We start from the raw sequence: 144179 nt of genomic DNA, 5'->3' as shown, positions 1-144179 counted from the left end.
ACGTTGGTTCAAACAGTACAGTACTCTATGATTGTGTAAAGTGACAAACGTTGGTTCAAACAGTGGAGTACTCTATGACCGTGTAAAGTGACAAACGTTGGTTCAAACAGTGGAGTATTCTGTGATTGTGTAAAGTGACAAACGTTGGTTCAAACAGTACAGTACTCTATGACCGTGTAAAGTGACAAACGTTGGTTCAAACAGTACAGTACTCTATGATTGTGTAAAGTGACAAACGTTGGTTCAAACAGTACAGTACTCTATGATTGTGTAAAGTGACAAACGTTGGTTCAAACAGTACAGTACTCTATGACCGTGTAAAGTGACAAACGTTGGTTCAAACAGTACAGTACTCTATGATTGTGTAAAGTGACAAACGTTGGTTCAAACAGTACAGTACTCTATGATTGTGTAAAGTGACAAACGTTGGTTCAAACAGTGGAGTACTCTATGATTGTGTAAAGTGACAAACGTTGGTTCAAACAGTACAGTACTCTATGATTGTGTAAAGTGACAAACGTTGGTTCAAACAGTACAGTACTCTATGACCGTGTAAAGTGACAAACGTTGGTTCAAACAGTACAGTACTCTATGATTGTGTAAAGTGACAAACGTTGGTTCAAACAGTACAGTACTCTATGATTGTGTAAAGTGACAAACGTTGGTTCAAACAGTGGAGTACTCTATGATTGTGTAAAGTGACAAACGTTGGTTCAAACAGTACAGTACTCTATGATTGTGTAAAGTGACAAACGTTGGTTCAAACAGTACAGTACTCTATGATTGTGTAAAGTGACAAACGTTGGTTCAAACAGTGGAGTACTCTATGATTGTGTAAAGTGACAAACGTTGGTTCAAACAGTACAGTACTCTATGATTGTGTAAAGTGACAAACGTTGGTTCAAATAGTACAGTACTCTATGATTGTGTAAAGTGACAAACGTTGGTTCAAACAGTGGAGTATTCTATGATTAATGATTTTATAAATATCGAATAATGTTTCATTTATGACGATGGAGGCCGAACAAACAGAAAGTTCAAAATGGTCAAAGTAAAACTGCCTAAGGTGGATTTGATCGATCGAGAATTAGTAGGGAAAATGATCGTAAAATAAACGTGAAAGAACCACCAGATGAAGGAACACAATGTATAATAACTATATTTATTGTGCAAACTGCTGGAAACTATAAAAAAATCAACCTAAGGAAACGAAAAGAGCAAAGAAAGAAATGTTTTAGTTTTGTCGCTGCTTAAAGTTTAGTTTATTGTAGTTTTACTGTAAGTATTGTTTATTGTAGTTTTACTGTAAGTATTGTACATATTACATTTTCTTTGGATAAAATAATTGTATATTTATAAGTAAAACATATACACGTTTCTACCTGTTTAAATGGTAGAAATGGTTTAAATGGTCAGTGTTTTTAAGGAATATTTAGTCGACTCAACATCTAAGTAAACGAATAGAAACTTCACCTATATGACTTACTGCCTGTCTGACAATGAAACTAAAAGACAAATGATTTACGACAATTATGACAGTAACGTCAAATTATTTCCTGAATTTAACACTATAATGCCACGTGATTCTGTGCAGCTAAACCTAAAATGTTAAACGATTTAACGTAGCTTGTGTAATAACGTCACATGATATATTGCGGCCTAATCCATAAATGTCAAATGATTTGCTACAACTCTGATAATAAAGTCACGTGATTTATTTCATCTCGCACAATGAACATCAAACGATTTATTGTAGACAAACAGTAAAGGCCAAGTTATTTATTATAGATGGACAGTAAAGGGCCAATTATTATTGTAGACAAACAGTAAAGGCCATGTTATTTAATATAGATGGGCAGTAAAGGGCCAATGATTATTGTAGACAAACAGTAAAGGCCAAGTTATTTATTATAGATGGACAGTAAAGGGGCAATTATTATTGTAGACAAACAGTAAAGGCCATGTTATTTAATATAGATGGGCAGTAAAGGGCCAATGATTATTGTAGACAAACAGTAAAGGCCAAGTTATTTAATATAGATGGTTAGTAAAGGACCAATGATTATTGTAGACAAACAGTAAAGGCCATGTTATTTAATATAGATGGGCAGTAAAAAGCCAATTATTATTGTAGACAAACAGTAAAGGCCAAGTTATTTAATATAGATGGACAGTAAAAGGCCAAATATTTACTGCACTTCTGCCAATAACGTCAATATTTGCCTCAGTTTTGACAATGATGTCAAAACAATTAACGTTCTGTTTGTTTGTTTGAGTGCAAAGCGACGTAATAATATTTTTACGTCAGAACAGAAGTCTTAATATTAAAGAGACTAGTTTCTCCATTATCTAATCTTCTGACAGATTATCTGTTTGCTGTTTGTTTTGTTTTGTGGCTTCTACACAAGGAATCGAACCCAAACTCTTTACGTTGTAACTCCGAAAAGTTGCCACTGACCCACTGGGAAGATGATAAGATATTTGAAGCTCTAATAATAACAAACAAAGGGCAAGAACCTAAAGCTGTGACCTCTTTTGTGCCTTCTAAAACGACGTACACTCTTATAACAACTCGGAATGACTTGTACACCTAGAGATGTTATCGATTAAGATCTTTAATACAACCAAGTTTCGCTTGAAATGGATCAGTAGTTTTTAGAAACAGTCGGAGATCAAATTCGGTTCTGGTCTGGTGTCGATCTTAACTGATCCAGAAATAAATAGCTCTTACGGGCCGCTTAACAAAGTCGTATTTCAAGGGATTTGCTAATATATGAGCCTATAAATACCATAGTTGTTATCGGTTGTCTTAGTGCTGGAAGTCGATCCTTTGGAAGACTGACGAAATAGAAGCTAGTGGCTTTCCGTTATTTATTTTTAAGACATATATAGAGAAAATGATTGTAGCTTTACTAAGATACCATGGAGATAGAAATGTATTGAAACTGAGTAAATATTCCGTATTACCATGGGGCTATAAAATAAAAAAAGACGTAAAACAGCTTTATTTGAATGCTTTAATGACAAAAGCAATGTAATAGCGTATCCTAATGAACTTAAATTGCGATGTGTAATGATACTGTTAGGTCTATTTAATGAGACAATAAAAATATAATTTTTGCCTTTAATGTTTAAAATATGGCTACCTACACATCTGATTTTTGTTTGTTTTAGCTGCGAACATTTCATGTATTTTTTAAAATATAAGATACGAATAATTTCTGTTTTTAATGATGTCCATAAAGAGTTTTATAAAAAGAAGAATTGGCCACTCTATGTGTTCACATTTGTTAAAATATGTTTGTTTTTTTCTTTAACAGTATTAGGTTCAAATGGATATCACGCATTGTTGGGTACGCTATATTAAAAGGATGTCAGAACATCACCAAGTAGTTACATTTTGCGTCGCCACTTCCACGCATGCTCTGTCTAACAACCGTATACGTCAACAATAACCCTATGGTATAGTTTCCATTGCTTCGCTGTAAATGTGTCAGGTCCGAAGCGCACAACTGTTCAGTGAATGCCTTCCATAATCCATCAATTTATGTGCGATCGCACAGAAAACAACAAGAGCTACGTACTGCGACTTAAACTGTAATTACTTAGAAAAGAACCAGTTTCACTCTTTTGTAGTTTGAAGTTTGTGATGGTTTAACAAAACATAATTTGTGTACACGTCGTATGTGTCGATTTTCGAGAACGACGTCCTTATATTGCATCCTAGAGCACGTGAACATATTTTTTTATCAGTTTGGGGTTCTTTTTGGATGGTTCTGGTTCCCACATTTTCCCATATTTATTTGTTTTCGAATACCATCAACTACAAGAGACACCATTATCTTGGAAAATTTACCTCCATAACCTAAATTAATTATTTTACTATCTAACTGTATGAATATTTTTGCATCGTAATGAGTTGTTGCACACCTTTTCCAAAACAACCAAGTTACGATGACATAAACTTCTTACAGTAACACTAAACAATGTTGTGGTGATCATGTATGCACTTTCATCGCAGCTTTATATCGGCTGTTTGTCACGTGATTTTTTAAATTTGCATATCTAAAATGATTTTTAAGATATCACGCCGAACCATCCGCAGATCTTCGAAGTCGATAATTAGTGAGATTAATACCAATGCAAAATTCGCAATATTTATCCACTAAGTTTACCATAGAGTCCTAACACGTGAAGTAAAAACTGTAATAAATATTAACCACCATCATACATCGAGAATAGAATTTTTGGGTAGTGTTTACTTGTGTCTCTGTTTGGCTGTTGTTTTTCTTCAGATATTTTCTGTTGCTATATGAAAAATCTCTCTTGACACGAGGGTCTTAGCAAGTTCTTTAAAAATGCTGTATATTTCTTGACAAATATATATAATGGTTGAGTATTGTTTCTTTTCACGAAGAATCACACGATCTAACATCCCTCAGACTTGTTTAAACAAGAGTTTGTGTGAATATGTCGCATCTGAGGCTTTCATCTGCTACACCTTTATCACTGTTGAAAGTACGAATCTGGAATACCTTTCTTTATTCGTTTCTCTAGACTTGACAACAAAGCAAACAGAAGTAATCTTCTTTGGATTTGGATGATTTCAAACAAAAGTCGCTGCTACGACATATTTTCTTCTAGAATGTTCTATAACTCTCTCTATTTGTTTTATTAACTTTCTTTTTATGTCCAGTCGGTACCAAAAATTCTAGCACCGAAAACGTGACCTCATTTTAAATTTGAAAGACTGTCAATCTACTCGCCTTACAGTCTCCTCGCCCAGCTGTAATCTCGAGGGTTTATAAAGCTATAAGTCGGGTTTCCATACCCGAGGTTTCGCACAGTTCAGATAGCCCATTGTGTAGCTTTGCCCTTAGCAACAACAACAACAAAAATGTCATCTCCAGTGGCTCAGCGGTACGTCTGCGGTCTTACAACGCTAGAAACCGGGTTTTGGTATCCGTGGAGGGCAGAGCACGGATAGCTCATTGTATAGCTTTGTGTTTAATAAAAAATCGACCACTTTTTCTAATTTATTAGAACTCACGTCTTTGGAATGAAAATCGTCAGTTCTGAGTCATATTTATAAAGTTGACTAACTACTCGTAGCCAAATAATTTTATATTTATTTGCCTATTCGTCTGCTACAGGCGTGAAACTAAATCTTTAAAGATTTTATGAGTATGTAATTACTTGTAATTCAAGACAAGGCTGGTATTGACTTCAATCGAATAATGCATCAAGCAAACTAAAGAGTGGTTATGGGATTATACTCGCTTGCATGTGACACGCGTACGTCTTTGTTTGGTTCTTACCAGACTCGGAACGCTTTACTGATAGCTGGCTTAGACATTTCAAATTCAATAGTATCTTTCTCTAATGTTATTGCTTAGTGACCTGAACGCGTAATCAAGTGAGAGTAATAACACTGTGTTGACCTGGGTTAAGTTCAATCTCTGTATGAGAGCTAGAGTTACTTCAGCCAAAACGTTTCTCATCTGTATACAATTCAGTCCTGCTGCATAATGTATGATTCTATTAAGGAAATCTTCTTCGTGGTCTCGAGACTTTTGCTCTGGCTTCTAGTTGTGTAGCTTGTTGCTGGAGATAAGCAGAGACTTGTCTGTAACAATGGCGTAAAATGAAACAGTCATTCGGATGGATACCAGATCAGATATCGACAATTCAAATGCAACTCTGTCAGACGCCTTGCCCTCTTGCAATTTAAAATGTATTTGAACCGAAGGGAAAAAACGCTGTACATTTTTTTTATTCAAAAATCAATGAGCTTATAATAAAATGCGTAGAATTTGTATCTGTGGGTTTAATGTGATAAATCATGGACGTTTTGGTGTAATAAAGCAAGATGTTAAATTTTTATTATAACTCGTATACTACTTCAAACATCAGGTTGACACATCCTTTTAAGGTTTACGATGCTTTTCTTACTGATTTATCACATAAGTGTAGAAAATTTGTAACTCACACAGTGAAGTTGTTTGTTTTTAAACATTTTATTCGCTAGAAAGTTTTTTTTTGTTTGTTTCAAAGCAAAGCCACATTGGGTCATCTGCTCCAATACGAGAAATCGAACCTCGGATTTTTCGAACTGTAAGCAGTAGACTTTTGCCCCATCGGAGGAATCACGTTGTAAGGGAGAACCAATACCTTGAAATTCCAAGCTAATTTCATTAAAATTAATCATAGTTATAAAATGTATGTTATAGCAGATTTAATATTTGATCTCGTTTCATCAAGTTTCAAATTCCAACACGACATGCATACACTCCATTAGAAGTTTACAAGAGTTTGAGTACAACTTGTCAAAGTCCTGCGACTCATTTACTTAAAGTTTGAGTTTTCACATGGGTCAGGGTACACATCGTCAGTTTTGCAATCTATAATAAAAATCGCGTGTCTGTGAGTGACCACCATAATCCCGAGAGGATAGAACCGAGAAACCTAAAATTTTGCATTCATAATAAGTGGATCCTGAAGGTATGTACCTGAAAATTATTACTTATTTATTTAAGTGCGCGTGTGCGCATCTTTTTCTGTGATAAGCAAACGAAAAAAAAAAACATATACAAAAGAAAATGTGGTAGCCATAGCTCAAAGTGGTGTGTGTGTTTTTCTTATAGCAAAGGCACATAGGGCTATTTTCTGAACCCACCGATAGGAATCGATTCCCTGATTTTAGCGTTGTAAATACGGAGATTTGCTGCTATACTACTGGGATACGAGCTCAAAGTGGAAAGAATCTAGGAGCCTGAAATTTTGTACCCATACTAAGTGTACTCTGAGAATTTGCATCTGGGTGTTATTACTTATCCATATCTGAGCGTGCACGTGCGCATGGACTTTCTTTTTTAATGAGGAAATAAAAGAAACGGTTAGTGTATAATAAAGCTACTGCGTTTTTAGTAATAATGTGTTTCAATAATTGCTTAGCAACAAAAATATATAGGCTTTGCTTTTATGATAAAACTGACTCAGAATACATACACTAACACAGTCATCTAGAATATATCAACCTCATAACCCCAGGAAAGTCAGGCATTTTATATATTAAAACTTGAGTTTCCAGTACGTTTTTTAACAATTTTTTTTTTTTGGGGGGGAAGAATTCTCAACAACATAGGCCAAATGTGGGTTAGTATTAACTTGTATTAACTTAACAGCGATAAACATATTATCTTACAACGTGTGTTTAACTTGTTGACTGCCAAGTAATTTAGCTGCTACAATACAACTCTAATGCTTCTTCATTTTGTAAATTTTTCGTGACGCCATTTTGGATCGAAAGTGAAACAATTTGTAAGTAGGTCAGATGCATGTATGGTGCTCACATTTAGCTTTGAAGTTAAGTGTTATTGAAAACGAATTAACTCGTCCGTGGCACTGTGTTACCGATCGGCATGGACGAGTTATCTCGTCTACGGCATTGAACACTTTAAAGACCACTGAAATTCCATATGAAAATATATTAATCATAGTATCTAATTTATTGCCTTGGTTAAAATGTGAAAGAATTGTTATAATAAATAACAGTAAAAAAAATCGTTACTTTGAGCTTCCTTCCTCAAACCCGGTATGGCCAGGTGATCAGGAACGTTCGACTCGTAATCTGAGGGTCGAGGGTTCGAAACCCAATCCCACTAAACTTGCTCACCCTTTCAGCCGTGAGAGCGTTATAATGTGTCGGGCAATTCCACATTTTGTTGGCAAAAGAGTAGCCCAAGAGTTGGTGGTGGGTGGTGATGACTAGCTTCCTTCCCTCTAGTCTTACACTGATAAATTAGGGACGGCTAGCGCAGATAACCCTCGAGTAGCTTTGTGCGAAATTGAAAAACAAACAAACAAACAAAACTTCCTCAAAAACATATTAACAGTCTCAGAAGAAAACTTTAGATAAAACTGAATGTTGAATTTCACAAAAATATTCATATAATCTTTGCCCTTATTTCTTGTGTTATGTTCTAAAGAGAAAATGTAAACACTGTCTTGTTCTGCAAGAAGGCGTGAATATGTGTTTTCTTGTAGAAAAATCACAGCAGGTTATCTGCTGAGTTTGTCTAGGCTGAATCAAACCCCTCATTTTAGAGCTGTAAGTCCGTAGACTTACCGCTGTACCATCGGGGAAGTCAGTGAGAAGAACAACCACAAACAAGATTAACACTTATATTACATTATATTACACTTATTTACACTTATATTACATTATATTACACTTATTTACACTTATATTACATTATATTACACTTATTTACACTTATATTACATTATATTACACTTATTTACACTTATATTACATTATATTACAGTTATTTACACTTATATTACATAATATTACACTTATTTACACTTATATTACATTATATTACACTTATTTACACTTATATCACATTATATTACACTTATTTACACTTATATTACATTATATTACACTTATTTACACTTATATTACATTATATTACACTTATTTACACTTATATTACATTATATTACACTTATTTACACTTATATCACATTATATTACACTTATTTACACTTATATTACATTATATTACACTTATTTACACTTATATTACATTATATTACACTTATTTACACTTATATTACATTATATTACACTTATTTACACTTATATTACATTATATTACACTTATTTACACTTATATTACATTATATTACACTTATTTACACTTATATTACATTATATTACACTTATTTACACTTATAGTACATTATATTACACTTATTTACACTTATAGTACATTATATTACACTTATTTACACTTATATTGCATTATATTACACTTATTTACACTTATATTACATTATATTACACTTATTTACACTTATATTACATTATATTACACTTATTTACACTTATATTACACTTATTTACACTTATAGTACATTATATTACACTTGTTTACACTTATAGTACATTATATTACACTTATTTACACTTATATTACACTTATTTACACTTATATTACATTATATTACACTTATTTACACTTATAGTACATTATATTACACTTATTTACACTTATATTGCATTATATTACACTTATTTACACTTATATTACATTATATTACACTTATTTACACTTATATTACATTATATTACACTTATTTACACTTATATTACACTTATTTACACTTATAGTACATTATATTACACTTGTTTACACTTATAGTACATTATATTACACTTATTTACACTTATATTACACTTATTTACACTTATATTACATTATATTACACTTATTTACACTTATAGTACATTATATTACACTTATTTACACTTATATTGCATTATATTACACTTATTTACACTTATATTACATTATATTACACTTATTTACACTTATATTACATTATATTACACTTATTTACACTTATATTACACTTATTTACACTTATAGTACATTATATTACACTTGTTTACACTTATAGTACATTATATTACACTTATTTACACTTATATTACACTTATTTACACTTATATTACATTATATTACACTTATTTACACTTATAGTACATTATATTACACTTATTTACATTTATATTACATTATATTACACTTATCTACACTTATCTTTCTTGGATGTACCTCAGCGGTATGTCTGCGGACCTACAAAGCTAAACACCGGATTTCGATACCCGTGGTGAGCAGAGCACAGATAGCCCATTGTGTAGCTTTGTGCTTAATTCAAAACAACAACAAGTAAAAGTAAAGTTACTTATAAAATGACTCTTAGGGGCGAAAATGTCATTCAATTGTTAATTAAATGTAGTTCGACTTTATAAAACCAGGGAAATATTTAAAATACTTATAAAACGAGTATCTATTTTTTTATTACCGTATGCCTCTCAATGGCTGTCATGTACAGCAAAGGTAACTCGTTTGCGCCTGAATAAGAAGAAATGTACAGTTCAGAATGTGTCCTGATTTTCAGGTCTTTCATCCAATTTGTTTTAACTATTGTGTTAGCCAAAAGACGTTCAAAATAGAAAACCTCGCCGAAATAGGCTTCGTATGAAACAATAATGAAATAGGGAAAAGGTATTTTTGTAGCAATTATTTTTAGTTCTTGATTCATAACATGGGTGGAGCCACAAAGTGTCGTCTGACTACGTGCTCGACAGTACAGGTACAATTTTCACCACACCTTTTAAACCGATTAAACATTTTATTAGATAATTACAGTGTCAGAAACTGTTATTTGAAGTTAGTAGGCAGAATCAATCTTATTATTTGCTTATTAATGGGTTGTCAGTTAGGCTTAAAACATACTGATTCCATCGTTCATACAATAAAATTGACTTTAAAAGTCCAAGAAAGGAGACTTTTTATTTAGTTTTTGTAAACTTAAAAGGTATATTTATATTTAATCTGTTTTTAGTTGCTATGCTGCTACGTGCAAGATCGTGCCACACATTATCTCAAAAAAAGTCCCAATTTTTGTCTTTTGTTAACAGCGCCATTAAAGTTAGAGTTAAATTACTCAAAATAAGTAGCAATTGACAGAGGTGATGAATCTTGTATGACAGATAAGTTTGGTTTGTTCACATTTCGTGCAAAGTTACACGAGAGCGATATGCGCTTGCCCTTCCTAATTTAGCAGTGAAAGACCAGCTGAAAGGTAGCTAGTCATCATTACCCATCGCCAACTCTTGGGCTACACTCTCTCACCGACGAATAGTGGGATTGACTATCACGTTATAACACCCCCACGGCTAAAAGGGCGAGCATGTTTGGTGTGACGGGGATTCGAACCGTGACCCTCGGTTTACGATTCGAGTGCTTTAACCACCTAGCTATTGCCGGGTCCCTTGTGCATTTGAAAACGTTAGGATCACTCACTGGTTATTTTGTCGCAGTATATACTTTAAAATAATTCAACTATTTGTCTAAAATGAGTTCAAAGTTTGGAACGAATGTCTTTTAACACCCCTTTTGCTCTTGTTATAATTGGATTTTAAATGTCACAGTAATCACATTTAACTTCTACGTTGCTGAGGTTTCGTACAAGTTTCTATTACAGTTTCTAACAGGTTTTTACCATTGTCTAAGAAATGTGATCCACATATATAGTGGAGGAATATTTAAAAAAATATATATACTTTATTTGCACCACCGTTAAATTGTCTAGAGAACTTGGTAGAGACGACGTTGTGATGAATGCACTAACACGAATTTTCACCTAAGCCTGATGGATTACTTAACTGATTTTCACCTAATCCTGATGGATTACTTAACTGATTTTCACCTAATCCTGATGGATTACTTAACTGATTTTCACCTAGTCCTGATGGATTACTTAACTGATTTTCACCTAGTCCTGATGGATTACTTAACTGATTTTCACCTAATCCTGATGGATTACTTAACTGATTTTCACCTAGTCCTGATGGATTACTTAATTGATTTTCACCTAATCCTGATGGATTACTTAACTGATTTTCACCTAAACCTGATGGATTACTTAACTGATTTTCACCTAGTCCTAATGGATTACTTAACTGATTTTCACCTAATCCTGATGGATTACTTAACTGATTTTCACCTAGTCCTGATGGATTACTTAACTGATTTTTACCTAAACCTGATGGATTACTTAACTGATTTTCACCTAGTCCTGATGGACTACTTAACTGATTTTTACCTAATCCTCATGGATTACTTAACTGATTTTCACCTAATCCTGATGGATTACTTAACTGATTTTCACCTATTGTTGTCAACATGCTTTACAGTGAATACTTAGTTTATAATGCTTATAAATTTTGGTAAAAATAACCCGAATAGCGGTGGGCCGTGCTGGCTTAACTATAATCTATGACTTTTAATTTCGGAGGGGGAAGCTTGATGCAGGTAGCCCTCTAGCAGGTATGAGCGAAATTTAACAAAGATAACACCTGTATTCTACTCTCACAGAAAAGTAAATGTTTTCACTCTCGCGGAACATATTACATTAATACTAAGGGCCCGCCTTGTCCAGGTGGTTAAGGAACTCGACTCGTAATATGAGGGCCATGGGTTCGAATCGCAGTCACACCAAACGTGCTCGTCCTTTCAGCCTTATAATGTGACGTTATTAGGCGTTATAATGTGACGGTCAATCTCACTATTCGTTGGTGAAAGAGTAGCCGAAGAGTTGGCGGTTGGTGGTGATGACTAGCTGCCTTTTCTCTAGTCTTAAACTGCTAAATTAGGGAAGGCTAGCGCAGATAGCCCTTGTGTAGCTTTGCGCGAAATTCCAAAACAAACAAATGTTAATATTGCGTGAAATCAATAATTATTTAGGGCAAGACTGGAGTGGATGTATTTGGCGAGTCGAAGCACGATCACAGTGAAAAATTTTATCGTGATTTTAATATACATAATACATATTGTAACGTAGGTGTCAACTGTTTCTCGGAACAGTAATTCTATAATGCATAACATAAGGGGGAACCAAACATTTACCGATGTGCCTATATATATATATATACGTATTTAGCTCGTCTGTCTCGATAAGGACAAAAGATATAACGGATTGTAATGTTCTTTCTTTAGACAGAAACTTGTATTAAATCTGCTGTCTACATCCATATTTAATTTTCTGGTCATTTGGAAGAATACTTTTCATTTGAGCCCTGGGGAATTGACCTAGTATGACTTTTCCAAAAATAAAATATTTGTTGGAATATAACTTTTTTTTTTCCTTGACAATAAATTGAAAGGAACCAACATCTCCCGAAATATTCTACACTTAGTGTAGGCTAATGTAAAAAAAAAAAAAATTGATAAATTCAAAGCTGAAAACGTGTAATGTATTTTTCAGTTCTTGTAGGGCAAAAAATAAAATGTATCCAGCTCGTTCTGAGTTTGTGTTCAGAATATTCTTTTGTAAATAAAAAATATCTACTCGTAGCCATTTGTAAAATATTAAATATATTTTTCTATTTGTCAGATATGGAATATCGGAACTGTATTCATTATTTCTCTCTCTAGAAAATTCTAGTTATAAACTTCGTAAAGAATACATTTTGGGGCTTGTGAGATTTTATCGAAGTTTTCCAATTTCATGGGCGCTCTATACTGTATTTTCAGAGCTCTCGGCAACACGTTCCTTCCAAGTTTGGCAAGTTGTCATAGGGTTTGTTTTGAATTTTGCTCAAAGCTATTCGAGGGCTCTCTGCGCTAGCCGTCCCTAATTTAGCAGTGTAAGACTAGAAGAAAGGCAGCTAGTCATTACCACCAACCGCCAATTCTTCGGCTACTCTTTTACCAACGAATAGTGGGATTGACCGTCCCATTATAATGCCCCAATGACTGAAAGGGCGAGTATGTTTAGTGCAACGGGGTTCGAACCCGCGACCCTCAGATTACGAAGTCAATTGCCTTAACCATCTGGCCATGCCGGGCCAGTTGTTTGAGAAGGTTTGTATTTGACTAACGGTTCCGTCTAAGCTATGTTCAAGCTTAGGTTCTTCTGATCACATCTGATATTTAGTGTATTAGGAGGTAAGATTGATTGGACGTGTCAATAAAGACCTTTCAGAAAAGCATTTTTTTAAGATAATAGGTCACTACTCTCTCTTCAATCGTTGAGCGTTTTGGAAGGCTAGTCTCATTACATAAATTTTTATGTAAATCACGATTCATTGTTTTGGTTTTTGTACATAATGTGAAAGTAGAAAACTGAAATACGTATTGCTCTAAACGGTGTCTATTCTTGCTTTGAACACCTTCACGAATCAAGAACCGAGCAGAAAGCCACGTGGCTTGGGAACTGATTTTCCCAAGCCTTATTTTTCACTACCTTGATAGCTAACAGTTTTTTGCTATCCAGAAAATTGATGATATCCGTTATAAGTAATCCATTAGTGGACATACCGCAGTGAGTTGGAATAACTGTTACCCGCAAGAACCACATTTAGGTTATATACGAGCTCGCCAAGCCCTTTGTAACTGTAATGTCATAAAAACAACAACAACCTAGAAGTTCCACAAAGAATTGTGTGGCTCATTACGAAGCTTTAACAATAACAAATCTTTATACACGAGTACAATGCACATCAAAATATACTGGAGATATCTATTTATGTTCTATAGACATAAGAACACACATCTTGGTAAGTGAATAAAGAATAATATAAGTAATATTAGACATAAAAGACATTAATAGCACTATGTAACACATTTTTTACTTTTTGTTATTCCTGGACAGAAAGTGTTATTTCCTTATGCCTAAAGTAAATTGAAAAGACCTATTTTTATTTCCAAACTTTGCTTTTGTGACCTGAGTAATGAAGTTTTCAAATTTACCCATTTTTCAAACATTTTCTTGAATGTTGTAGAACTTACGAGAATTTTCTAGACTTTCCATAGTAATATATATACAGGGGCTCACCACTTCAGTTTAGTTCCAGCTGCCTGAATGAACACATAGACCTATCTGATTTTATCCGAGATGGCATCAAGAAGCTGTAAGCAATCTCCAGACGCATTCTGCTACGTATGTGGCCACTTTAACTATATTTGTTTTGTGTGCATTATTTTAAAGAATGTTTACTCTAATTCTTGACTATGACTGTTCGCAGTGGAACTTATCAATTGTTTACTTTAGCAAAATCAACAACTCAAGTTGCAAAACGAGTGAAGTGGGGCACTGCTTAATTGAATAATATAACATAAGAAATCTAATTATCACAAATGATTTTTTCAGCAGATACCCGTGATAATGATAAAGCTTTTAAGAAATAACCTAGCTTGTCTATGACAAACAATCTGGCTGTTATAACCTGGCTTTTCTACGACAAACTATCTAATTTTTAACAATTTATCTACAATAAACAATCTGGATTTTCTACGAGAAAGAAGCTTGCTTTTATCAAACAACCTGGCTTTTCCAAGACAAACACTCTGGCTTTTAATAAACGATGTCTTTTCTACGACAAATAACTTGATTTTTAACAAACAACATTTTTTATATATATATATACGGGCAGGTGATATTGTAAACAAATGCGATTACAGAAAGACCAGCTGGGACTACAGTTGTACATTAGAATCATTAATCTCACAGTGGTTGTGAAAAGGCAGGTATGGAAAATGCTTTTACTTAGAAATTTAAACAAGCAGAAGTTTACACGTAAAAAGAATAAAAGAACGAAAAAATTTAACAACAAATAAGTACATTAGCCGTCGGTGTCGGTACCTTCATAGCGATTCAACTGAAACATCAAATCTCAGAACACAGTACCAGTTCTTTAATAAAATTATCTAGTGAGCATATACTCAAAAACGTTAAGAGTTTAAAAGAAAAAATTAGTAAAGCAACGAAACTTTATTCGATTAAAAATAAATAGCCACGCTTCCTATTCTATCACCACTGCCGTAAAGGTTCATTATACGACCTTGTGGTGAAAACCGATTTAAGATACCGATTTGTCGATTATGCTGAGCAGCAGAGTAGAAAAAAAAAATACTGCGTGCAGTTTTTTTATTTGTGAACATTCTGAATTGAACTCGTTTGACGAAATGAAAGAATTACTGTTTGTTTGTTTGTGAATTTCGCACAAAGCTACTCGAGGGCTATTTGTGCTAGCCGTCCCTAATTTAGTAGTGTAAGACTAGAGGGAAGGCAGCTAGTCATCATCACCCACCGCCAACTCTTGGGATACTCTTTTACCAACGAATAGTAGGATTGACCATCACATTATAACGCCCACACGGCTGAAAGGGCGAGCATGTTTGGCGCGACGGGGATGCGAACCTGCGACCCTCAGATTACGAGTCGCACGCCTTAACACGCTTGGCCATGCCGGGCCGAAAGAATTATCTATATCTTGATTGTGTCAGGTGTTTCGTTGTCGCATAGATAAAGTATATGACTTCATTTTTTAATATGTCACATGTGGCTTACTAGTTAACGTGTTTGGACTGTGAATCCGATGATTCGTGGTTTGCAATCCGAATCCACAAGAAAACTAAACAAACTTGACAATAAAATTCCACTGTCACATAACAATAGTAGATAAAGAGTTGAGTGCTGTTGGTTAGTTGTCATCGATCTAATCAATCAATTAACGATTAGGGAAGGTTATGTGTAGACGGCGATTGTATAGCTTCAAGTATAAATTAACTGATGAAACAGCTAATCCATATCTTAATGACTTAATATTAATTTCTTTCTCTGTGCAGTAATGATAATAACGATACTTTCCATTTGTTCCTTTGTTTGTAATGAGACTTTCCATTTGTAACCTTGTTTGTAATGAGACTTTCCATTTGTAACCTTGTTTGTAACGACGTTTTCTATGTGTAGCTTTGTTTGTAACAATACTTCTTATTTGTACTTTTGTTTGTAACGACACTTTCCACTTGTACCTTTGTTTGTAACAATACTTCTTATTTGTAACTTTGTTTGTAACGACACTTTCCACTTGTACCTTTGTTTGTAACAATACTTCTTATTTGTACCTTTGTTTGTAACGACACTTTCCACTTGTACCTTTGTTTGTAACAATACTTCTTATTTGTACCTTTGTTTGTAACGACACTTTCCATTTGTACCTTTGTTTGTAACAATACTTCTTATTTGTACCTTTGTTTGTAACGACACTTTCCATTTGTACCTTTGTTTGTAACAATACTTCTTATTTGTACCTTTGTTTGTAACGACACTTTCCATTTGTACCTTTGTTTGTAACGACACTTTCCATTTGTACCTTTGTTTGTAACAATACTTCTTATTTGTACCTTTGTTTGTAACAATACTTCTTATTTGTACCTTTGTTTGTAACGACACTTTCCACTTGTACCTTTGTTTGTAACAATACTTCTTATTTGTACTTTTGTTTGTAACGACACTTTCCATTTGTACCTTTGTTTGTAACGACACTTTCCATTTGTACCTTTGTTTGTAACGACACTTTCCATTTGTACCTTTGTTTGTAACAATACTTCTTATTTGTACCTTTGTTTGTAACAATACTTCTTATTTGTACCTTTGTTTGTAGCAATACTTCTTATTTGTAACTTTGTTTGTAACGACACTTTCCACTTGTACCTTTGTTTGTAACAATACTTCTTATTTTTACCTTTGTTTGTAACGACACTTTCCACTTGTACCTTTGTTTGTAACAATACTTCTTATTTGTACCTTTGTTTGTAACAATACTTCTTATTTGTAACTTTGTTTGTAACGACACTTTCCATTTGTACCTTGTTTGTAAATAATACTCTTATTTGTACCTTTGTTTGTAACGACACTTTCCACTTGTACCTTTGTTTGTAACAATACTTTTATTTGTACCTTTGTTTGCAACGACACTTCCATTTGTACCTTTGTTTGTAAATAATACTTCTTATTTGTACCTTTGTTTGTAAATAATACTTTATTTGTACCTTTGTTTGTAAATAATACTTCTTATTTGTAACTTTGTTTGTAACGACACTTTCCACTTGTACCTTTGTTTGTAACAATACTTCTTATTTGTACCTTTGTTTGTAACGACACTTTCCACTTGTACCTTTGTTTGTAACAATACTTCTTATTTGTACTTTTGTTTGTAACGACACTTTCCATTTGTACCTTTGTTTGTAACAATACTTCTTATTTGTACCTTTGTTTGTAACGACACTTTCCACTTGTACCTTTGTTTGTAACAATACTTCTTATTTGTACCTTTGTTTGTAACGACACTTTCCATTTGTACCTTTGTTTGTAACGACACTTTCCATTTGTACCTTTGTTTGTAACAATACTTCTTATTTGTACCTTTGTTTGTAACAATACTTCTTATTTGTACCTTTGTTTGTAACGACACTTTCCACTTGTACCTTTGTTTGTAAACAATACTTTATTTGTACCTTTGTTTGTAAATAATACTTCTTATTTGTACCTTTGTTTGTAACGACACTTTCCATTTGTACCTTTGTTTGTAACAATACTTCTTATTTGTACCTTTGTTTGTAACGACACTTTCCATTTGTACCTTTGTTTGTAACGACACTTTCCATTTGTACCTTTGTTTGTAAATAATACTTCTTATTTGTACCTTTGTTTGTAAATAATACTTTATTTGTACCTTTGTTTGTAACGACACTTTCCACTTGTACCTTTGTTTGTAAATAATACTTCTTATTTGTACTTTTGTTTGTAACGACACTTTCCATTTGTACCTTTGTTTGTAACGACACTTTCCATTTGTACCTTTGTTTGTAACAATACTTCTTATTTGTACCTTTGTTTTTAACGACACTTTCCACTTGTACCTTTGTTTGTAAATAATACTTCTTATTTGTACCTTTGTTTTGTAACGACACTTTCCATTTGTACCTTTGTTTGTAACGACACTTTCCATTTGTACCTTTGTTTGTAACAATACTTCTTATTTGTACCTTTGTTTGTAACAATACTTCTTATTTGTACCTTTGTTTGTAACAATACTTCTTATTTGTACCTTTGTTTGTAACGACACTTTCCATTTGTACCTTTGTTTGTAAATAATACTTTTATTTGTACCTTTGTTTGTAACAATACTTCTTTATTTGTACCTTTGTTTGTAACGACACTTTCCATTTGTACCTTTGTTTGTAACAATACTTCTTATTTGTACTTTTTGTTTGTAACGACACTTTCCACTTGTACCTTTGTTTGTAAATAATACTTTATTTGTACCTTGTTTGTAACGACACTTTCCATTTGTACCTTTGTTTGTAACGACACTTTCCATTTGTACCTTTGTTTGTAACAATACTTCTTATTTGTACCTTTGTTTGTAACGACACTTTCCACTTGTACCTTTGTTTGTAACAATACTTCTTATTTGTACCTTTGTTTGTAACGACACTTTCCATTTGTACCTTTGTTTGTAACGACACTTTCCATTTGTACCTTTGTTTGTAACAATACTTTATTTGTACCTTTGTTTGTAACAATACTTCTTATTTGTACCTTTGTTTGTAACGACACTTTCCACTTGTACCTTTGTTTGTAACAATACTTCTTATTTGTACCTTTGTTTGTAACAATACTTCTTATTTGTACCTTTGTTTGTAACGACACTTTCCATTTGTACCTTTGTTTGTAACAATACTTCTTATTTGTACCTTTGTTTGTAACGACACTTTCCATTTGTACCTTTGTTTGTAACGACACTTTCCATTTGTACCTTTGTTTGTAACAATACTTTATTTGTACCTTTGTTTGTAAAATAATACTTTATTTGTACCTTTGTTTGTAACGACACTTTCCACTTGTACCTTTGTTTGTAAATAATACTTCTTATTTGTACTTTTGTTTGTAACGACACTTTCCATTTGTAATTCCTTTGTTTGTAACGACACTTTCCATTTGTACCTTTGTTTGTAACAATACTTTATTTGTACCTTTGTTTTTAACGACACTTTCCACTTTGTACCTTTGTTTGTAAATAATACTTTATTTGTACCTTTGTTTGTAACGACACTTTCCATTTGTACCTTTGTTTGTAACGACACTTTCCATTTGTACCTTTGTTTGTAACAATACTTCTTATTTGTACCTTTGTTTGTAACAATACTTCTTATTTGTACCTTTGTTTGTAACAATACTTCTTATTTGTACCTTTGTTTGTAACGACACTTTCCATTTGTACCTTTGTTTGTAACAATACTTCTTATTTGTACCTTTGTTTGTAACAATACTTCTTATTTGTACCTTTGTTTGTAACGACACTTTCCATTTGTACCTTTGTTTGTAACAATACTTCTTATTTGTACTTTTGTTTGTAACGACACTTTCCACTTGTACCTTTGTTTGTAACAATACTTCTTATTTGTACCTTTGTTTGTAACGACACTTTCCATTTGTACCTTTGTTTGTAAATAATACTTTTATTTGTACCTTTGTTTGTAACGACACTTTCCACTTGTACCTTTGTTTGTAAATAATACTTTATTTGTACCTTTGTTTGTAACGACACTTTCCACTTGTACCTTTGTTTGTAACAATATTCTTATTTGTACTTTTGTTTGTAACGACACTTTCCACTTGTACCTTTGTTTGTAAATAATACTCTTATTTGTACCTTTGTTTGTAACGACACTTTCCACTTGTACCTTTGTTTGTAACAATACTTCTTATTTGTAACCTTTGTTTGTAACGACACTTTCCACTTGTACCTTTGTTTGTAAATAATACTTTATTTGTACTTTGTTTGTAACGACACTTTCCACTTTGTACCTTTGTTTGTAAATAATACTTTTATTTGTACCTTTGTTTGTAAATAATACTTTTATTTGTAATTCTTTGTTTGTAACGACACTTTCCATTTGTACCTTTGTTTGTAACAATACTTTTATTTGTACCTTTGTTTGTAACGACACTTTCCATTTGTACCTTTGTTTGTAACGACACTTTCCATTTGTACCTTTGTTTGTAACGATACTTTATTTGTAATCTTTGTTTGTAACAATACTCTTATTTGTACCTTTGTTTGTAACGACACTTTCCACTTGTACCTTGTTTGTAACAATACTTTATTTGTACTTTTGTTTGTAACGACACTTTCCATTTGTACCTTTGTTTGTAACAATACTTTATTTGTACCTTTGTTTGTAACGACACTTTCCACTTGTACCTTTGTTTGTAAATAATACTTCTTATTTGTACCTTTGTTTGTAAATAATACTTTATTTGTACCTTTGTTTGTAAATAATACTCTTATTTGTACCTTTGTTTGTAACGACACTTTCCACTTGTACCTTTGTTTGTAAATAATACTCTTATTTGTACCTTTGTTTGCAACGACACTTTCCACTTGTACCTTTGTTTGTAACAATACTTCTTATTTGTGCATTTGTTTGTAACGACACTTTCCATTTGTACCTTTGTTTGTAACGACACTTTCCATTTGTACCTTTGTTAGTAACAGCATTTCCAATTTGTAACTTCTTTTGTAACGACACTTTCCATTTGTAACTTCTTTTGTAACGACACTTTCCATTTGTACGTTTGTTTTAAAAAATGTTTACATCAAGGCTACTTTTTTTTATAACTACGATTAATTATAGATAGAGACAGTTTACAAAAAACAAATAAGATATTCGTTTCCGTGTTCAAAGTAATATGACGTTTGCGTAACCTGAGTAATCATTTAGTCAGGACGAAAATTCTATGAACTTATAAAATATGGGCTGAAGGAATATACTTAAGCATAAGAGAGAATAAGAGATGAACTATAACAAGAAATGGTTGCTGATGATGTACAACCGTCTACACTACAGTTATTCTCTGTTCTGCTTCAGAATACTAATAGAGTTTAACCCCTTTCACTTCTTCCTCGTGCCCTGCCATGTAGGAAAGCTTTTCAGGAAACAATGTAAGCGTATTATTGATCAAAGTCCAACGTTTGCTCTCTTTTTATTCTCATACATTTCACCAAGAATGTTCCTCATTATTACATTACACTCTATGATGCTCGTGTTAAAAAACAAAAGCATTTCCTACAGGAACTGTCTCCATGGTTACGAACAAGTTTATTTAATTACATGTAGGTAAGTTTAACACATTTCAGGTCACACAGTTCTACTGAGTACAATATTAGAATTATTTTATTATTTGTTTTCTTTGTGGAAGATGAACGACAAATGTATTTCGAATGTTCTTTCTCAGTTACTGTAATTACGCGGGAGCGAGCACGTGACGTGATTCGCTGACCTTTGTTCTTTATTATAAAAATATCTCCATTAATGGAATAGGTTTTGCGAATTGTGTAGAAGTGTATACCGAAAGAAGTCTAAATGAAACGCTTAAATAAATTATTTTTAGCCATTTAAACATACGGTTGCTTTGTTTTAGGACTACAGCTTAATTTGAACCACAGAAAACATGTGTCCTGTCGAATACAGAGAGAAGCATTTTAATTATTTTATGTTCTTCTGTTATCTGTAACGGCGTGGTAGCACTTGCCTCATCAAGTTTGAGATACTATACGCTAGCTTAATGTACGTATCTCATGTTAATACTGTTTTTGAACACATAAATAAATTTCGATTTAAGCAGCGATTTTTTCTGATGAGTTTATACTATATGAGTATAGCTGTTTCAAACACGAATGCTTGGTAATGAAAAATACGTAAGTTCATGAAGATGTAACGTCATGCCTGAAGACAAACTGTTTTCTATTTCTCTTTTGCCGTTGTCGAAACGATTCTGAACTAGTAATTATTCATGTTAAGGGGTCTACCACCAGGGTGCACCACCAGGTATATCTGTTACCAATGGCGGAAGAAAACATGGATCACTCCTCTTCCTTCCACGCCCCCTGCTGGTACAGCTGTAAGTCTACGGATTTACAACGCTAAACTCAGGGGTTCGATTCCCCTTGGTGAGCTCAGCAGATAGCCCGATGTGGCTTTCCTATAAGGAAACACACACGCATCTTCCTTCCACGATTTGTCTTTCCATGTCCCGTGATTTCCCAGCGGTTGTGTATCGATTTTCCATTTGTCTTCATTTCTCGCACAACTACTCGCTTGACGGATAAAAGTTTTCGCATATTCCTGTTTGTAGACCGCGGATCTTTTCTGATCCGTCATAAAGAAACTTAGTGGTTCTCTCTCTCTGCCCCTCTTGGAGAATCAATATCTATTAGATTGTTGGTTCTAGAAACGTTATCACTTTGACTCTTCGATAAATGTTTGCTCAAGAGATATTTCGCAGACTTTCATGTGGCTAATCACACTAAAATGTTGACATGCATGTTCGTAGTATTACATATAAGTAATCTAGAGATGAGAAATATTTATTAGACCTATATTTTTTAATACATGCTAGGGTATAATCATACCTACGCGTTTAGTTGTTACGCAATATTCATTGATAACAAGTCTTAAACGCCCCCAATGGTACAGCGGGACGTCTGCGAACTTACAATGCTAAAAATTCGGATTTCAATACCTGCGGTAGGCATACCACAGATAATCCTTTGTGTAACTTTATGCTTAAGTACAAACAAAAATATGTCTTAAAGCTGCTTCCAAAGGTTTAACATTAGCAGTCTAAATCTGTGTTTAACGTGGGTGTTAATTTAAAAAAACAAGGTTTTGGTACAACGGTAAATGTTAATGTCGAAACTTTACGGCGCTAGAATTCGGTGTTCGATCTCTTCGATTGACTTGCATAAGAAAACTGTATATTGAGCATTAGAAGGTGTGTTATTTTCTTTTTTATTTCTTCTACTGTGAAAATGCTTTTCTTTAAAAGTTTTTAAAATGAAAGAAATTCAGAAGAAATCTTGAGTGTCATCCAAGAACCATGTGACGTCATGAAAGATCTGGTAGCACAAAATCACGTGCTTGTTTTAAAAATAGAAGAGGCGTCAAAGATAAAGATACGTAGTTGTTGAATTGTGACAGAAACCTGGAAAACAAAAAGTCGTTGTTGCTTAGCGCAAAGTTACTCAATGGGCTATCCCGCAATATAGCCATCAGGGGGATTGAACCTTTAATTTTAGTGTTGGAAGTCCATAATCGTACTTTCAGAGGACGATTTTACACATTGTTAAAATACATTTGCACAAAAGGTCTAAATCTACACACGCTCTTTACTCGCAACGAAGTTCGTAAAAGATGTGTATATACGCATATATATAAATATTTTACAGATGGAATAAGAGAATCCAGCTCAATTAAAATTCATACAAATTACACATGTTGGCTAATAAGCAAAATGTAATTAATTAAACGTCGTGTAATGGTTAGCGTGCGGGGTTGCTGATTAGTAGGTTTAAAGTTCGAACCTTGAACAACTTTCACTTGTGGAACTGTAATGACCTTGATGGCCAGTCCCTCCATTCTGTTACAGGAAATAGTGGTAGAGTTTTGCTGGTTGGTTTCTTCTCTTTAGTCAGAATTTATAAGTGACGGATGGCTATATTCGGACGCATGATACCACATGATATAATTTAAAACAAGTTGTCTTTGTAGCGTATATCATTGTTAATCTCTGTCGTTGTATACAAACCTCTCTTGTTTCATAACCTTTAGGTCAGATCAGTTGTAGAACTAGTGACCGCACATTTGTAAAGATACCCACATAATTATCACTAATTCTTGTGATTCGCTTCTTTAACATACACGTAGGGAAAGATATATGTAAGCAAAACGGGGTGTAACCAGATCTTCCCTCCAGACACAGCACTTGATAACATTGAAGTATATCTTGCACTATCCTCGATAACATTGAAGTATATCTTGCACTATCCTCGCTATATGTTTTGATTCAAATGAAGTGCACAGTGTATAACAGCTGTTTAAAATGGACTCTGTTAACTACGAGTGAAAATACGGTCTGAGCGTATGTGTGTGTGTGTTCTCTTATAGTAAAGTCATATCGGGCTATCTGCTGTGTCCACCGAGAAGAATCGAACTCCTGACTTTAGAGTTGTAAATCCGACGACTTATCGGTGTCCCAGCAGGGGGCACGAACTGACCACCACAAAGAACGTCTTTTGTTGTTCTCCTGTCCATCTTAGTTCTAGAAATGCCCACAAGAAGTTAAGGGGAGGATCAAGAAAACCTGATGACCATTCATTGGTCCGAGATGGTAAACCTATCAATTACGTCATTAAAGTAATCCTGAACTTCCCAGCTGTAACGAAAAGGAACAATCTCATTTTGGGATCCGGGGGAAATATTATTTAAAACTAGACTAATTTCACATTCGGGATCCGGACAAACATCGTCCTCGGTAGGCCTAATTTCACATTCGAGGTCCGGACAAACATCGTCTACAGCAGGACTAATCTCACATTCGAGATCCGGACAAACATCGTCTTCGGTAGGCCTAATTTCACATTCCAGATCCGGACAAACATCGTCTTCGGTAGGCCTAATTTCACATTCGAGATCCGGACGATCATCGTCTACAGCAGGACTAATTTCACATTCGAGGTCCGGACAAACATCGTCTTCGGTAGGCCTAATTTCACATTCGAGGTCCGGGCAAACATCGTCTACAACAGAGCTAATTTCACTTGTAAATACCATTGTCCTTCTACCTTACCGTCTATAAAAACCTGGACCAATAATATGATCTCCCGCTATTTTTGTCTGGACTTTTAGGAGATGCTATTTCTAGCACGTTTACACCATCCATCAACATGTATCTTCTGGTAAATCTGTGAAGAACCATGAAACGAATCATGACAATCCTATAAGTTTATAACCTTCGCATTAAAGTAAAAATAAATGGTTGCACGTAAGGGAAAATTAATTATATATTACTTGCGTTTATACATGTTAGGTTGCTTATGGTGTCCGAAATGAGGGTTGAAAAGGAACAAAAATTCTAAAATGAATTCCAACGATAAATATGCACTGTATAAAGCGTAATTAATTTCAAGTGAAACACGATATAATCAAACCGTAATTTTGCATTGTATGAAAAAAAGAACAATAAATACGTACAATAACTATGCACCGTATATATAAAGCACAACGAATTCAAACCATAAATATGCACCCAAAAATCACTGGATTGACACTTTATTGTGAACTAAATTCAAAGCACGTGTACAACAATAAGCTTGCCTTTTTAAACGTCACAATATACGTCATGTCGAAATCCTAACGACGAAAAGAAATAAAATAAACAATTTTTTGAAAATCGGGTAAGTTTAAAGTTAATATCTTTTAGAAGTTGGATTCATGAGTTTTATTAGATTGTTAGAAAAGTAATAGCGGATTTTAGATTTTAAATTTAATAAGAAATAAAAATCAAAAGCTTGTTTGTTTTGAATTTTTCGCAAAGCTACTCGAGGGCTATCTGTGCTAGCCGTCCCTAATTTTGCGGTGTAAGACTAGAGGGAAGGCAACTAGTCATCACCACTCAACACCAACTCTTGGGGTACTCTTTTACCAACGAATAGTGGGATTGACCGTCACACTATAACGCCCCCACGGCTGAAAGGGCGAACATGTTTGGTGCGACCGGGTTTCGAACCCGCGACCCTCGGATTACGAGTCGAACGTCTTAACGCGCTTGGCCATGCCGAGCCCAAAGTGAAAAGCAGCCTTGTTAATCAAAATAGGACCATACTGAATCTACACACTTTTTAATGAGAAACAAAATTATTTATTCCATGAAGATAAAACTTTGAAGTCCCAGAACTCAGAAATTCTTTGAGGCCATTCGTTGTTGCTGCTTTGTTGTTACATCTTTTGTCCAAATGTTTGAAAAAGTGATATCAGTGAGTGACAGGTCTGGGAAGTAAGAAGAATGAGGTAATGTTTCATAGTCCAGTTCCTTCAACTTCTGGAGCGCCATTAGAGCAACGTGTGGCTGGACGTTATCTTGAAGTGAGATTGGTCCTCTTCGATTGATTAATGCTGGCATTTTCCACGCAATTTTCTACAAATTTCTTCCATTTCTTAACACTAAACCTTCGCAGTTATATTCTGGCTCTGGTTGAGTAAGCTGTAATGGATAGCACCGGCTGTAGACCACCATACAGTAACAATAATGTTCTGTTGGTGAAACTTTGGCTTTGCAAAGTGTTTTGGAGCTTCGTCACTGTTGAGCCAATGTGCACATCGCTCTCTATTGTTGTAAAGAATCCACTTTTCATCCCAGGTGACAATTCGATCAAGAAATGAGTCATGACATGAGTGGCGCAAAATCAGCAGAGATCAAAAAGGACATTTTTCTGATTCTTACTGAGTTAATGTCTAACTCGCTTGTAAAACTTTCTAAGTCCTTCAATTTGCTCTAGATGGTCCAAAATTGCGAAAGTCCAACAAGTAATTCTTATGCCATTTATAGAATAGTTTAGCGCTGGTTTCTTTATACGAATGCTGTCAATTGGTCATTTTCAACAACAGAAGGACGTCCTCTGCCAGCCTTATCTTCAAGATTCACATCTCCATCACGAAACTTTTGGAATCAAACCCTGCACTATACGAACAGAGATGGTTCGTTCGCCCCATGTTTGGATGATATTGTGATACATTATCATCTAATTAAAATTCATGCAAAATAAATGATAGCAACTTTTCCTTTTTCTATCATTAATTGTAAGGGTGTACAGTATTAGAAATAAAATTTTAAAAAGAATAAAAGCACTCATGAATAGAAGAGAACCTTAGCTCTTCAATGGTATATATGAAGTCGTGAAAAAGACAGCTTTCTTATTCTAAATGATTAAAATTTTCATATAAAACTCCGTCATTATTTTTAGAACAACTTGATATTTTGGGCTTTGCGTTTTTACTGCTTCATATTTTGGTGTGACGTAAACCTATTGAAAGGTAACCGATTAACTATCATGTTAGAAATTATAAAACAAGTTCAAGTAAAAAGAAAAATGGTAAAAAGTGTTACATAGATGTTACTTTATTGTAGTGCTTACTTCATAGAGAAACATTTCGTTTGAGATAAGGCTTAGCTCAAGTAAACGTATAAGTTCTAAGTATAAATAAACAGAAAATAGCAGAGTTAATTATAAGAGCTTTGTGGCAATGATATATAAATGCTGATGTAGTGGCTTACCACTCCACGTGTGAGTTATGATGACTCAAGCGACATTTTTAGTGTCTATATTTTACATGTATTCGGTTCTCGGCGAACCTTCGCCAATTTCACAAGGCAATACCGCCTGGATAACTTTGGGCTGGAGGTGATCGTCACAGCCGTACTGTACATCAAATTGTTAAGAGATTGAAAGTCAAAAGTCTTTGGGCAGCATTTAATAAAATAAGAGCTTTACTATTCTTCATGGAAACAAAAAACAAACAAAAACCTTCACACAACAGGAAGTATAGGGCAGCCACGTGCTTCACTATTATCCATGAAAACGAAAAACAAACAAAAACCTTCACACAACAGGAAGTATAGGGCAGCCACGTGCTTCACTATTCTCTATGGAAACGAGAAACAAACAAAAACCTTCACACAAGAGGAAGTATGGGGCAGCCACGTGCTTCACTATTCTCCATGGAAACAAAAACATTCACACAACAGGAAGTATAGGGCAGCCACGTGCTTCACTATTCTCCATGGAAACAAAAACAAACAAAAGCATTCACACAATAAGAAGTATAGGGCAGTCACGTGCTTCACTATTCTCTATGGAAACGAAAAACAAACAAAAACCTTCACACAACAGGAAGTATAGGGCAGCCACGTGCTTCACTATTCTCCATGGAAACAAAAACATTCACACAACAGGAAGTATAGGGCAGCCACGTGCTTCACTATTCTCCATGGAAACAAAACAAACAAAAGCATTCACACAATAAGAAGTATAGGGCAGCCACGTGCTTCACTATTCTCTATGGAAACGAAAACAAACAAAACCTTCACACAACAGGAAGTATAGGGCAGCCACGTGCTTCACTATTCTCTATGGAAACGAAAAACAAACAAAAACCTTTACACAACAGGAAGTATAGGGCAGCCACGTGCTTCACTATTCTCTATGGAAACGAAAAACAAACAAAAACCTTCACACAACAGGAAGTATAGGGCAGCCACGTGCTTCACTATTCTCCATGGAAACAAAAACAAACAAAAGCATTCACACAATAAGAAGTATAGGGCAGTCACGTGCTTCACTATTCTCTATGGAAACGAAAAACAAACAAAAACCTTCACACAACAGGAAGTATAGGGCAGCCACGTGCTTCACTATTCTCTATGGAAACGAAAAACAAACAAAAACCTTCACACAACAGGAAGTATAGGGCAGCCACGTGCTTCACTATTCTCTATGGAAACGAAAAACAAACAAAAACCTTCACACAACAGGAAGTATAGGGCAGCCACTTGCTTCACTATTCTCTATGGAAACGAAAAACAAACAAAAACCTTCACACAACAGGAAGTATAGGGCAGCCACGTGCTTCACTATTCTCCATGGAAACGAAAAACAAACAAAAACCTTCACACAACAGGAAGTATAGGGCAGCCACGTGCTTCACTATTCTCTATGGAAAAGAGAAACAAACAAAAACCTTCACACAACAGGAAGTATAGGGCAGCCACGTGCTTCACTATTCTCTATGGAAACGAAAAACAAACAAAAACCTTCACACAACAGGAAGTATAGGGCAGCCACGTGCTTCACTATTCTCTATGGAAACGAAAAACAAACAAAAACCTTCACACAACAGGAAGTATAGGGCAGCCACGTGCTTCACTATTCTCTATGGAAACGAAAAACAAACAAAAACCTTCACACAACAGGAAGTATAGGGCAGCCACGTGCTTCACTATTCTCTATGGAAACGAAAAACAAACAAAAACCTTCACACAACAGGAAGTATAGGGCAGCCACGTGCTTCACTATTCTCCATGGAAACGAAAACAAACAAAAACCTTCACACAACAGGAAGTATGGGGCAGCCACGTGCTTCACTATTCTCTATGGAAAAGAAAAACAAACAAAAACCTTCACACAACAGGAAGTATAGGGCAGCCACGTGCTTCACTATTCTCTATGGAAACGAAAAACAAACAAAAACCTTCACACAACAGGAAGTATAGGGCAGCCACGTGCTTCACTATTCTCTATGGAAAAGAAAACAAACAAAACCTTCACACAACAGGAAGTATAGGGCAGCCACGTGCTTCACTATTCTCTATGGAAACGAAAACAAACAAAACCTTCACACAACAGGAAGTATAGAGCAGCCACGTGCTTCACTATTCTCTATGGAAAAGAAAACAAACAAAACCTTCACACAACAGGAAGTATAGGGCAGCCACGTGCTTCACTATTCTCCATGGAAAAGAAAAACAAACAAAAACCTTCACATAACAGGAAGTATAGGGCAGTCACGTGCTTCACTATTCTCCATGAAAACGAAAAACAAACAAAAACCTTCACACAACAGGAAGTATAGGGCAGCCACGTGCTTCACTATTCTCTATGGAAACGAAAACAAACAAAACCTTCACACAACAGGAAGTATAGGCAGTCACGTGCTTCACTATTATCCATGAATACGAAAACAAACAAAAACCTTCACTCAACAGGAAGTATAGGGCAGCCACGTGCTTCACTATTCTCCATGGAAAAGAAAAACAAACAAAAACCTTCACACAACAGGAAGTATAGGGCAGCCACGTGCTTCACTATTATCCATGAAAACAAAAAAGAAACAAAAACCCTCACACAACAGGAAGTATATGGTAGCCACGTGCTTCACTATTCTCCATGGAAACCAAAAACAAACGAAAACCTTCACACAACAGGAAGTGTGGGGCAGCCACGTGCTTCAAAATGACTACTTCGTTCTAATCCAAAGTAAGGTATTTATTCTTAAATTAAAACGGTATGGTCATGAAAAATAATGACCATAAAACTGGACATATCTTTTGATGCAATTAATAAGATATTTGTACTTCACAGGCTCTCGTAAGTCAATTTAATACAAACTTAAAACACACATCAACAACATGAGAGTTTGTTTTGTTACTTGAAGACAAGCACATAGCTACACAACAGACTACCTGTACTCTGTTCACCATGCGTATTGAAACCTAGTTTCTACCATTGTGCCTCTGAGGGAGACTATGAGAGATGGAGAATCCAAGTACACGGAATGCCAAGTGATGAGAAAGGACCTTCGTTCTTTAAACAGGGATTAACTTCTCGTATTATAAGGAGTATTACATATTTTTCAAATGCACAAACACAAACGCTAATAGTTTTCACTGTTGTCGCTTAATATTAAAAACTCGTTAATGTTATTGAAAACACACACACAAACTAAAACATACGTCTTTAATTTATTTACTTTAGATAGAGTAAAAAATACTTAGGATATGATAACTTATACTGCAGTCACCAACAAGTAGTAAGTGTGGAGTTATTGTCAATTTTAATCACCTAAATTGGGGTAGTTATATTTTATTAATTCACAAGTCTTAGCGCTATACAGTTATTCCTTTCTGAAAGTGGTTCATCCGACTTCAGGCTGGTGTTTTTTATTATTAGCTTTCTAACTCTATTTCTCTTGTCATATATATATATACATATATATATTAACCTTATAATTTGTTTCTTTTTATTTTCGCCTCTTATTTCGCAATGTCAGTAAACAGCGACATGAAATTAGAAACCATGTGCTTCTTGGCTTATATTTTTCTAAGTAATTTATCTTCCAATGCATTTAATGTTATATCTGTGTCAACATTCGTGCATGACTGGTACATCAGATAATATCACCATTTCTACCTTGTTATAGTTTTTGGTCGTCTGCCTCAAATTACACGAGCGATAACGAATTATCAAGAATAGAGAACCTTGAGACGTGGAAAAGAACTCTTTGCATTAGAAAGCAGGACTGGCCATAACTCATAAAGGATGCGTTTATTACAAATGATAAGTTTAGACTTTTTTATGACTTAGTTCATCTGCGAAGAAAAGAACATGTCCAATAAATAGTTTCACCTTGATGTATTTGTTTGTTGAAGTCATTGCGAGTGAACTACGAGACACTGTGACGTCACTAATTTTAACCCTGACTGATAGCTGACATTATTCACGGTTCGTGGGTAAACTCGGATTCAAGATAAACGAATCAGTTCTACTTTCAGTCAAATTAATGAGTGGAGTATGTTCCTTACAATCGCTGTAACAACCACTTTATTGAACTTGTGTATTCCTAAAGGAACCAGAAAATAACAGCTCATGAAACAACAAAATATGAAAATAGAAAATAATTTTCTAACACTGACAATTCCCAATACTTATAACGCTAGAAACTGGGTTTCGAAATCCATTGTGGGCAGCTCACACAAATAGCCCATTGTGTAGCTTGGTACTACATCATCCCTCACTAATTATACTTTATAAACATATTCTCCAGATCATTGTAAACTATTGATACTACATCATCCCTTATTAATTATACTTTATAAACAAATGCTCCAAATCATTGTAAACTATTGATACTACATCATCCTTTATTAATTATACTTTATAAACAGATTCTCCAGATCATTGTAAACTATTGATACTACATCATCCCTTATTAATTATACTTTATAAACAGATGCTCCAAATCATTGTAAACTATTGATACTACATCATCCCTTATTAATTGTACTTTATAAACACACGCTCCAGATCATGGACAACTCTTGATACTACAGCATCCCTTATTAATTATACTTTATAAACAGATTCTCCAGATCATTGTAAACTATTGATACTACATCATCCTTCATTAATTGTACTTTATAAACACACGCTCCAGATCATGGCCAACTCTTGATACTACATCATCCTTTATTAATTATACTTTATAAACAGATTCTCCAGATCATTGTAAACTATTGATACTACATCATCCCTTATTAATTATACTTTATAAACAGATCCTCCAAATCATTGTAAACTATTGATACTAAATCATCCCTCATTAATTGTACTTTATAAACACACGCTCCAGATCATGGACAACTCTTGATACTACATCATCCCTTAGTAATTATACTTTATAAACAGATTCTCCAGATCATTGTAAACTATTGATGCTACATCATCCCTCATTAATTGTACTTTATAAACACATGCTCCAGATCATGGACAACTCTTGATACTACATCATCCCTTATTAATTATACTTTATAAACAGATTCTCCAGATCATTGTAAACTATTGATACTACATCATCCCTCACTAATTGTACTTTATAAACAGATGCTTTAGCTCCTGTGCCACTCTTGATACTGCATCATTTCTCATCAATTGTACTTTATAAACAGATGCTCCAAATCATGGTCCACTCTTGGTACTACATCCTCCCTCATTAATTGTACTTTGTAAATAGATGCTCCAGATCATGGACAACTCTTGATACTACATCATCCCTTATTAATCGTACTTTATAAATAGATGCTCCAGATCTTTGTCTACTCTTGATACTGCATCATTACACATTTTAAACTGTAACAAGCTTCCCGTGAAGTAACATCGTAAGTTTTCTACAGACATGTCCACTTGTGTCATGCTTGAACTGAAGTGATGGATAAAAGTGTTTTGAAGCTCCACCTACTGAATGTTTTGACACTTGTGGACTTTTATTTAGATCCATTTCAGTCATTGCTTGGATTAATAATTCTTTCAAAGGTACAGATCGTTTTATTTAGCTTTATCATAATTGCTGTTGGCTGTTGGTTTTTGAGGGAGGTGTTAAATGTCAGCGGATTCCCTTTTGTAAACATAATTTTTGCTTTACAAATGAGGTTCATTTGGGATGTATTTCAAGTGCCATAAACGCCCAATTGTCCAAGTTTACTTACAGAACACTGGATGATCCTTTCTTTGGAGTTCTGTGTTTTTACAATTTTCACTATTTATGAAATTATACTAGACAGAAAGATGTGATGACAAATTATCCAGATATAAAATATCCACGTCTTCAAAATATTCTGTTGATAATCGGCGTGAACCAAATATATAGTTGTTAAACATATCGCCTGTAACGCAGCGTCATTACATCAACTTATTCAACTAGTCCCATGAATTACTTTAAGTTTCATGACCAGTTCGTTAGGGCGCTCGACTTGTAATCTGAGAGTCACGGGTACGAATCCTCGTAACATCAAACATGCACGCCCTTTCAGCCGTGGGGGCTTTATAATGTGACGGTCAATCCCACTATTCGCTGATAAAAGAGTAATCCATGAGTTGGCGGTGGGTGGCGATAACTATCTTTCTTCCCTCTAGTCTCACACTGGTAAATTGGGGACGGACAGCGCAGATAGCTCTCGTACATCTTTGCGGGAAATTCAAAAACAAAGAAACTCGTATTTGCTCTCTTGATGTTTATGAGATAATTAACAAAGTTAAGTCGGAAGACGTAAAAAAAATATTTTGGATATTAAGAGATGAAAATATTCATCGACCATTACGACACTAATGTTGTGCTCACGAACCTTTCTAACTATAAATTAACTGTAGACTGTAGAAAAAACTCAACATTCTCATAGAATCTTTTACTTGTACGTAAGCTGAGTCTTATTAACGTGAATATGGCAGGTTTTGAATATTACGTTTCCTTGGAGCATTCTAAAACCCCAACTTTCTCATTTCTTTGTTATGGGGTACTGTGAAATGTAATGTAATATTTGGTGAAGAGTATTTAGGGTCATAAATTTCATTTTATGTTTTCTACTGACACAGTACCTGAAGAAACGCTGTATGTATATCCATACTTTTATTCAGTAGTCTTTCTGATGGACGTAGTGGCAGGATGTAGTTGGTAGTTTTATTAGCTTGATTTCAGAATAATCCTGTGGTACAAACTACGCAAGGACATGAGAGCTCGGTACATTACGAAACTAAGCTATGTCTCTTAATATTAAAATATGGTAATTCCAAGGAAATAAGTTTTTTGCTTCTGAAATCGAGGCACGCGAATATTGTTGTTTCACCAGCAGACTCTGTTCCTTCAACGAAGCGTGCTGTCACCTTCATCCAGAAATCTAGTGATATATTCTTAGGTAAAACGTAATTGAACATCTTAATATTACAAACGTACTGAGCGTTTAGGAAATTGTACAAAATTAGCCAAAAAGACACGTATTGGATATTATTGAATATATTTGTTTGTTTGTTTTGGAATTTCGCACAAAGCTACTCGAGGGCTATCTGTGCTAGCCACCCCTAATTTAGCAGTGTAAGACTATAGGGAAGGCAGCTAGTCGTCACCACCCACCACCAACTATGGGCTACTCTTTTACCAACGAATAGTGAGATTGACCGTAACATTATAACGCTCCCACGGCTGGGAGGGCGAGCATGTTTGGCGCGACCGGGATGCGAACCTTGGACCCTCGGATTACGAGTCGCACACCTTAACACGCTTGGCCATGTCGGGCCAGGTTCAATATACATTCGAAATGTTTCTTTCTTTTTGTATTGCATTCTAAATTAACGTCGTACTTGTATAGATGATCGTTTAATGTCGTATTCTGTACTGACAATGTGAGCTGTATGTTGAAGACGTAGTGTTTATCTTGAACAAATAACCTTCATAATGCATAATACTGTAACAAGACAATGTTTTCACCCAATTTATCTTCATAATGTGTGAATACGTTCTCATATGATAATGTCTGTGTCCTCACTAATCATCATAATGTGTGAATACGTTCTGATATGATAATGACTGGGTCCTCACTAATCTTCATAATGTGTGAATACGTTCTGATATGATAATGTCTGGGTTCTCACTAATCTTCATAATGTGTGAATACGTTCTGATATGATAATGTCTGGGTTCTCACTAATCTTCATAATGTGTGAATACGTTCTGATATGATAATGTCTAGGTCCTCACTAATCTTCATAATGTGTGAATACGTTCTGATATGATAATGTCTGGGTTCTCACTAATCTTCATAATGTGTGAATACGTTCTGATATGATAATGACTGGGTCCTCACTAATCTTCATAATGTGTGAATACGTTCTGATATGATAATGTCTGGGTTCTCACTAATCTTCATAATGTGTGAATACGTTCTGATATGATAATGTCTAGGTCCTCACTAATCTTCATAATTTGTGAATACGTTCTGATATGATAATGTCTGGGTCCTCACTAATCTTCATAATTTGTGAATACGTTCTGATATGATAATGTCTGGGTCCTCACTAATCTTCATAATGTGTAAATACGTTCTGATATGATAATGTCTAGGTCCTCACCAATCTTTATAATGTGTGAATACGTTCTGATATGATAATGTCTTGGTCCTCACTAATCTTCAGGTGTGACTACGTCTTGATATGATGATGTCTGTATCCTGATGATGTTGTCGTCCTTTATGAGTCCACATCGTTTGATGATAAGATATTGTATCACTTTTTCTCTTACATCAAATAGAGATGTTTTTGTGATGTAGTACACCAAGGTCACGTGTTTTGGTAACGTAGTACACAAAAGTCAGGTGTTTGGGTGAGAATCGCAGTTTCGAATACAAGTTACACCAAACATGCTCTCCCTTTAACCCGTGGGACAGTTATAATGTAACGGTCAATCCTACTATTCATTGATAAAAGAGTAGCCCAAAATTTGTCAGCAAGCGGTAAATTCTAGTTGCTTTCCCTCTAGTCTTACACTGCTAAATTAGGAACGAACAGCGCAGTTAGTCCTAGTGTAGCGTTTCGCGAAAATTAAACAAACAAACAACATGTATAAACCATCTAAATTATACTTATAATTTAATTATGATAACCTATATGCATTATCTTACACATATCATAACTAAAACCCATCTATCGATTATTTCCCCAACTAAGTAAATGATCAAAATCCTTTTGTAAATCATCAGCATCTTCCTCACAACGAGCCACATCCAAGAACTTTATATAATCTGCTAAGTTAAGCAGCTTATCGAACTTTCTCTCGTCTGTATTATTGATGTAAATCAAACAGAGCAATGTTCCTAAGACTGAACCTTGAGGTGCAACCACTTTAATCTCATTTGACTGAACTCCATTTACCTCGGACCTCTGTTTTCTTTTTCCATCTAGTCATAACTTTCTTTACAAGCATTTTTTTTGTGTAGATCGTTCTAAAATGCTTTCTTAAAATCTAGATTCAAAAATAAACAGAAACATTTTCAAAACATGTCAAAAGCTTTGTAAGGAAAGATTTACCCATTGTGAAACCTGGTTGATTATCCGATAAAATTCTAAGCCTTATTAAATGAATTTGAAAGTACCTTTTATCAGACTTTCTAAAACATTTCTCATAAGTAATTTAAGAATAACAAACCTGTAATAACAGGAACAATTTCATTACTTACCTTGAAGATAAGACTGACACCAGCTAATTTCCAATCTATTGGTACTTGTCACTCTTCAAGAACTTACAAATATTTGTGTCAAGTGGCTCACATATTCAATCCATAACCTCCTTTATTGCCCTCGGAGAAAAATACTATCTGGTTCAGGAGAAGCCTTATCACTCTTTTAAATTCCCAACTTTATTTTAGCAAGCTCAGAATTTATGTTATTGTCTTGTTCAACTTTGTTTTCCATTGCTCAAGGTGAGGAATACAGCTCAAGTCATCATTAGAAAAAACCTGAAACGAAATAAACATTTAATAAACTCTCTAGTTCATAATTAGAGGAACATTCCTTTATCATCCTTCAAGGGTCCTACCTACATGTTAACATCTCTTTACCCCTAATATAATTTAATAACATCCTTACTATTAATTTTTATGTTTTTAGCCAAACTTTTTTATACATCCTTTTGGATGTCCTAATTTCCTGCTTAACCATCTTTCTTGATCTCCTATAATAATATAAAACCTTCTATAAGTTAGATATGAAATTGGATAAGTCCCTCCTATACTGACCTTCTTCTTGTTATCCTATACCACTGTGTAAAGTTTGGTTTTCATTGATCGTGAAATGTGGGAACGTATAAGGAACAAATATGAAACGACAGATATACGACCACATATGTTTTTCCCAGATGCTTTGTTTTATACTGCAGATAGCATTATACACAAAAAGAAAACTCAAAATAACGACTTCTATACTAAACAACAAGTAGTTTTAGCAAAGTGAACAAACCATTTTTCAAAATTTTTAACGTCTTATCTCATAAATTTGTAACACATAAAGTTAAAATCAAAACATGAAAATTATTACTAAACATAACACACGTTTATTTTTAACGTCTGTATCCATCAGGTTTTGTATCCAAATAATTCTTCTTTTATTCGTAAGGTAAATGAAGGAAGAAAAAAATCTCGTTTTTGCTTGTTAAAAAATAACAGTCTTATCGGTTTTAACAAAATTATTATATTTATTATTGAAACTAGTTTAAAAACCTTTCTGTGTTACAGCAGCAAAAAACTAGGTTTAAAACAAAGTAAAGTATGTGAGAAGTTGGTTAACAATTTGTTGTTCTCTTTCACATTCTGAAGTACTTACTGTAGTGTCCGACATGACTATTGTTCAGAAGGACACTTACTGTAGTGTCCAACATGATTCTTGTTCAGAAGGGTACTTACTGTAGTGTCCAACATGATTTTTGTTCAGAAGGATACTTACTGCAGTGTTTAACATGATTCTTGTTCAGAGGTACACTTACTCTAGTGTCCAACATGATTATTGTTCAGAAGTACACTTACTGTAGTGTCCAACATGATTTTTGTTCAGAAGGATACTTACTGCAGTGTTTAACATGATGCTTGTTCAAAAGTACACTTACTCTAGTGTCCAACATGATTATTGTTCAGAAGTACACTTACTCTAGTGTCCAACATGATTATTGTTCAGAAGTACACTTACTGCAGTGTTTGACATGATTCTTGTTCAGAAGTACACTTACTCTAGTGTCCAACATGATTATTGTTCAGAAGTACACTTACTCTAGTGTCCAACATGATTATTGTTCAGAAGTACACTTAATCTAGTGTCCAACATGATTTTTGTTCAGAAGGATACTTACTGCAGTGTTTAACATGATTCTTGTTCAGAAGTACACTTACTCTAGTGTCCAACATGATTATTGTTCAGAAGTACACTTACTCTAGTGTCCAACATGATTATTGTTCAGAAGTACACTTAATCTAGTGTCCAACATGATTTTTGTTCAGAAGGATACTTACTGCAGTGTTTAACATGATTCTTGTTCAGAAGTACACTTACTCTAGTGTCCAACATGATTATTGTTCAGAAGTACACTTACTCTAGTGTCCAACATGATTATTGTTCAGAAGTACACTTAATCTAGTGTCCAACATGATTTTTGTTCAGAAGGATACTTACTGCAGTGTTTAACATGATTCTTGTTCAGAAGTACACTTACTCTAGTGTCCAACATGATTATTGTTCAGAAGTACACTTTCTCTAGTGTCCAACATGATTATTGTTCAGAAGTACACTTAATCTAGTGTCCAACATGATTTTTGTTCAGAAGGATACTTACTGCAGTGTTTAACATGATTCTTGTTCAGAAGTACACTTACTCTAGTGTCCAACATGATTATTGTTCAGAAGTACACTTACTCTAGTGTCCAACATGATTATTGTTCAGAAGTACACTTAATCTAGTGTCCAACATGATTTTGTTCAGAAGGATACTTACTGCAGTGTTTAACATGATTCTTGTTCAGAAGTACACTTACTCTAGTGTCCAACATGATTATAGTTCAGAAGTACACTTACTCTAGTGTCCAACATGATTATTGTTCAGAAGGACACTTACTGTAGTGTCCGACATGATTATTGTTCAGAAGTACACTTACTCTAGTGTCCAACATGATTCTTGTTCAGAAGTACACTTACTCTAGTGTCCAACATGATTTTTGTTCAGAAGGATACTTACTGCAGTGTTTAACATGATTCTTGTTCACAAGGATACTTAATCTAGTGTCCAACATGATTTTTGTTCAGAAGGATACTTACTGCAGTGTTTAACATGATTATTGTTCAGAAGTACACTTACTCTAGTGTCCAACATGATTATTGTTCAGAAGTACACTTACTCTAGTGTCCAACATGATTATTGTTCAGAAGTACACTTAATCTAGTGTCCAACATGATTTTTGTTCAGAAGGATACTTACTGCAGTGTTTAACATGATTCTTGTTCAGAAGTACACTTACTCTAGTGTCCAACATGATTATTGTTCAGAAGTACACTTACTCTAGTGTCCAACATGATTATTGTTCAGAAGTACACTTAATCTATTGTCCAACATGATTTTTGTTCAGAAGGATACTTACTGCAGTGTTTAACATGATTTTTGTTCAGAAGTACACTTACTCTAGTGTCCAACATGATTATTGTTCAGAAGTACACTTACTCTAGTGTCCAACATGATTATTGTTCAGAAGGACACTTACTTTAGTGTCCGACATGATTATTGTTCAGAAGTACACTTACTCTAGTGTCCAACATGATTCTTGTTCAGAAGTACACTTACTCTAGTGTCCAACATGATTTTTGTTCAGAAGGATACTTACTGCAGTGTTTAACATGATTCTTGTTCACAAGGATACTTAATCTAGTGTCCAACATGATTTTTGTTCAGAAGGATACTTACTGCAGTGTTTAACATGATTATTGTTCAGAAGTACAGTTACTCTAGTGTCCAACATGATTATTGTTCAGAAGTACACTTAATCTAGTGTCCAACATGATTTTTGTTCAGAAGGATACTTACTGCAGTGTTTAACATGATTCTTGTTCACAAGGATACTTATTGTTTTGTCACATTAATTGTGACACATGTCTTTCAGTTGTCCCACCTCTTCACACTGTAACAAGGATCAATGCTTTTCATTGTCATTCAGAATTGCCGTTCATGAATTATTGGATAAATTGAGTTTTTATTAATATGTCATCCAAAGGTTGATATAGGGTTTCCCTAAATGTTTTCTACTCAACCTTTCGTAACCAACAAGGTGTGTAAGTGCAATGTACGACAACTGTGTGCCTGTATCTTTAGAGCAGCGACCAGTAGCCCTAATTTCTATGTAAATATGCTTGATGTTTTTGTTGCTTAGAAAATAGTAAAAGTGAGACATGTGGTATTCGAGTTTTTAATAACGAAGAGGCAACGAGACAAGAAGATTCTAGCTCTTCATTTAGTAAGGACAATCAAGATGATGAACCTGTACTCGAGGAAGGCCTAAACAGCATCGACAATGGGAAATATACATCTCAGCTTCAGCGAATGAGTTAACTGATAATATATTAATGAAAAATGGATTAACTCGCATAAGGAGTAAATATGAAAATATGAAATGTAAAATAAATAAACACGTTCTCGTGGGTTTGGTGGATTATTGAGAGCATGCAGGAAAGAGTGATACATTTTCAACATTGCATCTTTACGACGAAACACTTTAGAATGAAAGCTACGGTGTAGAACTTTGGTGAATGTGCAAGGACGTCAGATATAACATAAGTATATCCAGTGACGTGGACTGTAACGACGCGATTAGACACCTAAACATGACATCGCAATCCATTTGCACGAGAAATAAATATTAGGCTATAAAAAATAAACGGTTTACCTCCTTCAGGAGCATTACGCTATTAGAGCTATAGTAAATAACAAATTAGCTATTGCTTTCATGCTATATTTTGATGATAACTATAGCATAATACAAGACAGAATCTTATAAAACTTGGTTATTTTCCTGTTAGTTTCCGAATATTGAGTAGGCTTCAGAAGTTAAAAATAAAGGAAAGATTTTTGGCTTTTTAAGCTGGGAAATTCAAAGAAGGCCGAATAGAATGAACAAAGACAGAGCGCAACATGTTACCTGCGTCAATTAGCTTCAATAATTAAGTTTTTTTTTTTAATTTCTTAATTAAGTCATATCAAAAGTGTTTATACACTATTAACAAAGACAGCCTGAAAATCAAGTGCTTGTATTTTTAAGAAAAAAATGTGGTTCTCGCACAACGTGAATAAAATCTTTGAAAAACAAGTCTTGCAGTAAGGAGAATTTTGTATTTCTTTTGTGTTTGTTTATATTAAACCCAAAGCTGTATATTGGAATATTTCGGATTTATCCACTGCAAGAACCGAACCTCGAATTGTAGCGTTTTAAGGTCTCGAAATTACTGCTAAGTAGCCATGAGGTAGATAGGTTTACTTCACTTTTACTTTAATGATATGAATCAGTCGTGTTTTTTTTTTTTATGAATATATGGTCTTCTTTACTTATGGCACCGTAAGGCCAGGTGGTTAAAGAACTCCACTAGTAATCTGAGGGTCGCGAGTTCGAATTCCTGTCACACCAAACCTGCTCACCCTTTCAGCCAAGGGGGCATTATAGTGTGACGGTCAGTCCCACTACTCGTTGGTAAAAGAGTTGGCGGTGGGCGGTGATGACTAGCTGCCTTCCTTCTAGTCTCACACTGCTAAATTAGGAACGGCTAGAGCAGACAGCCCTCGTGTAGCTTTGCGCAAAATTCAGAAAAAAAAGAAACAATCATTATTTATATTAAAAACTTTAACATCACACAGATGTTACTGTCATGATAAATTCAGACATATGTCCATCATGAAAGAAAGATTAATTCGTAATTATTTGCTTTACTAAAGATTGTTGCTAAGCGGAAATATACATAATAGTTTATGTGAGTTCTTGACATCCATGCGTATCGAAACCCGAATATTAGCGTTATAAAGGCACAGGGGGAATTTCTTTTTTACATTTTCAACAATTAGAGGATAAATTTATTAATTAGGCAGTATAAATTTCTCGTCATGGTTAGAACGTTTCGTGTATTTAATTAAGGATTTTAAAGTTATGGTTCGAACCTTTGATATATTTACTTAATGGTTCAAAGTTATGATTTGAACGTTTCATGTATTTAACTAATAGTTTAAAGTTATGGCTTGAACGTTTAACATATTTAGTTAGTGGCTTAAATGCTGAAAGCTTGAAAAGTTTTAGAAATTAATAAGCCTAAATTTCGCGGTAAAAATACCGAAAATCACAGATTTGTTTTTCCACTCTACTCTTGATTTGCTCAATTCGCGTCTGATATGAATCCGAAAAAAAGAAATGGATTTAAAATAGCTCATGTTTATTCAATCTTTATCGCACATTTTAGGCAAATTATATATTATTAGAGGGAATAAATATATATATTTTGTCAAACGTTTTAGTAATATATAAGTTGTTTCGTAAAGGCACATCTTTCCCTATGTTAGCCTGTTACCATGATAGTTTCTAGAGATGATAGTTCTTTTTGTGGCTTAGACAAGACTTGTAGCTTAGAAATTTTGTCAAGAAACGCGATTTTTGTACTGTCCTTGTAAGTTTAGAAGGCTGTACAACTATGATAATAGCACGTGAATAACTGGCCATGTATATTGGTTAGTGGAGATTTTGACCAATGGCATGTAGAAAACTGATTAAATATGTCAGTAGTAACAGGGAATGTAGCACATGGTTCAACAAACATGTATGAGTTAGATATTCTGGTCCATTTAAATGTTTGTGAAAACATACGTATATCTGTTTTGCATAAAAGATTGTGGTATGGACAGAATCCTCTCGAAAACAGATCAACGCCTTGTTCAAATAATTTCTCTGTATTTGATGTAGAGTTATGCCTAGTCACGTGTCAGACGTCATAGGGCGTCAAATTGTTTGACAATCCAGAAATGGAATGAAGCAAATGGACGTCGCCAAAACAACTGGATGCCCCCAGTGTGCTGGATCAGGAATCCTGAAACGTCATCGAACTACTGGAAATGATTTTCCAGGAAAGTCTAGCGGTAGACACCGAAAAACTTTGCAGAAGATGACCGTGTTTTGATCTGGTTAATAGGTCAAGGTCGCAAGAAGTTTTGGAACACATAATAACAAAAATGGCATTAACATTCCTTCCGGGATATCCAGAAGAACAGTGAATATGAGACTAATCAAACAAAGTTAAATTTCAAGAAGGGCTATCTACAAACCAATATTACCCAGAATTCACCCACAAGACAGCGTGCCAACTTCCATTAAGAACACTAACGACACGTCATCTTTTTAGATAAGTCGTTGTCGAAGCTGATTGTAAGATTTATATATCTTGTTTGCCTGTACAACAAATGAGAGAAGACTGTCTTTCCTACAAGTGACATCTAGGGGCTGGTGCAGTACGTGTTTGGGCAGCTATTTGTCATGTTAGACAAACTGCTCTTAATACCCTCCAGAAAAACGTCAGTGGTGCCTCCTACAGGAATCACACGGAGACGATATGTCTGCCAAATGCTAGGACATGGATTAACAATAACTTTATGTTTCGGGATGACAATGCAACTGTCCACAGTACGCATATTGTACAAGAATATTTCGACCAGGGGGACGTTACAAAGTTGTCATGGTCAACTGTCTTCAGATTCTAATCCTTTAAAGAACTACTGGGCAGAACTGAACCAAAACATAGTTATTCACGACTCTATACTAGCTGCTATAACTGAGGTGTAGCGCCTTCTAGTGACAAGTTTGGATGAAATCATGGTGGATTACATCACTAACCTGATCGACAGCATGCCACATCTCCTTGAAGGGATTATTAGAATAAGAGGAGAACCAACGAGGTACTGAATGTTTAATACGAACTGAAGAAATGTTACAGATGCTACTTGTAACACTTTGACGTTACATTTGTTACTGTATATGTTTTGGTAAAGTTTTGTTGTTATAACTGAAACGTTAAACCACACATCATTTTACACAGGTCTGAAGAAATTGTTTATTGTTCTAGTGTATCGTTCATGATATCTATAGAACTTACTTAACTATACAAGTTGCACTTTCTTAGCTTGACAGCATTGAGATACTAGCATTCCATTTTAACAATACCAACCTTATGTGTCATTAAATATACAAACATTTTAGCCAAGATTCTATATAGCTTAAAACCGAATGGTAACTTATGAATTCCTAACGCAAAGTATAAGACATTGTGTATCCCTTGGGTCATAAATTCATAATATTTCACTAAGAAATGGGTCTCTTGTTAACATTGAGGCTCATTGTCTTTCAGTACCTTTGAATGTTAATGTTTTGTTCTTTGATAAGTCAACTATTTGAAGCATTGGCTGTGTATGCCTTTTGTGTTTAAATTGAGACAAGAAAAATAATCAAGCCACCAGATCATCTTTGACACACGTTTTAGTGAGAAGTACAAAAATTAATCAGGACCCAGTGCTGTTCCTATGTTAGCATAATCAAGTCGCAGTGAGAGTACTATGTTAGTATAGTTTTACATAATTTGTCAAGTTTAGGTATGACAAAGTTTGCTAAAACAGTATGTTTTGGACACCCATGTGACAATTGTAGACGCAATGACCGAATATAGGAGGGACAATTATAAACTTAGAGACAGAGAGGGATTTGGTTTGAACTTCGCGCAAAGCTACACGAGGGCTATTTGCGTTAGCCGTCCCTAATTTTGCAGTGTATGACCAGAAGGAAGGCAACTAATTATCACCACCCACCGACAACTTTTACCAACGAATAGTGGGATTGAAAGTCACTTTACAATGCCCCCGTAGCTGAAAGAGCAAGAATGTTTGGTGCGACGGGGATTCGAACCCGCGACTCTCAGATTACGAGTCGAGTGCCTTGTCCACCTGGTCATACCGGACCCAAACATCAAAGGTCAACGGTCTAAGAGCTGTCTGGATTTCTTTGCTGAGTTTTTCTCCTCTTTATAGCCTATGGTCAGTTATGTTATAGATGTGTATCATTTAAGCCACTTTATAAGTGGACTTGTTATGTGTGCATCTAAATGAATACCAGATTGTCCTATTTAATTAGCTTCAATAATCTAAAATTTGAAATACAGCTTTCCTTTGTTATTATTTAACTTAAATGTGGGCTTCTTAATATCCTATTGAATACAAACAAAGAAAGGAAAGCCGCTGTCTTTTGTGCCAATTTCTGGTCCACGTGTAAAGCGAAGCCAAACCGAAACTTTCTGAATCATAAGTCTCATGGGTTATTCAAGTAGGCCATAATAAGTACACTGTCTTGTCTCAAAAGGTTCAAAGTAGTGAAAGGCGCAGCAATTAATGTCCATTTGTATGGGTTTTTCGATAAATGTAATGTTTGTAGTTATGCGTAAAGCTACACGACAGGCTATCTGTGCTTTGTCCACCACGGCTATCGAAATCCGGTTAATAACTTTGAAAGTTCGAAAACATATCACTGGGCAACCTTTGAAAACTCTAACACTGTTGGCTTGTTTCTTGATATTATTGCAAAGCAACTCGAGGGTTATCGACACTAGCCGTCCCTAATTTAGATATGATAGACTGAAAGGATTGTTTGTTTATTTTTGCATTTCACATAAAGCTACATGAGGGTTATCTCCGCTAGCCGTCCTTAACTTAGCCGTGTAAGACTAGAGGGAAGACAGTTCGTTATCACTACCCACCGCCAACTTTTGAGCTACTCTTTTACCAACGAAGAGTGAGATTAACCATAACATTATAACGTCCCCACGCATGAAAGGGAGAACATGTTTGGTCGAGAGCCTTAACCACCAAATCCTACTTGTTCAAATGTTAATTTGAAACAACAGTTCTTGGTATTTATTCTTTATTCGCTTATTTAAGCAATAATGCATCTTCACTTCTGTTGCTTTTACTAGCTACACAATGAGCTATCTGTGTTATGCTCACTATAAATATCAAATCCCAGTTTTTAGCTGTGCCACTGGAGATGTACTCTGTATGATAAGCGAGATGCTATCTTTGACGTTTTAATTTTACGTAAAACGGCTACATAATAAGCTATTTGCACTCTGTCAACCGCAGTAATCGAACCCTGGATTTTAACGTTGTGTCCTTCAGTTTACCACTGATCATATGGGAGGTAAAGTTACCTGCGCTAAAAAGTCTCTAGCATAAACAGTTATTTTTATATTGTTGCCACATTTTGAAACGATACAATAAGTTAATTAACATTTAATGAACTTTAAGCAAAGTCAATATGTTGGTCATTTGAACCAAAAGTTAACTTAAAGAAATATCACTTTTCTTGGATTTTAAAACATTTAAAATGCAACTTGTTAGAAGTTTTGGTTATTAAGAGAAACGAAATTCATTCTAATGTTCTTAACACTAAATAATACAAATAAATCTTGTCTATAATATATATATCCAGCAAAGTCTTAATTTTCTTACTTCTATTTTACAGTCTGATCTTTGAAAACAGTTTTTGGTTACATTAAACCGTTATTTATGTTGAAATTAAAGGTTTTAATTTTTATGAAATGTAAATCTAAGACTTTCAAGACATTTCGAGGAATTTGTTTTTAGAATAACAAGATACGAGTATTGGTAGCAAACAGTATTTAGTCGAGTATTGTGTATTAAATGTAAACAGTATTTAGTCGAGTATTGTGTATTAAATGTAAACAGTATTTAGTCGAGTATTGTGTAACAAACAGTATTTAGTCGAGTATTGTGTAACAAACAGTATTTAGTCGAGTATTGTGTAACAAACAGTATTTAGTCGAGTATTGTGTAACAAACAGTATTTAGTCGAGTATTGGTAACAAACAGTATTTAGTCGAGTATTGTGTATTAAATGTAAACAGTATTTAGTCGAGTATTGTGTATTAAATGTAAACAGTATTTAGTCGAGTATTGTGTATTAAATGTAAACAGTATTTAGTCGAGTAGTGTGTATTAAATGTAAACAGTATTTAGTCGAGTAGTGTGTATTAAATGTAAACAGTATTTAGTCGAGTATTGTGTATTAAATGTAAACAGTATTTAGTCGAGTATTGTGTATTAAATGTAAACAGTATTTAGTCGAGTATTGTGTATTAAATGTAAACAGTATTTAGTCGAGTATTGTGTATTAAATGTAAACAGTATTTAGTCGAGTATTGTGTAACAAACAGTATTTAGTCGAGTATTGTGTAACAAACAGTATTTAGTCGAGTATTGGTAACAAACAGTATTTAGTCGAGTATTGTGTATTAAATGTAAACAGTATTTAGTCGAGTATTGTGTATTAAATGTAAACAGTATTTAGTCGAGTATTGTGTATTAAATGTAAACAGTATTTAGTCGAGTATTGTGTATTAAATGTAAACAGTATTTAGTCGAGTATTGTGTATTAAATGTAAACAGTATTTAGTCGAGTATTGTGTATTGACTGAAGTCTCGTTATCTAAAGAGACCCCGGCATGGCCAGGTGGTTAAGGTACACGACTCGTAATCTGAGGGTCACGGTTTCGAATCCTTGTCGCACCAAACATGCTCGCCATTTCTGCCGTGGGGGCGTTATAATGTGACGATCATTGCTATTATTCGTTGGTAAATAGAGTAGCCCAAGAGTTGGCGGTGTGTAGTGTCTGCCAAAGTAGTTATAAAATCCGCTGTTCTTAAGAATAAGGAAGATACTTCGTGTCTTACCCATCGATTTGTTTGTTTTGGAATTTCGAACAAAGCTACACGAGGGCTATCTGCGCTAGCCGTCCCTAATTTAGCAGTGTAAGACTAGAGGGAAGGCAGCTAGTCATCACCACCCACCGTCAACTCTTAAGCGACTCTTTTTACCAACGAATAGTGGGATTGACCGTCACATTATAACGCCCCTACGGCTGAAAGGGCGAGCATGTTTGGCGCGACGGGGATGCGAACCCGCGACCCTCAGATTACGAGTCGCACGCCTTAACACGCTTGGCCATGCCGGGTCATCTTACCTATCGAACAGCTAATAAAGGTATAAAGTTTGTTGTGTATTAATAAAGCAACTAAAGTTAAATGTATTTAATTTTAAAAAATAGAAAACATCCAAGGCTACTACGAAATAATCTGTTATTGCTTCTCTGTAAATGTTGCCTCGAAAACAACGTATTTTTGAAATTACAACCGAACGTATTGAATTCTCAGCTACGAAACATTATATTACCTAAGTTATTGGACAATCGATTTAACATTAAGAAAACAACTACAACACAATATACAACTTCCCAAGCAAACAACACTATCCTAAGAGCAAGACCTGTGAACTGGAGATGTTATATCGCAGCCAATGTTTTATATTAAATCAAAGCGCACGAAGCAAAGAATATTATCTTTTATGGTCGCTTGAAATCTCAGATCTGTCACCTACAGAGCCAATCGTTTATTATTATTTCTATTATATAATTCTTTAATAGTTGCTGGATTTGCTGTAAAACGTGTACTTTCTATTTAAAAACTGCTAAAATAATTTCAATAAAATTCTCTAACTATAAAGTGACCTGATATATTTACCCATGCCACATTTTAGCCTTCTCCCCCTACAAAAGTAAAATTCTCTAACTATAAAGTGACCTGATATATTTACCCATGCCACATTTTAGCCTTCTCCCCCTACAAAAGTAAAATTCTCTAACTATAAAGTGACCTGATATATTTACCCATGCCACATTTTAGCCTTCTCCCCCTACAAAAGTAAAATGCAACTAACTATAAAGTGACCTGATATATTTACCCATGCCACATTTTAGCCTTCTCCCCCTACAAAAGTAAAATGCAACTAACTATAAAGTGACCTGATATATTTACCCATGCCACATTTTAGCCTTCTCCCCCTACAAAAGTAAAATGCAATTAACTATAAAGTGACCTGATATATTTACCCATGCCACATTTTAGCCTTCTCCCCCTACAAAAGTAAAATGCAACTGGCTATGTTGTTTTTGGATTATGATTATAATCTAGAGATAAATAAACAACTTAGTCAGCTGCCTTTACTGTCCTTGTGATCATGCAATGGTTTATAACATATTCCTACGATTCTCACGTGGCTTCTAAATGCCACAGCGTAAGAATTAATTCACAGACAACGGTGAGTGATAAATACATCAGTACAGGGACGTGGAGAGCGCAATATAACAGGACTGTTTCCTCAGTATCACCGCCATTTTGGATATCGTAATTCAGTCTTTAAAATTCTTCTGACGTTATGACGCCCACGGAGAAGTCTTACAACGTTATGTTAAGCCTAAATAAGTGTCTCCAATCAGAGAGCGAGTTTGAGCCGCAAAGCTGTACAAAAAACGCTTGATTATTATTTTTTTTTAATATCGCGCAAAGCCACACGAGGGTTATCTGCGCTAGCTGTCCCTAATTTAGCAGTGTAATACTAGAGGGATATTATAACTATTTATGTGACGTCACTTATATATACAAGAGTCTCCAAAAATGTAATACACAGTATGAAACAGAGCATAGCTCGAATATAAGAGTACAAAACATTTTTTAAATGCCTATAAAATAAGAGAAGTATATAAATCCATTACGGTCACAACGTGTTTTATAAATCTTATTTTGAAATATATATGTCAGTTGTTAACTTACTCAATAGGTGACACTACGGGCTGTTGACTATATATGTTAGGGTTAGTTGTTCAAACTGGGTGTTTTGTTTCAAGAAAATAAAATTTTAGTCGATAGCAGTAAGTAAATGCGCATGCGTCGCTAAAAAAAACGTTTCATGAATACAGATAATATAGAAGCGCGAAATGAGATAGATATTCTAGAACTAGTCAGATGTCACCACTTCATCAAATTTAAACAGAGTTGCTGGAAAGACATGACAAATTATTAGTACCCAAGGATCTTAGATTTTAGACAAATAGTGAATGTACTTGGGACTGTGTATTTTACCCTTGAAATGTGATATTTGTTTTGTGGCTTTTATTTGATCAATTCCTTTTCAAAGGAGAAAGTTTTATAAAATCCAGATTTAAAGTTCTAAAGAACTGAATTTCTATTATAACTGTTTCTTAGATCTGTATATATTTTGAATAACAAATAATTTTGTGGAGTTATATTATTAAGAAAACGACAAATGGATTACATTCTAGCTACGATAAATTTGTATCATTACACAATATCTCAAAACAAAAGGAATCACTGTTTGTTTAAGCGCGAAACCAATACCGAAGAATAGACTACCATTTTAAAACATATCAGTTCTGTTCTTCACAGACATGTACTTCGAACAGCAACTTACAATGAAATGTACATTTTAATAACAGCTTTATTTAGTTCAGGATTTGTTTGTTTTTGAATTTCGCACAAAGCTACTCAAGGGCTATCTGTGCTAGCCGTCCCTAATTTAGCAGTATAAGACTAGAAGGAAGGCAGCTAGTCATCACCACCCACCGCCAACTCTTGGGCTACTCTTTTAGAAACGAATAGTGGGATTGACCGTAACATTATAACGCCCCCATGACTGAAAGGGCTAGCATGTTTGGTGCGACCGGGATTCGAACCCGCGACCTTCAGATTACGAGTCGCACGCCTTAACGCGCTTGGCCATGCCAGGCCTTTTTATTATTATTAATTTTCAGAATCCCTTATAGTTGTCACTAGTTATATGTTAGGTATTCCTACCAAAAATGCAGCAAAAATGTTGGGGGCACGAAGCTAAAATACGAGTTTCGATACTCGCGATTTCCAGAAAACAAAACAAAAAACAAACGACAATTGAACGAACACTGGGGGCGTACATCATTATTACACTGTTAAATTAGGGACGGCGAGTGCAGATAGCTCTCGGGTCACGTTTTAGGAAAATTCAACAAACAAACAAACGTAGTATGTACGAAAACTAATATCAGCATAGTTTCGGTATCCATGATAACTAAATTGATTAGATTATAGTGGTTTCAGAGTAAGTAACCAGAAAGTGTCCCTTAGAAAATATTCAAACGAAAAACAAGTCTGAACATTTTATTTAAATTTCCAGCATCTCTTTAAGACAGCTTCGTGAGGACTCACTTGTTATTACAACTTGTACTTCTGGTTTTAAATCTGGCCACTTTTCAGGGTAGCATTTTGCTCCTTTTTTGCCATATTTTTACTAAAAAGACTTTAAAATTGGTACTTTATGCTATGAAAGCGTCATGATGGAACATTGGACATTTTACTAAATTTTTTGGTGTATTCGATCGTTTAGAATTTAATAAATTGTTTGATAAATATACCTTTTGTGCTGGAGACAACATTGCAAAAAAACAACAACAAGAAAAACTTATTTAGGTTGTTTATATTTAGGCTAAGCTGTCTGATTAGCCATTTTCACTCTTTCTACCGCAGGAATTGGACTGGAAATTTAGAACGGTAAGTCCTTAAGCCTATTTCTGACCCACTGAAGGACAACAACAAAGTGTTATTGATACTGGACTGTAACGATGGTAGTTGTTATAAACCGGAGGTAGCATCCATCTTCCGTTACGTTTATTCATTGAAAGAAAAAAACAAACTTTATCATTCGGTCGTTTAATAATAAAACTAGAACATAGTTTGAATATATGTTAACTTTGCTGAACTTACTTTGATATAACGATGTGGTATTTGAAAAGTGCATTATTTTAGGAAAACAACAACAACAAGGAAACCAGAATTGCATCATACGTGTTTATTGTCATGGCAACAGGTGTATTATTTATGACATTCACTTCTCACGTTGCACGTGCGGTCTGTCATTTCATGGACCTGAAAGTTTGTTTGTTTGTTTGTTTTTGGAATTTCGCACAAAGCTACTCGAGAGCTATCTGCACTAGCCGTCCCTAATTTAGCAGTGTAAGACTAGAGGGAAGGCAGCTAGTCATCACCACCCACCGTCAACTCTTGGGCTACTCTTTTTACCAACGAATAGTGGGATTGACCGTACATTATAACGCCCCCACGGCTGGGAGGGCGAGCATGTTTGGCGCGACGGGGATGCGAACCCGCGACCCTCAGATTACGAGTCGCACGCCTTAACGCGCTTGGCCATGCCAGGCCCGGACCTGAAAGTACAGAATAGATAGTACTAGTCTCAAAATCTCTTTACGACACGATACCGTGCGTTACGTTCACAGTTGTTCGCAGACCGTGATGCTCTTGGAGTTTTGTTTCCCGTTTTGGACACTAGGTGACGCCACAAGTAACACCTACACTTCGAAGATGCAAATATTACCATTGGAGAGAAGAAGCGAGCAACAATTGGACCTCCACAAGCTGTCGCAACGTTTGTCCTCTGTCAATAGGATGATGAAGTGAACTGAGAGAAGAGACCTGTCGAACTGAGAGAAGAGACCTGTCTAGGTAGGTTGAAATAAAACCGTACTATAAGTATGCGTTTGTTTATATTCTTTATAGATAAGACTATCCATTGTATTAATCTTTTGCCGAGTGATCCACAGTGTTAGATGAGTTATTTGTGTTTATTAGATAATCTCTACATCGGAACTTTATTGGATTATTATGATTTTTGAACTAGTTAAAGAAAGATACACAAAGCCATCTGATTCTTCTCTAGAAACTTGGAAATTATACAATAATCCAAGTGTCGGGAAAAATCACACCTTTGAACTAAATTTACACTGATGTTACTAAATATTACACCGTTACACTAGTGCTATAATTTACTTTACTAAACATCACACCAATGCACGTGTGCCATCACTTGTTTTACTGTGCAAAGGCTTAATAAAAAAATTATTATTTTCTGCTCGGCTGAATGTTTTCACTTTCACTTCCGATAAAAATTTATATTCTGTTTGGTTGTGGTTAACATAATGACCTGTCTATGTTCTGCTCGCTATAGGAGTCGAACCCTCAATTGCATCCTTTATAAATTTTCAGTTCTATCTTTAAGCCGCTCTTATCGTTACGATCGTTCGTTGTTTTCGATGTATTGAATTCAGTGACGTAATGAAATCTGCGCGACCCTTGATAGATGTTCTACAAAACAACAGTTGTAAAATATTCGCTTTCAGTTCATGTATGTGAGAGGCCCGGCATGGCCAGGTGGTTAAGTTACTCGACCTGTAATATGAGGGTCGCGGGTTCGAATCCCCGTCACACCAAACATGCTCACCCTTTCAGCCGTGGGGGCGTTATAATGTGACGGTCATTCCAGTTGACGGCGGATAGTGATGACTAGCTGTCTTTCCTCTAGCCTTACACTGCTAAATTAGGGACAGCTAACGCAGATAGCCCTCGTGTAGCCTTACGCGAAATTCGAAACAAATACATATATTCCATTCCTACTTTAGCAGTGTAAGACTAGAGGGAAGACAGCTAGCCATCATCACCTACAGACAAATCTTGGGCTACTCTTTATCAAAAAATAATGGGACTAACCGTAACATTATAATGCCCACGCGGCTGAAAGGAATATAGGAATAGAATCTCTCTCTCTCTCTATGTATTTGGGTAATCGTATGTACCCTGGAGGGTCAGGTGCACTTTGACCTCTTCCTCCTTCCTTTACTTACATGATCATGCACTGTTGGTTGGTATGGCTACTGCTTTAGGGTCAGAGTAAAACTCAGACTACTCTGACCCTTTTCAGGGCAATGTCCATGTATTAGTTTCGTAATTTATCGATATTATTTGCCCTATCAGTAGAAAGTCTAGTTTGATGGTGGCTTTTCCCCCTCTCTATATATATTTATCATTATTTTATTGATTTATTTATTTTTATGTTTAAAATATATGTTGATCAGTGAGAGATGTTTAGGACTAACTTCATCATGTATGAGATACCTGTCTAGTTCGGATAATAATTCATTTTTCATCCAATTTTTATCGAAGTACGTTATTGTACTATGTAGGAGTCTAGCTGGTATGGTTGATATGTTTGAATATTTGTGTATGAAGTTAGATGATGTGGTTCTGGGAACTCTGTATGTTGTTGTGAGGAGTGTATTTTGTATTTTTGGTAGTTTGGTTTTAAATGTTTTGTCACTTACAGTTATCCATACTGGATCTATATAGTCGATTACTGGTCTAATGTATGTTTTGTAAATTTTTAGTATATTTTCTATTGATGCTTCACTTTACTTGTCAGTTAGACTTCTAACATAGCTGGTTCTTCGCCAGACTTTACTTTAATTTTATTTAAATGGTTAATCCATGTTAATATTGAGTCATAGGTTAGACCGAGAAATTTTGCTGCTGTGACAGTCTGAAGTAATATTCCATTCGTATATATTTCCAGCTGTACGCTTTAGTGTTTTGTCAGCTTTGTAAAGACGAATAGTTGTGTTTTTCCTGTATTTATTTTATTATGTATTTTTGACAGTATTCGCTTATTTTATTTAGATGTGGTTGTATGTTTGTGGCTGCTATTGCTGGTGTTGTGGCACTTTTCCAGACTGTCACATCATCAGCGAACTGTGAGGACAATCCATGATAAGGATCCTTTAGGGGCAAGTTGTTTACATACATGATAAAGAGTATAGGGCTACTCACCCCTTCCTTGGGACGCCATCTTCTGGAGTAAAATACTCAAAAAAGGTTCCCTCTACATTTATTCTAGATTTTCAGTTTACCATAAACTTAGATAACCAGTGAATAATATCACGCAACTCCCACTTCTTGCATACGGAACCGTAGACCATTCTGCCATACAGTGTCAAGTGCTTTTTCAATGTTAAGAAATCAGGTAACAGTGCATTGTTTTTGTTAAAGCTGTCTATTACCTCTTCAATTAGTCTGACTAAGTGATCAGTTGTTTGTCTAAATTTACTGAGACTATTTTGTTTTCCAGGCAATTTAGAGGTTATTTCCAAGTATGTGGACAGTCTGTTACTAATCATGCGTTCTAAAATTTTGCTCACATAGCTGGTCAGGCTGATTGGTCGGTAGCTATTAGGTTTATTGGCTGGTTTTCCTTCCTTATGAAATATTAATATATTAACAAGCTTCCGAGAAACTGGTATGTATCCAGAGGCTAGTGATAAGGTGAAAAGTGCTTTTAGGTGGTCAAACAGTTTCGGAGTGCCCTTTTTTAGGAAGATGGCTTGTGTCTCATCTTCACCTGGAGATTTGTTTTTTGTGTTTTTCATTGCTTCATGAAGTTCATGAATAGATATTTATTTCGTTAGCATCATGCCTTCCTATTTAGGAAAGGAATGTATCTATTTGTTTGTTTGTTTTGAATTTCGCACAAAGCTACTCGAGAGCTATCTGTGCTAGCCGTTCCTAATTTAGCAGTGTAAGACTAGAGGGAAGGCAGCTAGTCATCACCACCCACCGCCACCTTCTGAGCTACTGATTTACCAACGAACAGTGAGATTGACCAAAACATTACAACGCCCCCACGGCTGAAAGGGTAAGCATGTTCAGTGTAACGGGGATTCGAACCCGCAGCCCTCAGATTGCGAGTCAAGCCCCCTAACCACCTGATCATGTCGGACCCCAAACATTACAGACATTAACTTAGAGCTTTTATAAAAAAAATAAAAGACACAACACACACAAACTGTTCTTTGAATATTTTAATACCTGAAATGCGAATAATTAGGCCAAATTGATCAATTTTCTAAATCAGTTGTTGTTTGATTGTGTGATTTTAAAATAATCTTTGTCTCCCGATGGGATACCGATAAGATTACGAACGGTAAAAATCTGAAGTTCGATAAATCAAGGTTGGCATAGCAGATGACCCAAAGCGGCTTTACTGTGAAGTTAAACATACGAATAAACACATAACAGGATCTCAGCTTTGTCACCGCTTTTGTCTGCAGTATAATCATATTTAAAACGAGATAGGAAAACAAGGTGTCAATTTTACGAAAAGAAGAGAACGTAGATACTTGTAGAGAATGTTTATATGTAGCTTTTATTTCAACACTTAACGAGAAGTGTCTTATTTTAACAACATAGTAGCGTAGGTATTAAATTAAAACTAGAGTCGCTGAAAGGAAATTAATCACAAAGTATCGTATTTTACGTTTTGTAAGACGCAGTTTTTTTCATTAAAAATAGCTTGAAAAATCCACATTGATGGGTAAAGGTTGGAGGTTAGCTTAGGGTCAACTCAAAACGGCCTCTCATACAAATAGTAATCTCATTACTTACCAATTACAAGTATTTTCTATAAAATACAACATTCAGTCTAACTAATATTGTTAATATATTGTGGATAATATGATGTATTTGACTGTATTTACTCAGGAAGTTGATAAAACGTCATGACTGTGTCATGGTGTTGGTTGCCGAGTCAAAATGTTTGTTTTTTTCTTTTAGAATTGTCTTTCCAAAATTAGGGCGCGTCTTACAAGGCGTAAAATACGGTAACAAGTTTAAGAATCTGTCCCTATGTATAGAAATTTGTGATTTGTAACCAAGTAAACAACGCACCAAGAAAGTTATGTTAAACTGTTTCTCTCATCCCAGAGAGTCCTTCAATGGTGAGCTCTAAAATCCGAAGTTTGATTCTCCACGTTTGTAAAAGTGCAGACTCATTACTATATTATGCGTTCTCAAATGAATTATTACTTGTTAACCGTTTCATATCTATAATAGTAGCTAATCCATCGTTTACTAGAATTTTTTTAGCGAAAATCATTTTCTAAATACGAATCGATCAAACAATTATTTTGCCAAAATGGGGAACACCAGCCAGCAGCGCCATCTTGCAAGAAAAATAGAAACTGTTAGAAGTCATTTTATGTGCTCGGATCTGTCCAGATAAACTATATATAATTTACCATAGTCGTGATAAATCTCCGAAGTTAATAAATGTATGCGTCCGAAACAAATAGTTGCGCATATCATTGACCGCTCATATTATTAGACCTCTTTGTATTACAGCTCTAAATATATGTAATTTTAGGGAAATCACTGAATTATCTCTGATGCGAAAAGATCACGTTTGTTTAAGAATTTTACAAATAATTTAATAGAAATATAGGGATTTTTTAATTTTAAACTTGTTTCTATTTTACGTAAGATAAAGTGGGTAAACAAAGCTTTCGTGGCTTGAAAATATTCTATTTTCGATAACCATACACATATGAAGTAAGATTTGTCTGTACTTAAGCACGAAGTTGCAAAGTGGGCTATCTGTGCTCTGCCCACTAAGAGCATCGAAAACCAGTTTTTAACGCTGTAAGTTTGCAGACATACCGCTATACCACCATCGAAACCATTAAGATCTAACAGCGATTCATATCCATGTTAAATCAAGATAACACAATATAAGATTGTGGTAATATAATTGTGTGAAACATAATAGAACTTTAGTTCCACTTAGAAATGATTGGATTAAAAGAAAAGACGTGTTAAAAACCTTCTGGAACTTTCTAAGACAACTGTTAAACAATAGTTTGTTTTAATTTACTCACTGGTCTAATTAGATTAGGATCAAGAAGTGGAAATAAAACAAACCTTCTATCGACTTTGAATATTAAACAACGATAACACTGAGGTAGTTTGTTAAAGTCAGAGGGCGTCATTAACAAATAAACGTATGGTAAGAGTCTATCGTTTTCCATGTCATAGAAATCTTAAAAGAGTTGAATCACCAAATACCACGAAAAGATGCAGAGATGGTTGAACTGGTAATGTGATTTTCTTGAAACGTAAACCATTTCTGAGTTACTTACTTACGCATTTTACCGATAAGACCAGTTTCCGATTCCTCTCGGTGGTCACAGCAGATAGCTGTGAAAAATTAATAAACCTATTTAACGTAAAATTTTTTTACAATGCACGAACGAGAGGTTGCATATACCGCACGAAGTAAAAGAACAGGATAGCACAACAAAGTCCATAGATTTAATATATGTTACCGTTACCTGTTCGTACGTCCATCACATCGTTACAAGATTGTCACAAAGAATTAATTAAACTCTTATTCAAAGATAAAAAAAATCGTTTGCGTTGTTGCTGTACGATTTGGTTTGAATTTCGCGCAAAGCTAAACGAGGGCTATCTGCGCTAGCCATCCCTATTTTAGCAGTTAAAACTAGAGGGAAGGCAGCTAGTCATCACCACCCACCGCCAACTTTGGGCTACTCCTTTACCAACGAATAATGTGATTGGCCGTAACATTATAACGTCCCCACGGCTGAAAGAGCAAGCATTTTTGATGTAACGGGGATTCGAACCCCCGACCCTCGGATTACGAGCCGAACACCCTAATCACATCTAGTCAAGCTAGTCGAGAACTCCCGCTACCAACTCTTGGGCTACACTTTTACAAAAGAATGGTTTGATCCGTAGTTACATTATAACGTCCCAGTATTGAGAGGTCGAGCATGTTGGGTGTGACGGGGATTCGAACCCACGACCCTCAGAAAACGAGTTGAGTGCCTTAACCACCTGACCGTGTTGGTATGCGACACTTGTCATTTTTTTATCAATACAGAAACACAGATATAAAGGTGCACTTTAAAAAAGTGTGATGAAACGTATATTACTTTCTCGTTTTTTGAGTGGTAAAATGCAGATTGAAACACCTAATATAATTGTTGAGGTTAACCCTGACGGGTTAATATCTGTAATTACAAAGGTAACACAAGTAATCATGGTTTACTGTAGAGCGACAGAGGTTTAAAAAAATAATTGGAAAAACTGATTGTACGAAAACCCTCCTGATAGAATTTCAATAAACAACAATATATAAATGATTGTGAGTTTAAAATACTGTTACTTTATCTTTAGCCTTAAGCTCTAACCCTGCACGAATTCTTTGTTACCGAAAGAAAATGTTGAACCCAATCTACGATTCGATTTATCACTTGTCACTGAGTTACACCAGTTTCAGTAAAATTCAGTTCCCATCAGTAATCATGGAAGGACAACACGAAAAGACAGCTACGCTTCGTACAGGTTTGGAGAGCGTATTATACGTCTTGAACTGCATATTTATCAAGTCGTAGAATTGGATGGTAAGTGGTGAATCAAATAATCGATTGGACTTGACATCAATTCCTATTATCTTATTTGCTGAATAGTTCAGAAGGATAACGTATTAGAATCAGTGTTACATATTTGACTCTTACAATATAAATATAGGTTCACTCTGATGTGTAAAAGCACACAGAAATATTATATACATAATATTTTTTAAAAGTGGGTTCACTGAAGCATGTGAAAAGAACCAGTAATACCAAACATGGATAATATTATTATCCCCTGTTTTACCTGGTTAATCTCTTTTGATTATCCTATTTTGTGACACATTCCTTTCCTTGTTGTTTTATATAATTGCATCTTCTATTCTTAGTTATACATTTGTGATATAAATTCCCTCTTATGTCTTACTTTATGGCATCTTATTTATCTCTGTCACATCCTTTGCTTGTATCTTATCTAAAGTGCATCCTGTTTCTCTTTATCTATTGCTATTTCATTCTATTGCTAAATAGTTATATAGAAGAGAAACTCTTTATGTCACATCATCTCGTTCGTGTGTGGAAGGTTTATATTATGTTCGGTCATGTATAAAAGATGAGTAGCTTATTACTATTTTCTGTAGTCTTTCAATTCATCTGACATTCACCCACATCACCATCATGACGTTTATCATTTGAAAAGAATCTGCCGACCAGCGACAGAAAATCAAGACACCCTTCATTCATCAGTACTCTATTTTCACTAAGAAAGTTAGTTTCACCATTTCATATTAAATTAGGTTTTTAAGATTACCAATTGTTTTCTGACAACAGTAACGAATAGAAAGTACTAGCCTTAGAGCGTCATACAACGACCTCTAGCGTTATTTGTATACAATGCAGTGACAATACCTTAAAATCATTACTAAATTAAACCTTTTGTTGCCGCTGATAAATACGACAGGAGCGTTTTTCGTTATCTAAAACGACAATTATTACAAATATGCTAAAGTGAACATAAATATTTGATAAGACGCTTATAATAAATAAGATTTTCTTTAATCGTGACACATTACCACCAATGAAAATTACCCAAGTAACTGTGACATCTTTATCATATCTTGAGAAGAAAAAATATTCTGCACTTTCATTTTAATCCAATATATTGCTTATCAAATTAGCAACCAATAGCAAGTAATAGCAAGTAATAGAATTATAGAGACAAATAATTAATAAACTCATATATTTTCAAACTGACTTAAGTAGCTTATTAGTCCATCAAGGATTTACCTTCTAGGTATCATTCAAGTTGCTTTTCTTTGAACCTTCTCCAACAATTCAATGTCCTCTTTGAAGAAGGCAGCCAAAAACTGTATCCAGTACACTAAATGAATCCTTGCAAGTGATCTATACAGTGAAATAATAATAACCCTTATCTTGTATTCAGTATTTTTATGGATGCTACTTAAAATCGTATTAGTCCTATTGCTAGCTACAATACATTCTTTGGGTGACTGAAGTGATATTTCTATTATAACACCAACATATTTTCATCGACGCCAGCATTTAATGTATTATCATTAAAATTGTGACAATAATTTGAATTGTGAAAACCCACATATGTCACATTACATTTAGATAGTTAAACGTCATCTACCATTTATTGGCCAAATACAATAAATGATCTAAATCCCCCTGTAAGTCTGTAACATTTTTGGTACAGTTAACCACCACAAAAATCCATGATCTAAATCCCCCTGTAGGTCTGAAACATCTTTGGTACAGCTAACCACTATAAAAATCTATGATTTAAATCCCCCTATAGGTCTGTAACATCTTTGGTACAGTTAATCACTGTAAAGATCTATGATCTAAATCCCCCTATAGGTCTGTAACATCTTTGGTACAGTTAATCACTGTAAAGATCTATGATCTAAATCCCCCTGTAGGTCTGTAACATCTTTGGTACAGTTAACCACCACAAAAATATATGATCTAAATCCCCCTGTAGGTCTGTAACATCTTTGGTACAGTTAACCACCACAAAAATATATGATCTAAATCCCCCTGTAGGTCTGTAACATCTTTGGTACACTTAACCACCACAAAAATCTATAATCTAAATCCCCCTGTAGGCCTGTAACATCTTTGGTACAATTAACCACTGTAAAAATCTAAGATCTGAATCCCCCTGTTGGTCTGTAACATCTTTGGTACAGTTAACCACCACAAAAATCTATGATCTAAATCCACCTGTAGGTCTGTAACATCTTTGGTACAATTAATCACTGTAAAAATCTAAGATCTGAATCCCCTGTAGGTCTGTAACATCTTTGTTACAGCTGACCACCACAAAAATCTAAGATCTAAATCCCCCTGTAGGTCTGTAACATCTTTGTTACAGCTGACCACCACAAAAATCTTAACGTTATCTTCAAACTTCAAAATTTCGTTAGTCATTTTACAATTAATATAAATCACAAACCACAGAGAACCCAGCACAAAGCCATGAGGTACCACTTGTAAATATGATTCAGTCAGATATAATTCCATTTACTTTCCAGTTTAATAATATTTCTCTCATACGAAAAGATTTGATTTTTATAACAAGTCTTTTGTGAGGTACCTTATCAAATGTTTTCTGAACATCAGGGTAAACCAGATCCACAATATTTCCTTCATCAACTCTTGCAGCAACTTCCTCAAAGAATGCAGAAGATTTCTTAAATAAGATTTTCCATTAGTAGAACCATTGTGGTTCTTTGACACTGTCAACCTACTTTAAGAATATCTGTAATGCATTTTGAATCATGCTCTCTAAAACGTTTTCAGCTTCTGATGTAAGAGATAACATAATGTTTTGAAATAACATGAGACCCATTGGTTCACCACAGCTGTTCCATTTTCTAGATTAAACTAAATAAACTAAAAAAAAATCTTAAAGCCAACCCTAATTATTCATATATTACCAAGCTTCTCTAAAACTCACTTCAACTTACTGCATCCATAATATCTGAATACAACCCATTTCAAAGGTCAACCACCCTGTCAGAAAAATAAAATTGTCTTAGCTGAAGATGACTCATGCCCTGACAAAAACTGTGTCCTCTAGTTTACCAATCTCACTAATAGAGATGTAAATAGATAATACATCAACACTATCAGTTCCCTTTACAATCTTGTACACCTCAAGCTGATTCTCTTCAACTCTTCTTTTTTCAAGATAAAACATCAAGATTTATGTCTTTCCTCACATGACCACCACTCCACCTCAGATACCATTCCAGTTACCCATCTCTGAAGTCTTTCCAACAATTCAATGTCTTTCCTAAAGTGATGAACCCAAGACTAGACACAGTATTCCAAATGTTGCCTAAACAGTGACCCATACAATGAAATTATAACCTCCTTAGATTTGTATTCACTATTTCTGTAGTTAAAACCTATAATCCTGTTTACCCTACCTCTAGCAACAACACACGACTTGGATGACTGACCAACTATTACATCAAGATTCCTTTCATGACATTTTTAAGGTTATACCCATCCAAACTGGGTCCAGCGTGACCAGGTGATTAGGACACTCGACTCGTAATCTGAAAATCGGGAGTTTGAATACCCGTCACACCGAACATGCTCGTCCTTTCAGCTGTAGAGTCTTTATAACATGATGGGCAATCCCACTATTCATTGGTATAATAATGGCGGTGGGCTGTAATGACTAGCTGCCTTCCCTCTAATCTTACACTGCTAAATTAGGAACGGCTAGCGCAGTTAGTCCTCGTGAGGCTTTGTGCGAAAATTAATAAAACAAACAAACAACAGAAATAAGCCATTCAAATTGTGATGATGCATTATCTTGCATTTATCGTAATTAAAACCCATCTGTCATTTACTTCCGCAACTCAGTGAATAATATAAATCCTTCTGTAAATCAGCAGCAACTTCCTCACAGTTAGCAACATCCAAGAACTTAGTATCATCTGCAAACTTAGGTAATTTATTGACCATTCTGTCATCTATATTATTAGTGTAAATCCAAAAAAGCAAAGGTACTAAGACTGAGCCCTGAGGTACCTCACTAGTGATATTAATCCATTTTGACTAAACTCCATTTGTAACAACCCTCTACTTCCTTCCATCCAGCCACTTTTGTATCCAATTTACAAACATTACTTTAGATATTTCCTTACAGATCTTTTATGTGGCATCTTGTCAAATGCTTCCTGAACATACAGGTACAACAAACCTACACAATTACCCTCGTCTACATAAGCAGTAACATTTTCAAAGAATAGCAAAAGATTTGTAAGAAAAATTGTTTTTCTTAATGAAGCCATGTTCACTATCCAGTAAAATTCCAAACTTTGTTAAAAGACTTTGCAAAGCATCTTTTATCAAACTTTACAAAACTTTAACCACGACTGATGTAACGCTAATGGATATATAATTACTGATATAATTTTATCACCTCCTATGTAAAGAAGAGTTATATTAACCAACTTTCAATTCTTTATTCAAGGACTAACAACGAACAGTTGTAAGTAGTCACATATCCAATCTTTAACATCTTTCAAAACCATTGGGGGAAATATATTTGATCCAGGAGTCTTATTGTTTTCTAAAATTCCATATTATTTCTTAATCAGCTCAGAATAAATACATTTATCCACTTTCATCTCATTTTCATCTATCAGCAATTCCTTCAACTTTAACCTTCATTAGTAAAAACCGAAAACAGAAAAAACAATATTTAATAACCCAGCCATCTTATAATCATCATATTTTAGCTTTCCTCAAGGGTCTTACCTTAATTCTAACATATTCTCTTTTAATATGGTTAAAGAAATTCTTACTGTCAATTTTTACATTTTCAACCAACATTTTCTCACATATGGTTCTTGATGTTCTAATTTCTCCAGTTTTTTATTGTCTATAATTTTCTAAATCTCCTGTCATACTAGTCAATTCAGTGGTCTTTTTCAATTCAGGACATTTTTTTAAATTTTATCTGTTATGTACCAACCTGTTTTTTTACTTACAGCTATCCTTTTTTTTCTACAAGGAATATTCAAAGTTTTGTCTTTAAAAATGTTCACATACGATCAGTGTTTCCAAATTGTACAGCTGCCCAATTTATAACAGATAATTCTTGTTGCAACCCTTAAAAATTTGCTTTCAGGAAATTTGGCACGAAAATATATTATTTTATCACAATACGTAGCAAGACATCAAACCTAATAATGTAATGATCACTTGTGTCCAGATGTTCCCAGTTTCTGCCTTTTAGATCATCTCTACATTTGAAAATAACGATAAACCTAAAATAACATTGTTTTTAGTAGGATCCTTGACTAATGAGTAAAGAAAGTTATCTTGAACAGTTTACAAAAACCATTCTTTCTCATGATTTCATTTATAACATTTCTCAGTTTATATGGTTGTAATTAAAGTCACTCATAATTATGACTTCATTAACAGCTGAAATATTTAAAAAGTATCTAACTAATTTCATCAGTTTCATTTCTCTCACAAACTCCCACTAAACGTCTTTACCGTTTACATCACCAATATAAACGCAAACAGATTCAATCACCTTGTTGTTATCCTTGATATCCTAAACTTCAACAGGATGTTTCTCACATCCTACATATAAAGCCACTACTTCCCTCGTTTTGATACCATACTCCTATGGCCATCAAAATAATCTACAATTATCCATGTTCAAGTTACTTTCATTATATCAAATTCCACCTTTCCTCCCAGAACTCTAGAGTCATTTACTTTGTTTCTTGTACTTTTAGCATTACAATTGTGGTTTTTAAAGCCTACTGTTGGGACTACTTTTCTAATACCAATATTTTCACTTCATTTCCACCACTGTCTAGTCCTACTTTAAAACTTCCCTTAGAAGCGAAGTCATAACCCTTACAAGCGAAGTCATAACCCTTACAAGCAAACAACCCTAACTGGCCTATAATTGCCTGAACAATGTTTATTACCTACTTTAAATATTGTACTAACATTAACCAGTTTCCAGTCCATTAATTTCCTTCCACTAATCGATGACATAAACAAAATATTAGCTAGCGATTTACAAATAAATAGAATTATAAAGACCCAAGTAACAGAATTATAGAGACACAAAAAGAAGGCAGTACGGGTGGTATAGATTAACTACTGTATGACGTAAAGGGAAACATTCCTTATTGAAAACTTATTGTAGATTATTTGCTAATACCCAAAACAGTATTATCCCAATAGTTTACAATATTAACAAAAATTAAACTATAGTCAATTTAATTGTTTACTCTCGTACTTACAGTAACCTTATTTTCAACGTCACTTCCGTTTCGGGCAATTTTTATTAGCAAAAAAAAAGTTTAAAACGCATCTTTTTATTTTCTCGTACGGTATGATGACCCTGTGAACATTAAGAAACGTACGTTTAGAGTTTTATTATGGTTTGCCTTCTCCAGTCTCCAGTGGTTATATCAGTTAAAGAAAATAACTCAAAAAGAATTTTTGTAAAGATCATTCGAGTGTTATTTCTAAAAAATAATAAAACGGTCATTAATAAAGGATTAGGGCACATGATCGCCCTTTCAACCGTAGGTCGTTATAACACGCGGTCAATCCCAGTATTCAATTGTAGTAGTCCATGAGTAGCTACAATTCCTGTACTCCTACTTCTAACATAGTCCTTGACTAACCGTGTGCGTACAATTGAATAAAACTACACATTAATGGGGAAGTAACACTACCATGTTCAATTAACTTTAGATAACAGTTTATAACTGATGAACCGTGTGTTTTACAGCTGTTGCAACAGTTTTATGTACACGAATGTTTAGCAGACAAAACCCTCTGTATCTGAGAATCAGTTATCGGAATGTATTGTATCTGTCTAAAAAAAAACTTACTCTTTTGTTGGATTTCGCTCAAAGCTATTAATCCCTAATTTACCAGTAATAAACAAGAAGAAGACAGCAAATCAACACCGCCTACCGCCAACTCTTGGGCTACTCTTTTACCAACGAATAGTGGGATTGACCGTCACATTATAACGCCCCCACGGCTGAAAGGGCGAGCGTGTTTGGCACGACGAGGATGCGAACCCGCGACCCTCAGATTACGAGTCGCACGCCTTAACACGCTTGGCCATGCCGGGCCAGTTATTTAAGTACAATATAGTTTCTGTCAGTGAAACTGTATTGTTATCCATGTGAGCGAAACTTTTCGAGTACGTGGTAATATAATGTGTGTAACTGTTTATAGTCAACGTATTCTTTCGAATAAATTTTATTATGAATAATACGCTACATTCGGTTCGTTCCTTCTTGAGCCTGAGTGTACGCTCACAATGTGTGTTAAAGTATAACTCGTTAAACATTCTTATCTCTCCAACAAATGTCTAAACTTATCCTTAAACGAATTATAAACATGTTAAATGTTAACAATAAAAAGGCAAACTATTGTTCTTGATTAATATTAAATTCATTATTGGATTTTCGTAGATTGAACAGTATTGTTACTGCCGTAATCGAATAAGTAATTTCACGAAGTTCTAGACAACATTAGTCCAAGAAGTGTTGATAAAAATGAAATAACCCGAGAGCTTTCCAAAGGTGGATCTTTCTTCTTACTGAGTAAGTACAAATAAGTAAAGTCCGTGTTCGTATGTGTTACACTCACTGGTTTGGTTATTTTAAGTTATGAAATCCTTCGTTATAACAGAAGTAGCTACAAAAACATCGCTCATGGAACATCAGTTCTTCTAAGTTTTTCCAGTTTTGTTTTCTTTAGCTATTTATGAGAAGTCACATGACATTTTTTTTGGGCTGGGGTTATTAAATCTTTCTTGTTATTTTTGTTTTTACTCAAATTTTATTAGAGCAATAAAAAGGGGGGGGAAACATCACCATAGTAATTACTGACCCTGGATTGTTGATTACCAGCAGAACTCCTAGACGTATAAAACTGGATTTTCTCGTTGGAAGGTCAAAGATGGACAGCAAATCTATCGTTGAAAGGTCAAAGATGGACAACAAATCTAAATTAAATTTATCATCTAATAACGAATGTCGAAAGTTTCGTTACAAGAAAATTGGACTTCTCTCGAGAAAAAGACCACAAACCAGTGTATTATTGTCCATAGTGCTTACCTCCTTCTAGTGCTAATTTGTTAGTGTGTTATTGTTACTGTGTCGGTTCCTTAATCACAAGGTTCTAATGGAAATTCATTATACATACAATTTGTGTATCATGTTATTGTTTAATAAATGCAATATTTACACGAATAAGTAATATTTTATAAACAGAAGAGCTAAAAACCTCAAATCGCACAGCTACGTGTCTGCAGACTTACAACCCTAGAAACTGGGTTTCAATACCCGTGGTGGCCAGAGCACAGATGACCCATTGTGCAGTTCTGTACTTAATTTCAACCACGCAAACTGAGCAGGAAAGCGTCTAATGTTATTCACAACGACATTATTTCCGACTTATTCACTGCCGATTATCGAAATCCAATTTTTACTGTTATAAGTCCAGAATAAGTTAATGAATCTCGCTGACATAGTGTGGTTGGAATACAGTTTTACAGACACAGTAAATGACGCAACATTTTAACAATAACAAATGTTTAACTCTATTATTGTTATGACAAATATAATTAACCACAATTCGTTTCATCGGTAAAAGAAGTTCACACCATAACAATAACTATTCTAACAAATATCTTATACAAATACATCTGCAGCCACACTTGTGTTTGTTGCATCACATCCGACTTGGTGAGCTCTGATTGTTAGACTGTGGATGTGACGGACATAGTGTGGTTGAAATACTATTATAAACGTTTCCCTTAAGGTGAAAAAAAGCTACAAAGAGCCAAAAAACGAATATTAAAAAGTCGAATAACGTGAATACGATCTCTTATAAGAATAGATAGCTTACATTATAAGGAATATTCCCATATGTGTAGCTGATACTTCGATGAAGAATTTAAAAAAAATCGATACATAATTACAACTTGGACACTGTTAAGCCTAATTGTAAAACAATATGTAACCACAGTACCAAAAACTTACTGGTTTTATCAAACCATCAGAGGCTAAGCCTAACAGTTAAGGTTTTGTGGATAAGTACTTCTGAACATATAAATGCAGAACAAAAATGTTTTTCAACTAATCAGACTTATTTTCAATTGACTCAATCAAACCTTATCTTTGAATCAAATAATTGTTATATCTATTCTGAGACGACAGACCTCTGTGAGTGGTTGTCATGTCAGGACGCCTACTTCTTGTCATTACAGACGAACAGTGAAATATATGTTCAACCCACTTAAAAAGAAGTAATAATAAAAAAATAAAAACGACAAACTTTTGCATTGTTTGAACACTAAGCCTGCACTGTCTTCAGAATCGAACTGTTTGTCAGTTACTTCCTTCTTTAATACAATTACTGAACATGACTGGAAGGCGCTGATTTACTTCGGCATAAGTGTATTTTCTTTAAAGAACCTAGGCAAGTGTTGTAGCAATAAAAATACGTGCAATTAAAGAAAAAATGGCTTTAACTGAAAATTCAAAATATATAAAATAAGGTTTGATTTGAGAAGATCATAACTCGTTAACATGAGTGTCATTTAACTTGTACTGAAAAGAACAACAATAGACCAAGGTTGAAGTACAATTCACTGAATTCGATATATAATAACATCTAATCGGAATAATGAACCCTGACTGTTAAAAGACGTATGTAAATATTATTGAAACAAATATTAAAATTATTCGTTAAAACTATCTTTACGTAACAGAAACCAAACGTAAAATGTGATTCGAAAAAAACATATTTTTTCATTCTCTTAATTATTTATACATGTGCAAATTTATATTAGCGCCACCCGCTAGTACAGCGGTATGGCTGCAGATTTATAACTCTAAACTCAGGGGTTCGAGTCCCATTGGTAGGCTCCGCAGATAGCCTGATGTTGCTTTGCTTTAAGAAAACACACACACATATAAATTTCAAACTGTTACCCACAAACAAATGTGTTTTTTTTTCAAAACTGGTCCTATAATGATATTAATGAGGGCTATAAAAATACCCTTGGTTCTATCACAAACACACTTATTATTTTTAATGACTTTAAACACGTGTAGTTTCGATCTTTTAATAATTTTTCCAGACTATGTCTAATTCTCTGCCCTTGCAGTTTTGTACAATTTGTTGATTTTCAATTTGCAGAGCAGTTCATATCAAAAGGTGATAAGTCGTCTCAAGACAAGTTAACACCAAGTGGAACTGAAAGGAAACAAATATAATTATTTCAGTAAGTAGAGTCATAAATATTTTTTGTTATATGATAATAGTTACTTACACAGCACTAATGTAAAGATCACCAAGCCCCTCGCTAGTACAGCGGTAAGTCTACTGATTTACAACACTAAAATTTGGGGTTCGATTTCCCTGGATGGACTCAGCAGATAGCGCGATGTGGCTTTACTATACGAAAACACACACACAAGATCATCAAAAATGTAAGAGCAAGTAGAACCACCCTAGTCTTTGTATACCCTAACGTCACATTCCATAATGTTAGAGCAAGTATAACCACCCTAGTCTTGTGTACCCTAACGTCACATTCCATAACTAACTGAAATAAATAAATAAATTTTGCGAAACCAAGCTTGATTGACAACGAGACAGATGGCGGTAAATTCCTTTGTGAGCCAATCAAAATAACGATCATTCATGAAATGAATTCGTGGCGTATCTATGGAATAAATACAGGTGAAAACCAGTTATATTAACAGCTTCTAATACGTAGAAAATATAACGCTTTTCGGTAACAATAGCTTTTATTTCATGTTGCTTAGCAACAAAAGATATACACTAATTTTGTTGTTATTGTATGTACTGGAAGTATAAAAGCTTATGTATACACAATTAAACTGGAAATATATATGTTGCTCTTTTTTAATTTAGAGTCTCGGTTGATTAAATAGGTTTGTTTTTATAATAAACTTTGGTGATGTAACAAAATAGCTTAATTAGGAAATAATTTACGTTTAAATATAATCGATATTTTTGTTTCATGATAAATGTTATGCGCTTGGCTCTACTTTAGGTGATCTAACGCTACGTCTTTACTTTAGGTTTGTTATAACAACATTCACTGCACTTATAAGGTTTCACGGCCCCCTTTGAAATCGTAATGGACAGATAGTAATAGAACTACTCTATCTGGATAAATTAATTTTGTTTTTATGGTTATCATATCGTCTACAGACAGCTCACTTTTGGTTCATTGTGATATACAAAAAATACACGTTTCGAATGAATTAGTTTCTAAAACATGTTGGTTTGTTTTATCTTAAAACATTTTATTGTGAGAAATTAAATATGATAGTTTGTAAGTAAGGTTGCATTTGTTTCAGTTGACTACATTTTATGAAGATAATTTTTGATAATAATAGAAGAAACAAGTAAAGCATATTACCGATCTTCGATATACAAAATTGAGATTTCATAATTTGTTGAATTTTGTGCAAAGCTGGTCGAAGGCTGTATACTCTTCTTTTGTAGAGATAAAATAAAGCGAAAACAGCTACTGAAGACCAACTAACCTTTAAGCTACTCTAAGCCAATAATAAGATTTGACTGTTGCTCTTATAACGGATTCATAGCTGCAGTACGCAGAGTGAGCTTAATTCATTATGGTAATAGGGCGCAACTCAAGGAACCTCGGATTCATAGTCCAGCTAATCACGCTACTCACACATGCACATAAATATAGATAGACTGAATACGATATACGTTTTATGCCTCACCACGTCGATACAGTCCATGACGTCATCTTTAATCATGCTATACTCGAAGACTGCACACCTTAACTATACTCTTGTTCCACAGTTTCTTTTGCAAAAGTCTCCATAATAAAATATTCTTGTAAAAAACACACCTTTCTTCTCTTTAGGATTTCGTATTTCCATAATCAGTTTAGAGTACAAGCCATTTCTGTAATCCATCTAGTGGACAAGGCATTTCCATAATCCATGTAGCGTAAAGGCCGGTGATTTCCCAACGTTCTTTTCAATAGTCACGTGGCACAAACGTATGTAGATTAAGTGATCAGTTTGACTTCACGTGAAAAGCATAAATACCCGTTTTATTCTCCAGGAGGTAAAACAAGAGACGGTTGAATAAAGTTGTTGTGTAGCGGAAGTGACGTGTGTTGTCTTCAGATCGATATCCGTTTTGATTATGTTATGTGCTGTTGTCGAGATTAGGTGTGCTGATTTTTAGACTAAATATTGTACTAGTGTTATCGGCTTCTCACCTGTAACAAAACATCGCGATTTGTTTACTACACATAAGGTACGACTTGTTGGAAGAATATTTTTCGGTAATCCTGGTGCCTCAAATCGATACATATTAGTTTTCTAATGATATTACATATGAGAGATGTAACCGTTTTTGAAGTTGTAAATTCCTGATCTAACCTGATTTTTATGAATGTTTTTCATCACAGAGGGTTGTTATGTATTCTATCCAAATTCAATATATGTTTGGTAACATCATCACCTACGTAATTTAGAACAATATTAAAACAATCCTGAGGTTTCACGTCACTTATGGTTGTCATATGACATAATGACTTACATATCGAAAATCACTCTTAATATAACCGAGGCCCGGCATGGCCAAGCGTGTTAAGGCGTGCGACTCGTAATCTGAGGGTCGCGGGTTCGCATCCCCATCGCGCCAAACATCCTCGCCCTTTCAGCCGTGTGGGCGTTATAATGTGACGGTCAATCCCACTATTCGTTGGTAAAAGAGTAGCCCAAGAGTTGGCGGTGGGTGATGATGACTAGCTGCTTTCCCTCTAGTCTTACACTGCTAAATTAGGGACGGCTAGCACAAATAGCCCTCGAGTAGCTTTGTGCGAAATTAAAAAAAAAACAAACAAAAAATATAACCGATTCGATCCTCTATATAGGTGGTAAGTTAAAAATAATTATCGTACACTTATCTGATCTTCTCAATAACTAGAAGTTAGAGGGACTCTTTTTTTGGAGGTACAGATACAGTGATTTGTTGTGGTGAGGTTAAAGTTTGAATAACAATAAAGAACTGTATTCACTGAAGATGAGGAACTGGATGCCTAGTGACTGAAAGATTGACTTCTAAAGTATGATTAAATAAAGTAAATAATATAATTAATCTGTAACTAATTAATGAATAAAAATGTAATTAAATATAAAATAGTGTAATAGAAGGAAACAGATAATGACGCGATAAGTAGCATATTTGTTTGTTTTAGAGCAAAACCACATTGGACAATCTGCTGAATCAACTTCTGGGAATCTCACTTAGATTTTAACATTGTAAGCCCTTAGGCTTACAATAATAAGACTGAAGTATATGAGTTATAAATACGAGATGACCATGGTCAGTCTTTATTTCTTCCAGATAAACTACAGTGTTTATTTCTTTCAGATAAAACTACATACGTTCTTTCTCAGAATAGAAAAGAATCTTCTAAAACAGTCATTGAAACTGCGTTTATGATTCACATCGGGAAACTGAATAAAGCCTCCTTTCAACCATAGGGGTTATAATGTGACGGTCAATACCACTATTCGTCGGTGAAAGAGTAGCCCAAATTGTGCAACACTCTTGTGCAAATTAATTGAAACAAATGGTGACATGGAGGAATGTTTGGGGACTCAAACGTTAGAAACTGGGTTTCGATACCCGTGGTGTGTAGAACACAAATAGCTAAGGTAGCTTTGTACTGAACTACAAACAAACAAGTAAAATTGGATCAGAATGGTTTTGAAAAAACCCTATTCCACAAGTAACAAACAAAAGAATGATGCAGGGATCCAGTATGTACAGAAACAAGGCAGACATGAATACTGAAAACCGTTAAAAAAAGTTCTTATAAGGAATCAAATATTTAAAAAAAACACATTTATATACATCTAAATATTAAATTTATTTTCTTTGCTTGAATTCATGTTTGAACGAAATGCATTAAACAGAATAATGCTATAAAGTCTTACAATGGCTAATTTACATAAGCTTTTAACATTTATGGGGTGACTACTTATGTAGGAACCTTTGTGTGGTTTTGTGTATTTATCTTAACATTGGTTCTGTATTTTTTTGGTATTGTCATCCATAAATTATCCACATTAAAACGTTTTTATTTATTGAGATCCATCTTCTTCAAACAATATGATTTAATGAATGGCAATCGTTATAAAAGGGCCATCTTCAACGTGGTGTAAAAATTGTCTTAATGGTCATTATGTGTTGAAATTAGTAAAAAAAGCTCTACAGGTTTTGCAGTACACAAGTTGAAATGCAACAGTTTGGTGTCCCTGACATCACAACAATTGCAAATATTAGTAAGCTGGTTTTTCTGACGAAAGAATCAGAATAATCAGTGAAACATTCAGCTTTTACTTAAAGCAGTTTTTGACTAATCTAAAAGTCGTAATAGTTTTTTTTAAAACTTCAAAACCGAAATTAGGTTGTGTTTGTTTTTCTTCATAAATGTCTCTTAGATCTTATATTGTTAGGAGAAATTCGATAATATGATGCGTAACACGTAATATGTGGCCGCCATTTTTTACAGGCCCATACTGAGAATTACTGTAATTATGAAGTTATGATCAAAAATGTTTCAAAGGTATTCTCTACAAGTAAAAAGTAAATGGCTTTGAAACAGAACACTTCGGGATGAACTCTGTAACTGACCTCGCTAGACATTGAAAAAACCTAAAAGTTTGTAGATACGAACAGACACAAATTATTGTTTTATATTTTAAGCACAAAAGTAAAATCAGCTCATGGCTATTTCTTTAAAAAAGTGAACCAACCATAGGGTAAAAAAACAGTGGTTATATTACTAGAAATATTTTTAATGACCTTTACTGGTAACATCCAGTTTTATGTTAAAATGAGTCCTGGAACAAAAATTGAACCTGGTTTTAAGCAAGATAGTTGAGAAACGAAGTTAATAGTTTTAAGTTTATTTAAACCCTTTTCTTAAGACCATAGTTTCGAAATGAAGAGCTAATGATACTTTGATATTTCATTTTGAAATAGTCTGAAGTCCTCATTAACTGCATTTGCTGGAACTTAGGAATAGATATAGGTATTGATATTTCTGATATAGATATCCATAAGATTCGTGCTCATCGGGGTGGGGACAAATCATTCAGATTTCTACAATAACTTTATACATCGCTTATAGGTTACAGAGTAAACTTCAGTTTTAGAGTTCCCAGTTTTCAACACCGAAACGCTTATACCCAATACAACGGGCTCGGCATGGCTAAGTGGTTAAGGCTCTCGACTCGTAATCTGAGAGTTATGGGTTCGAATTTCTGTCACATCAAACATGCTCACCCTTTCAACCATAGGGGGTGACAATGTGACGGTCAACCCCACTATTCGTCTGTGAAAGAGTAGCCCAAGAGTTGGCGGTAGCTGGTGATGACCACACTCTTGTGCAAATTAATTGAAACAAATGGTCATTTTACAATATTTTCAGCATGGCGGCCGGTGTAGGCTCGCTGGACCAAGTGATTTCCTTTAATAGTCATTTTTTCACACAAACGGCGTCATTAGCTGTGTTTTGCAGTACGGTCGATCTATTTTTGGGATATATGACGAAATTTTGAGAAATATTACGTCATTTGAAATTGCGTTAGAAGGGCAAGGAGACCAGTCAAAAAACAACTTCTTACCAACTCAATGAAAAAAACGGTATCAATGAGTCTGAAATACAAGAACTGGATGCAAGAACAATGGAAAAAGCTGTTATTCAGTGACGAGACTCATTTCTTCGTACAGGGTCAAAGAAGTCTGCATGTTCTCAGATCTCCGAGTGAGAAACTTCGAGAATCTCACATCAATCAGTTCATAAAACATCCCTTGAAGAAGATGTTTTGGGGATTTTTCAGCTACTATGGCGTCGGAGGCTTACATATCGTAGAAGGTATGATGCGAGGACCACAGTACATCGAAGTTTTGCAGAGAAGAGTCGTTCCAGAATTGAAAAAGAGGTTTCCAGATAGATCTGGCAATTTTCAGCAAGATTTGGCTCCGTGCCACACATCTAAACTTGTGAACAATTTTATAACTACAACGCAAATAAAGGTGCTGGACTGGCCTGGAAACTCTCCGGACTTAAGTCCTATTGAAAATCTTTGGGCGATTTGTAAAGAAAGACTTCGGGGAAAAGACTGTACTTGGAAAGATAAGCTAATTGAGGCCATAATTAAGGTGTAGTACCGCGATCCAAAAATTAGTAAAGATTGCAGTCAACTCGTGGACTCGATGCCAAAGCGGATTAATGATCTTCCGAAACATAAAGGCGGTCATATCATGTATTAATTTGTGAGTAATGTTTGGATTCTCAGAAATAAAACGCAAAAAATTGAAAAAAATCGTAGTTTTCCGTCTTGTTTCAATTAATTTGCACAATGGTGTAGCTGCCTTCTCTCTAGTCTTACACTGCTAAATTAAGGACGACTAGCGCAAATAGCCCTCGTGTAGCTTTGCGTGAAATTCAAAACAAACCTAATCCAAGACACGATAGTTATTTATGGTCAAGAGTTTTATTGGTTCTGCTTTCACTAAACTGAAAGTTTTATATCTTAATCCGTCACAATGTACCCTGATTGGACAGCAGTAAGTGAGTCTACAAACTTCCAAAGCTACAATTTGTATTTTGTTTTCCCACAGTGGTCACAGCAGATAAACCAAATGTGGCTATGCTATAAGAAAACAAACGAACAAACAATTCATCACATAGCAAAATACCATGTATTACTGAATAACAAAACTTCTAAAAAGAAGAGAAAAACAGTTGAAAATATCGTAATGTGTCTTATGCTAGTTATTTATATTTATTTATCTAATGATAGTTATTTATATTTATGTGTCTAATGATAGTTATTTATATTTATGTGTCTTCTGTTAGTTATTTATATTTATGTGTCTTATGTTAGTTATTTATATTTAAAAAATATAAAAAAATAATTCCTCTATTCTAGCGTTTAAGAATTAGGAATAGCTAGCGCCGATAGCTCTAAAATAGCTACAAGCAGAATCTGTCAAGAATTCTTTTTTCTGTTCTGAAAGCGTATGTGAAGGATTTCTTATCGTTGAAACCTTAATCGAAGCCTGAGTTCTTTTCGTTTTGTATGATATAAATGTCTTGACATTATTGTTACGTTAAATGTTTTACAAGGATATCTCCTCTTTCGTTTTATTGTTGTCGTCTTTTTCTGTCACTTGGAAACATTAGCGTTGTTTACAGTTAAATCGATCAGTGGGTGTCACTGACGTAGTAATGTATGCGAAGAGTACTTCAAATATTTGAAAAGTGCAACATCACGTTTCTATGGAAACTAATAAAACTTGACGTTTTTGGATGAGACAAGTCGATAGGTTTTTGTTTTATTTCTCTCTTCTTACACAGCCTCACTACGGAAACCGAAAAAAATGTTACTAGTACTGATAATCCTGTGAACAGGCCGATTCGGAAGATTGGAACTGAAACACGTATATATGAATTAACTCCTGATTTTAATGTTAAAGGATGCATGATGTATATACGAAATACTCATTTATCTTTTTGTATTTTATCCATGACAGCTCTGTAATGACAAACATAATTTAATGCTTGATTCGTATGCAGTTTAAAAAAATACAACAGCGACAAAAAGAAACTCTTCCAAGCTGTCGTTATGCGCGTGAATGAACACTGCAGTAAACAGAAAATATTAACTGATCTCAATCCTTCCCGTTGCATCAAATCATCGGGTTCAACCAGAACTGGCGGCGTTGTCTGACTGCTTTCCTTCTAGTCTGTCAGATCCACGTTAGAGACGAAGAGCGTAGGTTGTTTTTTTGCGTAGCTTTACGCGTATAATGGAAACAGAGAGACAAATATTTTTCCCTCCTTAAATTTCGGCTTCCCAACATGTCTATAAACTTTACCACGTCTACACTGCCTAAAGTATACTTGAAACACGAGAGTACGAACGTCTTATATACCAGGATAATTGTCTCGGTTCGTACTAATATGAGAGAATAAATATATACCATAAGCTAGGATAATAGTTCTGTTTACTGCCTGCTTAAACGTGTATGAAACTGTGCAGGAGAACATGGAATAAGTCAAGGTCTGTATATGATAAAATTCTAATAGCAATGGTTAGGAATTTCATAGAGAAATATTCTCAGCGAATTTTGAGATACAATAATCTGTTTCGCATAGTCGTGTTTTTCGAAGAGCCACACGAAAATCCCTTTCTCGTGTTGGTGGGTGTCGCTGGCTACCTAGTTTGTTTGTTTGTTTGTTTGTTTTTGGAATTTCGCACAAAGCTACTCGAGAGCTATCTGTGCTAACCGTCCCTAATTTAGCAGTGTAAGACTAAAGGGAAGGCAGCTAGTCATCACCACCCACCGCCAACTCTTAAGCGACTCTTTTACCAACGAATAGTGGGATTGACCGTCACGTTATAACGCCCCTACGGCTGAAAGAACGAGCATGTTTGGCGCGACCGGGATGCAAACCTGAGACCCTCAGATTACAAGTCGCACATCTTAACACGCTTGGCCATGCCGGGCCTGGCTACCTAGTTTCCATCTAATCTATATTCCATAATTAAGAATGACTAACATAACCGTTCAGATAAATTTCACACACGAAGCAATGCAAGCTGAATGTTTGTTTTTTAATACATCACAAATACAATAAAAGAAATATTTCTATAAATACTCGTAACCTCAGAAGGTCGAAACGTTGCTTTGTACTTTATTTTAATTAAAGTTGTACTGCTCTTCCTTCACTTTAAAATAAGACGGCTACACAGACATACCCTTTAGTTGCTTGTCACAAAACTCTAGCAACGTCTTATTGAAGTTTGAACAGCTGGACAAAACAATCTGTTGACTTTCTTTACTTCTGAGATCTGAAACTTTGTTCAATAGTTTATACCTTGATATTACCTTGATGTTACACAGGAAGATACTACAGCTATATATACCTTGATATTACCTTGTTGTTATACAGAGAAGATAATACAGCTATACATACTTTGATATTACCTTGATGTTATACAGGTAAGATACTACAGCTATATATACCTTGTTTTACCTTGCTGTTATACAGAGAAGATACTACAGCTATATATACCTTGATATTACCTTGTTTTTATACAGAGAAGATACTACAGCTATATATACCTTGGTATTACCTTGCTGTTATACATAGAAGATACCACAGCTATATATACCTTGATATTACCTTGCTGTTATACAGAGAAGATACTACAGCTATATATACCTTGATATTACCTTGCTGTTATACATAGAAGATACCACAGCTATATATATACCTTGATATTACCTTGCTATTATACAGAGAAGATACCACAGCTATATATTCCTTGGTATTACCTTGCTGTTATACATAGAAGATACTACAGCTATATATACCTTGATATTACCTTGCTGTTATACAGAGAAGATACTACAGCTATATATACCTTGATATTACCTTGCTGTTATACATAGAAGATACCACAGCTATATATATACCTTGATATTACCTTGCTGTTATACAGAGAAGATACCACAGCTATATATACCTTGGTATTACCTTGTTTTTATACATAGAAGATACTACAGCTATATATACCTTGGTATTACCTTGCTGTTATACATAGAAGATACCACAGCTATATATATACCTTGATATTACCTTGCTGTTACCTTGAGAAGATACCACAGCTATATATTCTTGGTGAAGATACCACAGCTATATATATACCTTGATTTACCTTGCTGTTATACATAGAAGATACCACAGCTATATATACCTTGATATTACCTTGCTGTTATACAGAAGATACTACAGCTATACTACCTTGCTGTTATACATAGAAGATACTATATATATACCTTGATATTACCTTGCTGTTATACAGAGATAGATACCACAGCTATATATACGTTGGTATTACCTTGTTTTTATACATAGAAGATACTACAGCTATATATACCTTGGTATTACCTTGCTGTTATACATAGAAGATACCACAGCTATATATATACCTTGATATTACCTTGCTGTTATACAGAGAAGATACCACAGCTATATATACCTTGGTATTACCTTGCTGTTATACATAGAAGATACCTACAGCTATATATACCTTGATATTACCTTGCTGTTATACAGAGAAGATACTACAGCTATATATACCTTGATATTACCTTGCTGTTATACAGAGAAGATACTACAGCTATATATACCTTGATATTACCTTGTTATTATACAGGGAAGATACTACAGCTATATATACCTTGATTTTACCATGCTGTTATACAGGGAAGATACTATAGATATATGACGAACCGGTGCTACCTCCATTAATAACTATTACTGTTAATTATTACAGCTTATAATCTCAATATCTTCTATTTATTAACGTATAGTCATAGGAACAGCGTTGTTCCCGGTTACTTAGTGGTACGTCTGAGGGCTTATAACGCTCAAAATTTGTTTTAGATACTACGAACGAACACAAGTTCTGTGCTTAATAGAAGTAAACATTGCGGTCTCCGTTTTCATATAATCATTATTAATGTTACTTCACTTTAACTTTTCTTCACCAGGTACCGCTCTTTTCGCTGGGTTATTTAATTTACTTGTGGATTTATGGATTTAGGATCAGCTTAGGTAGCTTAAAGCTAAATGGCTACAGATTAATATTAAATAGTTGAAGTTATTAATGTTAGAATAATAATTAGGAATTTTCCCTTAAGTTTAAGGTAATAAAACTTCAACTTTCTCAGAAAATTACAATAATAATATTGTGATTATCTTCGTTGTTATTAAGTGATCGAGATTACTTCATTCGATAATCGACAGTTTTACTTTCGGAAACAAAAATATTAACTTAAAAGCAGGAATTTCGATTGTTTGATAATTGAGTTTTAAATTCGTTCTGGTCTCAGGCTCAGTGGCTCGGGGGTAATTCTTATCATGTTAAAGAGCCTGTGTGGTTACTTGTTATGAACGAGGAACCAACAGCCCATTATAAAGAGCCGGTGTTGTTACTTGTTATGAGCGAGGAACCAACAGCCCATTATAAAGAGCCGGTGTGGTTAGTTGTTATGAGCGAGGAACCAACAGCCCATTATAAAGAGCCGGTGTTGTTACTTGTTATGAGCGAGGAACCAACAGCCCATTATAAAGAGCCGGTGTGGTTACTTGTTATGAGCGAGAAACCAACAGCCCATTATATTTCTCTGCTAGACGCAAAGAAACATGGAACCAAACAAAAACTCGGTGAATATTTGTATCGATTGAATAACATAAAATAATTGTTTCGTATAAACTACCTTTACTTATGTTACACAGAATATTCGGTTCTGTTACATGGATCTATTTCTTTCTAAATTTGAAATATTTTTCCATTGAAACTGTTCACCAGATATTTTACTGATTCTATATCATTTATTTTATATATTAATAACAATACCGACGAACATATCTTACGAAAAGGATAGTAGTTTCTTTTTTCCCGAACTGTTTTGGCCAGGTGGTTAAGGCACTAGACTCGTAATCCGAGAGTTGCAGGTTTGAGTCTCGGTCGCACCAAACATGCTCGTCCTTTCAGCTATGAGGCGTTATAAAATTACGACCAATCCTGCTATTCGTTGGTAAAAGAGTAGCTTAAGAGTTGGCGGTGGGTGGTGATGACTAGCTACATCTCCTCTTGTTTTACACTGCTATATTAGGGACGACTAGAGCAGATAGCCCTCGAGTAGTCTTGCGTGAAATTCAAAACAAACAAATATTACCAGTTTTCTCCCAATACCTTGTCATCTATAAATATCGTATTCATTTTCTTGGCTCATTGGAAAAGCATAAACGCCCCCTTCCCTGGGAAAGCTGAGATTCGGTGTTTGATCCCTGCGGTAGGTACAGCACATTCAGATCACTGTGTAATTTTGAGTTTTACCACCAAACAAGTAGATGAATTATAAAAGTAATTTCTTTAAGATTTCTAATTCATATACTCTGAACGTTTCATAATCTTTCAAAACTTCACTCGTAAGTGTTTAACAGTAAGCTTGTATTTTATTTCTTTAGTAAGCTTGTATTTTATTTCTTTTGAACTTTATAATGCTTTACGTATGCACCCTAACTACGTAGGTTTTTATAGAATGTATGTAATTAATTCCTTCAACTATCCCCCCAGTGACACAACGAACTCAAATCGCTAGAAACCTGGTTTCGATACCCGTTACGGGCAGAGCACAGATAACTAATTGTGTAACTTTGTGCTTAATTCTAAAACAAACAAGCATCTCGTTTCGTCCATCATTCGTGGGAAGTCGTATTTTCCTAATTAATTATTTTGAACGATTCTAACAAAGCCATGTTATTTAAGTGCGTTTTAGGTTCATAAAACGAACATTGACTTGTCTGTTGTTGTAACACTGATCCAACAACATAATATTCATCCTTTTATTTTCATCTATCTTCTCAAATTACTACTACCTTATTGTTATTAACATTGATTGCCAATTCTTCAAAAGATTTACGTGATTTATACTTTAATGATAAGTCTCCTATACTGTGTTCTTGAAGTTAGAATGTTCTACCGCTTTATCATATTTTAAACAGAACCTTTGACATAATTGTTTGTAATTATTTTCAGAGTTCCCGTTTCTACTGTTTCCTGTTGATTTATTTTGTTGCTCAGAGCCAACTATTAGCTTTTGTTGTTATGGAAAGTGTCGAAGGGTAACTAACTTTGACGTGAGTCAACTCCATTAACTGATTCCAAAAAGACGTAACTTGGGGCGTTGATCAGGTTTAGTTCAGTGAATCTAATAGTACTTCGACTGTCTAAAAGTGGGAAAAGCAAATTATTGTTTTATTTTGTATTGTTTTTAATGGTACCCGAGGTATAGAATTCCTTGACAGTCAGTATGGCTCACTAACCAATGAGCAGTCACGGAACTCGTACAAAATCTGAATAGCCCCATATAATTAATCACGTGTCATTTTGTTATCGCGATAAACTGAGACAAGAATCGGTGTTATGAATAATTCATCAAATGATATTAAAGGCTCAATTTTAACTACACTTAACAAATCCTTGAATGAAGATAATTCTTATTTATCTTAATAAATGTTTAAAATATATCTGCTAATTACTGGTATCTATTTTCTATTCAAAAATATTTTTTGTAAGAATTATGTGTAGATATGACGTACTCCAGGTCTAATTTATCTTCTTTAAACTGGTCTATGTGAAAAGACTAAATATTAGTATTAATATTGATGAAGAACTCTGTCGTGAAGTAAGAAAACAAAATATTGAAAAGGAACAACTTTTGTATTTTTTCTCAAAAACAAACCAGCACGAAGTTTAATAACAGATGTATAAACTAATAATTGTCAAGTTCAAAACCTTATTTTGAAAATACCGAATGTTGTGAGTTTGATAGAACGATATTCATGTTTTGACAAAAAACAAACAAAACAGAAACATCTACTTAAAGATGTATCCATCCTTCCACAGAGTGTAAATGGAATATTTGTTTCGTCTCTTAAAGCTGTAACCTGTATTACTTCAACATATTTAAACTGTGAGCAGAAAGAACTGACAGAAGAATTCTGATTAATGAACAAGTGCTTTAGTAACCCGAATTTCATGGGATTCATTTTCAAAGAGAACAAAATGTATAAGCCCAATTACTTAGTGTTTTAGTGTCCCAAATTGCTTGTTATTTGTGGTTTATTTTTGCATCACAGGAGGGACATTAGGGGACATTGTAAAAGATTATTAATCTGTGATTCTCATCAGGCAAGTATAACAGTAAATGAAACCAACATCAGATTGTATCCTTGAATAATGTTATTGAATTCCCTAGCGTGTCTTTCCGGTACTAGTTAGTACCCTACCGTCAAAAATGTAGTTATAAGACCCTAAGGAGAAACCCTCCTTCACCGAACGTCCAATCTCTGTATGTACTTATGTTATAACTGTCTGTAAAGGTTAAGCTTTCAAACCAACGCATGTGAGGAGGAAAAAAAAAACGTTTCGTATTTTCTTGGTTTTCTAAAATCTTGCTGTCCAGAGTTGCGTCATATATCACTCTTATTATTATATGAATGAGAATACAAGAGTTAAAACGAGCATTCTGTAAACAGAATGTAAAATGCCTTGTTCTCCAGAAGTATTCCTTTTCATACCTAAAACTCGTAATCTGAGGGTCTCGAGTTCGAACCTATGTCACACCAAAGGAGTCCGCCCTTCTACCTGTGGAGGCGTTATAATGTGACGGTAAATCCTACTATTCGTTGGTAAAAGAGTAGCCCAAGAGTTGTCGGTGGGTGGTGATGACTAGCTGCCTTCCCTCTAGTCTTACACTGCTAAATTAGGGACGGCTAGCGTGTAATTTTGCGCGAAATTCAAAAACTAACAAACTTATCTAATGCCTAGTGTACAACAGCCGTAAATCGTATATATTTTTATGTTCAGTTACGTGGCGTAAGTATAATTTACATGTTGGTATGTGACGCCTTATTGTTTGAACTATTTCAGTAGGTTATGTTTCAATACGGTTATTGTACTGAACACAACACACTTACCATGTATAATACATAAAAAAAATCTGTTAAAAAATCCAGCTGACAAAGTAACAATATGTGGGAGTGGGAAAGGTTCAAATACATTTTGAAGAATATGAATTATCTTTTTTATGATGTAAAACATTTGAGGTTAAGTGAATAGAGAATCCTTAGTACTAGGATATTCGAGTGACTACACCCATTAAAAAGTAGATCTTGTTCCTCGGACATTATAGTAACACCGAGATAATGTACAGGTGGGATAGGGATCTTCTATTGACCAGTGGAACTTGACCTTTTCTCAAGTATCTGAGAAAACACCAAAAATAAATAGTTCAATACATTTAAATTGTTTAGAGAAGCTTTATTGATGTGTAAACATAATAGAATATATTCCGGCTTTCAAATTGCTTTAATAGAAGTCACGTGTGATAGAGGGTGTTCAATAAAGGTACGGAGGGCGTTCTTTATAAATATTTATGTTAGCCTGATGTATTTCGTGTACCTGTTGTTTACTGTATAATTTAATGTCTTTTAAAATTGTTTTAGATTTAAGTTTTTTTTTATATTCTCATTTACGTGTGACGTTCTTGTAAAGGTTTGTCTAATGTTGTTTGTACTACAGGTGTAATGTTGTTTGTACTACAGGTGTAATGTTGTTTGTACTACAGGTGTAACTAAACAAAATAAATGAAATAGCCAACACATTTTACGATAATGGGGAAAATACAAATGTGTCTCTATAAAATAACTGCAAAAAAACCTTTCTGTTTCAGTCTAGATTTTTCTAAAATGTCTGTGCAGTGTCTTTGTTGTTTATCAGTGAGTTTTTTTGTTTTTTTTCCCATATTCGTACAAGATGTTTTCCTTTGTTTCCTATATAAAGGATCACTCCTATGATTTAGAAATTTTTCTATCTTTTTCCTTACGGCCCGGCATGGCCAAGTGTGTTAAGGCGTTCGACTCGTAATCCGAGGGGCACGGGTTCGAATCCCGGTTGCACCAAACATGCTCGTTCTTTCGGCCGTGAGGGCGTTATAATGTGACGGTCAATCCCACTATTCATTGGTAAAAGAGTAGCCCAAGAGTTGACGGTGGGTGGTGATGATTAGCTGCTTTCCCTCTAGTCTTACACTGCTAAATTAGGGACGGCCAGCGCAGATAGCCTTCGAGTAGCTGTGTACGAAATTCCAAACAAACTTTTCTTTATTATTTTATGTATTGCGTACATTACTTGGGAATGTTATTTTTCAACTTACGTTTTGGTTTCACAAAACTATTTAATCTTTTTAAGTTACTTCATCTTCTTATTTCATTAGGAGAAGATAAGTAAAAAAAAAAATGTTGTTTGAGGTTTTTAATGTATATTTTATTAGATGGATGTGGTGTACTGATATCCAACTGATGTACGTTTCTTTACGTTGTACGTTATTTCTGTATATTTTACGTGGAACATGTGAGCATGCGCGTTTATGAAATAACTTTAAAATATATTCTTTAGTTTTTATCGTATTTGGTTTTTATAAAAGCGTAAAACAAATTTCAAAAATTAATTAGGAATAACTCATTATTTCTAGTTCTACATATTTAATAATTAAATATTATTAATTAATGATAGTTATTTATTATTTTCAGTTTATTTTCGTACTGTAATCATGCACTGGTGACGGGTTTCAGGGTTAATATATTATCAATAACCTAGCTGGGCCGTCCTTCAATAATTTTCGGTCACTGACTTGTATTAATTATTTCTATGTATTAAGAGTTTTCCAGTGGGTGAGCGATTAACTTTTAGGGACTTACAACCCTAAACTCCTGGGTTCGACTTCATGCGGTTAACAGAGATCAGGTAGCCTAAAGCGCTAAAAACAGCGAACTATTCTCAGAATAAATTACGCTCGTGAATCAGTTGTTTTCTTTTTTTTTAAGATTCAGTTTTAATATAAATAGATTATATGTTTAGCAGACACGCATACGACAACGCTTGACTTATAGATTTAACATTTATCCAGCATACATTATCTCTTATACGATCGAAGTGAGAACATATTATTACAGAAAGTTGAACGAATCTAATATGTTTAGTACGATTGAGAGATATCTTTCTAACTGAACAAGTACTATTGAATAGGTCGTAAAGTATTGGAAAGTTTAATGAACTGCTACGTAAAACACCTGTTTAGTTTTGATGTTTTTACCATTTATGTTTATGCGTTTGACCAATAGTGTTAGTTCTACAGATTGGTTTTATTTCTTTTGAATTTAACCCAAAGCTACATGAGAGCTATCTGCAATAATAGTTCATAATTTAGTAGCGATATACTTGAGAAAAAAGCAGTTAGTTACCAGCACCATCCGCCAACTCTTGGATTGATCTTACAGTGTAACGCCCAACACGACGGAAAGGGCAACCTGCAGACCTCAAGTCCAGCTCTCCAAACCACCTGTTTATGGCTTTCCGAAGGAAACATGTTGTAAGTAGCAAAATTATTTAATTGTGTTCTTAAATTTACAGAAACATTAAATGAAAGCAAAAACTCTCACGATATAAAGTCAGGGCCAGAAATGTAAAACTACTTCTCTCATTTAATGTATCTTTGAATTAAAAACAAACACAAAATGTTTCTCTTTTCAATATCATGTTTCGCAAAACTGTAATATTAATTAATTTTGTGTTTGATCTAAAACCACATTCTTAGACACACGATTAAAAATTATTATTGATTAATTATAGTTACGAAATAATAACATTCAACTCTATTAACACGTGAAGTATGTTTGTTGTACCCCTCGCTGGTACAGCGGTAAGTCTACGGATTTATAACGCTAAAATCAGGGGGTTCGATTCCCTTGGTGGACTCAGCAGATAGTCAGATGTGGCTTTGCTATAAAAAAAAAACACAAACACGCACTGTTTGTTGTTACGCGCAAACCTTAATGTACTATCTCTGCTTTGCCTATTGTCGATAACCGAACCTACTGTTTAGGGTTACAAGTCCTCAGACTTTCCCTGATCTTAACGGGATTAAATGTCATGTGTAATGTAACCTTTATCATATTAACTGTTTGCTAACTTTATTCTGCTACAAATACTTAATAATTTCAACATTATCGAAATGAAAAAAAAACATTTCTTTATCAATTAGTAACTGTTCCTGAGTCCAAATATAACACTTGAAACTTCAAAGCATTCAACTTTACGCACACCAATAAAGCCATGGCTGTGTATTCAAAGCGAGTATTAGAAAGCTGTGAACACCAGTTTTTAAAAACTTTCGTCGTTTCATGCATATATAACGCATATTATTATTATTACTTGTTTTAATTTGGTAAACGACAGCGTTCTATGTTTTAAAGAAAGTGGAAAATTTTCAACGTCCATGAGAATGAAAGGTCAGAGGTTATGAATTTATATTTTATTTAAAATAAAACTTTTCTTTCTTTGTTTAGTTTTCGAAAGTAGATGAAACTTTAACCTTTTGGAACAATATGTTAATTACATGCAGGAGGTATAACTTATCACTTCATTTTTAGCACGGAGAGAAGCCTTGGAAAATACGACTGTGTGTGTGTTTTCATATAACAAAGCCAACATCTTATGTCCACAGGGGGGAATCGATCCTCTGATTTTAACGTTGTAAATCCGCAGATTTACCGCTGTACCAGCGGGAAATTGGAAAATAAGAACAAAGCATTATTTTGTGTTGTTTCAGCTCTTGAGTACCTCATGTAGGAATAAAAATATTAAATTAAAATAATGTTCATCACACCTGTTTTTCAGTAGTTCCAGAATATCAGAATTATCCATATACAAGAACAAATTTAATAAAATAACGTAAATTTAACAAACTCGAGTTTAGAGTGAAGTTGGGTAAGACACATAAGATTAAAAAGCTGTTAATTTGGGCCTTATAGAAAAGTCTATATAGTTGGTTATATAATATAGAGCAGTGTGTATTGTTTGGAAGAAAAGGAATAACAGAAGTTACTTTACTGTAAGACAATTTACATGAAGTTGTAAGTAGGTATAGGTAGAAATAAGTGAATATATTGTAAGTAGGTATAGGTAGAAATAAGTGAATATATTGTAAGTAGGTATAGGTAGAAATAAGTGAATATATTGTAAGTAGGTATAGGTAGAAATAAGTGAATATATTGTAAGTAGGTATAGGTAGAAATAAGTGAATATATTGTAAGTAGGTATAGGTAGAAATAAGTGAATATATTGTAAGTAGGTATAGGTAGAAATAGGAATATATTGAAAGGTATGGGTAGAAATAAGTGAATATATTGTAAGTAGGAAAAGGTAGAAACAAGTGAATAAGTTGTAAGTTGGTATAGGTAGAAATAAGTGAGTATATTGTAAGTAGGTATAGGTAGAAATAAGTGTATATATTGTAAGTAGGTATAGGTAGAAATAAGTGAATATATTGTAAGTAGGTATAGGTAGAAATAAGTGAATATATTGTAAGTAGGAAAAGGTAGAAACAAGTGAATAAGTTGTAAGTTGGTATAGGTAGAAATAAGTGAGTATATTGTAAGTAGGTATAGGTAGAAACAAGTGAATAAGTTGTAAGTAGGTATAGGTAGAAATAAGTGAATATATTGTAAGTAGGAAAAGGTAGAAACAAGTGAATAAGTTGTAAGTTGGTATAGGTAGAAATAAGTGAGTATATTGTAAGTAGGTATAGGTAGAAATAAGTGAATATATTGCAAGTAGGTATAGGTAGAAATAAGTGAATATATTGTAAGTAGGTATAGGTAGAAATAAGTGAATAAGTTGTAAGTTGGTATAGGTAGAAACAAATGAATAATTTGTAAGTAGGTATAGGTGGAAATAAGTGAATATATTGTAAGTAGGAAAAGGTAGAAACAAGTGAATAAGTTGTAAGTTGGTATAGGTAGAAATAAGTGAGTATATTGTAAGTAGGTATAGGTAGAAATAAGTGAATATATTGTAAGTAGGAAAAGGTAGAAACAAGTGAATAAGTTGTAAGTTGGTATAGGTAGAAACAAGTGAATAAGTTGTAAATAGGTATAGGTAGAAACAAGTGAATAAGTTGTAAGTAGGAAAAGGTAGAAACAAGTGAATAAATTGTTAGTAGGTATAGGTAGAAACAAGTGAATAATTTGTAAGTAGGTATAGGTAGAAACAAGTGAATAAGTTGTAAGTAGGTATAGGTAGAAACAAGTGAATAAGTTGTAAGTAGGTATAGGTAGAAACAAGTGAATAAGTTGTAAGTAAGTATAGGTAGAAACAAGTGAATAATTTGTAAATAGGTATAGGTAGAAACAAGTGAATAATTTGTAAGTAGGTATAGGTAGAAACAAGTGAATAAGTTGTAAAATAGGTATAGGTAAAACAAGTGAATAAGTTGTAAGTAGGTATAGGTAGAAACAAGTGAATAATTTGTAAGTAGGTATAGGTAGAAACAAGTGAATAAGTTGTAAGTAGGTATAGGTAGAAACAAGTGAATAACTTGTAAGTAGGTATAGGTAGAAATAAGTGAATATATTGTAAGTAGGAAAAGGTAGAAACAAGTGAATAAGTTGTAAGTTGGTATAGGTAGAAACAAGTGAATAAGTTGTAAATAGGTATAGGTAGAAACAAGTGAATAAGTTGTAAGTAGGAAAAGGTAGAAACAAGTGAATAAATTGTAAGTAGGTATAGGTAGAAACAAGTGAATAATTTGTAAGTAGGTATAGGTAGAAACAAGTGAATAAGTTGTAAGTAGGTATAGGTAGAAACAAGTGAATAAGTTGTAAGTAGGTATAGGTAGAAACAAGTGAGTAAGTTGTAAGTAGGTATAGGTAGAAACAAGTGAATAATTTGTAAATAGGTATAGGTAGAAACAAGTGAATAATTTGTAAGTAGGTATAGGTAGAAACAAGTGAGTAAGTTGTAAGTAGGTATAGGTAGAAACAAGTGAGTAAGTTGTAAGTAGGTATAGGTAGAAACAAGTGAATAATTTGTAAGTAGGTATAGGTAGAAACAAGTGAATAAGTTGTAAGTAGGTATAGGTAGAAACAAGTGAATAACTTGTAAGTAGGTATAGGTAGAAATAAGTGAATAAGTTGTAAATAGGTATAGGTAGAAACAAGTGAATAATTTGTAAGTAGGTATAGGTAGAAACAAGTGAATAATTTGTAAATAAGTATAGGTAGAAACAAGTGATTAAGTTGTAAGTAGGTATAGGTAGAAACAAGTGAATAAGTTGTAAATAGGAAAAGGTAGAAACAAGTGAATAAATTGTTAGTAGGTATAGGTAGAAACAAGTGAATAATTTGTAAGTAGGTATAGGTAGAAACAAGTGAATAAGTTGTAAGTAGGTATAGGTAGAAACAAGTGAATAATTTGTAAGTAGGTATAGGTAGAAACAAGTGAGTAAGTTGTAAGTAGGTAAAGGTAGAAACAAGTGAATAAGTTGTAAGTAGGTATAGGTAGAAACAAGTGAGTAAGTTTTAAGTAGGTATAGGTAGAAACAAGTGAATAATTTGTAAGTAGGTATAAGTAGAAACAAGTGAGTAAGTTGTAAGTAGGTATAGGTAGAAACAAGTGAATAATTTGTAAGTAGGTATAGGTAGAAACAAGTGAATAAGTTGTAAGTAGGTATAGGTAGAAACAAGTGAATAAGTTGTAAGTAGGTATAGGTAGAAACAAGTGAATAAGTTGTAAGTAGGTATAGGTAGAAACAAGTGAATAAGTTGTAAGTAGGTATAGGTAGAAACAAGTGAATAAGTTGTGAGTAGGTATAGGTAGAAACAAGTGAATAAGTTGTAAGTAGGTATAGGTAGAAACAAGTGAATAATTTGTAAATAAGTATAGGTAGAAACAAGTGATTAAGTTGTAAGTAGGTATAGGTAGAAACAAGTGAATAAGTTGTAAATAGGTATAGGTAGAAACAAGTGAATAAGTTGTAAGTAGGAAAAGGTAGAAACAAGTGAATAAGTTGTAAGTAGGTATAGGTAGAAACAAGTGAATAATTTGTAAGTAGGTATAGGTAGAAACAAGTGAATAATTTGTAAGTAGGTATAGGTAGAAACAAGTGAATAAGTTAGTAAATAGGTATAGGTAGAAACAAGTGAATAATTTGTAAAAGTAGGTATAGGTAAAACAAGTGAAATAAGTTGTAAAGTAGGTAAAGGTAGAAACTCAAGTGAATAAGTTGTAAATAGTAGGTATAGGTAGAAACAAGTGAAGTAAGTTGTAAGTAGGTATAGGTAGAAACAAGTGAATAATTTGTAAGTAGGTATAGGTAGAAACAAGTGAGTAAGTTGTAAGTAGGTATAGGTAGAAACAAGTGAATAATTTGTAAGTAGGTATAGGTAGAAACAAGTGAATAAGTTGTAAGTAGGTATAGGTAGAAACAAGTGAATAAGTTGTAAGAAATAGGTATAGGTAGAAACAAGTGAATAAGTTGTAAAGTAGGTATAGGTAAAACAAGTGAATAAGTTGTAAGTAGGTATAGGTAGAAACAAGTGAATAAGTTGTAAATAGGTATAGGTAAAAACAAGTGAATAATTTGTAAATAAGTATAGGTAGAAACAAGTGATTAAGTTGTAAGTAGGTATAGGTAGAAACAAGTGAATAAGTTGTAAATAGGTATAGGTAGAAACAAGTGAATAAGTTGTAAGTAGGAAAAGGTAGAAACAAGTGAATAAATTGTTAGTAGGTATAGGTAGAAACAAGTGAATAATTTGTAAGTAGGTATAGGTAGAAACAAGTGAATAAGTTGTAAGTAGGTATAGGTAGAAACAAGTGAATAATTTGTAAGTAGGTATAGGTAGAAACAAGTGAATAATTTGTAAGTAGGTATAGGTAGAAACAAGTGAGTAAGTTGTAAGTAGGTATAGGTAGAAACAAGTGAATAATTTGTAAGTAGGTATAGGTAGAAACAAGTGAATAAGTTGTAAGTAGGTATAGGTAGAAACAAGTGAATAAGTTGTAAGTAGGTATAGGTAGAAACAAGTGAATAATTTGTAAGTAGGTAAAGGTAGAAACAAGAGTATATATATATTAATTCGCATCATTGCTGGTTCTTACTTCATTTTGACATATTCTGAAATATTTTTTGTTTTAACCATACATGTAATTAGACTTTCATTTGTAAAGTTTTATTTTAACATTTTCCAAATCGAATTTTGCTTGCTTGTTGTTTCCAATCGTTTGTCTTTTACATTGCCATATGTTTGTTTGTTTTGATTTTTTCACGCAAAGCAACACGAGGGCTATCTTCACTAGCCGTCCTAATTTAGCAGCGTAAGGATAGAGGGAAGGCAGTTAGTTATCACTACCCACCGTTCACTCTTGAGCTACTCTTTCGCCATCGAATAATGGAATTGATTCTCACATTATAACGCTCCCACAGCTTAAAGATCGAATATGTTTGATGTAACGTCAATAATCGCTACTGAAAGATATCACTTGATACCTCAAGTGGCGCTCCCCCATGGCACAATAGTACGTCTGTAAGCTCATACCGTTAGGAACTTGGCGTCGATACCTGTGGTGGGCAGAGCGCTGATAGCCATTTGCCTAGCTTTTTGTTTAATTCGAAACAAACCACAAATAAACATTATTTCCTTCAGGTTCATCTTTTATAGATAAATAATTTTTATTTATTTAAATATTGCTTGTTTATATATACGTATATATACATATATATAATAAATTCTTTTGATACCCAAAATATTGTACGAACGAAGTTTAAGCTATGGGTGTATTAAAGACGTGATAGTCAAACCCTTAGTATGTATGGTCAGCATTTCCAAGTTAGGGACAATGGCAAGTAGCGTGAGGTGTTATAATGTGACGTTCAATCCCACTATTCGTTGGTCAAAGAGTATCCCAAGAGCTGGCGGTGAGTGGTGATGACTTGCTGTTTTCTCTCTTGTCTTATACTGCGAAATTAGGATAGCACACGCAGATAGCCTTTGTGTAGCTATGCGCGTAAATTCAAGAACAAAGAAACAGTTCAGATATTTGGGCGGAGTTGTAAGAGGAACTCGAGAAATATGTATGATCTCCCTTCCCTGCTGATATTGTAATTCAGTTTGCATAGGTGGCGCTTCTGTATAATGTAATTTTACCTCGAGAACAACTGATTATTCGATTGTGTTTTTCTTAAAATAAAAGATTTAATTAACCGCACGATTTTCAAAGAGTAACAAGATATTTTTCTCGAAAATATTTCTGCCTCGGATAAAGGGTGAGAAATAGAAAACATTTGATTACCTATAAAGATACTGTCCTCTGTTTTCTATTCGCATTATAATCTTCTTTGCAAGAAATAATTTACTTTAAGGAGTTTTTAATGATTTTTCATATTAAATATTCTTGCCTGTTTTGTGTGATACATTTTTCCAGTAGACGCTTCATAAAAATTTTTGTGCATTACATAAACGTTTGAGGTATTATACAAGTTGTATTATTTGGTCTTACTACGAAAAGAAAATACAGATTTTGTAAAATAACTAATTTTGACCATATGTTTTGGCATTTTTCTCTACACTCAAGCTACGCCTAATAAGAATTAAAATAGAGTTAACCTGTACCTAGAACTTTCTACCTCGTTAAACATTAGAGGAATATTATACTGTGGTGTCGGTTCCTTTTTAAAGAAAACTCTTATTAAATCGATCAGAAAAATTAAAAACATTATTCAGGGGTTCGATTCCCCTCGGTGAAAACACAGCAAATAGCCTCACGTGCCTTTCCTATAAGAAAACACGAACACGCACGTGCACTGGGAAAGTTTATTCCAGTTTTATTTAATTACAGATAACCTATAAGAAAACACGAACACGCACGTGCACTGGGAAAGTTTATTCCAGTTTTATTTAATTACAGATAATGTCTCGAGGTGGCGCATGAGTTTTATTATTAATCTTATGTTTTGTTACATTACACCTAGTATATACGTAAGTATTACATTGTTGGAAGGATTTCAGTTTTTTTTTTAACAAGGATAAAAGCTCAGATCAGACGATTTATTGGATTATCTAACAATATTTCGTATTTAACTTTACAGCTAGAGGATAGTGTCAAGTTGTACCGTTCGGGGGACTTGTTTTTAATTTGTCCTCAGTGCTGTTGATGCTTTTTATTAGTTAGTTAGTTAGTTATCACCGTTAGATTCCATCAAGGAACATTTTTTTCTTTTCTTTGGAATTTCTCACAAAGCTACTCGAGGGCTATCTGTGCTAGCCGTCCCTAATTTAGCAGTGTAAGACTAGAGGGAAGGCAGCTAGTCATCACCACCCACCGCCAACTCTTGGGCTACTCTTTTACCAACGAAAAGTGGAATTGACCGTCACATTATAACGCCCCCACGGCTGGGAGGGCGAGCATGTTTGGCGCGACGCGAGCGCGAACCCGCGAATTACGAGTCGCACGCCTTACGCGCTAGGCCATGCCAGACCTGATGTTTTTTTATTAATGTGTGTGTGTGTGTTTCGTATAGCAAAGCCACAAAGGGCTATCTGCTCAGCCCACCGAGGGGAATCGAACCCCTGATTTTAGCGTTGTAAATCCGGAGACATACCGCTGTACTAGCGGGGGGCCTTTTTATTAATATGATTTTTATTTCAGTGCAAATACCTGAATGTTTTCCGTCATTCCTTTATATTGTAACGTACAAGCCAATAGTAATACAAATATGTTTGTATTTAAGCACAAGTCGACACAATGGGTTATCTCTGCTCTGCCCACCAGAGGTAGAGAAACCAGATTTCTTGAGTTATAACTATGAAGACAAACTGTTGTATCACTAGGGGGCGTTATATTGCTAAAAGACGTTATTAATATAAATCTCTGTATTTAAGCACAAATCGACACAATGGACTATCTGTACTCTGCCCATCACAGGTAGGAAACACACTTTCTGGAGTTATAAGTATGCAGGCAGTCCATGGGGCGTTATATTGGTAACTATGGAAATCAACAGAAAAAGTTATGTTAAAACGGGCTTTCTTTATTTTTATCTGGTTATCATGCTCACTAAGTAGTTTGTTTGGAATAAAAAAAGATAATTTCGATAAACAGAGTTTTAATGTTGATATAAAGTCAAACCCAAAATAGTTCTGTTCGTTCGAAAAGATCTAACAAGCATATCTCTCACTGCTAGTAATGTAAGTTCACATGAGTACACTTATGTTATTTTCTTAAACGTAGTTTATAAGATATGCAACAATCATGGCATATTACGAAAAAAAAAAAAGACCTCTACTATTTTATTCTTAAGTAGTTATGAAGACGATTGTTTGTTTTGTTTTTTTGAATTTCGCACAAAGCTACTCGAGGGCTATCTGTGCTACCCGTCCCTCATTTAGTGGTGTCAGACTAGAGGGAAGGCAGCTAGTCATCACCACCCACCGCCAACTCTTGAGCTTCTCTTTTACCAACGAATAGTAGGATTGACCGTCACATTTTATCGCCCCCACGGCTGAAAGAGCGAGCATGTTTGGCGCGACGGGGATGCGAACCCGCGACCCTCAGATTACGAGTCGCACGCCTTAATACGCTTGGCCATGTCAAGCCCTCTTCATACGAACTCAAGATAGTATAAGACTACATCTCTTGGAAATTTTCAAAAAAATCGGTTGAACCCTAAATTGAGACCCGTTATCCACACCTGAAATGGTGTCGTATTCCCTTGCACAGGGAAGAGTGAGCACTTGTATTTTTTCTAGGCCTAAGAATTTTTAAAATGGTGTTTTTAAAGGTTTTTTTTCTCATTTCTTTGAACATGAAAAAACAAACAAAAATAAATTAATATCATTTTTTTTTCTTTAGAGACCAGGTTTCATTAGTAAATATAATACTGTTTTTCGTAAACCGTGAGAAGTTTACTTATTAAAATGCGACATTTACGATGACTGTTATCTCTTTATTTGCTGTTAAGCTGCACATTAACACTCAAAACTCGGGTTTCGATACATGTGGTGGGTACATCACAGATAGCCCATTGTGTAGCTTAGTGCTTAACTACAAATTAAAGGCCCGGCATGGGCAGGTGGTTAAGGCACTCGACTCGTATTCTGAGGATCGAGGGCTTGAATCAACGTCACACCAAACAAGCTCGCCTTTTCAGCAGTGGGGCATTATAATGTGAGGGTCAATCCTACTATTCGTTGGTAAAAAGTAGCCCAAGAGTTGGCGGTGGGTGGTGATGACTAGCTGCCTTCCCTCTAGTCTTACACTGCTAAATTAGGGACAGCTAGCGTAGATAACCCTCGTGTAGCTTTGCGCGTAATTCCAAAAACAACAACTACAAATTAATTAACTAAGTTGTTGTTTTGAATTAAGCACAAAGCTACACAATGGGCTATCTGTGTTCTGCCAACCACGGGTATCGAAACCCGGATTTGAGCGTTGTATGTCCGCAGACATACCGCTGAGTCACTAGGGGGCGTTTAACTAAGTAACGAAAGCAATGTTCCACGTTGGTTCAGCTTTCGGACTTATAACGCTCAAATTCGAGGTTCGATACCTCATGTAGGACATAGATGAGATAGTTCATTGTATGGCTTTCCCTTAAAACAAACAAAAGGACATCATCGATTTCGTTTTGGCACACGAGGTGGCGATGCCTCACGGCATGTAACATATTGGGAAACGATTCTTTAATAATACAACACCAGTGGCAAAAGTTTAGAATGACGTCGTTTATAACCAGAGATGTACCGTACTACTAGATAATTCCAGCATTCTCCTTGTTTTAACGAATAATTTATATGCACCTTAGGGGTACATTTTCTGATTTGTTGACCGCATAGCAACGTTTTATTACCTTATTCCTATAGTGGAACGCACAGCTAAACTTGTATATCCGTTCTAAGCTCTATCTATATATGCACACAAATCTGATTTCTACAACGTGTCTTTGCTATTACTACGCTACAAACTCCAGATACTCTTTGATCTCGTTTTAAACCTGTGCCTTCGAGTTAAACTACACGGCGCTTTGCTTGGAATTCCAGTTGTAAAGGGGAATAATTTATAAAGTTTTAGCTGTAACGACAATGTATTAAACGTACAAACAGCAACTGTTTGGTGACGTGTTAATATTATCGCTGGAGGGTTAAGGCAAATATTCGTCACGCGCGTGTCGATCAAAACATCACAAGTTACTCTCTAGTTTCGTGACGAATCTGGTGGTTAGGAGCACTCAATTCGCAATTTGCGGATCACAGGTTCGAATCCTTGTCACCTAACAAGTTCGTCCTTTCAGCCGTGGCTACTTTCTGGAGCTATTCTTTTGCCAACGAATAGTGGGATTGACCGTCACATAATAACGCTCCCACGGCTGAAAGAGCGATTATGTTTGGTGCGACTGGGATTCAAATCAGCCACTTTCTGATTATGAGTCGAGCGCTATTCGTACCTGGCTATGTCAGGCTTATATCATAAGTGTGATTAAAAACATTCACTATTAAGTCTGACAGGTGTAGGAAAAGAGTTGGCGGTGGGCGCTGTTGACTATATTTTCTCTACTCAAATCTATGGATGGATAGTGTGATAGCTCTCGAGCAGCTTTTCGTGAAATTTAACAAGTAACCAAAATTCGAACACCAAATAACTGTTAGGTTCACGTAAGCTATGCTGTGTAAACAAAGGTCTTCAAATATTGAACTGTAAATCATCAAAGTTAAATTGCAAATACATTTTTACGAACAAATTGTACTTATTAGCATACGAAATGCAAAATATACATGAAAGTTAATATATAGAATACACTGGCTATAATGATTTTTACATTATGAACTCGTTGTTTCAGTCCCATTCTGTATGACGACAGTACATCTTGACAATAGCCCTTCTATGTAGTTTCCATTACCAAGGTAACGTCGTAAGGCTGTCTAGTCCAAAGCATGCCAATCCTCCACGATGTTTCTCAATAATTCCTTGGTTCATGAGCACGACGGATTTCTAGCGCCAGTTTCAACAGTATGATCGCACAGAAATACATAAGCATCGTATCCAGCGACTCGGTCTGCATTTCTTCATACGGAAAGCATAAATACCTGTAGTATTTTCCAGCTGCTTGAGGTAAGTAATTTATGTACATATGACTTATCTTGATTTTTACAAAAATGTTCTTCTTAATGACGTTGCATACTGTTGCCTGGGTCGCATGGACAGTTTTATTCACTAATCTGTGTGTTAGTGAATTCTCACTTGTTTCCAAACGCCGAAATATGTTTACGACAGATAAAAAGTCTCCTTTTCAATGGTCCTGGGGCACCAAATTGATCCATATTCCTTTGCTTTATTCCATTAAGTAAAAATGTACCTGTGAAACAAATCATTCTACCGTTACTTTCCATTGGCTGTTTTTCACGTGACTTACTGACTTGCGCATTAAAAATCATTTTAATATAACTTAATTTCTTTTGGTGCTACTGCTGAACGATATAAAGAATTGATATAAAAGAAAATAAATGACAATGACATTTTTACTGCGAAAACCGAATACGAGTTTATCGTATTATCTTTCACAGAGTACAGTTTGTTGAATATAACAAGATACAAAACAAAGGACAGTTTCTTCTAAAGTCTGTTCTACGTTTGTTTTCTTTCTTACCGGAAAGTCGGCAGAGACTGTACACCATCTATATTTGTTGCGGTGAACTACCTACATATTTTGATGAAGAGGAAGGTATCTAAATTATTCAAGTTTGACAGAAGTATATGGAGCAAGGAAGTCAGTCTAAGTTGTTTGTTTGTTTGAAATGAAGCACAAAGCTACACCTGTGCTCTACCCACCACGGGTATCGAAACCGGAATTTTAGCGTTGTGAGTCAGAAGACATACTGCTGTGCCACTGGAAGGCGTTCTAAGTGGAAAAACAAATGTCTTATTCCAAATACATCAATCAATACATATGTAATATTTTTAACATGATAGTAGTTGCAGCTAAAACTACGTACGGTTTACTTGTTCCATAAATAAGTTATTGGTAAAAATGTTTAATATATCTTAATTTATCATTATTCTTAATTAGATTATTATTATAATTGTGCAGAGTTTGAATATTAGATATTCAGAGCAAAAAATGATCTGTTTCCTGTTTGTGCCCACCAGTGGCTCAGCGATATGTCTGCTAAAACGGGGTTTCGATACCCGTGGTGGGCAGAGCACAGATAGCCCATTGAGTAGCTTTGTGCTAAATTCGAAACGACAACAACAATTCCTGTTTGCAATTTTTAGGTTCCATTTTTAATGATATAACTCCAGTCATTATGGCGAAGAGTTATAATTTGATCATGGGTAACAAAGCTTTATATATCTTAGTGTTTATTGGACTAAACTTAATATGGTTCGTTATATTTACATAAACTGCTAAAGAGTGTAAGTTCGTTTACTCATATTTTGTGTTAATGAAAGTTGATTACATTATAGATTTAGGCTTCACTAATTCTTTGTTATTTTAACACTTCTGCCGCTAGTCTCATTATTCGTTGTTTTTTTTTTCTTGAGCTATTTGGGTGTTAATGAAATTGGCGCGTCTTATAAATAACGTCGTTCGAATATTAAAACGCAGTATCACATACGCTTCAGTCATGTGCTGGGCAATTTTGTAATAAATGTAAATGCTTTTATTAAAATGAGGACGCGAGTTGGTCCTGTGATAGAGCTCTTGATTTGGAAGCTAGTAAAACAGGGTCGATTGGTTTTTGTTGTTTTTTTAATTTCGCGCAAAGCTACACGAGGGTTATCTGAGCTAACCGTCCACAATTTATTAGTGTGATACAAGAGAGAGAGGGCAGCTAGTTGTCACCACCCGCTGCCAAATTCTTGGGTTACTCTATTACCAACGAATAGAGCGATTGACCGTTACATTATATCGCCCCCATGGCTGAAAGGGCGAGCATGTTTGGCATGACGGGGATTCAAACCCGCTACCCTCATGTTACGAGTCGAGTGTCCTAACCACCTGGCCATGCCGTGCCAGAGAGGATGGAATCTATGCGAGTCCATAAAATATTCATTTACGCTGGTATAAAAGTGATAATTAATACTTGGCTAAAGAAGGTGAATCGTATATTGCCTCCGAATAAATACCGTCCTTCTGGTCGGTAGTTCAAAGCTAGTGACAACGTTAGATAGCCTTAGTAGCTTCGTCGCACGTAGATTATATAAATAAAAAGGGAAAATATTAAAATGGAGTACTGTTAGCTTCCTATGGCAATTAATACTTCAACACAACTTACCAAGGAGCAGACTAGTAACAATCAGATTGGGAAGCGAAGGGTATTCATTGACAACATACCATCAATGGCGTAGCTACCGATGTTTTTGTTTCTTGTCTTATCTTGTGTTATCTAAGAAAACAGACACACAAGCCTATCACAGTAACCTATTCACGACAGATAAACTCCATCAGAATGAGGTCGTTGTTGTAAGGTTTGTTTATCACCTGAAATGCTCAGAGCAGTTCATAGTTACGGTTGATTTTTAGGCCGTATTGAATCTTCTATTTAAAATGTGATGATTGTCGCTTAATCGTATTTTATCATTTCTAGTAATATGTAAGTTTATCTCTTAACGAAACTACGTAAATATTTTGATCCAATATTCAATGTAAGAGTTAAAACAGTAGCTTAGTACAGTAAGTATCAGATATGCTAATCATTGGGAAGCACGTGTTTAAACACGTCACTTCATGCATTTCCTTTAGAAAAAAAAACCAACCTGGAATCTGTTTTCCTTTTATTTACCCTGTTTTGATCTATTTTAATATCTCATCTTCTAAACACATTATTACTTAAAATGAGAAGGACAAATCTTTGCTCAGTCCCAGTGAAAACACGAACTAACTTGATATCAGAAAAGACTGTTAGTTTAGTGAACTAGTGGTACGGAATAAACACTGATTAGAAGTAATAATATCAGAGTTTTAGTAATTAAAACGTGAATACACGTGTGTTCAATCCGTTGTCTGTTTTATTCATACTATAATGTACATCATCGTTTACTCTAACTGACTTCTTTAATTAACCCGAAGTAAAATTGAAAAGGCCAAACACCCAAAGGTTTTAAGGTAGACTTGGATAGTAGCGAATTTAGATGGAAGATCGTATTTTGTTAACACGTTAAATTTGTTTTAATTTCTCTTCTATGTGCACTGACGAACTTTTCACACTTTTTATTGTACACTTGCACATTTACGAAAGGTTTTATCTTCGCTATAAATAAAACTTCCTCGTGTTGAGGAACACTTGACTGTGACAGCTATGTTGACAGACAACTCTCACAGGGCCACGTTTTTATCTTGGATACACAATAAAAAATATTTACTGTTTCATTACTTATCTGTAACTGGCAGATTGGGGGAAATTCGAAGGAGGAGGAAATACTCTTTTATCACGGGTAATACAAGGTTCCGATCTCCCATGGAAAGATATATACATATATATAAGAAGGGATTAACGTCTTGCTATGCTCTCTTTATTTTAACAGATGTGTATTTTAACAGAATCTCCGTCACAATGTTTTTATTTTTTCTGTTCACTGTACATCACTTGAGTCTCTGTTGCTGTCTGTGCCTCAAGTGGACAAGTGGGTCATTTCATTGAAACAGTTTTGATTTATTTCTTATGCATGGTATCCCAATAACTCCCTTTCTCTCTTCATTAGTAATGTAAACTGAGCTATTTCAAATGGTACACAGCGAATTCCTTTCCACTTTTTGACGTCAGAAAGCAGCGTTCTTTGTTAAGGCATGACAATTTAACTGTTGGACTTCGTCTGCTAGAACATTAATGCAAAAACATGACTGAGGAATGAAAATATATTTAGTGAATTCCTATAACACGAGTTCAAGTTAAAAAAAATACAGTGATTGTGGCCTAAGAAAAAAGACCAAAATATAATAGCCCCCCCCCCATCTCCACAGAGATATGTCTGTGAAACTTACAAGTCGAGAGACTGGGTTTCCACGCTAGTGGTAGACCCCCCTCCCAGCTCCACAGAGATATGTCTGTGAAACTTACAAGTCTAGAGACTGGGTTTCCATGCTAGTGGTAGAGCAGAGCACAGATAGCCCTTTGTGTAGTTTTGTCATTAATAACAGCCACAAAAACGAATACCAGTAATTTAAGGCGCTTAATAATATGTCTTAAAATGTCATGTAAACTACAAAACGGTACTTAAAAAATTCATTCAGGTGAAGAGTGATTCGCTTTCACTGTTGTTTACTAACCAAAGGTTGAAACTGGAATTCATCACAGAAATATGGGTTTCAACACAATAAACACAATTTTCAACTGGAAATCGGGTGCACGTAATTTTTATTGCTATAAAACACACTAATAGGAGAACTTATGTGTCTAATAGCTAACTGTGTTGTAGTTCTCATAAGTCTCTGTTTAGGAGACAGTTTATGTTGTTCAATAACATAATACATGTGGTTATTTATGTCAGATTTATGAGAGTTCCAACAGTAAAATGATCAAAGTCCTAACACTAAAATGCTGAGAGTCATGATTGTTCGTTTTGAATTTTGCACAAAGCTACAAGAGGACTATCTACGCTAGCCGTTCCTAATTCAGCAGTGTAAGACTAGAGGGAAGACAGCTAGTCACCACCACCCACTGCCAACTCTTGGGCTACTATTTTATCAACGCAGCTAAAAGGGCGACCATGTTTAGCGCAAAGGGCATTCGAATCCGCGACCCTCTGATTACGATTCGAGCGCCTTAACCACCAAGCAATGCTGGACCGCTTGAGAGATTTAACTCTAAAGTGCTGATAATCCAAACTATAAACCCCTCTAATGGCGCAGCAGTATGTCTGCGAACACACATTACAAAAAATCGGGTTTCGATACCCTTGATGGGCAGAGCACAGATAGCCCATTGTGTAGCTTTATGTATAATTCCAAATAATCGAATAAATAATAATCCTAACTGTAAAAGGAAAACTTGTCAACATGTTCTGACAAGTTTAAACTGGTTTCCTCATTATTATCCTAGAAATTTAACAAAACTCAAACTTTTACCGTTCCTTTGAAGAAGACATTTTGTTCCAGTGTGATATTATAAAAAAACAAACAAACATGTTCTAATACATGAGACCATCAGCATTTAACCGGAATATACTACCCTTAATTGGAAATGATTTGTATTGAACTCCTTTTAATAAAATAGAATATTTATGAAATAAGAAACCGGAACTTCCTGAGACGCTGTTAATGCTTTAACAATGGATCTTCAGGTCCTTCTTGATGACTAAAAACCCACTTGAAATAAAAATGTGTCTCTGAACGGCTGGTATAAATATTAAAACTTTTATTGATAAACAGAGAACAACTTGAAGATGAGCAGGGAAGGTCGAAACGTTGTTCTCTGTTTATCAATAAAAGGACCTTTAGGTTATTTCGGTTTCCAAACGTAAAATTATGTTGTACTGATATTTACAAAAAACTTATTTTCACAACTGTTCAACACCTCGTTCTAAGTAGGTCCAGCATGGCCAGGTGGTTAGGGGCGCTCGACTCGCAATCTGAAGGTCGCGGTTTCAAATCCCCGTCACACCAAACGCGCTTGCCCTTTCAGCCGTCAATACCACTATTCGTTGGTAAAAGAGTAGCTCAGAAGTTGGCAGTAGTTGGTGATGACTAGCTGCCATCTGTATAGCCTAACACTGCTAAATCAGGGACGGCTAACACAGATAGACCTCATGTAGCCTTCTGCGAAATTAAAAACAAATCAAAAGAAACTACACCATTCTATGGAACAAGGAAAATCTGTCTGAAAATAATAAATATCACTGCGTGCAGTATTATATAGTTTATATATATATATATTTATAGGAAACATATGCTCTGTACTTTTGATATAAATTAAGTAAGAAAAATCGACTGTTGCTGGTTTGCCGATAAGTTTCAGGTAAGAAAGTTTGAAGCTATTGTTTTACGTGATATAATACATAAACACGTGGCTAACTTCACCACCACGATATAAGTTTGTTTGTTTTTTTCTTGTATACAGTCAGTTGTTTCCAAGTTCTTCTAAAGCTTATGGTTGAAAGAACAAAAAATATTATAGCACGTCATGAAAACAACTGATATATTTGAGTACAGTATCAGGTTTGAGACAGTTTTCTTTCATATTTGTATAAGAGTGTCACATAAACAGAACGGTCTTTAACATTCGCACACACACACACATAAGTTAAATAAATCGTATTTAGTTATTTAATGAATTTAAACACTTTGGGAAAATGCCAAACGCACGATACTTGATAACAAGACAGCAGCGAAAGTTAATGAAAGAACTTTATTTTCTCTTTGTGAAAACTGGGAGGGAAGAAAACTCACAGGCGCAACCTCCCACCTCTTTTTGTTTATTCATTCACGTGCTTGTTGATGGTTCTTGCGATTGTAAATATATATGTGTGTGTATCTCTCTCTCTCAAAAAATATATAATATATATTTTTTTACTGTGTTCTTATAACAGAAGCAGCAACTTATATGCTGAGCTAACAGGTTAAGTTGTGGCTTCAGGCTACGGGTGAAAAAATGTCCTTTTATATCGTGGCATTATTCGTCGTTACCTTTGGTTTAGTTTGTTTGTTTAGATTTCCCACTCGAAGCTACACAGCAGTTACACAACCCTCCCCAATTTTGAAATGATATATTAAAAAAGAGGCAGCTAATCAACAACATCCACCACCAAATCTTGACTTGTCTTCTCTGATCGTACAGTGGGTTCTGACCAGAGTGTGTTTCTATAGTAACAGAAAGCGAAACCGTGAATGTTGGGGTTCACGACAGAGACGTACTGAGCATTGAGCCATCTTCTGGAACACGCCTTAGATCACGTGTTCATATGGTTTCAATATCTTGAAAACGGTCTTTGACGAAATTATTATTCACGTAGAAGAGAGCTTATAAACACAGTCACGAGCAAAGCGCACGACCTAACAACATAGGCTCAGCACAGAAATTCTATTTTATTTCTATTTGAATCACATCCTTGATAATATCAATTGTCCAACACTCGTCGCGAATTTACTGTTCCAGATTCACCGTGTTTCTGATCTTCTCTGTATATATGCGTCCCTTGAGCAGTCCCAGAAAGAAGAAATCCACGGTATTCATGGGGACCACGTTTTTTGTAAGATATTGTTCAGCCAAGTTCGAACTGCCGATAGATCCAGGTTTTGGAGACACTCTGTATATTCGTCTAATTACTTATCCCGTTATGTTCTTAAAAAACAACAACTAGGGTTGTAGTCTTTATGGAAGTTCCAGTCTAGGATTGTCTGAACCCACCACATGAATTGATGTTGTTTTATGTACAAATATGTACTTAACCTATGAACCTGTAACTTTGCTGGGTGTCCTATGCCAGATTAATCTATTATTGTTTTGAATTCAATTAATAAAGTCGGGTAAATATTACTAGTTTATATTATCTAGTTTACAAATCATTTGACCCGGCATGACCAAGTGGTTAAAGCACTCGACTCCTAATCCGAGGGGCGCAGGTTAAAATCCTCGTCACGCCAAATACACTCGCCCTTTCAGCCGTGGGGGCGTTATAATGTTACGGTCAATCCTACTATTCGTTGGTAAGAGAGTAGCTCAATAGTTGGCGGTGGGTGATGATGACTAGCTGCCTTCCCTCCTGTCTTACCAGCTACTCAAAGTGCCATCTGTGCTAGCCGTCCCTAATTGAGCAGTGTAAAACTAGAGGGAAGGCAACTAGTCATCACCACCCACCGCCAACTCTTGGGCCACTCTTTTACCAACGAATAGTGGGATTGACCGTCACATTATAACATCCCAACGGCTGAAAGGGCGAGCAGGTTTGGCGTGACGGGGATGCGAACCCGCGCCCCTCAGAGTACGAGTCGCACTCCTTAACCACCTGGCCATGCCGGGCCCAACTATAATGGAAATCGTCGTTATTAACGGAAAGGAGGAATTGTTGGATTTTGTAGATTTAGAGAAATGTTTATTACAATGAAACAAGATTAAATATGAACTTTGAAGGAAACAACAACTATTAGAAGGAAATCACATTTTCAATCTGTGAACTTTAATAAAGTACATATTAATATTTTTAGCAATTACATTGCGTCCAAATGCCCAAAACGTATTAGCTCTGATGTGTATGGAAATATTAATCAAAGCTAAAGCCAATAACTACCGACGTATCCTGACGAAAAGTTGAGCAAACTATCACAGTTGTTCAGAGTTGATGTATATATTAATTGCAGTTAGGAATTATAAAACACAGAAACGTGATTAGCATAGTAATAAAACACATCTGCCTCACTTCTCTCTCTGTAATTACGTATGTGGTGTTTGGCTGCAGGATATTTCTGAATCCTGTATGCACGTTGTAAATAGGTAATCTTAGAGACATATATACTTAAGTCTCTCACTGTTATTCAGCTAATGTAAGTACAATGCCTTCATATACTTACATAACTCGATTCATCAGTTTGCCACAACACAGGATTTTCACGATTGTGCTTCTAAAGTAATTAGTAGCTAGGTAACCCCGCACTAGTACATAAGGTCTATTATTTTTCGAGGAACCGTTACGTAGCAGAAGGAAATAATCGGTCTGGAAAAGGGGCAGGAAAGGCTCCTGGAAAAAAGAAATATTTTATTGCGATCTCTTGACAACCAGTAGCGCTACCGAGTTGCTCGTTGTTTGTGTGATTTTGTTTGTCAAACTCATCACCAAACAGTTCTTGTAATTTTAGCTGTTGAAATCACAACATTATGGCTCACAACGTTTCTATTTAAAAGAAGCAACTTATATCGGTGAGGATTTTTTCAAGTACTTTAAGAATTATCATTTTAGGTATTTTACTAAAATGTCCCAAGTAATGCCATCAATGTTATTGTATCATAGCACATAATAGTCAGTGAAATATTTTTTATTTTTAGTTTCTTATGTGAGATTGAGGGTAAATTATTTTGTTTATTTTGTTTCATATTTAATAAATAAAAACACTATAATTTACTATATACGTATACTAATTCTGTATTTCATTTTACTTTCTCTAAAACGTTTTTGAATTTCGCGCAAAGCTACAAGAGGGCTATCTGCGGTAGCCGTCCCTAATTTAGCAGTGTAAGACTGGAGAGAAGGCAGCGAGCCATCACCACCCACCGCCAATTCTTGGGCTACTCGTTTACCAACGAGTAGGGGAATTGACCGTTGGATTATAACACCCCCACGGCTGAAAGGGCGAGCATGTTTGGTGTGACGGGGATTCGAACCCGCGATCCTCAGATTAAGAGTCGAACGCCTTAACTGACCTGGCCATGCCAGCTCTCTTTTTGTTCGTACCACTGAAATTCACACTTTACCAAACTTCTCTATACCAACAATCGTGGCCCGGCATGGCCAGGTGGTCAAAGCACTTGACTCGTAATCCGAAGGTTGCGGGTTCGAATCCCAGTCATGCCAAACATGCTCGTCCTTTCAGCCGCGGAGGTGTTATAAAGCGACGGTCAATCCCACTACTCGTTGGTAAAAGAGTAGCCCAAGAAAGAGTTGGCGGTGGGTGGTGATGACTGGCTGCCTTTCCTCTAGTCTTACATAGCAAAATTAAGGACAGTTGGCGCAGATAGCCCTCGAGTAGCTTTGCGCTAAATTAAAAAAACAAACAAACAAACAATCTACAGTCGTTCTAAATCATTCACAACGGTGCTTGTACTGAAACTTTAACTGAAGCCGAATCAATATATGAACGTAATCCGTATCTCCCACATGAGTGCAGAGCTAAATTCCTATGTATCACGTGATTACAGTATTAAAAGTATGTTTATTTGGCAGATGTTCGCGTAAAGCTAAACAGGGGCTATCTGCGTTAACCTTCGTTAATTCTGAACTGCTAGATATGAGAAAAGGCAACTAGTCAACATCATCCACCGCCAACTCTAGGACTACCCCAATCAAATATTAGGATTTGACGTTGATTCTAATACAATGGTCACGTCTCAAAGTGCGGAGCGCGATTTAATTCTAATAAATAATGACTCGCAAACCATGGAACATCGGGTTCACAGCCAATCGTGCTAAATCCATATCACCAAGAAAAGGTCACAGCATTAGTAAAGTACGCACGGGGAACTTTTATTCATACACGTGATACGAATTAATGTTTGGTTTAGGTTTAAATTTCGCGATAAGCTACACGAGAGTTATCTGTGCTAGCCGTCCTTAATTTATCAGAATAAAACAAGAGGGAAGGCAGTTAGTCATTACCACGCATCGCCAACTCATGGGCTATTTTTTACTGAAGAAAAGGCTGAAACGTCGAGTATCTTTGGTGATACGGGAATTCGATCTCGCGACCCTTGAATTGCGAGTCGAGCTACCTAATCCCTCGGCTATGCCAGGCCACACGAGAAGTTACTTACTGGTAAGTAACAATGAAAAGATCTAATTACGTTTCGATTAAAAAGGCTTCATTCGTAATGCCATTATTAATTCAGAAGTATTAACGTTTCCAACGTTTCACTAGAATTGTTGATAACACAGGAGGCTATCAGACCTGCCTTTCGTAAAAATATGTAACTGGGAAACACCCACTTCCCAGAATGATAACCGCATCTGACGTGAGACTCTGTTATTTCACTGGGCAGAAACTAAATATATTGAACTACATGCCTTTGCGGAGGCGTAAAACAAAAAAAGTAATACTTTACTTTTAGCGTAATAACACCTACTAATATTAATCACTTGTGTGTATTCACTTCACACAGTTTATAGTTTTAATGCTATGATATACAAAGCATGCTTAATGAAACTAGGTCTAATATTTGTAAAACATAATACAATTGTCGACAATATAATACAATACCCTCACTTTTATTTGCTATATAATATAATACACTCGATTTAGTTTACAGTATAATATACTAAACTCGTTTTAATTTAAAATAAATCATTTACAATATGGTCTAACACTCACATTTGTTGAACATATGTCCCCGGCTGATAAGGCTACATATTTACAATCAGGGGTTCGATTCCACTTGGTGGACTCAGCAGATAGATCGGTGTGGCTTAACTATAAAACAACACACACACACTTGTTGACAATATAACATAATATACCTACTGCTCTTTATAATATAGTATAATACACTCACATTTATTTACAGTATGATACAAGGTACTCACTTTTGTCGACAATATAATATTATATAATACACTTGTAAACCTTTTTCGGGATTAACCTCAAACACAGCAAAAACGCGAACAGTTGTGTCTCCGATTATAATTAAATATAAACTCTTACGCCAGTACCGAATGTGGCACAATTAGTTCCGTGTGTTATACAGTTCTTAATATCAGGGATTACTCAAACATTTTCCCTTCAAAGTATTACAGGAATGTAGACCTGTAATCAAGCATGTGCGGTTTCCTGGGTGAAGAAGCATGATTACCCTTCAGAAATGATTTTGATTGTCTTTCCTTTTGTTTGTTTCAATTGTGTAGAGAATATAGACTCGGTATTGTGAGCACAAAGTGTGCTTTCAGAGGTAAACTTTCCTAAAATACTTACTGTTGCAACGTAGCACATAAAGTCATGTTCTTCTCTTTTTATAATGACATACTTAAAAAATACAAAGTTAAGTAGGTTTTTTTTAATGTGTTTATCTTTTATTTCCTGATATCATAACTGATAGCATTTTAAACACACTGAGATATAAGGAAGTAGGAAAATTGTCAAGTTAATATGGGAGTGAGAACCGTATCAAAGTAATGGGATATTGAACCCACGTATAATATAAAGAAGCGCAAAGAACCATCAAAACATATTAGATATTAGAACAATGAGAAGTGGGGAATACGAACCATGATGATAGAAAATGAAAAATATGTAAAGATAATGGAGTGAGAAACCTACCAAGATAACAGGAAGTGAGAATAGGCGTGTGGAAAACATGAGAACAATAGAAAACAATAACTGGTTTAGGCTAGAGATAAAAGGAACAAATGGAAACAATATCAGTTTTTTGATATGGAGGATATGTGGAGTTGAGGTTCACCACTTTATGTGCATGTTTTTTGTTTCTATGTTTTGTTGACTCCATGTATCGGGTTGAGGAATAATTCGTGAGCGTTTTTTCAAGTTAAACAAATATATTCATAAATAAAACGCTTTCGCAAAATATTTCATGTCATTTGGTAGATAATTTTTTGCTCTAATAGATGGTGTGTTTGATTTTCATATGTCTTTAATTTTTGCTTTCATTTTCAGCTCATTAAATGGAATGTCAAGTGGACAAAATCGAGCATTTTCGACACCATCTGCTTTTCGCATTTAATTTCTTGCAATTTCGTTTAAAACAATGCATACTATATACCTAGGTATTACATGAAATAAAGTATCATAATAAATGTTTTGGGTGTAATGTGTTCATGCATTGAAGTATTGTATCGTCTTGCATGTAATGCTTGAATGAAATTATTTAAAAACGCTCACGAATTATTCCTCAACCTAATACAATAATTCTTATATTTCGTGTTGCTAAGTGTGTGTGTGTGTTTTTAAGATTTGTTTCCTTGAGTTTTTATGTTTTGTCAAGATGTTTGAGTTTTTATGTTCTGCGTTCCATAACAAAAAAAAAAACTCAGAGAAGAGAAGACCCACCCAGCCCTAGTAGTACAGCGATATGTCTGTGGATTCACCTTCCTGGCAACCGGTGTAGAGCAGAAATAGCCCATTCTGCAGCTCTGTGCTTAACTACAAACAGAAAATATAAATAAAGAGTGTAGTTGTAAAAAGGATCTGTTTTTCTCAGGGTTATTTTAAATGATAAAGTGGAATCATGGGGACATCAAAGTTAGGACGTTTATTATGTGTCCGTCCCATTCCGTGTGGTATGTGTGTCTAGATAAATAAACATTAAGCTCAATTCCTTTAATTATAACGAAATGTAAGAGAGCGAATGTGAATTTTATAACCACTGTCCGAAATTATACATATAATTAAATAAGCAAATTAGATAATACAATAAATATATGCAATTATAGTCATTGGTTTAAAAAGCAAAGAAAACGAGCTAAGTTTAACAATAAATAAACTAAACATCTTGTATATTTTTTTTCTTTAAAGTCGTCTTCTGTTCATGCTCAGTGGCTTATCCTGGACAACTTCTCATTAATGTTGTCCTCTTCTCTACATGATCAAATAGCTTCTCCTGGACAACTTCACATTAATGTTGTCCTCTTCTCTACATGATCCAATAGCTTATCCTGGACAACTTCACATTAATGTTGTCCTCTTCTCTACATGATCCAATAGCTTATCCTGGACAACTTCTCATTAATGTTGTCCTCTTCTCTACAAGATCAAATAGCTTATCCCAGACAACTTCACATTAATGTTGTCCTCTTCTCTACATGATCCAATAGCTCATCCCAGACAACTTCTTATTAACGTTGTCCTCTTCTCTACATGATCCAATAGCTTATCCTGGACAACTTCACATTAATGTTGCCCTCTTCTCTACATGATCCAATAGCTCATCCCAGACAACTTCACATCAATGTTGTCCTCTTCTCTACATGATCCAATAGTTCATCCTGGACAACTTCTCATTAATGTTGTCCTCTTCTCTACATGATCAAATAGCTCATCCCAGACAACTTCACATTAATGTTGTCCTATTCTCTACATGATCAAATAGCTTATCCTGGACATCTTCTCATTAATGTTGCCCTCTTCTCTACATGATCCAATAGCTCATCCCAGACAACTTCACATTAATGTTGCCCTCTTCTCTACATGATCCAATAGTTCATCCTGGACAACTTCTCATTAACGTTGTCCTCTTCTCTGCATGATCAAATAGCTCATCCCAGACAACTTCACATTAATGTTGCCCTCTTCTCTACATGATCCAATAGCTCATCCCAGACAACTTCACATCAATGTTGTCCTCTTCTCTACATGATCCAATAGTTTATCCTGGACAACTTCTCATTAATGTTGTTCTCTTCTCTACATGATCCAATAGCTTATCCTGGACAACTTTACATTAATGTTGTCCTCTTCTCTACATGATCCAATAGCTTATCCTGGACAACTTCACATTAATGTTGTCCTCTTCTCTACATGATCCAATAGCTTATCCTGGACAACTTCTCATTAATGTTGTCCTCTTCTCTACAAGATCAAATAGCTTATCCTGGACAACTTCACATTAATGTTGTCCTCTTCTCTACATGATCCAATAGCTCATCCCAGACAACTTCTTATTAACGTTGTCCTCTTCTCTACATGATCCAATAGCTTATCCTGGACAACTTCACATTAATGTTGTCCTCTTCTCTACATGATCCAATAGTTCATCCCAGACAACTTCACATTAATGTTGCCCTCTTCTCTACATGATCCAATAGCTCATCCCAGACAACTTCACATCAATGTTGTCCTCTTCTCTACATGATCCAATAGTTCATCCTGGACAACTTCTCATTAATGTTGTCCTCTTCTCTACATGATCAAATAGCTCATCCCAGACAACTTCACATTAATGTTGTCCTATTCTCTACATGATCAAATAGCTTATCCTGGACATCTTCTCGTTAATGTTGCCCTCTTCTCTACATGATCCAATAGCTCATCCCAGACAACTTCACATTAATGTTGCCCTCTTCTCTACATGATCCAATAGTTCATCCTGGACAACTTCTCATTAACGTTGTCCTCTTCTCTGCATGATCAAATAGCTCATCCCAGACAACTTCACATTAATGTTGCCCTCTTCTCTACATGATCCAATAGCTCATCCCAGACAACTTCACATCAATGTTGTCCTCTTCTCTACATGATCCAATAGTTCATCCTGGACAACTTCTCATTAATGTTGTCCTCTTCTCTACATGATCAAATAGCTCATCCCAGACAACTTCACATTAATGTTGTCCTATTCTCTACATGATCAAATAGCTTATCCTGGACATCTTCTCATTAATGTTGTCCTATTCTCTACATGATCCAATAGCTCATCCCAGACAACTTCACATTAATGTTGTCCTATTCTCTACATGATCAAATAGCTCATCCCAGACAACTTCACATTAATGTTGTCCTCTTCACTACATGATCCAATAGCTTATCCTAAACAACTTCACATTAATGTTGCCCTCTTCTCTACATGATCCAATAGCTTATCCTGGACAACTTCTCATTAATGTTGTTCTCTTCTCTACATGATCCAATAGCTTATCCTGGACAACTTTACATTAATGTTGCTTTCTTCTCTACATGATCCAATAGTTTATCCTGGACAACTTTACATTAATGTTGCCCTCTTCTCTACATGATCCAATAGCTTATCCTGGACAACTTCTCATTAATGTTGTTCTCTTCTCTACATGATCCAATAGTTTATCCTGGACAACTTCTCATTAATGTTGTTCTCTTCTCTACATGATCCAATAGCTTATCCTGGACAACTTTACATTAATGTTGCCCTCTTCTCTACATGATCCAATAGTTTATCTCGGACAACTTCACATTAATGTTGCCCTCTTCTCTACATGATCCAATAGTTTATCCTGGACAACTTCTCATTAATGTTGTTCTCTTCTCTACATGATCCAATAGCTTATCCTGGACAACTTTACATTAATGTTGCCCTCTTCTCTACATGATCCAATAGTTTATCCTGGACAACTTCACATTAATGTTGCCCTCTTCTCTACATGATCCAATAGCTTATCCTGGACAACTTTACATTAATGTTGCCCTCTTCTCTACATGATCCAATAGCTTATCCTGGACAACTTTACATTAATGTTGCCCTCTTCTCTACATGATCCAATAGCTCATCCCAGACAACTTCACATTAATGTTGCCCTCTTCTCTACATGATCCAATAGTTCATCCTGGACAACTTCTCATTAACGTTGTCCTCTTCTCTGCATGATCAAATAGCTCATCCCAGACAACTTCACATTAATGTTGCCCTCTTCTCTACATGATCCAATAGCTCATCCCAGACAACTTCACATCAATGTTGTCCTCTTTTCTACATGATCCAATAGTTCATCCTGGACAACTTCTCATTAATGTTGCCCTCTTCTCTACATGATCAAATAGCTCATCCCAGACAACTTCACATTAATGTTGTCCTATTCTCTACATGATCAAATAGCTTATCCTGGACATCTTCTCATTAATGTTGTCCTATTCTCTACATGATCCAATAGCTCATCCCAGACAACTTCACATTAATGTTGTCCTATTCTCTACATGATCAAATAGCTCATCCCAGACAACTTCACATTAATGTTGTCCTCTTCACTACATGATCCAATAGCTTATCCTGGACAACTTCACATTAATGTTGCCCTCTTCTCTACATGATCCAATAGCTTATCCTGGACAACTTCTCATTAATGTTGTTCTCTTCTCTACATGATCCAATAGCTTATCCTGGACAACTTTACATTAATGTTGCTTTCTTCTCTACATGATCCAATAGTTTATCCTGGACAACTTTACATTAATGTTGCCCTCTTCTCTACATGATCCAATAGCTTATCCTGGACAACTTCTCATTAATGTTGTTCTCTTCTCTACATGATCCAATAGTTTATCCTGGACAACTTCTCATTAATGTTGTTCTCTTCTCTACATGATCCAATAGCTTATCCTGGACAACTTTACATTAATGTTGCCTCTTCTCTACATGATCCAATAGTTTATCCCGGACAACTTCACATTAATGTTGCCCTCTTCTCTACATGATCCAATAGTTTATCCTGGACAACTTCTCATTAATGTTGTTCTCTTCTCTACATGATCCAATAGCTTATCCTGGACAACTTTACATTAATGTTGCCCTCTTCTCTACATGATCCAATAGTTTATCCTGGACAACTTCACATTAATGTTGCCCTCTTCTCTACATGATCCAATAGCTTATCCTGGACAACTTTACATTAATGTTGCCCTCTTCTCTACATGATCCAATAGTTTATCCTGGACAACTTTACATTAATGTTGCCCTCTTCTCTACATGATCCAATAGTTTATCCTGGACAACTTCTCATTAATGTTGTTCTCTTCTCTACATGATCCAATAGCTTATCCTGGACAACTTTACATTAATGTTGCCCTCTTCTCTACATGATCCAATAGTTTATCTCGGACAACTTCACTTTAATGTTGCCCTCTTCTCTACATGATCCAATAGTTTATCCTGGACAACTTCTCATTAATGTTGTTCTCTTCTCTACATGATCCAATAGCTTATCCTGGACAACTTCACATTAATGTTGCCCTCTTCTCTACATGATCCAATAGCTTATCCTGGACAACTTTACATTAATGTTGCCCTCTTCTCTACATGATCCAATAGCTTATCCTGGACAACTTCACATTAATGTTGTTCTCTTCTCTACATGATCCAATAGCTTATCCTGGACAACTTCACATTAATGTTGCCCTCTTCTCTACATGATCCAATAGCTTATTCTGGACAACTTCACAATAATGTTGTCCTCTTCTCTACATGATCCAATAGCTTATCCTGGACAACTTCACATTAATGTTGCCCTCTTCTCTTAATGATCCAATAGCTTATCCTGGACAACTTTACATTAATGTTGCCCTCTTCTCTACATGATCCAATAGTTCATCCTGTACAACTTTACATTAATGTTGCCCTCTTCTCTACATGATCCAATAGTTTATCCTGGACAACTTCACATTAATGTTGCCCTCTTCTCTACATGATCCAATAGCTTATCCTGGACAACTTTACATTAATGTTGCCCTCTTCTCTACATGATCCAATAGTTTATCCTGGACAACTTTACATTAATGTTGTCCTCTTCACTTCATGATCCAATAGCTTATCCTGGACAACTTCACATTAATGTTGTTCTCTTCTCTACATGATCCAATAGCTTATCCTGGACAACTTCACAATAATGTTGTCCTCTTCTCTACATGATCCAATAGCTTATCCTGGACAACTTCACATTAATGTTGTTCTCTTCTGTACATGATCCAATAGCTTATCCTGGACAACTTCACATTAATGTTGTTCTCTTCTCTACATGATCCAATAGCTTATCCTGGACAACTTCACAATAATGTTGTCCTCTTCTCTACATGATCCAATAGCTTATCCTGGACAACTTCACATTAATGTTCTTCTATTCTCTCCATGCCCTCAAGAACTGATCTCGGACAACTTCATATTAAGGTTGTCCTCTCTTCTTAATGTTAAGGCGTTTCTCGGATAACTTCGTATAAATGTCGTCTTTTCTTCATTGTCCAATGGTGTATTTTAGATAACTTAACCATCAAGGGATTAGCAAACCTCATCAATAATTTAAATACGGACAGTGTTGTGACGTCACTCCATCTACATCTTCACCAATTACAGAGCGCCATCTGTCGTCTTCCTCATCAACCACCTATTATCTATAACTCTACTTTTATACCACTCATAATAACTATTCGTCGATATAAAGTGATTCAAAGAATAGAACTCAGTTTCAACTTCTGAGACCAATTAAAGTAAAAACTCTAGTGGCTACTAGTGGAGAACAATTGGAAAGTAAGATATAAATACAAATCACGTTTATTAGTTACCCAATATTCTGTGCGAAACATGCTCGCCCTTTCAAACTTAGGGGCGTTATAATGTGACGGTCAATCCCACCATTCGTTGGTAAAAGAGTAGCCCAAGAGTTGGCGGTGGGTGGTGATGACTAGCTGCCTTCCCTCTTGTCTTACACTGCTAAATTAGGGACGGCTAGCACAGATAGCCCTCGAGTAGCTTTGTGCTAAATTCTAAAACAAACAAACAATATTCTGTGATGACGAAGAATTACACTGTTACCAACTCAATTTAAACATACGTGGTTGAATTACGTGTTCAAAACTCGCAGGTTCATAAGATGCAGTAACCCCTTACATTCATCTAACGTTGAAATGGTCGCGATTTGTCCGACTTTAATTTGATTTATATCAAATGCTCCATTTTTCCCAGTCGATTTCTTCATTTTCTATCAGTGTTGTTTAACACTAACACGTATGAACATCAGGGAAACATAGCTTTTCTTCAGGTCCAGCCTTTCAACTTGTGTTTAATGAAAACCTTCACGCGCAGATCTCTGAAAATAACTCTTTAACGGTGCTGTTATGGAAGGGTATTGAAAGAATAGGCGTACGTTTTCTGACAATACAACATTTCTAGCGAATCCATAGGACTGAACTGGTTCAAATCTAACTAAAATGTCTAAAACACGAACTCAGTTTAACAGACAGCTAATCCTGTTTTATCCTGTTTTCCTGTAAATCAGACTTTGTTTGCTTAATTTTATTTTGCGAAGAAACTCCTTTTCTAGTAACTTCGTACTCAAAAAGGGTTTTACGCCCACTTTACAATCCCTTTTGATTATGAAATTACAAATAACAATTAAGATTCTTGGACATTTCAGTCTTTTAAATAAAATAACATACAATGTGACTCGTCCAACACATGAATAACATTATTTCAATTTACAAAGAACTCTGGCTTCGAGAGTGCCACTTTGGAAAATCAATGAACTTTCGTTTTCCGCCGGATAATGACATTTATGTGAAAACAAAAAAATAATAAAGGGAAAATAAAAATATAATTACGTTAGTTAATTCGCTGTTTGGATTCTTAATTACGGTGAGTCATCTGTTTATTAGTGGATTAACTGTATGTTTTATTCACAGAAATACAGCTTTTTTAACTTTGATTTCAGGAACATCTGTGTTCGTCGGACCAATGGTTTAACTGACGTTGTAGCCTGTCACTCTTTTCTCGGAACACAGATCAGATGACTAGTGAGTTATAAATATATTTCTATATAATATTGAGAAATGAAAAACAAACAGCTTAGAGTAACGTTATTGGATCAAACATACTGTTGTTTGATGTAATGAATGTGAGATAAACCTGGATGTGTGAAATGAAGAGAGAATGACGTAAGCATAGTAAGTTTATTTACTACATTATACTAATATTTATGTAGTACCACAATTATATATACATTATTTATACTTACTGTTTATTATGATACAGGAGTTGTAACACAAGCTACAGGCCTAGAGATGTGTGATGGCTAATTCATAGAAAACTTTGTTTTAACTTGAGCATAAACCTACACAATGAAATGACGTATTCATAAGACGGGTGGTAAAGGTGTTAAAACTTTAATTAAAATAAAGTACAGAACAGCGTTTCGACCTTCTTAGGTCTTCTTCAGGTTAACGAAAAAAGATGACCTGAGTAGGTCAAAACGTTGTTCTGTGCTTTAATAAAATATTTAATACCTATATCGGTCATCTTCAGAATATGTTTTTATTTTAAAATGCGTGCACTCGTGTTCTACCCATCACGGGTATCAAAACCCAGTTTCTAGGGTTATAAGCCCGCTGTAATGCCGTTGTACCACTAGGGGGACTTAGAGAAAAATATTGTAAGAAACTTAAATAAAATAAAAAAAAATAAGTTTATACAAAACGCTACGACTTATTAATTCCACGCTCTCTTCTTCTTAAGATCTTTTGTTTCTCTAGCTTCGAGAGGTTATATGTTATTAATTAGCCTAATTATCAGACCCATCTAGTCGAGACGCCCCCTCCCAAGATTAATCATGACTTCTAGAAAACATAATCGCATGAAAAGCTCACAATAACATTTGATAATAAATCAAATTTAAACGGCCTATAATTTGAAATTAATATTATCAATTTACAAAACATATACATCTTAATGAAAAATATTGATCTGAGGAATGATAAACTGTTGAGAATACATCAGATTGGACAGGAAAACAAAATCTCAAATTTTTAGACACTCTGTTAAGTAGTTTTTTGGGATATAAAGACAAATATTGAGGTAAAAAAGGAATATATATATGTTTAAGTTTCAGTTAGTTTTAGTACTTATAAACTTACTTAGCTGAAATAATTCAAATTATTTATAACGAAATTCGTAAAGAAACAAGAGGGAACCCTCAATAGCCGCGGCACGACAACTTTCTTTTTTTGGCAACATTAAAGTAAATTAACCTATGAGGCCTGTTTCTCGTTTTTATTAGCAATATTTTTGTGCGTCAATAATACCAAATATAGGAGTATACCCGACTGAGTTTTACAACTCGTTAGAATCTCTACCAGCCTCCCTTCAAATTAAAATTATTTTAGGCAGGATTAGATTAAATGTAACTATAAGATCTGGGGCGTGGTCAAATGCATCAATCGAAAGGGTTTGATATCCTGAATCAAAAACTGTAATTAGATCTCTAATCTATCAAGATATGACGGAACTAAGAGCCAAAACTTTCTACTTGAAAGAAAAAAACAACTCAGAGTCGTTTAATGAGCCGATATGTCACGGCTAAATATTTCTCAGTAAAATATGGCCATGTTTTTGTCGTACGTATTAGTCGTCGAGCATCTTAAAACAATTGTTTAGGGGGTAATACTTTTTCAACTTTGATTAGATTGCAATAATTTCAGTGCCAGTTTTCTTATCGAGCGAATGTTTTCCATGTTAACATTAACTGGTACAAAGTACTTGGTTTACTGCCAGTATTCTGAATAATCTAATAACAAGAGAGAAGCGTTAAGCCATTTGTACTCTTATTCGGTTAAGACAGGAAAATCAAGTTGATAGATATTTATTAATAAATTTGCACTCGTCTGGGAGTTAATAAATTATCTTTATGGGATGAATTACAGCTCTTGAATATTTCGCCTCAGTTAAACAATATAAAAAGACAGAATGGAAAATTTCAGTACGTGAAACCAATGTATAAGATCTAATAAAACTCAACAACACGTAGACGATAAAAGGACACCTTATTCGTGTTACGTGAAGCGTTTCAAAAGGAAACAAGTTGAATTAAAGTGTAAAATTAAAACGTGATTTTGTTAGAAGATTCCAGAACGCTAATGGAACAGCGACATTGCTGCGGTTTGCTTTGAATTTTGCGCGAAGCTACACGAGAGCTATCTGCGCTAGCCGTCACTAATTTAGCAGTGTAAGACTAGAGGGAAACAAGCTGGTCATCACCACCCATCGCCAACTCTTGGACTACTCTTTTACTAACGACTAGTGGGATTGACCATAACATTATAGCTCTCCCATGGCTGAAAATGCAAGCATATTTGGTGTGAAAAGGATTCGAACCCTCGACCTTCAGTTTAAAAGTCTAGGGCCTTATCCACCTGGCCATGCCGGGCCCCATTGCTACGGACTTATCGCGCTAGAAACCTAGAAACGGGATTTCAACATTCACAATAAGCAGAGCACAGATAGTCTATAGTGCAGCTTTGTGCCTAACTACAATTGAAAAAAATATAAATCATCAGATAGACAATAATTTAGCTTTCATTCTTTTCATTTTTTACTTTTCTCGGTGGAATTTCAGAAGAAGGTGTCTAACTTTTACATTTCAACTTCTAGGAAACAAGATAGACTATATTAAACATTACCAAACTTTAATATTATAATAACTAGATACAGTTACAAGACATTGACGATAAGGTTATAATAACCTGATCTCTTTTCGAGCCTTTGATGATAAGAAAGACTCTATGTTAATCTTTACTAGACTTAATGGTATAATAACCAGAGCCAAATAACACTCTTTTTATTTATCAGTCATCTAAATAGGCTCCGGCGTGGCCAGGTGGTTTAGGCGTTCGAATCGTAATCTGTGGGTCGAGGGTTCGAATCCCCCTTACACCAAACATGCTTGCCCTCTCAATCGTGGGGGCATTATTATGTGACGGTCAATTCCACTCTGCGTTGATAAAAGAGTAGCCCGAGAGTTGGCGGTGGGTGGTGATGACTAGCTGCCTTCCCTCTAGTCTTACACTTTACATCAGGGACAGCTAATGCAGATAGCCCTCGAGTATAGCCCGCAAAATTCGAAATAAACCGAACTGTTGAATATGTTTTTGTTCACTCTATTTTGTGTGCGTCTAATATATTATAGGGGGCACTGCAGCCAATAATGAACTCAGAGACTTTTGTTTCTGAAGCCACAGTGAAATATCTGCGGTGTCCGTACCCGGTAATTCAACCAGATATTACTGCGTTGTAGCTCGTAACTCCCTAAAATTGTCATTTTTTCAGCGTACGTAGCTCAAAAGCAAATTCTACATAAATATTTTAAAAACCCAGACCCAATAGAAATTCTTAGATTAAGTAACGTTTCGACGAACTCGCTTCAGCTAACAACAATAATAAAATTTTCGAACGACTTTTATTAGTTTTATACTGGTTTTGATGTTTCTGAAGTTATAACAACGTTCACTTAGATTACTTTTAAAAACAACACGATGTGGTGTTTAGACTCGGGAGAACTAAAAAAATATATAATACTGTGTGCGGGGTACACATCTATAAAAGTAGTCGTCGTGTTTATAAACCTATAAATCTTCAAAGTTACCGCTTCCTAAAGAACTCACCCTAATACTGATGGGAATGGTAAAATCCGTAAGTATTGTCATGATAACAGTTGTAAAGTAGATGAGAACTTGTTAGTTGGGCTATGGAAGAGTTCATGGTTTATGGACAAGGGCGTTTCTGTTGTTTTAATTAGTCTTTCAACTGAAGTGCCCAAAGCTATTCTTCTATTCTGAGACCAAATAAAAGATTTTACAAGCGCCTGTAAGTTTTTTTTTTTCTCGCAGTTGTCTCGTTAAGACGTCTTTGTTTCCGCTTTAAGTCTTAATATAAAGTCCTGGCTTTGTTCGTTTGATCAGTAATTATTACTATATACACGTGGATCATATGGAACGTGAATGTTCTTGGGGCGTGAACTATTCCAAATAATTTTTATTTACATTTCTGAAAGGAAAGCCCCGGCATGGCCAGATGGTTAAGACGGAGCTAATCCGAGGGTCGCGGGTTCGAATCCCCGTCGCACCAAACATGCTCGCCCTTTCAGCCGTGGGGGCGTTATAATGTGACGGTCAATCCCACTATTCGTTGGTAAAAGAACAGCCCGATAGTTAGCGGTAGGTGGTGATGACTACGTGCCTTCCCTCTAGTCTTACACCACTAAATTAGGGACGGCTAGATGCAGATAGCCCTCGAGTAGCTTGGTGCGAAATTCAAGACAAAACCAAATCTTCTCGTTTAGATTTTACCCATAAGAACCTATACCAACCTCCCCTTAAGTTGAATTAATTATATACTCAAAGTAGCGCAACTTCCGTTTCTTACATACGTCCAGCAGCTGTTCCTTTTTGCCTCTGTACTTCCTCATTAGTTTTCATATGTAGCTGACCTTAAACATTCATCTTTAACACAATATTCAAAATTTTTCAGATTTATTATTCTTCAATATTCAGAATCCGAGTTTCCATCCGTTAGAGTAGGATTAGTGGTACATAAAATTTTCCTACCTGGCTTCTTGTTTGTATCTCTTCTGAACGATTCTTTGAGTGTTTTGTTTTCTCCTCTCTGTTAGTCGCTTTGTCTCTTTAAAATAATGCCGTCACTACTGATAATCATCTTTCAATAAAACTTTATAACATATCTATATTTGGCTGAGACGTTTAGTAGCTTGTATCAAACAGTTTTCAAAATTGTTGGTTTAAGTTGAGATACGTCCAAGCAACTTAAGCTGAATTGATAGGAATTCAATTGTAATATCAACATCATTAATCTATTGGTCCGAAAATCAGATGATCCGTCATGCAGTTCTTATAAATAAATATGTAGCGGATCTGATGTTTCTTCCTTTATAGTCCGTAGCACTTCACTCGATAATATGATGAAAACAAACATTGTCACAATGTTGGGGACCAGTTCTCTATTATTACCGAGGATTGTTTAAAGATATAGAACCATTTTAAAAGATTCAACTCTCGTATTGTTTTCCTGATTGAAGTCTGTGATCGTGCAGTCTATTCCCGCTGGTCAAGGAATATGCTAGGCCTTTAATGTTATCAGGGCGAGGGTTATCTTATGACAGGCTGAACAGGGTCAAATATACCTACATATGGTTGACTGAAAGTGGCTGTGATATCAAGACACATTGTAACCATTACTGTTTAAGTAAACATTTAAAGCTAAGTGGATCAGGATATTGTTAGTATTACGCAGATTATTAAGTAAGTTTTATGACATTAAAAATTAAATACGACAATTTGTCAAAAATGACATCAGAGGTTACATTTGTTCTGACGTCAGCTATGAGAAATGAGCTCTTGAGGCACGAGAGATACCAGATGTTTTTTTTATTAATCGACGTTCACTTTCATTCATCGCCGTTGTTTCAGCGTTAGAATCATTACACTTGCTAAATTTTCCAAATGTAAAGTTAGGATTTACTGGTTGTAGTCGCTCGGTACTCGCGTTGCAAACGCTCGGTCCAACGTTCGCTACCGCACTCATAATACTTTCTCTTGGATTGGATTCCAGATTTTGCGTTTTGGACAATCACACTGAACGGCTTCTCTTCACATCTATAGTATTGAAACAAAATAAGCGCCTGTACCAATTTTGTTTCCAGAATTGACGAGATAGATTAATTTTTGAAATTTTTTGTAGTACTGAAAACAAAGCAAAAAATTTACTATTTCTAATTTTGGAAAACAGTAATAAAACACGCATATTTTATGAATTATGAGCAAACAGAAAACTACAATCACTGAAAATAAGTTTGAGAAATCTGTACATAATTCTGTTTCTACAAAAGAGGAAGAAAACTGCCACAAACATGTTATTACAGCGAAGTAAATATATTTCATTTAAATATTTCAAACAAGTCTAATGAAAACAAAATAATTTTCCATTCTCTTCAACATGTTATAAAGTCTCCAATCAATTATTCAAAACTTCTACGTATTGACGTTTATCACTGTCTAATTTAGTATTACAGTCTGATTCCATGAAAGTTGATAGCAGTAGCTTTAGGTATGTTAGATCTCCTTGGGGAGAATACATAACGTATATTGATATTTTAACTCATAAAATTTCAAGTTACGACACAAAGTTTATCTGGCATTAAATTCTAGATTATTGTAATGTTATGATACTTATTGACATCCATAGCAAACGTTTCACATCATTGTTTTCGTTTAGACAGTAATATCCATTACTACTTTGGTGTTGGGCCTGGCATGGCCAGGTGGTTAAGGTGCTCGACTCGTAATCTGAGGGTCGTGGGTTCCAAATCCAGGCACACCAAACATGCTCACCCCTTCAGCCGTTGTGGGTGTTATACGTGACGGTCAATCCCACTATTCGTTGGTAAAAGAGTAGCACAATAGTTGGCTGTGAGTGGTGATGTCTAGCTGCCTTTCCTCTAGTCTTACACTGCCAAATTAGAGACGGCTAGCGTAGATAGCCCTCGTGTAGCTTTGTGTGAAATTCAAAACAAACCAAACGAAATGTATTACGGCATAATGTTTGCCCAGTTTTTAATCCAGTGCAAAACACTATAGTGTCTTTTATTATCATGAGATCCTCACTGAACGCCTCCCAAGTAGCACAACAGTATGTCTGCGGATTAACAAAGCTAAAATCCGGTTTTGATACCCGCGGTAGGCACAGCAAAGATAGCCCCTTGTATAGCTTTGTGTTTGACTTTAAACACACAAAAGCCTCGCTGAATGGAAAACAAATAAGAACTCGCGTTCCACTATTGTTTGCTAAGAATATAGTGGAAATATTCCACAGTTTTCTCATGAAATCAACATTACAATTTGTATTGAATTATGGTTTCGGTGACACCAGTAAAGTGTTTAGTATTAATTATATGAAATGTGTGATGAAAATTATAATTAAAATAATTAATATTTTTGACTTGAGAATGTCACCATGAAGAAAATTGATTATATAACCATTATTTTTAGATAACGTCGTGGAAACTCTGAAGACGTAAGGAGCAAAAAAAAAACGAAAATTTAATATGCTACTAAAATAACGTGTTAAAATGAAATTGTATTGAGGTAATGTGTTGGTAATATAAAAGGTTTTATATGTATATATGTATGTATTGCTTGAAATTATAAAACCTTCAACAAAAGATTGATAATGAGAATATAATTCAGACAGTGGTGTAAGATTTAATAGATTATATTTGAATTTTTCTTTGCACGTCATTACATAAAGTACCGGATATAGATTTTCTTCTGAAGAGGTCCAATTATGTAAGCATTGAAATGTGTGTGGCTGAGCCACATAAGTGTATATAAAACATTACTGAAACTTTTTATAGCCTTCTCTGACATTCTGTTGTTGTAAGAATGTTATTTCTGATATAAAAGTTCGTGTAATAGAACATATGGAAGATATTAACTTACCAAGACATCCAAAAGTTGTCCAAAAATGCCACAAAAAGGAGCTAAAACATTTATTATTGTTGTTGTTTCTTATCAACTGTGGCAAAACCTTTTAAATTTCTCTGTGAATTTATATTAAATGATTATTATAAAGCAGGGTTTAAAAAAAAACGATACTTGGGGTAGCTATATTAACAGCTTCCCAGAGGTATTTTTGTGAACCTATACTGCTAGAAATCAGGTTTCGATATCCGCAGTGGGCGGAGCACAGATGTGTAGCTTTGTGCTTAGGAAAACAAACGAACTCTATTGGTAGTATCTCAGAACGTCTGTTTTGTTTATGGATACTAGTTTTAAGATGGCCTACTTGGAGTTTCTAGACGTGAACACAACAACAATGGACGAAAACGACACCTTTGTGAACACTACCAATTCCACGTGTGAAGAGATGGACGACGGTCCTCCGAGGGCGATATTCGAGATTGTTAAAATCTTGTATAGTATTGTTTGTTTGGTTGGCTTGTGTGGAAACACACTTGTTATTTACGTGGTACTACGGTTTTCCAAAATGCAGACTGTGACGAATATGTACATTCTGAATCTTGCCGTTGCTGACGAAATGTTCTTGATTGGACTACCATTCCTCATTGTTACAATGACTGTCAGACATTGGCCTTTTGGGCGCGTGATGTGTAAAATGTACATGACCACAACTTCGATAAACCAGTTCACCAGCAGCTTGTTACTGACCGTCATGAGTGCTGACCGTTACGTGGCAGTATGCCATCCAATTTCTTCCCCTCGTTACAGGACAAGCTTTATTGCCAAATTCATCTGCCTCACAGCGTGGACCGTATCGGCTCTACTCATGGTCCCAATCTACATTTACGCTAATGTCCTGGACAAAGGAACCTCGGTAACATGTAACATCTTCTGGCCTGAGAGCGACTTCATGAACGGACAGAAGGCGTTCACTCTGTACTCTCTCACTCTCGGATTTGCCATTCCATTAGTTTTGATCCTGTGGTTCTATTTCCTGGTCATCTGCAAGCTTAGGAGAGTTGGACCCAAGAACAAATCCAAAGAGAAGAAGAGAACCCATCGCAAAGTGACCTACCTGGTTCTGACAGTGATTACAATTTACGTCATCTGTTGGCTACCGTATTGGATCAACCAAGTGTACATTGCCCTTCTTCCTCCAATGCAGAGCCAGACCAACATAGGGGTCGTCATCAATCTACTAGTGGGCTGCTTGTCTTACGCTAATTCTGCCATGAACCCCGTACTGTACGCTTTCCTCAGTGATAACTTTAAGAAGAGTTTCGCCAAGGCCTTTACCTGCGCCGCTGGTAGAGACGTAAACGCACAGCTTCACGTAGAAAACAGCGTATTTCCGAAACACACTCGAGGTGGATCCAACAGAGGCAAAGAACAAGCCAGAAAAGAGTTTCGCGAAGACAAATCTCACCAAGAAATAGAGCCTTCAACGGCCATAACAATGACGTCACGTTCGAACAACATGCTGGCGAAAGACAAAGGAAATACGCTTACCAACGGCTACGAAAACCGTATTAACGAAAATGAGCCAGTAACTCAAGTCTGAAAATTTTACGACTCATACAAAAAAGGGAACGTTCGTTTTGGTTTAAAACGGTGAGTTTGAGCAGAAAATGAAAGTAAAACTCGAAGTTTAAAACCAGTCAAGAAAAACTGAATAATTGAAAAATAAAACTAGTTAATGAACTTTGAACTGTAGTAATGAGTAATGTGTGGGGGACATAGATTGTTGTGTGGAAAAGCATGGTTACTTTCAACAGAAACCGCAGTAAAACACATTTGTCAGTAAATCGTCCTGTAGAAAGGCTTTGCAGCTTTGAGAAAAAAAATACAAGAAATTATTTTGACGGTGAATTATTCTGTGTAGAGACATTGTGGCTTTCAATAAAAAATTCAGAGTAAACTCATTCCAATATATACTGATATATATATTCGATATTATATGGAAATACACTTACGAACTTTTTAACATTCGAGCTTGGTCAAACGTTTTGACTGTAACTACACGTATCAATCCTGAAACTGATAAATATAATGACGGGAGTTTTCTTTATTTTTAAAGAAAAGTACGAAAAATGTTTGAATGTATTTGTTTGTGAAGACACACGATGCTGTGAACATCATTTAACGTTATTTGGAGTTTAAAATGAAGAATTATATTTGAAACTAATAATTCTAAGCTCCTCGTACGCGTAAGTTGCTCTATAAAAATAAAACTCCATATGAATCAGCTAACAGTCTTTACTACTAGGTATATTTGTCGCTTAGCATTTCTTTTTTTATTAGTGGGACCTGATACGTTCTGAATTATAGAACAGTAAGGATGACTTTAGAGATAGTTTTCAGGGTATTAAGTGTCTGCGCTTTTCACCTGGTGGATTATAAATGAAACACATATTTATAAATGGAAATAAATAGGTCAGTCATTGTTAGGGATATGGAATGAGTTGTTGAAGGTCTACCTTCTAACAATATCACTGGGGTCGTTTAAGGTTAACTTCAAGGTCATGTTTTTCGCAACTTTTCTAATATGCTTCATACATCGTAGATATCAACTATGGTAGGGTAGAAACTAATAAGAGAAACATAGGAAACAAAATTTACCAATATCGATTGCCAACAATAACAGTTAAAAACAAATATGAAATCACCATCCTAACAGTGCTACAAAATAGTTTAAAACAATCGCTATTTCAGCTTTATTGTCCATACTGATTACTGTTCTTCTGTGCCCTACCAGCGTCTAAAGGTAAATGGTTCTGTAGTACGCAGTCGCTGACGATATTTACACTAATCTAATGTAAAACATTACGCTCATCTGGGAACTACTTATCATACAATAATGCAGTAGCCCAAACACACTAACGACATTTTTTCATACTAACAAAATCCCAGGACAATATAATCTTGAAATTTACGTTGGATCGTCCTCAGGATATTATGTAGGTAGACTAAACATCACTTCATATCAAGAACTATTACACTCCTTTCTTGTTAGCTACTTCTTCACATCAACTTGTATTTATATATTTTCTGTATTTGTGCGTGAGAGATCGCGTGAGCTACACCCTTGTCCAAACTTTGTTTTCAGCAAACAAAATAAACCTTTCAAGGATTTCAGAGACGTGACTTTGAAAATTACTTTTTTACGCCTGCATGATTAGAGTTAGTTTGTTTTAGAAATCTTTATGGAATTTTTGGTTTTGGACAACGTTTTCTGTGCTATGCAGGATGAAGAACCAGAAAAACACATATGTAGTGTGCATCTGAATAACACAAAATGTGTTTAAACATTATACTGCATCTTAAAACTGAGTAGTAGATATATAATAAGTGACATAATACGCCGACTACTTGAATGTTTTGTGAAGTCGAAATGATATTTGTTAAAGAAAAAAATCACTAAGTAATGTAGTGTTTCTGTAATTTTTAGCGTTTCTACTAGTACTAGGTTATGGGGCTCTGTTTCATACCGTTTATACATTATTATGATACAATATTTACATGTTATTTTAGGAGATATGCTGTTAGGCTAGGCTGGTGTAATTGCTGTCTGTTTCACTAACAAAATGTATATTTAGGTGATGTACCAGCTACGCTTTTGTTGCTTACTTAGGTGTGTGTTGCTAATAAAGAATTGTTTCGGGTGCTTCTTGAGCACTCTGTTATTGGTCGATGAAAGTAACACGACGTACAGAAACGTGTACCTTTCATAACGACGTTCCATATATAATTTCTTCAGATTGGCTTCTCTTCCAAAGGTTAGCTTACAGACGTGGTTCATGAGTTGTCTGTCTTTTGATGTCTTTAAGCGAAATAAACTTGTGATTTATAATACATTATTACTGTGTATGCTGTAGGAACTTTATTATGCAAAATATTTTGTGTAAGTATTCATATCACCGTTGTATTCTATATGTAAGCAACAGACTGCAATCAAGGCTATAATTTGTTGACCAGTCGGTAGAGGGAGCTTCTCTCTCTGTATATATAGATTAAATCGTTTCTAAAATATCAAGATAATTTGTTTATTAGTTCAGTGCAATTCATATGAGAAATTAAAAAAAAATTTAGGGATTCCTCTACCCTTGTTTCTTTCCTAAATAATTGTCATATAATAAGATAAGGTATTGACTTCATTATTTGATACATCCTGAAATTCTGTTTTGATTTCTGTACACGTTTTACATAACAACACCAAGTATAACGTGTGATACACTTTACATATAAAAGTACTAAATATAATAAGTAATACAGTTTACATATGACAATACTAAACAAAATGCTCATTTATATGAGTTTTTAAGCCGATTATTAAGTAAGGTATTTATTTAAGGCTACTTCTAACGTACTAAATCAGATGTTTTTCTAGATGTAACGAAATACATAAATATTTGTGGGTTTTGTGAGTGAGTGCATTGAACTTATTACTATCTTATTGAATTGTATTATTAAATTGATATATGAAATATATATATATATATATAATACACTTATATGTGCTTACATATTTATTTGATGTATTTTTAAACTCTAAAAAGCACATCTCTGTGTTCTCTGTGCGTGTCGTAAGGTGCTTGTATATTTATTGCTAGATATATTAATGTACTATTCTACAGATTTTTTTATTTCTCAACTGAGATTATTTTAAACCAACCTATTTAAATCGAATTTATTGAAAACTGTGACATTTAAATACATTTTCAGGTGAGGCAGAAAAAAGATTAAGCCATTTATATAACTTATGATGTTTTGAAAACTTGGTATTTAACCTGGTTTTCTGATAGTGTCTATGTTGATTCATCTTTTAACAGGGTAATAAGAATAAAATATATCTCATCAAAAACCAAAACTCCGAGTGATTTGTTACCATGATAATAGTAATAAAATATCACTCACAGACAGTCCTGAGTTACCTGTTAACATTACAATAATAATAAAATGTCTTTCCCAAGCAGACTCAAGTGATCTGATAACATGATGACAATAAAATATAATTTCAAAACAGATCTGAAAGGTTGATTGTGTTACTGGAGGTAATATTCCAGATTAATTAAATGAGTAGATGTTTTACTGAATATTAGGCTGATCAGAAACTGGTAGAAAAGTTTTTATGTCTGTGTAGCGGTTTTGTAAAGCTGACGATATGATAGCCTATCCAGAACACTTTATCCATGCGATTATTTAAACAAGAACATTTGTGAAATTTTTAGGACGACTCCCATTTTTTATTACGAAAAGTCTATAAATTTTCATGTTATTAGATTTATTAGTTTATGTGACAAATGAAAGAAATAATATATATATGTTATTTCATTAAGTATGTTTGTAGGTAAGCAGAAATAAGCTTTTTTTATGCCATAAACCTACACGGATAAGATTACAAAGAATCAAAGACAGAATTATCTTCTCTACCTGTTTAATTAAAGTTATAAATTAGCTGACATTTTCTTTTACTACATTTAACAGGAAATGAGTTTTGATTTTTAAATATTGAATAATTAATTATTCATAATTTTGAAATCTCATTACACACGCTTGTGTGATTCGAGTTTTGTTTTATAAATTTTGAAACAATGGAAAACACTTGTTTGATTTGACTTTTAATTTTATCTGGTGCATTTAATAAAAGATTATTTTAAATCATTTGGCTTGTTGTTCTTTATCCTTAATAATGAAATTAAACCACGTTGAATACATATACTAAAATAAAGTATTTAAACTTTAGTTTTTTTGTGAAAGAAACATTCCACGTTTTTTGTTTATTTTGTAAGAGTCCAATAAGTTGATATTAAATATTTATAATTCAATTTCACTATGATCATGCGCAGATTGGTAGTATAACTTACGTACATTCAGTAAAAGGAAATAATCTCTGTTTAATAATTATTACATTCCTAAACACTACAAACCAGAAAATACAAATCGTGTAAGAAGTTCTTAACCTAACTACAAAAACCAAGTAAATATATATCGTTATATATTTTATCAAATGAATCACTGAGACATAGAACGTGCTTCTCAGGGCGGCCCGGCATGACCAGATGGGTTAATGCGTTCGACCCGTAATCCAAGAATTGGACACTTTGGACTCAGCATGGACTGGTGGTTAAGGCACACGGCTCGTAATCTGAGAGTGTTTGTTTCGAATCCACCTCGCACCAGTCATGCTCGCCCTTTCAGCTGTGGGGGCGTTATAATGTGACCATCAATCCCACTATTCGTTGGCAAAAGAGTAGCCCAAGAGGTGGCGGTAGGTGGTGATGACTAGCTGTCTTCCCTCTAGTCTTACGCTGCTAAATTAGGGACGGCTCGTGGAGATAGCCCTCGTGTAGCTTTTCACGAAATTTTTAAAACAAACAAACTTCTTAGGGATTTCTAAAGTAACTTTAAGAAAACTATTGAAACATACTTTACCATTCAATCCATGAATAGTTTTGAATCTCCGGCCACTAAATACAGAACAAAATCTCACAAAATAAGCTTTACAGAAATGTGGGAATTTTGTCTCATGCTAAAGCCTTCCATAGAAATACATAGCTAGAAAACTGAAGAGAAATAATAACTGATATATTTGTGTGCCAAAGAAAATTATTTATATTACGCGTCAAATTTCACCGCACAACAGTTTGTATGAAAAGTTTTGCTTCCTGAAAAGTCTTTGCTGATTGTGACACGTACCTGGTGGGTATGCACAAATATAGTTTTGGTTTTGCTTCATCACGTAGGAACTCTGAAATTGAGAGTTAACTGTTTACCGGCAATAACGTATTTAATTGCGTTTATGTTTCTAATACGGTATTAAGTTCAACATAATTAAGTGTTTTGCTCCTGATTTTCGTTTGTGTTTAATGTCCGGTGCATCACATTGCAGTGTCCAACAGTAGTCACCAAGCATTGACGGATTCCAGTTGTCCTGATATCGTTTTTCCATTGTAGCAATGTCCTGGTGAAACCTTTTACCGTGTTTGTCACTGACAGCACCGAGAGTTGCGGGGAAGAAGTCCAAGCGTGAGTGGAGGAAATGAATCTTGAGTGACATGTCGCACTTCATTGTTTTGTATACTTTGAGAAGTTTGTCTACCAGCTGAATGTAATGTGGGGCTCTGCAATTGCCAAGAAACTTCTTAACAACGTCTGTGAAGGCTTTACAGGCAATCATTTCCGGCCCAACTAACAGATCTTCGAACCGCTTGTCACTCATAACATGTCTAATCTGAGGGCCAACAAAAATGCCCTCTTTGATCTTGGCCTCAGTTATTCTTGGGAACATCTGTCTTAAATAACGGAAACCTTCGCCTTCTTTGTTTATTGCTTTCACGAAATTCTTCATAAATCTCAATTTTATGTGAAGAGGAGGCAAAAAAATCTTTGCCGGGTCGACAAGCGGTTCATGTGCCACATTTTCATGTCCTGGAACTAACTTTTACGGAGTGGCCAGCTCTGTCTAGAATAATGTGACTCTTTGGCACGACTGTCCCATTCACAGATGAAACAACAGTACTTTGTATAGTCAAGCTGCAGTCCCAGTAACAGAGCAACGACTTTCAGATCTCCACAGATATTCCAGTTGTACTTGCTGTACTGGATGTGTTTCAGCAACATTTCCATGTTCTCGTAGGTTTCTTTCATGTGTGCTGTATAGCCAACAGGTATTGAAGGTTGAACGTTGTCACTGTGTAATAGAACAGTTTGAGGCTTAACATTGATGAATTAATAAAGATACGCCACTCTTGCGTATCATGGTCATAACCCAAAACAGAGAACAATCCTTCAATATCAAAGCAGAAACAGAGACTATCAACTTGTGCAAATAATTTGGTTATATCACCTTGGTGGCTTCGAAAAACAGAAATTTACGTACCCGGTGACAGCAAACACCATTCGTGAAATCTCAAACCCAGCAATTCAACTTTTGATTTTGGCAGACTCAAATCTCTGACAAGATCGTTTAATTCTGACTGTGTTAGAGATGTGGATCGCCTGAGGAGCACGGTTCAAAATCCGGATCAATATCATTGCCAGTTCCCTGCATTGCAGTTTCTTCATCTGGTTCCTCTAAGGTCCATTTCTCTGGTGGTTTCTGAATTGGAAGACTGTCGACATGTGACACGGGTCTCATTGCTGAAGGCAGATTAGGGTATTCAATTAACTTCTTGTTTTTGAGAGAGAAACCAGATACATTAGTCAAACAGAAGTAACAGTCTGTCATGTGGTCTTTATGTTCTTACCATATCATCAGGACAGTAAATGAAATTGTCTTTGGAATGAGTCTGAGCCAAGCTCTCAGGCAGACAGCACATGTCACAAAACAAATGTGAAGCGCCCATTCCGCCAAGTTTACAGTCGAAGTAAAGATGATGTGCTTTCTTCATAAGAGCAGTCACAGAGCGTCTCTGATGAACAAGAGTATACTCGTCACAAATACAGCAGAAAGAACCGCGACTGTTACGACATTGACATAGATCAATTCAAGTAGAGGAGTAACCAACTAATCACTTCAACATAGTGCAATTCAAGTAGAGTAGTAACCAACTAATCACTTCAACATAGTGCAATTCAAGTAGAGGAGTAACCAAATAATCACTTCAACATAGATCATTTCAAGTAGAGGAGTAACCAACTAATCACTTCAACATAGTGCAATTCAAGTAGAGGAGTAACCAAATAATCACTTCAACATAGATCATTTCAAGTAGAGGAGTAACCAACTAATCACTTCAACATAGTGCAATTCAAGTAGAGGAGTAACCAAATAATCACTTCAACATAGATCATTTCAAGTAGAGGAGTAACCAAGTAATCACTTCAACATAGTGCAATTCAAGTAGAGTAGTAACCAAGTAATCACTTCAACATAGTGCAATTCAAGTAGAGTAGTAACCAAGTAATCACTTCAACATAGATCAATTCAAAAAGACTAGTAACCAACTAATCACTTCAACATAGTGCAATTCAAGTAGAGGAGTAACCAAATAATCACTTCAACATAGTGCAATTCAAGTAGAGGAGTAACCAAATAATCACTTCAACATAGATCATTTCAAGTAGAGTAGTAACCAAGTAATCACTTCAACATAGTGCAATTCAAGTAGAGGAGTAACCAACTAATCACTCAACATAGTGCAATTCAAGTAGAGTAGTAACCAAATAATCACTTCAACATAGATCATTTCAAGTAGAGGAGTAACCAAATAATCACTTCAACATAGTGCAATTCAAGTAGAGGAGTAACCAACTAATCACATCAACATAATGCAATTCAAGTAGACTAGTAACCAAATAATCACTTCAACATAGTTCAATTCAGGTAGAGAGTAACCAACTAATCACATCAACATAGTGCAATTCAAGTAGACTAGTAACCAAATAATCACTTCAACATAGTGCAATTCAAGTAGAGGAGTAACCAACTAATCACTTCAAAATAGTGCAATTCAAGTAGAGTAGTAACCAACTAATCACTTCAAAATAGTGCAATTCAGGTAGAGTAGTAACCAACAAATCACTTCAAAATAGTGCAATTCAAGTAGAGTAGTAACCAACTAATCACTTCAACATAGATCAATTCAGGTAGAGTAGTAACCAAATAATCACTTCAACATAGTGCAATTCAAGTAGAGGAGTAACCAAATAATCACTTCAACATAGTGCAATTCAAGTTGAGGAGTAACCAAATAATCACTTCAACATAGATCATTTCAGGTAGAGTAGTAACCAACTAATCACTTCAACATAGTTCAATTCAAGTAGAGGAGTAACCAACTAATCACTCAACATAGTGCAATTCAAGTAGAGTAGTAACCAAATAATCACTTCAACATAGATCATTTCAAGTAGAAGAGTAACCAAATAATCACTTCAACATAGTGCAATTCAAGTAGAGAGTAACCAACTAATCACATCAACATAGTGCAATTCAAGTAGACTAGTAACCAAATAATCACTTCAACATAGTGCAATTCAGGTTTAGGAGTAACCAACTAATCACTTCAAAATAGTGCAATTCAAGTAGAGTACTAACCAACTAATCACTTCAAAATAGTGCAATTCAAGTAGAGTAGTAACCAACAAATCACTTCAACATAGTGCAATTCAGGTAGAAGTAGTAACCAACAAATCACTTCAAAATAGTGCAATTCAAGTAGAAAGTAACCAACTAATCACTTCAAAATAGTGCAATTCAGGTTGAGAGTAACCAACTAATCACTTCAACATAGTGCAATTCAGGTTGAAAAGTAACCAACTAATCACTTCAACATAGTGCAATTCAAGTAGAGTAGGTAACCAACTAATCACTTCAAAATAGTGCAATTCAGGTAGAGTAGTAACCAACTAATCACTTCAACATAGTGCAATTCAGGTTTAAGGGTAACCAACTAATCACTTTAACATAGTGCAATTCAGGTTTAAGGGTAACCAACTAATCACTTCAAAATAGTTCAATTCAGGTTGAAGAGTAACCAACTAATCACTTCAAAATAGTGTAATTCAGAGTAGAGTAGTAACCAACAAATCACTTTAACATAGTGCAATTCAAGTTGAGTAGTAACCAACAAATCACTTCAACATAGTTCAATTCAGGTTGAAGAGTAACCAACTAATCACTTCAACATAGTGCAATTCAGGTAGAAGAGTAACCAACTAATCACTTTAATATTGTTCAATTCAGGTTGAAGAGTAACCAACTAATCAATTTAACATAGTTCAATTCAGGTTGAAGAGTAACCAACTAATCACTTTAACATTGTTCAATTCAGGTTTAAGAGTAACCAACTAATCACTTTAACATTGCTCAATTCAGGTTGAAGAGTAACCAACTAATCACTTTAACATTGTTCAATTCAGGTTGTAGAGTAACCAACTAATCAATTTAACATTGTTCAATTCAGGTTGAAGAGTAACCAACTAATCACTTTAACATAGTGCAATTCAGGTTTAAGAGTAACCAACTAATCACTTTAACATTGTTCAATTCAGGTTGAAGTGTAACCAACTAATCACTTTAACATAGTGCAATTCAGGTTGAAGAGTAACCAACTAATCACTTTTGTTAGTTCAATTCAGGTTGAAGAGTAACCAACTAATCACTTTAACGTTGTGCAATTAAGGTTTAAGAGTAACCAACTAATCACTTTAACATAGTGCAATTCAGGTTTAAGAGTAACCAACTAATCACTTTAACATTGTTCAATTCAGGTTGAAGAGTAACCAACTAATCACTTTAACATAGTTCAATTCAGGTTGAAGAGTAACCAACTAATCACTTTAACGTAGTGCAATTCAGGTTGAAGAGTAACCAACTAATCACTTTAACATTGCTCAATTCAGGTTTAAGGATAACCAACAAATCACTTTGTGCACATTGTTCAATTCAGGTTGAAGAGTAACCAACTAATCAATCACTTTAACATTGTTCAATTCAGGTTGAAGAGTAACCAACTAATCACTTTAACATAGTTCAATTCAGGTTGAAGAGTAACCAACTAATCACTTTAACATTGTTCAACTTCAGGTTGAAGGTTGTAACCAACTAATCACTTTAACGTAATTCAGCCAACTTCAGGTTCAATAGGTTGAAGAGTAACCAACTAATCACTTTAACATAGTTCAATTCAGGTTGAAGAGTAACCAACTAATCACTTTAACATTGTTCAATTCAGGTTGAAGAGTAACCAACTAATCATTTTAACGTAGTGCAATTCAGGTTGAAGAGTAACCAACTAATCACTTTAACATAGTTCAATTCAGGTTGAAGAGTAACCAACTAATCATTTTAACGTAGTGCAATTCAGGTTGAAGAGTAACCAACTAATCACTTTAACATAGTTCAATTCAGGTTGAAGAGTAACCAACTAATCACTTTAACGTAGTGCAATTCAGGTTGAAGAGTAACCAACTAATCACTTTAACATTGCTCAATTCAGGTTTAAGAGTAACCAACTAATCACTTTAACATTGTTCAATTCAGGTTGAAGAGTAACCAACTAATCACTTTAACATTGTTCAATTCAGGTTGAAGAGTAACCAACTAATCACTTTAACATAGTTCAATTCAGGTTGAAGAGTAACCAACTAATCACTTTAACATTGTTCAATTCAGGTTGAAGAGTAACCAACTAATCACTTTAACGTAGTGCAATTCAGGTTAAAGAGTAACCAACTAATCACTTTAACGAGTGCAATTCAGGTTGAAGAGTAACCAACTAATCACTTTAACATTGTTCAATTCAGGTTGAAGAGTAACCAACTAATCAAACGTAGTGCAATTCAGGTTGAAGAGTAACCAACTAATCACTTTAACATAGTTCAATTCAGGTTGAAGAGTAACCAACTAATCACTTTAACGTAGTGCAATTCAGGTTGAAGAGTAACCAACTAATCACTTTAACATAGTGCAATTCAGGTTTAAGAGTAACCAACTAATCACTTTAACATAGTGCAATTCAGGTTGAAGAGTAACCAACTAATCACTTTAACGTAGTGCAATTCAGGTTGAAGAGTAACCAACTAATCACTTTAACATTGTTCAATTCAGGTTGAAGAGTAACCAACTAATCAATTTAACGTAGTGCAATTCAGGTTGAAGAGTAACCAACTAATCAATTTAACATAGTTCAATTCAGGTTTAAGGGTAACCAACTAATCACTTTAACGTTGTTCAATTCAGGTTGAAGAGTAACCAACTAATCACTTTAACATAGTTCAATTCAGGTTGAAGAGTAACCAACTAATCACTTTAACGTAGTGCAATTCAGGTTGAAGAGTAACCAACTAATCACTTTAACGTAAATTCAGGTTGAAAAGTAACCAACTAATCACTTTAACATTGTTCAATTCAGGTTGAAGAGTAACCAACTAATCACTTTAACGTAGTGCAATTCAGGTTGAAGAGTAACCAACTAATCACTTTAACATTGTTCAATTCAGGTTGAAGAGTAACCAACTAATCACTTTAACGTAGTGCAATTCAGGTTGAAGAGTAACCAACTAATCACTTTAACTTAGTTCAATTCAGGTTGAAGAGTAACCAACCAATCACTTTAACGTAGTGCAATTCAGGTTGAAGAGTAACCAACTAATCACTTTAACATAGTGCAATTCAGGTTTAAGGATAACCAACTAATCACTTTAACATATTTCAATTCAGGTTGAAGAGTAACCAACTAATCACTTTAACATAGTTCAATTCAGGTTGAAGAGTAACCAACTAATCACTTTAACATAGTGCAATTCAGGTTTAAGGGTAACCAACTAATCACTTTAACGTTGTGCAATTCAGGTTTAAGAGTAACCAACTAATCACTTTAACATAGTTCAATCAGGTTGAAGAGTAACCAACTAATCACTTTAACGTAGTGCAATTCAGGTTGAAGAGTAACCAACTAATCACTTTAACATAGTTCAATTCAGGTTGAAGAGTAACCAACTAATCACTTTAACGTAGTGCAATTCAGGTTGAAGAGTAACCAACTAATCACTTTAACATAGTGCAATTCAGGTTGAAGAGTAACCAACTAATCACTTTAACGTAGTGCAATTCAGGTTGAAGAGTAACCAACTAATCACTTTAACGTAGTTCAATTCAGGTTTAAGAGTAACCAACTAATCACTTTAACGTAGTGCAATTCAGGTTTAAGAGTAACCAACTAATCACTTTAACATAGTGCAATTCAGGTTGAAGAGTAACCAACTAATCACTTTAACATTGTTCAATTCAGGTTGAAGAGTAACCAACTAATCACTTTAACTTAGTTCAATTCAGGTTGAAGAGTAACCAACTAATCACTTTAACATAGTGCAATTCAGGTTGAAGAGTAACCAACTAATCACTTTAACGTAGTGCAATTCAGGTTGAAGAGTAACCAACTAATCACTTTAACATAGTGCAATTCAGGTTGAAGAGTAACCAACTAATCACTTTAACATAGTGCAATTCAGGTTGAAGAGTAACCAACTAATCAATTTAACATAGTTCAATTCAGGTTTAAGAGTAACCAACTAATCACTTTAACATTGTGCAATTCAGGTTGAAGAGTAACCAACTAATCACTTTAACATAGTGCAATTCAGGTTGAAGAGTAACCAACTAATCACTTTAACGTAGTGCAATTCAGGTTGAAGAGTAACCAACTAATCACTTTAACGTAGTGCAATTCAGGTTGAAGAGTAACCAACTAATCACTTTAACGTAGTGCAATTCAGGTTTAAGAGTAACCAACTAATCACTTTAACGTTGTGCAATTCAGGTTTAAGAGTAACCAACTAATCACTTTAACATTGTTCAATTCAGGTTGAAGAGTAACCAACTAATCACTTTAACATTGTTCAATTCAGGTTGAAGAGTAACCAACTAATCCGTAGTGCAATTCAGGTTGAAGAGTAACCAACTAATCACTTTAACATTGTTCAATTCAGGTTGAAGAGTAACCAACTAATCACTTTAACGTAGTGTAATTCAGGTTGAAGAGTAACCAACTAATCACTTTAACATTGTTCAATTCAGGTTTAAGAGTAACCAACTAATCACTTTAACGTAGTGCAATTCAGGTTTAAGAGTAACCAACTCACTTTAACATTGTTCAATTCAGGTTGAAGAGTAACCAACTAATCACTTTAACGTAGTGCAATTCAGGTTGAAGAGTAACCAACTAATCACTTTAACATAGTTCAATTCAGGTTGAAGAGTAACCAACTAATCACTTTAACGTAGTGCAATTCAGGTTGAAGAGTAACCAACTAATCACTTTAACATAGTTCAATTCAGGTTGAAGAGTAACCAACTAATCACTTTAACGTAGTGCAATTCAGGTTGAAGAGTAACCAACTAATCACTTTAACATTTCTCAATTCAGGTTAACATTGCTCAATTCAGGTTTAAGATAACCAACTAATCACTTTAACATTGTTCAATTCAGGTTGAAGAGTAACCAACTAATCACTTTAACATTGTTCAATTCAGGTTGAAGAGTAACCAACTAATCACTTTAACATTGTTCAATTCAGGTTGAAGAGTAACCAACTAATCACTTTAACATTGTTCAATTCAGGTTGAAGAGTAACCAACTAATCACTTTAACGTAGTGCAATTCAGGTTTAAGAGTAACCAACTAATCACTTTAACATTTTTCAATTCAGGTTGAAGAGAAACCAACTAATCACTTTAACATAGTGCAATTCAGGTTGAAGAGTAACCAACTAATCACTTTAACGTAGTGCAATTCAGGTTGAAGAGTAACCAACTAATCAATTTAACGTAGTGCAATTCAGGTTGAAGAGTAACCAACTAATCATTTAACGTAGTGCAATTCAGGTTGAAGAGTAACCAACTAATCACTTTAACATTGCTTAATTCAGGTTTAAGGGTAACCAACTAATCACTTTAACATTGTTCAATTCAGGTTGAAGAGTAACCAACTAATCACTTTAACATTGTTCAATTCAGGTTGTAGAGTAACCAACTAATCACTTTAACATTGTTCAATTCAGGTTGAAGAGTAACCAACTAATCAATTTAACATAGTGCAATTCAGGTTTAAGGGTAACCAACTAATCACTTTAACATAGTTCAATTCAGGTTGAAGAGTAACCAACTAATCATTTTAACGTAGTGCAATTCAGGTTGAAGAGTAACCAACTAATCACTTTAACATAGTGCAATTCAGGTTGAAGAGTAACCAACTAATCACTTTAACATAGTGCAATTCAGGTTTAAGGGTAACCAACTAATCAATTTAACATAGTTCAATTCAGGTTGAAGAGTAACCAACTAATCACTTTAACATAGTGCAATTCAGGTTGAAGAGTAACCAACTAATCACTTTAACGTAGTGCAATTCAGGTTGAAGAGTAACCAACTAATCACTTTAACATTGTTCAATTCAGGTTGAAGAGTAACCAACTAATCACTTTAACATAGTTCAATTCAGGTTGAAGAGTAACCAACTAATCACTTTAACGTAGTGCAATTCAGGTTGAAGAGTAACCAACTAATCACTTTAACATTGTTCAATTCAGGTTGAAGAGTAACCAACTAATCACTTTAACGTAGTGCAATTCAGGTTGAAGAGTAACCAACTAATCACTTTAACATTGTTCAATTCAGGTTGAAGAGTAACCAACTAATCACTTTAACATAGTGCAATTCAGGTTTAAAGGTAACCAACTAATCACTTTAACATAGTGCAATTCAGGTTGAAGAGTAACCAACTAATCACTTTAACATAGTGCAATTCAGGTTTAAGAGTAACCAACTAATCACTTTAACATAGTTCAATTCAGGTTTAAGAGTAACCAACTAATCACTTTAACATAGTTCAATTCAGGTTGAAGAGTAACCAACTAATCACTTTAACATAGTGCAATTCAGGTTGAAGAGTAACCAACTAATCACTTTAACGTAGTGCAATTCAGGTTGAAGAGTAACCAACTAATCACTTTAACATGGTTCAATTCAGGTTTAAGGATAACCAACTAATCACTTTAACATAGTGCAATTCAGGTTGAAGAGTAACCAACTAATCACTTTAACATAGTGCAATTCAGGTTGAAGAGTAACCAACTAATCACTTTAACGTAGTGCAATTCAGGTTGAAGAGTAACCAACTAATCACTTTAACATTGTTCAATTCAGGTTGAAAAGTAACCAACTAATCACTTTAACATAGTGCAATTCAGGTTTAAGAGTAACCAACTAATCACTTTAACGTAGTGCAATTCAGGTTTAAGAGTAACCAACTAATCACTTTAACATAGTGCAATTCAGGTTTAAGAGTAACCAACTAATCACTTTAACGTAGTTCAATTCAGGTTGAAGAGTAACCAACTAATCACTTTAACATTGTTCATTTCAGGTTGAAGAGTAACCAACTAATCATTTAACGTAGTGCAATTCAGGTTGAAGAGTAACCAACTAATCAAATTAATTTAGTTCAATTCAGGTTGAAGAGTAACCAACTAATCACTTTAACGTAGTGCAATTCAGGTTGAAGAGTAACCAACTAATCACTTTAAGGTAGTGCAATTCAGGTTGAAGAGTAACCAACTAATCAATTTAACATAGTTCAATTCAGGTTTAAGGGTAACCAACTAATCACTTTAACGTAGTGCAATTCAGGTTGAAGAGTAACCAACTAATCACTTTAACATAGTGCAATTCAGGTTGAAGAGTAACCAACTAATCACTTTAACGTAGTGCAATTCAGGTTGAAGAGTAACCAACTAATCACTTTAACGTAGTGCAATTCAGGTTGAAGAGTAACCAACTAATCACTTTAACGTAGTGCAATTCAGGTTTAAGAGTAACCAACTAATCACTTTAACGTGGTGCAATTCAGGTTGAAGAGTAACCAACTAATCACTTTAACATTGTTCAATTCAGGTTGAAGAGTAACCAACTAATCTAGTTAACGTAGTGCAATTCAGGTTTAAGAGTAACCAACTAATCAAATTAACATTAGTTCAATTCAGGTTTAAGAGTAACCAACTAATCACTTTAACGTAGTGCAATTCAGGTTTAAGAGTAACCAACTAATCACTTTAACGTAGTGCAATTCAGGTTAAAGAGTAACCAAATAATCACTTTAACGTAGTGCAATTCAGGTTGAAGAGTAACCAACTAATCACTTTAACATTGTTCAATTCAGGTTGAAGAGTAACCAACTAATCATTTAACGTAGTGCAATTCAGGTTGAAGAGTAACCAACTAATCACTTTAACATAGTTCAATTCAGGTTGAAGAGTAACCAACTAATCACTTTAACGTCGTGTAATTCAGGTTGAAGAGTAACCAACTAATCACTTTAACGTAGTGCAATTCAGGTTTAAGAGTAACCAACTAATCACTTTAACATAGTGCAATTCAGGTTTAAGAGTAACCAACTAATCACTTTAACGTAGTGCAATTCAGGTTGAAGAGTAACCAACTAATCTCTTTAACATTGTTCAATTCAGGTTGAAGAGTAACCAACTAATCACTTTAACGTAGTGCAATTCAGGTTGAAGAGTAACCAACTAATCAATTTAACATAGTTCAATTCAGGTTTAAGGGTAACCAACTAATCACTTTAACGTAGTGCAATTCAGGTTGAAGAGTAACCAACTAATCACTTTAACATAGTGCAATTCAGGTTGAAGAGTAACCAACTAATCACTTTAACGTAGTGCAATTCAGGTTGAAGAGTAACCAACTAATCACTTCAACGTAGTGCAATTCAGGTTGAAAAGTAACCAACTAATCACTTTAACATTGCTCAATTCAGGTTTAAGGGTAACCAACTAATCACTTTAACGTAGTGCAATTCAGGTTGAAGAGTAACCAACTAATCACTTTAACATTGTTCAATTCAGGTTGAAGAGTAACCAACTAATCACTTTAACGTAGTGCAATTCAGGTTGAAGAGTAACCAACTAATCAAATTAACTTAGTTCAATTCAGGTTGAAGAGTAACCAACCAATCACTTTAACGTAGTGCAATTCAGGTTGAAGAGTAACCAACTAATCACTTTAACGTAGTGCAATTCAGGTTTAAGGATAACCAACTAATCACTTTAACATATTTCAATTCAGGTTGAAGAGTAACCAACCAATCACTTTAACATAGTGCAATTCAGGTTTAAGGTAACCAACTAATCACTTTAACGTTGTGCAATTAAGGTTTAAGAGTAACCAACTAATCACTTTAACATAGTGCAATTCAGGTTGAAGAGTAACCAACTAATCACTTTAACGTAGTGCAATTCAGGTTGAAGAGTAACCAACTAATCAATTTAACATAGTTCAATTCAGGTTTAAGGGTAACCAACTAATCACTTTAACGTAGTGCAATTCAGGTTGAAGAGTAACCAACTAATCACTTTAACATAGTGCAATTCAGGTTGAAGAGTAACCAACTAATCACTTTAACGTAGTGCAATTCAGGTTTAAGAGTAACCAACTAATCACTTTAACGTAGTGCAATTCAGGTTTAAGAGTAACCAACTAATCACTTTA

At 34.9% G+C, this 144179-nt stretch overlaps 1 protein-coding gene and 1 long non-coding RNA gene across 12 annotated transcripts; one reads left to right on the top strand and one right to left on the bottom strand.

Moving 5' to 3' along the window:
* Window positions 1-52473: 52473 nt before the first annotated feature.
* LOC143224773 (somatostatin receptor type 5-like) lies at window positions 52474-129399 on the top strand. 11 transcript variants are annotated; one of them, XM_076453053.1, is made up of 7 exons: window positions 52498-52610; window positions 66655-66786; window positions 69392-69476; window positions 86214-86305; window positions 97610-97881; window positions 117583-117664; window positions 124703-129399. In XM_076453053.1, the coding sequence occupies exon 7, from the start codon at window positions 125472-125474 to the stop codon at window positions 126732-126734; it is 1263 nt and encodes a 420-aa protein (XP_076309168.1). In that variant the 5' UTR covers window positions 52498-52610; window positions 66655-66786; window positions 69392-69476; window positions 86214-86305; window positions 97610-97881; window positions 117583-117664; window positions 124703-125471; the 3' UTR covers window positions 126735-129399. The 11 variants fall into 11 exon arrangements, with proteins under 11 accessions (XP_076309164.1, XP_076309167.1, XP_076309172.1 ...); XM_076453049.1 differs by lacking the exon at window positions 66655-66786 and having other exon boundaries at window positions 52474-52610; XM_076453055.1 differs by lacking the exon at window positions 86214-86305.
* On the bottom strand, window positions 106302-109161 carry LOC143227030 (uncharacterized). The gene is made up of 3 exons (XR_013014833.1): window positions 108994-109161; window positions 108782-108880; window positions 106302-106440 (listed from the first exon to the last, which is right to left on the bottom strand). It is a non-coding gene; the product is annotated as an uncharacterized LOC143227030 (long non-coding RNA).
* Window positions 129400-144179: the final 14780 nt, after the last annotated feature.

Source organism: Tachypleus tridentatus, chromosome 9, assembly GCF_004210375.1.
Source record: "Tachypleus tridentatus isolate NWPU-2018 chromosome 9, ASM421037v1, whole genome shotgun sequence".
NCBI classification, from domain to species: Eukaryota; Metazoa; Arthropoda; class Merostomata; order Xiphosura; family Limulidae; genus Tachypleus; species Tachypleus tridentatus.
Note: the sequence above shows the minus strand (reverse complement) of the source record. Positions and strands in the feature narration are given on the sequence as shown.

What these genes read in the sequence shown, in the direction of transcription:
- LOC143224773 (XM_076453058.1), top strand. Translation starts at nt 125,472, where the DNA reads ATGGATACTAGTTTTAAGATGGCCTACTTGGAGTTTCTAGACGTGAAC.